This window comes from Heloderma suspectum, chromosome 1, assembly GCF_057233095.1.
Source record: "Heloderma suspectum isolate Gila_16-S chromosome 1, 16-S_ref, whole genome shotgun sequence".
In the NCBI taxonomy this organism is placed as follows: Eukaryota; Metazoa; Chordata; class Lepidosauria; order Squamata; family Helodermatidae; genus Heloderma; species Heloderma suspectum.
The window spans coordinates 124651243-124795421 of record NC_139458.1 but is presented as its reverse complement, the minus strand read 5'-3'; the positions used below and the strand labels follow the sequence as shown (position 1 = coordinate 124795421).

At 44.3% G+C, this 144179-nt stretch overlaps 2 protein-coding genes and 2 long non-coding RNA genes across 7 annotated transcripts in view; 3 read left to right on the top strand and 1 right to left on the bottom strand.

The window, feature by feature from the left end:
* The window catches only part of TNNT3 (troponin T3, fast skeletal type), a 25307-nt gene extending 16566 nt beyond the window's left edge, over window positions 1-8741 (top strand). Inside the window, exons 10-11 of the mRNA XM_084851069.1 lie at window positions 1011-1101; window positions 8352-8741. Of these exons, the coding sequence (XP_084707195.1) occupies window positions 1011-1101; window positions 8352-8426 (166 nt within the window). The 3' untranslated portion in view covers window positions 8427-8741. The remainder of the gene's footprint in view (window positions 1-1010; window positions 1102-8351) is intronic.
* Window positions 8742-15976: 7235 nt separating this feature from the next.
* MRPL23 (mitochondrial ribosomal protein L23) lies at window positions 15977-32091 on the top strand. 3 transcript variants are annotated; one of them, XM_084855987.1, is made up of 5 exons: window positions 15977-16034; window positions 17552-17674; window positions 21227-21309; window positions 23132-23205; window positions 31279-32091. In XM_084855987.1, exons 1-5 carry the CDS (start codon window positions 16018-16020, stop codon window positions 31441-31443), a joined length of 462 nt encoding a protein of 153 aa, XP_084712113.1. In that variant the 5' UTR covers window positions 15977-16017; the 3' UTR covers window positions 31444-32091. The 3 variants fall into 3 exon arrangements, with proteins under 3 accessions (XP_084712113.1, XP_084712118.1, XP_084712105.1); XM_084855992.1 differs by having other exon boundaries at window positions 15977-16049; XM_084855979.1 differs by lacking the exon at window positions 15977-16034 and having other exon boundaries at window positions 17422-17674.
* Window positions 32092-42805: 10714 nt separating this feature from the next.
* On the bottom strand, window positions 42806-123127 carry LOC146357807 (uncharacterized). Its single transcript, XR_014792052.1, has 3 exons — window positions 123070-123127; window positions 122780-122879; window positions 42806-44821 (listed from the first exon to the last, which is right to left on the bottom strand). It is a non-coding gene; the product is annotated as an uncharacterized LOC146357807 (long non-coding RNA).
* Window positions 44756-80322, top strand: LOC146357808 (uncharacterized). 2 transcript variants are annotated; one of them, XR_014792048.1, is made up of 4 exons: window positions 44756-45450; window positions 68752-69003; window positions 71040-71176; window positions 79194-80322. It is a non-coding gene; the product is annotated as an uncharacterized LOC146357808 (long non-coding RNA). The 2 variants fall into 2 exon arrangements; XR_014792050.1 differs by lacking the exon at window positions 79194-80322 and having other exon boundaries at window positions 71040-77530.
* Window positions 123128-144179: the final 21052 nt, after the last annotated feature.

The following is a 144179-nucleotide window of genomic DNA, read 5'->3' as shown; positions in this document are numbered from 1 at the left end:
GCTTAGTATTTAATTAATCACAGTGTCACCCATAGTTTCCCTCCTGACTTCCCCTCTCTAATTCAGCTGGGTTTGTTATGCGGGAAGCAAAATTCCTAAGAAATGTAAAGATAAAAAATTAACAGAGTGTAAAGAGCTGACAGACCATTCACAATACAACATTTGATTTCAGTGGAACTTATGTCTAAGCATAAGTGCTTAGAAGTGTAATATGAAGCTGTTTTTACAAGTGACAGTATGACCGAATATATTTTAATCTGTAATGAATCACCTGTTAATGCAGGATAGATCATGGGAGAGACCATTTTTAATCAAATAACAGAGTGGGTCACTTGTAACAGCAACCCAGAGTACGGGTTGAGTATGGGTTGCTATTGAAGTGTGCGTTGTCATTATGTGTGAACCTTGCACTATGGTTTACTATGAGTTGTTAACTATGAACAATCGAGGAAGAGAACCTCTGGTTTGTTGTTAGGTTGTGAACTCTAGATTGTTCATGGTTAACAACCTACGGTTAAACCACAGTGCTTAGTTTGCACATAACGACAACCCACACTTCAACAACAACCACACTCAAACCGTATTCTGGGTTGTCCTTTTGTGCACATATACTGGCTGAGGAATGCTGGGAATTGTAGGACTATTTCCCATCTAATCATGCATAGGATTGCTTCCTAAGGCTCTTAGTTTATATGAACTGCTGATTAACACAATCTGAAATGTATTTGTGTAGATGAGGCAGTCCTCTAGTGCATAAAACCTTTGTTTTATGGCAGCAGAGGGGAACATGCAGCCCTCCAATTGTTGTTAGATTGCAATTCCCATCAGCCCTATCCAGCATAGCCAATGGTGATGGAAGATGGGAGTTACAGTCCAACAACATCTTGAGGACCACGTTTCCCAACCCTGCTTTATGGTTACTAGTACTTTGAAGTCTACAGAAGATGTGATAAATGAAATTAAACGCCCTCCCCTTTCCCCCGTGTTTCTGCTTCTTCACAAATACGCAGGGAGAAAGCCAAGGAGATGTGGGATTGGTTATATCAGCTGGAAACGGAAAAATATGAATATTTAGAGAAGATCAAGAGACAAAAATATGATGTGAGTAGAAAAAGAAATCTTGTTGTGATACTGCTGATGCTCAAGTCCAAGTTATATGATCTTCCTGGGAGAGGAATGGCATGAGGACCATAAAACCTCATGCACCATCCTGAATACTTATCAACAGGATATACATGTTCACGCGGGACTGATAGCTTCTGAATTATCTACCCAGAGTGGGTTTTGACTTTCCAAAAAGGGAAGAGATTTCTTCATGATGTGCCTGGAGGGAGAGTATGAAAAGAGTTTTAGCCATATCATTGAATCTGCCTGTCTCTGTTGCCAAGTGCCTTCATGAATAAGATGCCTAATTTCATGGTTTTATTTTCCATCACAGCAACCAAGAGAGGGAACAGAAAAACCCTATATGCCCATTGCCACTGATCAGCCCTGGACTAAAATAACCAGGCGTCTAATGCTGAACCCTATTCTGATGTCACCTGCCTCTCTTACTCGTGTTCTGTTCTTACGTAGGCAGAGAAGCCAGCACAGTCACTTCTTTTGCTTTGCTGACCCTACGTGATATCTGCCATGATAGAAAGGGTATAGATGATCTCTTCATGCTGGGCAGGAGAAAAATACTCCAAATTTCTCTTCAAGCTGTGTGCAAGGTCCTTGCCCTCCTGGAAAATGATCAAAGAGCAGCCACTCTGTACATGTGTAAAGTCTAATGTGCTTAGACCAAAATACCATGCAGGCCAATCGCACATTATCAGGCCTATGCACATTTGACACTTCTTGTATAGGTGGCACACACTTCACACCCAATCCATGTAGTTGAGCTGAACCTGGAAGAAGAGGAGAGCTGGAAGCGGTGGTCGGGACAGATGTGCAAAATCTGCTCCGCCATTGCTCTACACTTTGAAGATCTAAGGGAATAGAGCATCCCTCTTAAAGTATTTGCCTGGTATTAGAATGTTAACGTAATCCTCTGAAATTTGGGACTGTTTATCTCTTTCTGACTACATATTTCAAACAACTGGATTTGTGAAATACCCCAAAGCCAATGTAACTATCTTGATCTCTCTTAGATTTTATCACTACGTTGCAGGGTGGAGGCACTGTCCAAGTTGTAAGTACTAAGAGTTCACGCAAATGACAAAAGCAGCAGAGGCTGTTTACATGCATGAGCCTCCTGCATGTCAAGAGTCCGGGTGCTTCAGGTTCACTCAGATGGACAGCAGGCTGGCACTCAGTTCCTGGCACGGAGAACAAGACAATTGAACTGTGGCTGTGTTGTGTTGTATTTTGCTCGCACCATTCATTCATTCATTCATTCATTCATAGCAGGCTGAAGCAGCTAAAAAGAGTATAGTATCAGTCATTGCAGAACAGCCTTCCCCAACCTGGTGCCCTCCAGATGTGTTAGACTACAACTCCCACCATCCACAACCATCCCGTCCACATCTGGAGGGCTCCCAGTTGGGGAAGACTTCTGCAGAATATACCTGCTGTGCTTCTAGACTTGATATATAAGCCTCCTGTAAGATAACTAGCTGATAGCAGCAAAACGGGGATGAGGAATGAAGGCAGCATTGGTAGAGAAGCGAATTCCTGAGTCTGGTCTACACTACCAGCTGTTATCTCAGGCACCTGCTTCGTAGAGTCAGTGCAGTGCCACAGAAACTAATTTCTTATGAGGGAAACAATCCCTTTCAATAAAATTATTTCTATAGGATCAAGGCTGCTTTTCAGATAATCCATGGATGTATTCCACATGTTTGAACACTGGAGCACTGACCAGAAGGCTCTATAGTTTTTCCACGGCATGGCCTTACAGAGAATCCAGAATAGTGACTGGGTGAGGAACCAGAAAGACAAGCTTAATGTAGGATGGCCATCTGCTTCCTACCTGGTTTGTCAGAGCTTCCCAGAGACATTTGCCTGGCTGCTGTTGGATGCAGAACGTTGGGCTAGATCAGGGGTGGGGAACCCGTGGCCCTCCAGATGTTGTGGGAATGCAACTCCCATTATCTCTGGCCATGGGCCGTGCTGCTTTGGACTGATGAGAATTGGAGTCCAACAACATCTGGAAGGCCACGGGTTCCCCACTCCTGGATCAGATGATGGACTTTGAGTTTAACCCAGGAAGGCTATTCTTACAGGGTTTTTTTTTAATGTTTGAGTTACAGACATAAAATGGAGAACTGATGTTGAATGGAAGTGAGCAAAGCAGCAGGGCAAAGTTCATCAAAAGGGCGGGGGGAGACAAAATGAGCAAACAAGTAAGGAATTAGTGGAAAGAAAGCACTGCTTTTTAGAGCAATGATAAGCCACATTGCTGTTCGGTGCTTGCCACTTTCTTGCCTATCTTTGCTGCCCAGGAGGGTGAGTGCCATGCCTGTTGTCTTCAACATACTGCAGGTTTAGCAGTGAAGGTAAGTCCCAAGCACCGAAGCGAGATGGATGAGCAAAGCCAATGGGTTCCTTAACAAATACCTGAATTCAGTTCCTTGAAGCAGATTTTAAATATCCACAAGTAAGTATATCAGGTGACTGAGCTCCCCTTTTTCATGTTGTGCCACGTTGCTTCCAATGTCAGAGTCTCTTGTTTCTGCTTGCCATGGAAGAAGGCTTGGCCCTGCAAATCTAAAATGGCAGAGAAGGCTAAAATGTGAACTCTTTTTGGTTTAAATACTGCGTATTTCAAAGTGCAAGAAACTATTGCTGGCCAATGATTTCTAGGACTTCACTTTTGCTCAGAAGAATATGAACATGGCTAATGGAGAATTTTAATTACAATGAATTTGGGCCTGTTAGGAAAAAGGTCTGTTTTTTCAACGTATGTCTTAGGGGGTTGCGACCATATGCCACATGGCAACCAGAGAAACTGGAGTAGTAGGGAAAGTACAGTAAGCAATGGCATAATTATGAAGTTATCATTTCTGCTGTTCTTCATTTCCATGAGCAGGAGATTCAGTTCTGACTTCTACCATGACCGAAAAGATAGCAGCCCTCTCATAAAAATTCAGAAAGCCACAGTGCTTACCAGCATCTGGGAGCTGGTTTGGAATTCTCAGCATACTTCTCTTTCTGTGGTTGATACTTTCTGCCATTAATATTTCCTTCCTTTACTCTCTGAGGACTCTTACTTTGGCTAGCTAAGTGGAACTAGCATAAAGAGGATCACCTGATTATCATAGGGAGTGCATCTCATCAGGACTCACAAGACCCAGATTCTTTATACATTTCTGTGGTAGCCCCTCATGTGTTACCACAGAAGTAGAAGAGCTACTCTTTGGTTTCTTCCCATGCTGTTGCACAGTGATGTTTGGAAGCTGGAACCACAAATGTAGAGCCAATCATATGCGTCCTTCCCACCCAGTCATTGCCCTCCCTCCCAGCTGGGTAACAATCAGATGAGAAGGATCCATGCAACTGGCTTTGCTCACGTGGTTCTGGTTTTTGATTGCTGCTATGGTCACATGAGAGAAACCCATGGGGAAGCAGTCAATGCGCTACTGCAGTAACATATGAAGAGGTCCTAAGTCTCAGTTATACATGTGGCTTCTTCAGTTATCACTGACAATTTCTGTGTTTTCATTTATCCATGGGAGACTGTCCATTGCCACTGTAGGCTTTTGGAAGCCTCTTCGTTCAGCAGTACCCAGCAATTCCAGTTTCTCTTTCAAAATGCAGCTCCCCCACCCCCACTTTTTGAAAATGCTCGCGTTCTGTGGAGTGGAGGCTGATGCTTCCAGTGTATCAAGTAACTCCCAGCAGCAGCCCTGGAGATAATTACTGCTGAGCAAACATCATTGGTTAACTTTTCAGCTTTGGAGTCTTTCTATTTTCAGTTCTTCATCAACAACATAGGTCAATCTCTGTCTTCCAAATCAATGTTTGCTAACTGGCTAGTAAATCTCCAGCAAAGATGACAGAAAAGAGAACAAGTGGACTATGAAGAAGTAGACAGCAGACATACATACATAGACAACTCATTTCTGGAACATTATCATAACTTCATTAAGGCTAATTTCAAATTACAATGTTTTCAAACTCTCATGACCTCTGGAGTTTTGGATTCCTATTTCTTGTTTCCTGGCCAGAATTTCACTATGCACATGTAGTATAAATGGCTTCCACAAAATGTACGCTTTAAGAAGGATAAAGTAGATTGTCTTCCTCAAGCTGGGGTCCCTCAGCCACGTATATCATGAAATCACCACCTTTTCTGGTAAGTTTACTGCCAGCTAGCAATGTCTTTGTCTCTCGGTTTTTCATCCAAAAAGGAAGACTTTGGGATCCCATCCCAGCTACACCAGATCTCCTGCCAGGTAAAAAAAACCTTCCCTCCACTACGGGAAGTTAGATCTCTTTAAAAAAAACCTAGTCATGTATGTTGTTTGCAGATCACCACCCTCAGGAACCGGATTGATCAGGCCCAGAAACAGTGAGTACCCAGCCTTTCCCAGCCCAAAGTCTGGAATATCCTCTCACGTGTTTGCAGCGGTCACTTCAGTCTTGTTGCCCTCGTTTTCTTCTTAGAAGGGGAAGAGGTGGAAAGGCAGAATGACAAATTCCACCCCACTCCCTTCCCTTCAGAAAATGTTGGTGAAACTGAAGTGTATCGATAACCACCATGCAAAAGAACCTGCTCCTCTTCTGACAATCTCAGCGAGGCTCAGCTGTGGATACAACTTATTTGCACCACTGTGTGTTTTTGAACACAAGAACTTCCTTTAAGGGAGGGGTCATGCCATGTCTGAGATTGTAAGGAATGGGATGTAATAACACTAATCGTGGCCACAGCCAGTGGGTTCTTTTCCACTGGTCATACAACCTCTTTATTTTCCTTCCCTGCCTCACCTCTATTTAATTCACATTCTTTCCTGCTTGATTTGCTCTATGTCTTCACGGTTGCATGTGTCCATTAAGAAACCTAACACATCAGAGATAAAGGCCAGTGGGAGGGGAGGCGGTAGTCCAATGGGAGGCCATTGTTGGGAGTAGGCAACTGTGGGAAGAATGGAAGTTGGGAGGAACTCTCAAATGTGGCTAGACTCTTATGTCCTTCATGCACAAGTTTCTATGGAGTCATGCAAAGACTGCAATCATAGTTATACCCAGAAAGGCAAGGGCAAGACATTGTCTCGTTTTCCCCTGCACTAGAACATTACAACACAGTATGATTAACCTGGCACAGTGTTTTTCAGCAATAGAAGTGCCATGTTCCAAGGAAGTAAAGGCATCTGCCACATGTAATTACTTGTAACTCACATAAATGCACTAACTTTCCTCACAGAGGAAAATAACCCAGAAGACACATCTAGCTGTGGGGAATGCATATCATTACAGGAGGGCTTTTTTTGTTTGCTTTAAATCAGTGCCAGCCATTCCAGACTTTAGAAAGTTTCCAGCATTTGTCCACTAGCCCCACTTTAAAGAGTTTTAAATATTGGTGCACTACCCCACGTTAATGATTCTCATGTGGCCCTTCTAACTAATAAAATAATATCAACCCCAGACAAGATAAGGAATATGACAGGACCATATGCAGTCCAAGTAGATCTGTGCTACTCGGTTTCTAAAGATAAAGGGACACTGAGGTTTGAGATTATTATTTAGGAAGGCATGGCATTTTGAAGTAAGAGGCAGCCCTTTATCATAAGAGAGACAATACTTTGTGAAAGGGGTATCTGACACCCCTGAAGCCAGTGCTAAGGGCTTTACACTATTTGAGTGTCATCAGGAACCAGTGATACTAAGGCCAGCACAACAGCACTGAGATGGGCCAGCACAACAGCGCAAACGCTCATTATAATCGTAAGCCATGTTTGTTTCATGGGCTGTATAGGCATACGTACAGCCCAAATGTATAGGATTGGGGTGACAGTAGTCTCTATTCTCTGAGGAAACATTTGGCTGCTGCAAGTGTCTCATGTCTAAGGTTGTTTTCGGAACAAAATTCTAGAATCTAAGTTAACTGACAGGTAAAGTATGCACTATTTGTGTGTATGTGTGTGTGTGTATGCATGCGTGGATGTCACTATGACAGATCCTCCCATACGGAAAGCTACTGCTGAACAAATCTACTGGTGTTGGAAACCATGTAAGCTTTAAAGACATTTCTTAGTATTTCTTAGTATCTTAGTATCTGAACACCTCTCCTGTTCCCTCGATAAGTCTGTACTGGAAGCTTCCTAGGAGAAGCATATATTCCAAGCCCCAACTCGCAACCCCCCTGGCTATTAGTCCAAGTTGGCTTGCTGGGCAACTTGTAGTACCATTCAGCGATAAATGGCATGCAATCAGTTGCATTGCAGGAAGAATCTGTTGCTGCCACAGTGCAGAAATTCTAACAATAGACTAACTTACTCACCTGGAACTCACCTGTGCACCTAGCTCATAGCAGGAAGGTAAGTGCCATGCATGTTTGGGGTGTTGTTTCAGTTGCATGCAAAATGAAGTGATGTGGAAATCATTGACCTATAGCTGAAGAACTCAAGGATGATATCCTTGTTCCCGTGGCCAGAGAAAAAGTAGAATGATTAGTCTCAGTAAAGTGTAACGGCTTTTGTGCAATTCTGAAGAATAATGCTTTGTGAACTATCATGGTTCATCAGATATGTAGTAAGCCTGATATATAAGTTAGATTGATCTCTGAACAGAGATCAGTCTAAATTTCTGCTATGGTTTAAGTCATGACTGGACAACTTCTGTATTTTGGGGGACCACTTATTTGCCACGCAGTTGTCCAGGAGGGTGGAAGTATATTTTGCTCCACAACACAACCCCCTCCTGTTTGATCAGGCTGTATAATGCAGTTGGCACAGTCTAGCCATAAGGGATTCACAATTCTGGTGTACATGTATTTAGGCATGGCCTGGGCATTGCATATAAAATTCAAATACAAAGGGAGGTGTAACATTAAGGTATGGGATCTTTCTTATTTCACACAAGTCTGAGTGAAACTGTGGGAGATTTTTTTTTTTTTTGCCATATGTTGACTATCACATGTTTGGTAGGGCCACTTGGCATGAGATAAATGCTTCAGGGGGCAGAGCTGACCCATGGACTAGCCACTCCCTGATTACGTGAAAACAGCACTGGCTGTGATAAATGATTTTAAAAACTGAAATTTGTTTTGTCCCCTCTAATGCTGACGCACTCAGTTGAAGGGGCACCCAATTAGCCTGTTCTAGTGACATGAGATGCTGAGCTTCTTACCAAAATGGCAAGGTCAAGAGTTAGAAAAGACATGGCTGGGGCAGGCACACTGACCTGTTTTTCTCCTCTCTGTATTACAGCAGCAAGAAGGCTGGAGCCAAGGGCAAAGTTGGAGGGCGCTGGAAGTAAACATCTGGAAGGTGCCTGCAGGCTGAATCATCAGCGGTGGCATGGCTAAACATTGCTGGCCTCCCCGACCCTCTTTAAACATGAATTTCGTTCCCTCGCCTGAGCAATACCATAGTTCCAACATCAGCCTGGATTGCCTACTGCTTATTTCAAGGGCTCCCCATCCTCCAGAACCACTGCCCTGGAATGGAGATGACTCCCTGCTGACACCTTTTACTACCTGCTGCGTGTGTCCTTTATTTTCCTAATTCCAGCCCTACGCTGCCCCATAGATTGCAGTGTACGAATCCTTTGGTTTTGTAAATAAAGTGTGACCGATAATATACTTCAGCCATACAGCGCATGACTGGCCATTCTTCTTTTTCTTCCATTATAATCTACTAAGAATGTATCTTTTACCAAGGACTTGGAGTTCACTGGCTCAGGCAGTAGGTAGTACTTCAGGCCTCCTGAAGCAAGTAAATGTGCGTCAATTTACACCCCACAAAGACTGTACACTGTTAAGATGTAACTTACACTCTGATCCTTTGCATATTTACATAGAAGTAAGCCCCACTGAGTTATGTGTCTGCTAAAGGTGCATAAATCACAGCTGTAAAGGCAAAAGCACACAATGGAAAATTTGGGGTCATAAGGAAAGATAATACCCATGGATCCCTAGGTCAAAACATCTTTGATCCTTCGCTATCCACCATGCCTACTTTTCTAAGGTCTCCATTGGTTTTGCCTTCTTGAGTCTCTAAAAGAAAGGAGGAGACACCTGCTAGCAATTGCAACTCATAAGAGCCCTGCTGGATCAGACCAAAGGCTTATCTAGCGTAGTATCCTCTTTCACACAGGGATCAACCAGATTCCTATGGGAAGCCCACAAGCAGGTCCCGAGAGCAACAGCATCCTCCTGCTGTTGTTCTCCAGAACAAAAGCATAGTGCATCTTATCATGGAAGCAGTGACCTGGTTTGCATGTAATGAGAAGCACCAGGGATGAATTTCCCCACGGGGCTTCTTGTGGTGGTGGTTGCCATTTTGAACAGTCAAGGCATGCCATAGCTTCTCATTATGTGCAATCTGGCAAGGGTGAGTTGTTGGGGTGGTTGACAAGCCAACCAGAACCCATGGGTTGTTTTAGGGTTGCAGTCAGAGAGCAACAGCATGTCATGATTCCCTTAGTCCCCACTTTACTTCAGTGCCCAAACATACACAGACGAGAGGCTTCAGTCTACAGCTTTTAATCCATTACTTCACAGGGTCATGCAGATGCAAATTCTCAGAGAAAGTCTCTGTCTACCAGGAATGCCTTCAGGGGGTCCAAATGGAATTTATGAGAGGGAGGCGGTCTCACTAGCCTAACTTAAGGGGGGGAGGTCCCTCTCTTCTCGTGAGGCCTCAAAGCACAGCTTCTCACGCATGGCCAATCAGGTAGACCGTCTAAGTTCCATCCCGGCCTTCTTTCTTTTTGCTGTGTGCCTGGCATCTGTTAGGTCCATCTCCTGTTTGCTGCCTCTCACAGGGGTGTGTGTGTGTGAGGAGGGACCCTCAAGCTCCGCCATCTGGACGTTTGCAACCTGAGAAGCAGACCTACTCATATCTGGACTAGCCTGGGAAAACACCTCCCCCATGTCTGATGGTTCTCCTTCAGAATCTGAACTGCTACCGTACTCACTGCGCTCAGAAACAACCCTGACACAGCAGGAGGGTGCTGTTGCCCTCGTGACCTGCTTGTGGGCTTTGAAGAGAGTTTCTGGGCTGTATCCAATACTTCCACTGTGCTTCCTCTATCTCTTTTGCACCCGCGGGACCCACTGCTAGCGCAACAGGCTAAAGCAATCCCAGAAATGAACAGAAATACTCATTTCCAGAACGGGACAGGTTAGAGGAGCTCCCTTCTGCAAGCTCTGCTGACCTGCCCCATTCTGGAAACAAGTGTTTAGTTCACTTCCGCTTGCTTCAGGAGCTACTAGCTTTCTGCTGTGCTAGTGATGGGTACACTAGCACATGGGCAGTGTGGGATACTGCCTTGTAACCACAATCCTCAGCCCAGCCGGGAACTCTTGATTGTGGAAGGCTGCTGATCACCAGGACAACTGTAATCATGTTCAGCTAAACACGGCTACAATCTCTCTTCAGACTTCACGGTTCAACAGGAGGTGGTCAGGAGGTGGACTGGTGTCCCCCCACCTCCATGCCCCTTCCATGCTTCATCTTTTGAATGCCTGAACAGGCCTCAGTCACATTTGACCAAGGTTAAGGGCTATATACTGTGTGTGTGTGTGTGTGTGTGTGTGTGTGCGTGTGCGCGCGCATGTCTGTCTTCTTTCATTCTGAGGGCCAAATTCAATTTTGGAGAAGCTCTCCGGACCCATTCCAGTGGGGTGTGGGACTGAAGTCAAAAGAGGGTGGGCAAAAGGAGTGGGGCCCAAAATACGAAAAATACCAGTATACATTAACTGCCAATAACTAAGCCTTAAGAGAAGCATTTCAACCTTTTAGAGTGAAAGAAACCCCACACAAAAGCCAGGACACCACCAAATAACGTGGTTACGGCAGAAGTGGTGGGGCCAAGGGAAGGGGGCACGGCCATCTGGGGAAATCTGGAGGATCAGATTCGGCATCTAGGAGGGTCAGATTTGGCCCCTGGGCCTGAAGTTCTCCACCCCTGCTATGCACAGTTACCTGGGAGTAAGCTATATTGGATTGGTTGCCAGCCCTCCCCCCAGATGTTTAAGACTACAACTTCCATCAGCCCCAGTCAGCATGGCCAGGGATGATAGGTGTGTAAAGGGGAAGGGTCACCGGCTTGTTTTCCACATTTAACCCAGCCTTGTCAGTTTATCTGGTCTGCTGAGGAAGGCAACTGTAAGAAAGTCCTGGGGTTTTAGGCAGGACAGGAGTCACATGGCTGAGTTCACTCATGAACAGCCACAGCTGCCAGCAAAGGCCAAAAGGACGGGAGGTGCCCAAGGCTATGTCCGGGGAGGATAACAAGGCCTTAACCCAGCAGCACGGGGCAGTGGTGAGGAGAGTGGAAGAAACTGAGTCAAGGGGTGGCCTGGACAGTCCACCTGGTGGACATAGCACCAGGTCCAGAGGTGTTTTAAAAAATCCGGTAGCAGGGGATGGAAAGGCCACTGCCTGAGAGAGATGGAGAAATTGTCTGACCTGAAAAGGCAGCTTCCTGTATTTCTTTTCGTTCCTATGGGGAAGAAACAAATTTCTGCACTTGAGGACAACGTGATGGAGGCAGAACCTGACCCCCCCGCTAGACACTGGAGTGGGCTGAAGGCCCAGTTAACATTGATTAAGGTATTGTGGGGAGACCAACCACTCCCACTACTGAAGGCAACTCCAGGGTTGTGGGAACATGGGGAAGATGTTTCTGAAACTTTCCACTCCAAACAAACACATTCCAATGGCCAAACCCAGGAACACACTGAAACAAAAGGCAGACAGTGGCCACTGAAATGCATAGCTTCCAACTGAATGGTCATTAGAATGCACGAAATTCAAAGTAATTTGTTGCTCACACAGTGGATTTAGGGACAGCCCACAAATGTCCAAACAAAAGGTACTGCCTGTCTCTTGGAGCCTGCATTCATTCATTCATTCATTCATTTATTGAGAGAGAGAGAGAGAGAGAGAGAGAATGAGAGAGAGAGAGACAAGCCTCTCTTGAAATGGTCCTAGGACTACATCGGTAAGGGTGGGATCCTGCACCCAGACTTTTAAGGGTCAGAATACCAAACATATTGTCAAATCTCTTTCGGAATGGCCCTTAGAATGCAATGGTATCGTCAGTGTTTATTTTATGTATAAACATAAAATAAACACACAACACTGACCATAACAAGGCATTGAGTTTTATTTATTTCATTTTATTTCTATACCACCCAATAGCTGAAGCTCTCTGGGTGGTTCACAAAAATTAAAACCAGAGAGTACAGCGTAAAACAATAGAAAATATGAAAAAAATATTAAAACCACAATATAACTACAACCAGAATAAAACCTAGCAGCAATGCAGAGATTTAAAATACAAATTTAAAACAGCAGAACTAAAAGATTAGGAAGTGAAGGGCGCAGTCCTATGGCAGCTAGTCAGTGGCTAGATGGCCATAGAATAGGTCGGTTCCCTGAGAACCAACCTCCACTGCCTCCCGCACTGCCTCGTAGGCAGTGCAGAATGGCCCCACACTCTGCCCTTGGAAAACGAGCGTGGAGAGGCGAAATCGGGGCATTCCTGGGGGTGGGCCACGGTGGGGAAGGCGGATGTACTGTTCTGATGCTTCCTATGCGTTGTCCAGCATCCGCCCCCCCCCCACTCCGACTTCCTGCAGCTAGACATCTGAAATTGGCTATCTAGCCACAAATGCGGAGAGGCGGAAGTACAGAGGTGACGATCCCCTCCACGCTTCTCCTGCCCTGCATTGGATAGGCAGTCACCTCCGAGTTTGGAGGCAACCACCTATCCTGCTAGGATTGTACCCTAAAATGCTGAAATACTGGGAGAATAAAAAGGTCTTCACCTGGCGCCAAAAGGTGTACAACGCAGATGCCAGGCGAACCTCTCTAGGGAGCTCATTCTTCAGCTGGAGTGCCACAGCAGAAAAGGCTCTCTTCCTGGTAGCCCCCTGGCCACTTCCTTTGGCAGGGGCTCCAATTTTGTTCCCCCTAAATTGCTGGAAAGCATAGCTGTTTGCTATGTCAGTTCATTGATTTTCCAACTGACAGCAGGAATGTATTGAGATGGGATGGATCCTGCTAAATTGCCTACAGGCTTAGCTTCCTAACCCTTGCCATATCAAGAAAATGAGCGTGCAAATGACCCATAGGATTTGCATTGAGATGGTTACTTGACTCTGTCTATGCATGTATGACACCGGGAGCACGCTCCACCCGCCCCCTGCCCCGGTGCGGTAGGCCAGTATCACTACTTTAAAATAAATCGGAAGCGGACAAAAATCAGAGACAGATGCATACCCCCTCTTCACTTTTCCTAGCTCTGTGGAACGGGCAGGGTTATGCCAGATGTCTACGCTGAGCCCTGTAGGGGGCGATAGCGCATCCTCTTATATCTCTGCCCTTAGAAAGAAGGATTTAGCTGGCAAGTCAGTAGAGACAGAAAAGTAGAAGAGTTACAAGCTTCCTCTACTTCCACGTTCCAGTTGAAAACTGCGGCATGAGAGCAGGAGAATACCTCCAATTTTCTATGGTGGCTTGTCCAGTTTCTTTGCCCCGCACCTTCATTTGGGAATGAGGAATGTTTTATTGAGAAAACATTGAAGCGATTATAGGGATGGGCAATTCTTCTTCATAGATTTATAAGTTAGACTCTTGTAGGCAATCCATCTTCAGAGTTCAGCCTTGGAGTGAGGGTGGGGAGGATGTCTCCTAGGGGCAGAAGTGGGAGCTGCTCATAGAGGATAATGGAGAAATCAGGATTTTAGGGTAGCTAAGACTGGGTAGCGGCATCCCTGCTGCTAGTTTGTGAACATTTAACACACAAGGAGGCTGCATGCAATTGAGCGCCGGCTTTGAGCTGCGAAGGTTCAGAGGGAGCAGTTGAACTGGCACGGACTTTCACTGATTTGGGGCTGGAAAGCCAAATTAGGGCTCCTTCACACACCGGGCTTTTATCCTGCGATTGAGATTGCTCCTTCACAGAAATTTGCAGGCTCTTTACGGAGATCTCTACACCTCAAGTTTGTTGCGCATTCATGGTTGCTCACTCACCGAATTGTGCGGGTCCATTACATGACGTTGTCGTTGCCCAGTCATTATTCCACTGTTTACTCCCACCTATCCCGTGTTTTCCTCAAATGGAAAAAAATGGGTTATTTTTCCAGATATGCACTAATGGAGCGCCATGTCCTCCCCGTGTATTTCTCCCCTAGCGTGAATGAGTGCCTGGGGGCGTGGTCATGATGTCGAAGGTGGTGATGAAGGTCTGATGGGTGTTCAGCCTTCCTGCTCCTGCACCATTTTGGTTCCTCGCCATTTTCAGCCTGCCTGTTCAAAGCGGAGTGGTGGAGTGGTGGGGCAGCGGCAGCAGAGTGGAGGAGCAGCAGAGGGGCTGAGCAGCAGGGCCTGGCCAAAAGCATGGAAGAGGGAGGCGGGGCCCGGGGAGATCGGTGGGGAGCTGTCCGAGTGTCAGTCCCCATCAGCCAGTAATGTGCAAGGGGAGGGAAAGGGGCAGGAACCCAGGAGCAAGCATCGCTGAACCTGGAGCGTGTGCGATGCCTCTTCACGAAAACATAACGCTATGGGAATGGCCATCTACAGAGAAGGAAGCGCGTGTAAAGGGAGTCAGTTGTGACCCTGCATTTAAAACGGAAGCAGAAAGCCCTGTTTAGGCCAGTGTGGAAATACCCTACATGATGCCATGACCCTCCTGCACTAAATGCCCTTTGTCCTGTTTTTAAAAACATAACAGATAATGAGCTATCAGTTGTGCTCTGCTTCAGTTTCCTCCATCAAAAGAGTTAAAGCGGCAAGAAGAGGCGGGAGATCAATGACAGATAATGGAAGACTCAGATATGGGGAGAAGGAGGGGGAAGGGGTGGGGGGAAAGGAAGCACGTGTGAAGGGAGTCAGTCGTGATCCTGTAGTTAGAACGGAAGCAGAAAACCCCGTTTCAAATGCAGGATTTTAGGCTGGTGTAGAGATGCCTTTGGGGCCGCGGTGGCTTAGTGGTTAAGACGCTGAACTGCAAACCGGAAGGTCGGTAGGTCAGCAGTTCGAGACCCGAGTGCCGCGTGGCGGAGTGAGCTCCCGTCTTCAGTCCCAGCTCCTGCCAACCTAACAGTTCGAAAGCAAGAAGTTGCAAGTAGATAAATAGGTACCGCCTCGGCGGGAAAGGTAACAGCGTTCCGTGCACCTCGGTGTTCAGTCATGCCGGCCACATGACCACGGAAGCGTCTTCGGACAGCGCTGGCTCTTCGGCTTAGAAGCGGGGATGAGCACCGCACCCTAGAGTCGGACACGACAGGTTGGGGACACCTTTACCTTTAGAGATGCCCTTAGCCTCGGCCCCATCTCTAACCCACAATATCAACAGTGGACTACACCGCAGGGCTGTCATAACCCACCCTCACCGTCTCGCTTAGGCACAGCACGCAGCTCCTGCAATATATAGGGAGGCCTTGGGATTGGCATTTTTAAATATTTGAAAACTCGGGGCAAATCTTAACCTTTTCCCCACGAAATAAGACCTGAGCTGGAACTCCTGTCGTTCCGGCGACCTTGCGCAGGACGCGGAGAAAGGGACGCGGGGTCACTCGCCCGATCCTAGCGACGCGGAAGTCCTGGATTTCCCCATCGTTTCCTACGGGCAGCTCTCACTCCTGCCCCAGGGGAGGGGAGGGGAGGGGAGGAGAGGGGGAGTAGGCCTCTGTGGCTGCAAGCCTGTGCGCACCTCCCTGGGGGCAAGCCCCATTACGCTCAGCGGGGCTGACTTCTGGGCAGACATGACTACGCTTGCACTCTACAGGAACCAGGAAGTGCTGCCTCCAGATACGCTATTGTGGCTCTACCGCGCCCCATCTCTACGCTCCTCTCCCGCAGCCGGACGTCCGCCCTTCCTTCCGGAGGCGGTGAGGACGTCGGCGGAGCGGTCGGAGTCATGGCTCGGCGAATCGTGTGAGTACCCGGGAGGTGAGGACGGAGCCCCTTCCTCCGCCTCTCCGCGCGCGCCGCGTAACTCAGCCCGCGAAGCTCGTCCACCCTCGCTTTTCACGGGCCCCGGCAGGCCGGCGAGGACTCGTGGCTGCCGTGGCGCGACGCGTAGGGCGCTCGACTCGCGACCGCAGGAGCGTGGCGGAGTCTCGAGTCCGGGTCCCGGCACACGCCCTCTGCCAGCGTCCTCGGCGGCCCGCTCCTTGTGTTGAGCTTCGTTCGTCGCTCGTTCAGCTCAGCGCACGCACGGCTTTAAAAACGCGGGCGCCAACCGGTGGGACGCCGCGGAAGCCGAAGAGTTCGTACACTGAGGGCGCAACCCCACAGGCATAGCAGAGACAGCCCCCGCGTCTGATTTTCTGGAGCCGTTATCCCAGAGGTTGTGGTGGCACAGCAAGCTTAGGGTTCTCATAAATGGTTTTTGCCACCTGTTTTCAAATGGATTGCAGAAAAGCGTGGAGAAAGAGCAAAATGCTTGTGACCCGTTTTGATTTTTTCGCGTTGAATAACTGAAAGACAAACAAGAGCCTTTGGGGTGTTTGAGGGGGAGGGTTATTGCTTCGTGGCTCCATCCATACAACAAGTTTTATTGTATGATGCTTTATGAGTTCTAAGAGGGACTAGCTATTAATGTTGCAAGATGGTCATCTTTAGCTTTGACTAAGTTCTTAGTTCCATGTAACAGAACAAAAGCAACACTGCAAAAACAACAGTCTTGTGGCACCTTAAAGCCCAACAGACTTACTATGTCATAAGCTTTTGTGAACTACAGCCCACTTCATCAGATGCATCAAATATTATTCTGAGTTACGTGGCGATAGTGGCGGGGTGGGGGAATTGTGAACGGTGAGGTCAGAAGGAAATGAAATGCAGAAAGTTGTCAGCAGTGAATTACAGTTTATCAGGAGGTTCAATTCTATCTCCTGGGGCTTGAATCAGCTACATTTTTTTTATTACATGACATGTGTTAATTGGCTTACCTAATGCCCAGCTGTTTGTGTTAGCAGCAGCAACTGTTTTGCAAATGGGCACCGTTAATAACGAGATTGCCACTCTCTGTAGCTTCTGCATTTCATTTTTCCTTGACCTCGCTGTTTATAACACCCCCCCTCCCATGTACATATACGTGCAAGTTAGGATGACACTTCGTGCATCTGATAATGTGGACTGTAGTCTGTTACAGCTTAGAATCCTAAACAAAAGCAAAGCTACCATGGTGAAGCCTTCCCTTCTCTTGTCCTTCTTGATTCCCCCTTCCCTCAACATGACTGCTTCCCCCGTTTATATGCACTTTCTGATAAAGTCCACTTCTCTACCTTACCGCTTTGCCTTATAAGCTTCTTCAGGGTGAAGAAGCTGCTTATTTTAAACAAGGTTGCAAGTTAGAATTTATGCTTTCTGTGTCCTGGTAATAAATGAGATTAAAATCGTTTTTACAAGATGTCCAGGTTCTTTCAGATTTTTTTTTCTTTTGCCTACAGTTATCCCCTGTACCAGTTAGGAAATCCTCAAATAAGGGTTTTTCGGACTGACTTCTTCTTGACAATGGTGAGGCCTGGTGTTCCACAGCCAGAAGACACTGTACAATTTCGCATTCCCATGGAGTAAGTACATACAGGGAAGAGAACATCTGCCTGTTGGGTTAAAACAAGCAGAAGGGCAAGAAAGTGTCTTGAACGTGAGCCCTCTTCAGGCATTCTAAATCAGTCACCACGAAGGGCAGATGGGGACATGCCTGCTGGCCTTGCCAGCTCCACCCCAACCTCCCTGTGTTGGTGGGAAAGGTCTGAAGAGGAACTGTAACCACTCTGCAGGATCAGGAGCCTTGAGCAATTCCGTGGAGGACTATAGCCATGTTCAGTGGGATATAGTTACAGTTCTTCAGACCTTCCCTGTCAGTGTGGGAAGGTTGGGGTTGGAGAGGCTGGGGCTGGTGTGCATATTCCTGCCTGCCCTCCATGGTTACAGATCTGAATGCCTAAAGAGGGGCTATTGTCTGCCTTTGCTGCAGATGCTTCCACAGCATCAAGGGACCTCCTGAGACCCCCTCCCCAGTCTCAGAGGAATGTCTCCTCTCCACCATCCCATGTAGTAAGTTGGGAACGTTATTCTCAAGCACTCAAATTTCTCTTAAACTCTGCAGATGATACCCCAGTATCAGGGAGAGATGTGAATTTCTCAAGGAAAACTTAGGGTCTTCTACTGGTGCAGTACATGTTAGAATGCTAGGATATTCTCTTTTTTTGGACAACAGATACTTTGCCTCACCTGTGATTTGTTTTTCTTCATTAATAAGTAAGGCACATAGCTAGTTCTAGCTATGAAACCAGGGATGTTAATCTGTGGCTCTCCAGATGTTGCTGGACACCAGCTCTCACCAGCCCCAGTCAGCATGGCCAATGGTCAGGAATGATGGGAGTTGTAGTACAGCAATATTTGGAAGGCCACTGGTTCCCCGCCCCTGCAGTAATCCATGTGGGTTTCACAAGGGGAGCATTGGCTAGTCATATCTCTCTTGGTGTGGCAAGGGATGGGTGGGAACTATGAAAAACTGAGCAAGGATTGGAAGCAGTCCCGATTCTTAAAGTTGTCCTAGGACTGCAGAGCTGAAGGGAAGCACACTCTAGCCTCAGTGGGAGGCTGCACCTGCCGGCAGTGGAGAACATCACTGCAAGGCAGGGAAGACCAGTTTGACCCCATCCATTAGTCACAGAAGGAGCAGTTGCAGGGAGCTTACGTCCCTCCTAGAAACAACATGTGGCTTCAACTGCTTGTTGGCTTGGGCCTGTGAAACTCTGCCCCCACCCACAATGGCCAGGCGAACAAGATGGATGTTATAAACTGAGTTGTATGAGTTTGTGGTTTGTGTGTGTCTGTGTATTATTATAATCGATTGTGAGCTTCCTTGATGATCCTTGATGATTATTTGATAGAAAGTTGAGCTGTAAATCTTCTAAATAAGTAGCATATGCTAGTGATGCATAATGAACGTTTATGTTGACTGTTGTAAGCTGCCTTGGAAGGATTTGTATCCTGGAAGGCAGGCTATAAATAATTGTAATAAATAAGATGTAAAGAACATCTCAGGAAGATATTGGCTTGGATTCTAGGGGTGGATGGGGGGAGAATGAGAGAACTTGGGTTTCAGTGCAGGTGTCTTGGCAGAAGTACGGTTCCATCGTTTCACTTACAGCTCTCTACATTGATGCCTTTCACCCACTGGAGAGCTTCACGAATTTCTGTTGGTTGTTAAAAAAATTCTGTTGGTTGTTAAAAAGTCTAGTTTTTAAGATTGTTTCCTACTGAACAACAGTGGGATTGTGTGCCATTGTTTTGAGTCTTACATTGGGATCCTAACTATGTTATCTTGGAAGCAAGCCACTGATTTGAATAGGGCTTACTTCAAAGTTAAGTGTGTTTGAGGACAACCTCAACAAATGGTGAACTAACAGGGTCATGAGATCTTGTTCCAGAGGTTACAAGTCTGTTGGAGTTCCAATAGCTACTGTCAATGAGGATAGTATGTTTAAAGTAATGTCCCTCAGTGCTAGATTAATCGGTGTGATTCCTTTGCCCATGACTGTTCTTAACATATGAGAATACATGTGGCTAAAGCTGGTGTTCTGAAGTCATGTTCTAGCAGATGTCCTAGGCTGACTGCAAGAAGTGCTGACCATTTCTGAATCATGTTATGATGAGAATGATTCCTCTAGGACTTGACTTGGTGGTGGGGGGGGGGGGGGTTGTGGTTGCTCCTGTTAATTTCTACCCCACCTGTCTGCAACAGTATTCAAGGTAGCATAAAATCATAAAGAGAAGTAAAACAATATCATAATGGCAAAGAAGCAAGACAAATACCAGATCTTTTAAACAAAGCATGTCCAAACAGATGGAAATGACAGGGATGGCAGTTAAATCCTGTTTTTTAAACAAGGTTCTAAATAGGACCGCTGAAGTACAGTGGTCTTCTCTTTCTGTGATGGGGCCAGGCTTACTACAATTGAAAAGGCCCTTTCATGGGTACATGTCCACCATACAGCTGATGGTGGAGGGACCTGATGGAAGGCCTCCAAATTAGAATGGAATCTTCTGGCAGGCAGGGTGGGGGAGGCAGTTCTTGAGATATCCTGGTCCCAGGCAGATTAGGGTGCTAAAAATCAAGCCAGCAGCCTGAACTGAGCCCAGAATCAATTGGTAGTCAGTGAAGTAGGTTTCAGGCATGGGCAACTTGTGGCCCTCCAGGTGTTTTGGCCTACACCTCCCAGCATCAGTCACCATTGGCTATGCTCGTTAGGGCTGACAGGAATTATAGGCCCAAACATCTGGAGGGCCACAAGTTGCCTGCCCTTTGGATAAAAGATTACTGTGATGTGCTCCGATTGAGCTGCTCCAGTCAGAACCCTGGCAGTGGCATTCTGAACCAATGGAAGCGTTTCAACTGTCTTATTTATTTATTTATTGCATTTATACCCCGCCTTTCTCCCTCTCGCAAGGAACTCAAGGCGGCTTACATTATCCTCCTCCTCACCGTTGTATCCTCACAACAACAACCCTGTGAGGTATCCTCACAACAACAACCCTGTGAGGCTGAGAGTCTGTGACGGGCCCAAAGTCACCCAGTGAGCTTCCATGGCCAAGTGGGGACTAGAACCCAGATCTCCCAGCTCCCAGTCCGTCACTCTCACCACTACACTACACTGGCTCTTCTAGGGCAGCCCAATGTAGAGTGCATTACAGTCATCCAGCCTGGAGGTAACGAACATGAATGACTGAGGCCAAGTCTGGTTTCTCCAGGAAAGGGCACGGTTGGCACATAAGGCAGATAAAAGGCACCCCAGGCTACCCCTGCCACCTGAGTATTTAGGAGCAGCAGGGCTGACCTCAAACTGCAAACCAATTGCTTCAGTAGAAGCGCCCCCCCCCCCCCCCCCAATCCAGAACAGGCTGAACAGTCTCATGGTACAACTGGTAATTGGTCTGCTTGTCTGGATTAAGTTTCAGTTTTGTATTAATAAAGCCAATTAATCTCATTTATAGTAATAAGACAATCCTAGCCTAAATAAAATACTATGCTTCTTTCAAAGACATGGTTATATATGAAATTAAGATGTTGGCAGTGTTTCTGTGTTTTAACTGCTTACTTGCATTTGGTGCAGGATGACAAAAGTGGAATTGAAGGATTACCTTGAAAGCATATACAATGTACCTGTGGCTGCTATAAGAACCAGGATACAACATGGTGAGTCTTAAGAGCATGTTTCAAATTCTGTTTTTCAACAAAACTATCGGGATATATTTTTCTCTCTCCTCAATCTCTAGTATTTGGAGAGCCACTAGCTTGCTATTGATTAGTAGGGCCCTATAAATAAGATAAACACAGAGATTATACTTATTTGTAAATTAACCAGTTCCTATGTGAATTGGGCTTTATTTTTATATCCCCATCTTCTCCATGGGAGGATCACATTTGGGATTACAATCTGACTATCATTGTTGATAGATCTCTAATCTCTAAAGTTTTCTAATAAATCAGCCATCCTTTGTGTGCATTGTAGTTGAATCTAAAGATATGAGGAAGGGGGCCTTGAACACACATGTCTTTAGATTATTTGGCAATGCTGGCTGGGGATGGCGAGAAGATGTCCAACATATCTGGAGAGCACCAGGCTAGGGAAGACCAGTCTTGAGTCTTTTTCCTCACTACAAGAATATTGGTGGCTATCTACAAGCCAGCAAAACATAGTAAGATTGGGTAAGAAAGCCAGTCTCCTGTAGCAGATGGGAAGCTTCAGGTTTCTAAGAGGGAGAAAAGTGAAGATATTCTTCTTTATTCCAAAGGAGGTAGGTAAGTAAAGGGGGGACGGGGCAGTTGTAAGGAAGGGAGGTTTGCTAAAGTATCCTTAGGCAAATGAATGGTAAATCTTTTACTAAACCTACTAAGCATGCAAAGTGCTTTATACTTTTTGAGCATAGTCCATTGGGAACATTTCCTGTGCAAATCCCATGGAGATGAAAGGGACTGGGGCTTTGGTGTAACTAGCATTACATTTCTTGGAGATGTGCAAGAGAAGTCACCCTTATTCATCTCCAGGGCAACTCCGCAAGGTCAGTTACTGCCAACAATAAGCTTGAGTTAGATTTCTCCTACTCTTCCTTGTTTTCTACCCACTTGTAAAATCTTGAGCCACCGCATACTGGTGTGCGTGTCCAGAGGCGGGCAGACAAAGATAGAAGGTCAAGGGCTGAGAAATTATAACCAAGAATGGGCAGGCTGGCACGATCAAACAAGCCACTGTGGCTTAAATAACCCATCATGGCTTGTTTAAATTGGTAGTGAGAACTGGGTGCCATTAGCCTAATTACCTGTCTGGGCACGGCTTGTCATGTCGTTCAAACTTGGGTGGCATGGCTTGTTTGAGGGAAAACAAACCTCAACTCAACAACAGGGCAGAGTTGCTTGTTTTGATCATGTGAACTGGGTCATTACATGGTGATTTAGCGCAGACTGTTCCAAATGTGTGTGTTTTCTGGAATTTTTAATTATTGTGAATACATACATTATTTTAAAAGAGAAATGGTGCTTCCTGCTTGTGCCCTGATGGTACTAAGGATGGCAGGTTAGGTTGGAGCACTTTAGCCTTAGTAATGTGACTGCTTCTCTGTGTTCAGTTAAAAGTTTCTCTTTTCCACCGTGGCATGATAATGCAGAAGTTTTAGATATACTGATTCCTTATGTAAAATTTTTTGCCTATATTGCTAGGACCTACAGTTGATGCAATGAAATACGAATTTGAATATGGGATGAGACAGCCTTGTGGGAAGTAAAGTTACATGATTAACACTACAGCCCTAAATACCTTTGCTGTGAAATAAGAGTCTACCCAGTCTGATGGAAGTAGCCATAGTGTCATTTCTAGGCACCATGCAAATACGTCTTCTGCGACTGAAAAAATGAACTCCCCAAAAGATCAAAACTGTCCCTAATTGAAAAACAGTTAATTAGGGAAGGGAGGAATTGTTAGCTCATGGGAAGTCAAGTCAAACCTTCATTTCCTTAACAGGTTCAGGCAAGCAGAGGGACCATAAGAACAGACGAATAAAGAAGCCAGATTACAAGGTTGCCTATGTACAGCTGGTGAGTAAATGTATCTGTTTGAAGCTGGGAAAAGAAGGGTATTGGACTAAGACGTTTATTTAACCAACTATCGCATGCTTCTTCTGAATTGTATGGATAAACAAGAATTTGTGTTTGTTCAAATTCTGCAAGGATGGAGCTCTTTTTCCAAAGGGCATCGAAAAGCATCTGGCTTGCCACTGTGGACTTGATAGGCATTTGGTCTGATCCAGTAAGGGTGCGTCCTAGGCTCTTAGAATTAGAAATTGCCGCTTGGGTTTATAGTAGCCATCTTGGTGTGAGTCATTGTGAAAGGTGTGAGACAATAAGAACTGCACATAGTTAAACTATGGAATTCACTTCCACAAGACATAGTGATGGCCACCAATTTGGATGGCTTTAAAAGGGGGTTAGACAGATTCTTGGAAGAGAAGGCTATCTATGGCTACTAGTCCTGATGGCCATACGCTACTTCCAGCATCAGAGGCAGTGTGCCTGTATACACCAGGTGCTGCGGAACATGGGTGGGAGGGTGTGCTTGCACTCATGTCCTGCTTGTAGGTTTCCGATGGGCAGCTGGTCAGCCACTGTGTGAACAGAATGCTGGACTAGAGGATCCTTGGTGTGATCCAGCAGGGCTCTTTTTATGTTCTTTACTGAATTATCAGTTACTGGGCACATAAATACTAAACATGGTCAGTTTTCTATATGTACACTGGCCAGTGTGTGGGAGAGATGCATCTTTCTGTTCTGTATTACCATACCAAAATAAAAGGGCCCGCTAGGATCACTCTGGGAAAAGCTTCATGGAGGGCCTGTACTATAAGGCTAAACTAGTTGCACTGCCCTGACTTACCCAGGAGATATCATGAGATTCTCTAATAAAGGATTTTCAGCTTCCCCACAAGTTTCCCAGAGTTTCTAGGGCAGCCCTTCTCCAACCTGGTGCCCTCCAGATCTGTTGGATTACAACTCCCATAATTCCCTATGGCTATGTTGGCTGGGAATTATGGGAGTTGTAGTCCAACACACCAGAGGGCACCAGGTTGTTCCAGTCGGAAGCTATGACACTGAAATGGTTACATTTGTCAAAGAATGTCTGCTCATTCTCCAACATCTAGGCCTAAAGATTCAATATCCTAATAAATATAATAATGCCATTTAGGCAAGTCTACAGAGTGTTTATTTTTGCACAGTGTAGTTTTTTGGTGGAATTTTGTAGGTTGCATATTTACATTTGATTTCCCCCCTTAAGAACTGAGAATTATTCATTTTTAATGCCTTTTTCTCAGAGGGGAGAGACTGGGTCAGGATATTACAGTCCTGAAGACTAGGAGGAGTTACTGAGAGACTGTTTAAAGTACCTTTCTCCCCAGGCAAATGTTTGGCCAATTGGGGTGGGGCATGCAAACGATTGGTGCAGTAGAGCCAATGGCAGCTGTTGTGCCAACAGAGGAGCAGGGGTTGGTACTGGCATGCGTACATCCATTGCTGTGTGCTGTTGTCTTTGCATTGCAGCTTGTAGGCTCAAAATGTTCATCCACTCTGCTAATGCTGAGTAGGGTTTGCTAGTTTCGCCATAGGGGGTTCCTGCTTTTTTGCAGTAGCTGACACACAAACCTTTGAATGGCAGAGCTCTAGAACGAAGTCATTTAATCCTGCTCGTAATATTTGCAGCTGTTCTCCATATCCCTTTTAATTTTTTCAGTATTCCTGGTGGTTAGCCAAAATGTATGGTTGCCCCTGACCCTCTCCCATCTTGGTGCCAAGGCTGGGTCTCATCTTTGATGGTCTTCATAGGTGTTCAGAAGTCTTGCCACTTTGGAGTACCTCTGAAGCTCTGTGTGCCTGCAAGGAAGAGCTCCCCCTTTATCCAGGCTTGGGAGAAAGGCAGGGACTCACGCCTGCAGTCCCACTGGGATTTAGAGGTGCTCTTGGATTGGTTGGCATACCTGCTTTTGAATTGCCATCATTTTTTTTATTTTTTTATTGCATTTATATCCCGCCTTTTTTCCTCTTGCAAGGAACCCAAGATGGCATACACAGTCCTCCTCCATTTATCCTCACAACAACAACCCTGTGAGGTAGGCTGGGCTGAGAGTCTGTGACTGGTCCAAAGTCACCCAGTGAGCTTCCATGGCCGAATGGGGACTAGAACCCGGATCTCCCGGCTCCCAGTCCAGCACTCTCACCACTGCACCACGCTGGCTCTCTCTCACCTTCCTCTTTGGTTCTGATTCACAGCAAAGTGCAAATCCTTCCAGCGTCCTGCTCCCTCTTTGCATCTTTTTGATTCCTAAAAATTCACCATTACAACTTAATGAGTTGCTGAAATGACTCTTATAGTGCAATCCTATGCCTGTCTACTCAGAAGTAGGCCCCATTGAGTTCAGTGGGACTTACTCCCAGGTGAGTGGGTGTAGGATTACAGCTGTACTTACTTTTTTTTGTAACTACTTGTAGTGAATATCTTAAAAGACTAATGGAACAGTTCTCATTCTGTCTTAGCTGGTTTGGCCTTATCTGCTTAATGATTCTTGGTTGACCTTGATCTTGTTCTAAAGAACAACTAATCTTTTGGTTGCTCCTGACGGGAAGTCTTTGAACAAATAACCACATTTTTTTTTTAAAGCTACTTCTGATGAACTTTCAATCAGTTGTTAATCCTGTCGGGTGCCCATGATGTTTTTCTAGCCGACTTGTGTGTTATCGAATATTACATAAAATTAGTATTACTCATGAATGATGTGGGAGGAAAACAGCATTGCTAGGACCTGTTTCATATGACTGGGGATACCATGCTTCTTTTAGAGCCAGTTAGTTGGAGGTGGTTATCCTAAATCAACAACCTCGCCTCGGCTTTCTTTGTATGGGGGAGTCAAGATGTTCTAGCATGACCCCTTGCCAGCTGCCTTGGTCTGCCGCATACCTACACTACCATGGGTTCATTTGCACAGAGAGGTAGTCCAGGGTGAAACAGACAAGGAAAGAGTCCTTGGTGCTTCAGAGGTTCTTTTCCTTGCTTTTTACCTTGCTTCAACCTTTGCTTCACCCTTTGATTGGTGTAAACAAATCCATGCCTCAGACAAGTTCCTGTTTGTTACAAGTTCCAGGCAATCCTGTAAGAAAGTCTTCTACTTTAGAAGGTTTTCATGTTGGCCTCTGTAAAGTGTCAGTAGGTGGCAGTATTATTCTTCCTTGCATTGCTTTCTTCACTAGCTGGCATTCTTCTGCATCTGAGAAATATTGTTTTGTCTTGATTGCAGCAGTTACGTTTCCCTACTCTGGAAGTCATCAGCTTCTGGTTTCCAGGCCAACTTATGCAATATAATATGCACACATTAATCATTGCATTCAAGTGTTGGAAGATGAAATGGCTGATGTGTTAGACATCAGCTAACCCATAGCTGTATGGGTGAGAACAGAGAATTGATGAATATGCACAAGGACCAGGTTGTCTTGAAGATTGAGGACTCATTCTCCTCCTAATTCTTGGGAAATTAGGGTGTTTTTTTTCCCCAGCACAGGTGGTATTTGTCTCCCATTGCAAATGACCTCAAATTAGTGCTTGTGGTCAATATCACCTTCTGTAGTTTCAGACTGTTCTTGATGTGCTTTCCCCCCTCCTCTTACGGAGAAAACATTTTGTAACCTTGATTATGGTACAGAACTACTGCTGTCTTTTTTAATGCTTCAAAAGCCAGAACCAGGTTATTTATCAATATGAAAACAGCTTCTGTGCCTTCAGAACCTCAGCTGCTCTCTGCCCCAGGTTTTTTCTCCTGTTCCTGGTGTTCAGCTCTAGAGGATCTTCGTGTGCATTTACCATTTGTGCTGATGCCAAGTCACTTGAGAGGGGCTGGGAGAGTATAATCTAGTGACTAGTGTAATCATCTGGTAGCTCTGAACTCTGTTGCCCTTAGGCAGCTCATTTAATCTTGGCACGTGTGTCATGTGGCTTCCAGGCCACATATGACATGGCAGCTGTGTTCCTGTTTTTGCAGCCTGCCTATTTTGTTGGAAATTGTTGTTGCTCAGCAAATTACTGTGCGGTCAACAATGTTCACATAATAGAAAGTTGGGCCCCCTTTCTTCTGATTCAGATCAGGTGACAGTCATCTATGCCTCTAGTGCCTTGAGGCTAGATTACTGTACAGTGCCATACCTGGGGCTGCCCTTGATGGCTGTATGGAAGCTTCAGCTGGTGTAGAACACAGTAGCCCATTTCCTGACATATATGAGAGCTTCGGCTATTGGGCGGTATAGAAATGAAATAAATAAAATAAATAAATATATGGCTGACAGCATTTCACCAGGCGAAATGACTTATTCACATCCTAAATGAGATCAGTAACAAAAGCTCATTGACATTATGAAGGGAAAGATTTTGTCCATGGATTCTCCCCACCCCCCTCAACAAAATGGTTGTGAATATGGCAGACATTCAGATTTGAATCGCAATGAGTAAAAAAGCCTTTGATACCTCAGTGGACAGGGTCTCTCTGAATGGATATTTTAGCCCCTTCTGTACAGTTATTCCTCTGGATATAGTTGAATTTACAAAATGGTCAAGCTACACTAGCTACCGAACATGCACAGTAACTATTTTTCATAAAGCTTTCAGCACTCCAGAACCCGACCAGTGCAAAATTACTGCCTGGTATTGTGGAGGATTTATAAGGCTTTCAGTTCTGAGAGTTCAATGTAATGTCTTGGCTGTTTCAAACCCTATCTGGCTGCCAGCCAAGATCAGCATTTCTCGGCAAAACAAGAGGTGGAAAGAGCCAACTTGTCTGCGTTGACTTTTATTTATTAAAAGGTTCCAGATATGGATTGACTTCTGCTCAATATTTGATTTTGACCAGCCTTGAAATGGGAACTGGGGAGCACTTTCATAGCTGGCTGAAAGAGTATTGTCTCGTTCCACTGTCGTGTCTGAGCATTCCTCCATGCCCTCTTTTTAAAAACAAACAAACGAAGAAAAAGAGGGTGGGAAAATGTGTCGCATTTCGTGGAAACGTTTGCTCAGAGTCATTTGCCTTTAGCCTCCGGTAACACAGTGACAAATGCTGAAAACGTAGAAGAAAAACTGCGAGGACTGGCACCTTGGCTCATCCTTAGAGGCCGCATCCTTGCCGTTTGAGGACAGAAGAGCTGTGTCTGCCATAGACAAGGCCTCCCAGTTCTCAGCTTGGCAGTAAACCCAGCCCCGGTATGTGTAGCAAGATCACTCAATGACGACGTTGTACATGCGAGTAGAAGAGGCAGATGGCAACCATGCAAACATTGCTTGATGACTTTCCAAGGCTGCCCTTGGTGTGTGTATGCTGGAGTTATTTTTGTTGTTTTAGTGATTTTTGTAAAGGTTTCTACCCTGCTTGATCCCTTAGAAGTAAGGTGGACAACAACCATTTTAAGATGAGGGGGGTGTGTGTTTATGTCATACAACCAAAATACCCCCAGCCATTAAAAAGCCAGTTTGGTTTTCCCTCAAAACAAAAACAAACAAGTGTTGCATTGCTTCTGGAAAATGCCCAGACTTGGATTTAAGTGGCCTCTGAGCAGGAGAGGGATCTAGAGATGTGGAACAGTTATCAAAATGCAATTTGGCCTTTCCTAATTGAAATATGAGAGGGGCATTGTCACAAAATTTTTACAGACCATGGTGATGACGTGCAGAGATGGAGATGGTCTCCTAGTTATGTAGGGGTCACACCTTCTAGGCCAGATGTGGACAACATGTAGCCTGTGCGCTGCATGCGGCCCCCATTGCACTGCCAAATTTGGTGGTGAAATGACAGGGTGTAAAATAGCACTCTGTAGCTATTACGGAGCACTCAGAGTGTCCAATTTACTGTCATATCAAGCTAGATTTGACCTTCAGCACTCCATACCCACTTTTTGATGTTTTTGCACAGCTGCCTGCGAACTAGACAGCACCCTGCGGAGTGTGGGTCATGGGGGGGGGTGAGGGGGCAAAAATGGCCCCTGGGGACCCCCCCTGGCAGTTGCCCATCTGTTCTAGGCCCTAGAATCAAGGACAAAACTAGAACTTTGAATGATTCACCAGTGTCGTTCATTGAGACTTTGTTCCCTTTAATCATAAAGAGTTGGAAGGGACCTTAAAGACCAACTAGTCCAAGCCTCTGCTGATGCAGGAAAACTGCTACCGTAGCATCCATATTGAATCACAGTGTTGGAATGGATTAGGATCATGAGCTCTCACATGGGCAGTAGGTTGAGAAGCAATAGGGTACTTGTTTCAAACACCCTATTTCAAACAAACTTGTTTCAAAAATAGTGGAAAGCTATAGCTGCACCTCTCTGTGAGCGTAGTTCATTTGCGCGTCAGCCCAAAGTAATTTCATGGGGTGCTGTTGTCAGCAAAAACCTGTTTAGCTTGCAAAGTAAATTCTGATTTGTAGAATGGCAGCAAAGACGCTCATGTTTTCTGAGTTTATACAGTGTTTCTTTCCAAGTTCTTAGGGGTGGGCTAGGGCTGTTAACGTATTTTGGAAAACAAGTTTCAAAATAGCCCCAGACATTATTTTTATAACACATCTTTCTATGCCATGTTATTGTCTGATCATTTTATTGTACTGAGTGCTCTACTTGAAGTGAATGGAAAGCTGATTTTAATGAGATTGTCAACACTGCATACAGTATGGAAAAATAAAGAGATAGTGTCAACGGAACAGAATGCCTTTCCTGAATAATAGGTTCCTGCTGTTAAATAAAAGCTAAAAGGTCAGCTGATGATTGTTTTCCAAATGGGAGACGTTGAGTCTGTGGCAATGGTCGATGTTGGCATTGACTCTTTTCATTATGGAGAATGATTGTTGTAAATTTTAATGCTGCATTCCAGGAATTACATGAATTTCACAAATCACTTTTTATTTCGTATCATTATACAGTTTTGCCTAGTATATCATTTTACTCAGTCTGTTGTGCAGTAGACCTTGAGGCACTGAATAGCCCTGGTCTGTGCTTTAATATTCTGTCTGTCTGTCTGAGCTATTGCTGGACTTAGAGATAGCAAGCACAGAGTTGAGGAAATCACTGAGGTGTGCTTTAATTCAGGGGTGGGCAGAAGGGAGGTCTCCCGATGTTCTGAACTTCAACTCCCAGCATTCCTGACGATTGACTGACCACTGGCTAGCAGGGGCTTCAGTAGTTGGTCCAAAACATCTGGAGATCTACTTTTCTGCCTACTCCTGCCTTCATTGGCCCATTTCAATGGTGGTGCTCCTCCCACTTTTTAATAATCTCTAAAAGGCGAAAAGTACGTCTTAAACTGCTGAAACTTGTATTTAAATGTGCACCTTTCTGATGCATTCCTTCCCCACCTCATCCTTCTTCTACATCCCAATGGATGTAGATGGATCTTATCTCTAAGCTAGGGCTGGAGAAAAGCATGAGCTGCATAATATTCCAAGGCCAGCAAAGACCACCTGATGGACCCATGCAGTCACATCATACCTGCTGCAGTTGAGAAATGTGGTTTTGCTATCTATCTATCTATCTATCTATCTATCTATCTATCTATCTATCTATTAGAATGGATCTTCTAGATAGTCAGGGCATCTTTTAATTTGACCAGGCTGACCTGTTGACTTGGAGACTCTTGCACCATATTTAATAAGTTACTCTGTTGCCTGCATGGACTTGTGTGTCATCGTTGAATCAGTGCTGGACGTTTGCCTGCCGTTTCTGTAATAAAGAACTTTGGGAGAGCCAGTGTCAGTCTGTGACTGGGGAGTCCTGGGTTCAGACCTCCACTTAGCCATTGAGTTCACTGGGTGATCTTGGGCCAGTCCTTCTCCACCAGCAGAGTGATTAGGACAGAATGGGCATCATTTAAAGTGTGTGTGTGTGCAAGCTGGGGTGTGGGGGCGGAAAGACCCTGAGCTCCTTCGAGGAAGGGTAGGATAAAAATGCATAGCACTTATTGAGCACCTAACTTTCTCTGAGTTCTGCTGAGTCTCTTGGAGGTTGGCTGTAGCATTCTGGACCAGCTGAAATTTCCCACAGCTGTCCAAAGAGTGTTGTAGCTACTACTGGAACGTAAGATTAAACAATTGTTTTCTGTCTTAGGCTGCAGGACAGACCTTTCAGTTTCCGGACTTGTTTCCAGAGGAAGAAAAAACCATTGAGCCTGGCTCTTTTGAAGACATCCAGAATAAATTTATGGAAGATGAGAGACAGAGGCAGAAAGATGACCCCAGGCAAGGAGGAGTTCCTAGCTGGTTTGGACTTTGATGGAATCAACCTGCTGTTGGTTTGGGTTGCTTTCAGGGACTTGAACCATTGCATCCAATATTGATGGTCATCTTGTAATGCCATTACATTGACAATGTTTTTAAAGCCCTTGCTGGTCCCCCTTTTGTCTAACAGAGGAGAAACAAATAGTATCTATACAAAGAAATCAGGAACAACCCTTTCCGTTTCTCCCAGAGCTGTTTTGTTCTGTGGAAGGAAATGCTCGCTGTGCTATCCATCCAGAAAGGTGCACCAGCCAGGCCACCAGTCTCTTTTCTTCTCCTCCTGCCCTAAATAGGTTATTTGAATGGCATTCACTGGAGCATAGAAAGTATGTATAAGAACTGAGAGAGCTAGCTATTGTTATGATGAGGGCCATATATGAAAGCTGGGATGATCTGGCTACTGCTGAATTGTTGGACAGGGTAAAGCTTTGGGCATCTTGTGCTGCTTTTGGGATGACACTCTTGGGGTGTGTGGAACTGAGGTCCTCTCTTTCCCCATTAATACGGCATTGTGGTATGTTTGGGTGTGTAAACTGTGCAAAATATGTCCTTGCAGCCTGAAGGGAGGACTCTGATCTTTCCAAACATGCATACACCAATTGAGCCTGGTCCAATAAAAGGCATCACCTTGTCCACTTCCTTACTTTTTTGTTCGTGTTTTCATCTGTAGACATTTTAGAGTGATGGACTGGGTGCCGGGAGAGCCGGGTTCTAGTCCCCATTTGGCCATGGAAGCTCACTGGGTGACTTTGGGCCAGTCATAGACTCTCAGCCCAACCTACCCCACAGGGTTGTTGTTGTGAGGATAAGACGGAGAGGAGGAGGATAATGTAAGCCGCCTTGGGTTCCTTGCAAGAGAAAAAAAAGGCGGGATATAAATGCAATAAATAAATAAATAAATCTGCCCAATAACCAGTGTTCTCTGGGCAGATTACAAACAATGAAAAGACTAAAATGCCATTTGTTGTTGTTGTTCAGTCGTGTCCGACTCTTCGTGACCCCATGGACCATAGCACGCCAGGCCTTCCTGTCCTGCGCTCTCTCCCGGAGCGTGCTCAAGTTCATATTCATTGCATCCGTGATGCTATCTAGCCATCTCATCCTCTGCCGTCCCCTTCTCCTTTTGCCTTCAGTCTTTCCCAGCATCAGGGTCTTTTCCAGGGAGTTTTCTCTTCGCATTAGGTGGCCAAAATATTGGAGCTTCAGCTTCATTATCTGTCCTTCCAATGAGCACTCAGGGTTGATTTCCTTTAGGATGGACTGATTTGACCTCCTTGCAGTCCAGGGGACTCGTAAGAGTCTTCTCCAGCACCACAGTTCGAAAGCATCAATTCTTCGGCGCTCAGCCTTCCTTATAGTCCAGCTCTCACAGCCATACATTACTACTGGGAAAACCATAGCTTTGATTAGACGGACCTTTGTCGGCAAGGTGATGTCTCTGCTTCTTACTATGCTGTCTAGGTTGGCCATAGCTTTCCTCCCCAGGAGCAAGCGTCTTTTAATTTCATGGCTACAGTCACCGTCTGCGGTGATCTTGGAGCCCAAGAAAGTAAAATCTGTCACTGCTTCCATTTCTTCCCCTTCTATATGCCAGGAAGTGATGGGGCCAGCTGCCATGATCTTAGTTTTTTTAATGTTGAGTTTCAAACCAGCTTTTGCACTCTCCTCTTTCACCCTCAACAAGAGGCTCTTGAGATCCTCTTCGCTTTCTGCCATTAGGGTGGTATCGTCTGCATATCGGAGGTTGTTGATAATTCTCCCAGCAATCTTAATTCCGACCTCTGATTCATCCAACCCGGCATTTCTCATGATGTACTCTGCATATAAGTTAAATAAGCAGGGTGACAATATGCAGCCTTGTCGTACTCCTTTCCCAATTTTGAACCAATCGGTTGTTCCATGTCTGGTTCTTACTGTTGCTTCTTGACCCTCGTACAGGTTTCTCAGGAGACAGGTAAGGTGGTCTGGTACTCCCATCACTTTAAGAATTTGCCACAGTTTGTTGTGATCCACACAATCAAAGGCTTTAGCGTAGTCAATGAAGCAGAAATAGACGTTTTTCTGGAATTCTCTTGCTTTCTCCATGATGCAGCGAATGTTGGCGATTTGATCTCTAGTTCCTCTGCCTCTTCTAAACCCAGCTTGTACTTCCGGTAGTTCTCGGTTCGCATACTGCTGAAGCCTAGCTTGTAGGATTTTGAGCATCACCTTGCTGGCATGTGAAATGAGCGCAATTGTGCGGTAGTTTGAACACTCTTTGGCGTTGCCCTTCTTTGGAATTGGAATGTAAACTGACCTTTTCCAGTCTTGTGGCCACTGTTGAGTGTTCCAGATTTGTTGACATATTGAATGCAGCACTTTAACAGCATCATCTTTTAGGATTTTAAATAGCTCGGCTGGAATACTGTCATCTCCGCTAGCTTTGTTGTTACTAATGCTTCCTAAGGCCCACTTGACTTCACTCTCGAGGATGTCCGGCTCAAGTTCAGTGACCGCACTATCATGGCTATCAGGGACATTCAGATCTTTCCTGTATAGTTCTTCTGTGTATTCTTGCCACCTCTTCTTAATCTCATCTGCTTCTGTTAGGTCCCTGCCTTCTTTGTCCTTTATCATGCCCGTCTTTGCACAAAACGTTCCCCTGAGATCTCCAATTTTCTTGAAGAGATCTCTAGTCTTTCCCATTCTGTTGTTTTCCTCCATTTCCTTGCATTGTTCATTTAAGAAGGCCTTCTTGTCTCTCCTTGCTATTCTCTGGAACTCTGCATTCAGTTGGGTATATCTTCCCCTTTCTCCCTTGCTTTTCGCTTCCCTTCTTTCGTGAGCTACTTGTAAAGCCTCCTCAGACAGCCACTTTGCTTTCTTGCATTTCTTTTTCTTGGGGATGGATTTCGTTGCTGCCTCCTGAACAGTGTTATGGACCTCCGTCCATAGTTCCTCAGGCACTCTGTCTACCAGGTCTCATCCCTGAAATCTATTCCTCACCTCCACTGTATATTCATCAGGGATATGATTTAGGTCATACCTGAACGGTTTAGTGGTTTTCCCGACGTTCTTCAATTTAAGACGAAATTTTGCAAGAAGCAGCTCATGATCTGAGCCACAGTCAGCTCCAGGTCTTGTTTTTACTGACTGTATGGAGCTTCTCCATCTTTGGCTGCAAAGGACATAATCAGTCTGATTTCGATATTGACCATCTGGTGATGTCCATGTGTAGAGTCGCCTCTTGTGCTGTTGGAGAAGAGTGTTTGCTATGATCAGCATGTTCTCTTGGCAAAACTCTATTAGCTTTTGTCCTGCTTCATTTTGTACACCAAGACCATGCCTACCTGTTATCCCGGTGATTTCTTGATTTCCTACTTTAGCATTCCAATCCCCTATGATGAAGAGGACATCTTTTTTTGGTGTTAGTTCTAGAAGGTGTTGTAGGTCTTCATAGAACCGATCAACCTCAGCTTCTTCGGCCTCAGTGGTTGGGGCATAGACTTGAATTACTGTGATGTTGAATGGTTTGCCTTGGATTCGTACTGAGATCATTCTATCATTTTTAAGATTGTACCCCAGTACTGCTTTTCCCACCCTTTTGTTGACTACGAGTGCTACTCCATTTCTTCTAAGGGATACTTGCCCACAATAGTAGATATGATGGTCACCTGAATTAAATTCGCCCATGCCTGTCCATTTTAGTTCGCTGATTCCCAAGATGTCGATGTTCAATCTTGCCATCTCATGTTTGACCACCTCCAGCTTACCTTGATTCATTGATCTGACATTCCAGGTTCCTAAACAATATTGTTCTTTACAGCATCGGATTTTCTTTTCACCACCAGACACATCCACAGCTGAGTGTCCTTTCGGCTTTGGCCCAGCCGCTTCACTCTTTCTGGCGCTACTTGGAAATACCCTCTGCTCTTCCCCAGTAGCATATTGGACACCTTCCGACCTGAGGGGCTCATCTTCCGGCGTCATCTCTTTTAGCCTTGTGATACGTTCCATGGGGTTTTCTTGGCAAGAATACTGGAGTGGGTTGCCATTTCCTTCTCCAGTGGACCACATTTTGTCAGAACTCTCTGCCATGACCTGTCCGTCTTGGGTGGCCCTGCACGGCATAGCTTATGGCTTCACTGAGTTACGCAAGCCCCTTCGCCACAACAAGGCAGCCATACAAACAGTTAAACATTTAAGATATGATACAAATCTTTAAAAGAATAAAATATAATATTACATAATATTATATATTATAAAATATATTATAAAATATAATATAATATTGAGAATTAATAATAATTCTCAAGTATTTGCGTAATGTTGCCCTCCTCCGTCCCCCAAGTAGTCAACTAGAGTAATGGAAGGAGGGGTTGCTTTTGGCCTTCATCCTTTCTAGAGACGACTTTAGCCTTTGTGAACGTTTAGGCCTGATTTCTGTCTTCCTCTTTTATGTTTTTCATGTCTTAGCTTTCAATCAAGGCAACACAACATAAGCAGCCCTCTGTGTGGAAGCTTAGCACTGTTGCTTCTTTGAGGAAATACTAGCTCAGATGTAATGGTCTGTGGTTGGATATCCCCAAGGCCTGTCCCGCTATTTAACCCGCCAGTGTGTGTTTCAATAAATATGCCCTTTTGCTCTCACTGGTTCTCTTTAATTTAGCAAAGCCTGCACCACTGTTTAGCATGCAACAAAACAAGGAAAAACGGGCAAACAAGGCAAACTTTACAGCATGGATATCTCCCTTGCTCAGCTCCAGAGCTGTGTTGTGCCCAGCCAAAGGATGGTGCCACATAGACTTGCCCAGGGCAGTGGGTCCAATCCCTATCTGACCATCAAGTCAACCTAATTGGGTATTATTCTCTGAAGAGGCAAGCACATGGTTTTGAACCCCAAGGCAAAGCACTTTTAATTGTAACACAATTAAGAGGTAGTGTAGAGCACATACTAGTACGGAACTATGGAAATTTGAGGGAGGGTTTTCTGTATCCAAGCACTGGAGTCATTCTCACTCTCGCCACCAGCGTTTAAATTATAGGATTAAATCATACATTCTCCCTCCAAAATGAGTATTTCCTCCCAAAATTATAAATGGAAGCAGTTTATCCATTCTCCTGTTTCACTTGCATTGGGTTTTTTTTTAAATTCAGCTTAGATATGAGAAAGGGATGTCCAACATCTGGTTCTTGCCTGGTTTAAATAGCTGCTAGTAGGGGCATGAGATCCACTGCATTTCTTCCTCAATCCCTTCTCTATATCAAAGCTTTCAGCAAGGAGAAAGTATGATTGCTCAGGGATCCAACTGTCCTAAGCTGCTCCTGGCCAAACTTAAGGGGAAGCAGCGATCAAAACAACTGTGTATTTTGGCTTCATTTTTGCATAAGGGGTGGGGCAGTCAGGAATGTGAGCCAAATCCGGCCCTGCCCCCTTTCCCCAACTGCCTCTTGCTTTGTGGTTCAAGGGCTTGTGTACAGTTTTTTCCCATTCTAAAAGGTTGAAATGCGTCCCCTCAGCTTTAAGCTAAAATATACAGGCATTTTTGGCCCCGCCCACCACTGGAATGCGAGAACTTCTCCGAAATGGAATTCAGCCCTTGGGCTGAAAGAGGTTTCCCACCCCTGCCATAAGGTGTACAGTGCAGGTCAGTTGATTACTACCTGCCCAAGAAAACCATAACACAAGAAGGAGTTCTTCAGATCTGAAGGTGGTGAAGGAGCTAGACTAACCTAGTGCCCTCCAGAGGTGTTGGATTGCAACTCCCATCATTCCCAGCCAGCATGGCAATGGCAGGAGCTGCAGTCCAACACATATGGAGATACCAGGTTGGGGAAGGTTGATGTAGAAGCTGGGCAAAGAGCAGACAAATCAGACCCCACCCAGTTTCCTCTGGCTATACTCATGGATTCCACACTGTGCAGCCTTGATGGCTGGACTGGGGGATTGTTTCGGCTGGGGGCTGAGCATGGGTTTTATAGAACTTGGTGCTAATTTGGCCTCTTGCATAATTCTTCTACAAATTTATGAAATAACACAATGTCAGGAATTGGTAAGTACCTGAACATGGCTTCCACTGTGTGTGTGTGTGTGTGTGTGTGTGTGTGCGCGCGCGCGCGCAAGCAGTTAATGATATATAAAAAGTCTGCAGCTAATTGCTCATTTCTGATCTGTCTGGATGGCCCAGTATAGGCGAGGGTGCCTCAATTCAGATTACAGTTCAGCATTAAATAACATCAAAAGGTGCATGTAGACAGCACAGCCCCAGTCCATTCCTTAGAGGAGTCTCTGAGCATGCAAATTGTGTAATGTCCTTTCTTGCTCTTCCTAGCCAGCAATGTATCAAAATCATCAAATAGTGAAGAACCATTTTAAATCCAAAGTGGATTATACTTCCTTTACCCTTGAAGATAATTTGGTGGGTGACCAGCTATTTCCTATTCTTTAAAGTAACTTCTATACAGGTCAAACCACTGTTAATTCCAGTACACAGAATTTTCAATATCTTGGCTACTGATCCCTAGAAATATCAATAAATATCACAAATCTCTATGATAAGCTAAATCTTATTTCATCTACTTACATGTAAAAAGGAAAACAGATACTGTGTTCCCTTTGTGGCACAGTAAACATGCCCCTGGCTTCAAAGGTCAGGACAGCACCACAAGCAATTTTTTTTTTAAAAAAATATACAATAGGAGACTTTTGTCTGTAGTATGCTAGAAATGTTGGGCATAATTTGCTGGGCTTTTGCCTACTCAAGCCTCCTTGAAATAAACTGGAACTGTGCAAGACATTGTGCAACTCCCATTCAATGCGCAAAACAGTAGCTTCCATCACATCTTGTATGTAGACCCAAACTGCAGTTTGGGTGTAGAGGAAGCAAGCAACAGAAGTACTAAAATTCCTTACCTGTAAGAGAGTAAGGGCTCATTCACACTCCTCCTTGCTTGATGACTAACATCAAGTCATGGCTCTCATATTCTTTATGTCCTTAACAACCAGAGAGACTTTTCTGTTTCCTCCCATCCGGAAATGGGAGAGATGTGTTTTTTCCCCTGAGGGAGTCGGTTGACATATTCAGCTGCCAGTCCGCAAGTCTGTGATGATCCAGCAACTTAAGTCCCTTTTCTGAGGCAAGACTAAAAGGCGTTTGTTATAGGAAAATAATAAGCTTCAGGTGGAGAGAGGGAGATTGTGGGGTGAGAGCCCAGTTCCAGCTCATGACTCTTGGGCTAAATCTGCATTAGTGCTTTTTATCAGTATTGAAGTGCACTGATAACAGTTGGGGCACGTTACACATTCTGTATACCGCTTTTCTAGCGTTATTTCCCACAGTTAATTCCGTATTACCCAAAACACTACGGCAGATGTCATTGTGTGCATTATGAGGTATAAATGCGCAAGAAGGATATAGTGTCACCATGATGGGATTGTATTGATATTACATGAGGTGTAGATCTGGCCATGGTCATCTGGATTGCCCATCCTAAAAATGGGATATAGCACTGGAAAAGTCCAACTGAAATGATCAAGAGACTGGAATATCTTCCTTACAAGGAAAGGCTACTGCAGCTCTCCCTCAACCTGGTGCCTTCCGGATGTGTTGGACTGCAACTTCCATAATTTCCAACCAGCAAACTGGCTGGGAATGATGGGAGTTGCAGTCCAACACATCGGGAGAGCACTGAGGCAAGGAAGGCTCGGCTATACATATAGCATTTGAAGCTTTTTAGTTTAGCAAAATGGTGGCTGTGCTGGGGGAAGATGGTGGAGGCATATGCAATTATGGATAACAGGGAGAGAGTCTTCCCTCCCTCCTAAAGGTCAGCCCATGAAATGGATCAGGAGTCGATTCAGTGCAGATAAAAGGGGCTACCATTTCACATTGTGAAAAATGTACTACATTAGAATTTGCTAGCACAAGACATAGTGACTTCCACTAGCTTAGGTGGCTTTTCACAAAAGGGGTTAGACAAATTTCACGGGAGGATAAGGTCTATCGACAGTTCTTCTGCATGGTAGCTAAATGGAACCTCCATGTCCAGAAGTGGCCTACCTTTGAATGTTGGTTTCTGGGGACCAACGATGGGGGAAGAGCTGCCACCGCTGCCTTCATGCCCTCCTTGTAGGCTTTCTGGAGCAACGTCCACCTGCCCCTGTTTTTGCTTTATCAAGAGGTAACTCAGTTCTTAGGGCGACTTCAGTTGAGTATATACAACCTGAAGTTGCCCTACTACTACTTGGGAAAGCTTTGGATCTTCCCCACTGACACCTTTTCTCTCCTCAACCCCCCTGCCCTTGGCCATGACAAACGTTTTTTATTCGAACTTGAAATCAGAACTCCTCATAAAATGTTTACAAGGAGACAGCTGTTCCCCTGGGAGGCACTCTAAATAGGATTTTACGCACACCCCTTCTGTTCATTAGCTGCCTTTAACCTTCCCCCCGCTCCAGTTTCCCCTTTTGACAGTCTGACATGTGGTTTGTTGCTTACAACTCTTAGGAGCTGCTTACCCCCTTAGTGTACAATAACCAAAACAAATATTGCCGAGTGCGTCATGATCTACTTAAGCTAGAAGGCTGATCCAAAACAGAGGGTGATCAGGGAAGATCTTGCCACACAGTAGTTAATGAGAAAAAGTACTGGATCCACCTACAGTGATTCTTTTAAAAATCAGCATATATGCTGGTTTTCCAAAAGGAGACAGTGTTGGATTTACAAGATGATGGGATGCGTCTGGTTTTGCAGAAGAGTTGGCATTCAGTGCTTTGTGTAGCACAGCCCTTTTATGGCTCCTGTTGTAATATTTAGGGCCACCTGTATGCTAGATGCTATACCTCCAGGATAAGCGAGTGCTTGCTTGAGGCTTTAAAGAGACTAAAGCATAAGGATACTAGCCCTGGTAGTTAAACATGGCACCTCTGCATTCAGAGGCAGTACAGCACTGATTGCCAGATACTAGGAATATACGAAGACAGGGGATGGCTACCTCTGAACTTCCCCAGGGCATCCACTTAGCCACTGTTGGAAACTGGACTTAGATCCAACAAGACAGTCTTTCTGTTCTGTATTAGATGGACAAAGCTTACAGTGATAGATGAGTGGGTGTAGGACAGCCTTCAACAACCTGGCACTCTCCAGATGTGTTGGCCTAGAACTTCCATCATCCCTGACTGGAAGGGTATTGTAGCGGTGCCAGGTTGGGGAAGGCTGATGTAAGACAACAAGAATTGATGTATAAGTAGTGAAAATTAAGTTATGGAGCACTTGGATAGCAATGGGAAGTTGAGTGAGGCTACGGTGGGTCAGAACAGCCAGGCTTTGCTCGAGGAGCAGGTATGGCAGAGAGACTGTTAAGGGAAGTGGGCTGGTGAATACAGAGTAGGTTGTTTGTTGCCATTCATCACCAGAAGCCACCCCAGCAGGCTATACTGAGAAGGTGAAGTGGGGCCATTCCACCAGCCCTGCTGAGAGACTGAATTTCCCCCCCTTCCCCCTCCATCCCTTTTTCCTTGTCTGTTGCATCTTTTCAGATTGTAAGCCTGTGGGCAGGGACTGTCTTGGTTTTACTGGTTATATGTAAGTTGCTCTGGGAGCCCTTTTGGCTGAGGAGTAGGATGAAAATAGTTTAAACAAACAATAAAGAACAATAGGACATAATTGTTAGTAGCAGGTACAGAAGGAGATCCTCTTTCTTAGATTCTCTCTCTACCCCCCCCCCCCACAACGTGTAAACCCCTTTTTCAGGGGCACCCTGCAGGGGGCATACCTGGTCTTTAATTGTGCCTTCTTTTGCTTCCCCTTCAGCGTATTTTTTAAAAAGAAGCAAAAACTTAGATAATTTAAAGCCAGCCATTGGACTTCAAAGTTGGCCTTCTGCCTCCTTGTCCGCTATAAAGTGGACCACGGAGAGCCAGGGCAATCTGCAGTGCCAGCTGGCCTTGGAGAAGGTGTCTGGCATTCTCCATTCCTGCCTGCCTCCGCAGTGGTCAACTCGTCTTGGGCACAGATCCCAGTGGCTCCTCACTTTGAAAAGCATACTGTGGAGTAGCCATGAATGAGCATCCTGTAGTCAGAGTGGTACAACAGAAATTTCGCATCAGGTACCAAATTCCATATATGCACAGCAGCATCTCATGCGGGTTTGGCCAAAGACATTTTGCTACCCGAGGCAAAGGACAAGATGGCTCCTCCTGCCCCATTGCCACAATGCCATGAACAGAAACTGCTCAGATGGGCAGTTGAGCCTTACTTCAAGACTGGCCACAGGAAAGCATCCCCCGCCACACCTGAAGGCAGCAGCTTGGGGGGTGCAGGACAGGCTGTCTGGCCTACAAAGAAAGAGGCCATGGCTCACATGCTTTCTCCGCAGAAGGTCCCAGGTTCAATCCCCGGTATCTTCAGGTAGGGCTGGAAAAAATCCTGCCGGGAACCCTGGATAGAGAGCCGCTGCCAGTCAGTGTCAACAGACCTGGGCCAGATAGACCACTGGTCTGACTCGGTTGAAGGCGCTTCCTGGGGTCCCATGTTCCGCAGCTCTGCCCTCTCCGGAGCAGCCACCAGCTGCCCTCTGGCTCACTCTTGAGAATTCTCTCACAGCGAGCTGGTGGGCAGGCAGCTGGGCACCCTCTCTTGCTTTCTGAAGAGCCGTGTTGGTCACACAAAAACAGCCGGCGCGGCTCTGCAGAGAGCTGGCCAGGCCCAAATGGCTAGCTCTGCTGGCTCCTTCTTCAAAGCCAGGCATTGTGGGAGGGGGTGTCCCCGGGGGACACCCATTCTTTACAGCTGATGTTGCCCATCAGAGAGCGGTGGCCGTGATTGGAGGGTAGGTGGGAGACACGCCACGCGGCAGTGTGTGTGTGTGAAAGTGAGATGTGGCGGGGCCGTGTGGGGATGTGTGGTGGGGGGAGACATGGCGTCTGTGGCTAAGGCGCATATGTGTTCTTCTGCCTCAGGCAGCAGGAGAGTTTGTGCCGCCCCTGCAAGGCATGTGCTGTCTGAGCTGGCTACCTCACTCTACCTATCTGTAGGGCCGGCCCTGAATGCAAGACCTGTCATAATGTACTGGGCAAGAATATGAACTGTGCACTGGAAAGTGCTTGGTTCAAATCTCGCATCTTCCACAAGCCCCCTAGGTGGCCTTACGCAAAGCCTCCTCCCTCAGTCACAGCCCCCACCTGCACCACAGCGAGAAGAACACTGCCCTACCGGATATGCTGTTGCACGGGTCGCTAAGGTGTAGTGCTGTGAACACTGAAGAGCGCTATATAAACAGGAAACGTTAAATACTATTATTGACTCAGTACACGCTTGGCCTTGTACCAGAACACAGAAACTCAAACTGGAAACAGAGAGAATCCACAGAAGCTTTTTAGAGAAATCCCGAGACACTCTCAGATGGACTTTCTGATTTATTGACTGGGCAACATAACTGGGTAAAACAGAATGGATAACAGAATAAAAAGCCCATTGGCTAGGAGTCCTAGCAATCAGATGCCGATATAACTAAATCTGAACCAAACCAAAGATTCCAGTTTCCCCCCTCTTCAGAGCCCCCTTTCCATAGGAATAGGATACACAGGCACAGTCAGGAGATATTCATCATTTTTATGAACTGGCTGTTGTTTGCTGACACTGGGCACTCCAAATACCTTACAAATCCCAGTGTCACTTTTTTTTTGCAGATTTAGAAAGCAAAATATAGAAAGCATTCCCCCTGAAGCATGGCAGGTTTGGGATTCAGTCCTGGATGTAACTGGCTCTCTAGCCCTTTGAGGGAACAAAAGGCTGTGGTACCTTATTGCTGCATAAGCTTTTGTGGGTAACAGCTTACTTGGCTGCAGGCAAACTTGGGGCGATTTAGCCTAGCTATTCTAACTACACACACACACACACACACACCCTTCATCTCCAGCCACCACTCCATTTACAGAAGGCAATAGCAGCCCTTTGTGGGGTGGGTGTGGGGCAAGAAGCAATTCGGCGGCTGGTTGGTATTTGGCCGCTTCTGGTGGCTCAGACCAGCAGCTGTGCCTATAAGGTCGGGTCCTGGATGCAGAAGTGGGTGCATGTCTCCAAGGAGCAAAATGATTATTTGACAGAAGTGCCTGGAATGAAGCAACTTCATTTCTGGAGTGACGCACAAAGCTGCTTCTCACATTTGGCACAGGCAGGGCTGCAGCTGCTGACCTTCCTGTCAAGTAGCGTAGCCCGCAGAATGGATCCTTTCCCCTTTGGCTCGACACAGATCCTCGATAGATAGGAAGAAAGTGAACCAGGGAGAACATGAAGGGATTTATGGTGTCTTGCTTCATCTACATGGGCTGGACGACGCTGTGTCTGCACATCTTCCAGTGGATTATTCAGTCGGCTGATGGTCGTTTTCATCAAGTAATCCTTGCATTAAGCTGATGTATGGCAGTGAGCTCCTTTGTATGGCACCTCGAGCATCAGAAGTCTGCCCATGGCCCTAAATCTAACTCATGGCTTTATTTGGAAAAAAGATAAAATTGCCACCATTTCCCGGAGACATGATCTCATGAGGCAGCCAAGTAAATGGGCCTGGAATTCTCTGCATTTGCATGCTGGGCTGGGCTTCCATTTCCACGTCTGCAGCAGGTACTTGTTACAACAACTTTCCAGTAGGACATCCAGATGTGGTTCATTCGTGGTAAGCCACACATGGCAGGTGGTTGAGCTGCCAGGTTCTTGGCCAGTTCTCGGTTTCTGAGCTCATTCTTTCCTCTCCATTCCCAATGGCTAGGATTTGGAGATTTTCTTCTCTTGATTGCAGCCATTTGTTCCACCTGATTCTTAAGAAAGCTAGCCATGGAAAGTCCTGGGGATCCATTTTTGGTGAGCCGCCTGGAGAGGGTTTTTTTGCACTGGCTATGTAAACACAGTTATTAAAAAAGGAAAGATGAAAGGCAGTATATCCAAAGCCAGTTCAGGTCTAATAATTTTCAGTAGTTTAGGGGCCGAACAATAGACTGCCCCACACTCCTACAGTGTTCAGCCTTGTTGATTTCTGTGAGGGCCTTGGAGAGGTGTGGCCAAGGAGGATTCGCCATAGTTATGGGTCTCATTTGTCCTCTCACAGTATCCTACCTTTCTCCAACCTCGTGCCTTCCAAATGTTTTGGACTTCAACTCCCATTAGCCAGCATGGCCAATAGTCAGGAATCTTGGGAATTGTTATCCAAAAAATCTGGAGGCCACCAGATCAGGGAAGGGTGCAGTATCCAAGGCAGATTCTACTGTGCTCAGGACTACAATTGTCCTACTGTTGCATTGATATGCACAGAAGAAAAAATATATTCTTTCCAAGAAATGTTTGCATCCCATGTGATGCATCTGGGAGAAGACAAGCCCAGAGGACAGAAGAGGTTTCCTGAGAAGACAAAGAAAGTTAGTGACAGAATTTGGATCTGAACTCTACTTTTAAAAAACAATTGTTTTATTGCAACTTTAATGTTTTGTAAGCTGCCCCAAGACCCTGTTGAAGGGTGGGATATCAGTCAAGTCAGCCAGGTCTTTTGACTCTCAGTTTGGTAGTGTAACCAAACTAAAAGATGTGGTAAAGTGACACATCAAGGCCACAAGTTCAGCACTTGAATCCCATTTATTTTTATGGAACTTCAGTGTGCCTAACTGTGCACTGCATTGTGGCCCACAAGTTTGTTGAAGAACAGAATCTAAAGCCAGCTTTAACAATATCTGCACCAGTTGACTTTATGCTTCTTTGTGTTGTAAAGCAGATGACATGACTAGGTAAACATCAGCCTGCCTACAATAATGTCCTTTTCCTTTCCTTTTATTTATTTTGTCCAGAACATCTAGGCCTGAGGAAGAATTCTGTGTGACTCAAAAAGCTTACAGTATTTTTTTAGACTGGGTAATTCAACTGCAAGAATTGCCCCTTTGAGGTCCTATCATTTCCCCATCATGCTCCACGTTTGGGCTACATCACATGCATGCATAGCACAAGAACCTCTTGGCGTGTCCTAACAGCTGCAGAAGGTTGGTAAGCATGGCGGGCAACTCTATAAACATCCTGTTTATCCCAGAGAAAGGAACAGTTCACTTGAAAGATTTTTCTTTTAAAACAAAGGTTTCTACTTGCAACACTCCCCCTTGTTCTAGATAACAAAAAGAAAAAAAAGCAGGGGGGGGATAAGTACTTCTGTTAGACACGTGGATTTCCACACTTTTCTTTGTTCATGTGGGAGCCCATCATGTGTGTGCATGATGCCAGGTGGTATGGGAGGGGTGTGGCACTGAAAGCATATTCAGGATGCCAGAATAAGAACAAACGAAAGAAAGAAAGAAAGAAAGAAAGAAAGAAAGAAAGAAAGAAAGAAAGAAAGAAAAGGGATTGAACCCCAGGCATAGTTCGTTTCACCACAAAAGAACACAGATTGTAAATGAGTTGGCAGAATTATTTTATTCTCTCTCCCCCCCTCCCCCATGCTCCACTTGTTTGCTGTCCATTTGTTGCGACTGGGGAAGTTGTTTACTTTGCTAGCAAGAAGGCCAGATGCAAGGGAAGCTGTTTTGCATGCAAAGTTTTTATGAAAGGGTTGGGGAAAGGAGGAGGGAACACTAGGAACATTCCAAGTCCTTTCTAACAGATTTTAAAGATCCTGAAGCCCGTTGTTTTGCTTGTTAAAAATACAGATCAGGACCTAGTTGTAACTTCTCATATTCCAGGCAAAACTCAACAAAACTGAAATGTTTTTCAGCACATTGCCTTGTGTTGAGCATATACAGTTTCCCTTTTTCTTGGTTGGTACATAGGACCAGAACATAATGGTGCTATGATATCTAGGCACATGCACCTTGATCCAGAGGGTACTCACGGTGCGTGTGCAGATGCTTTGCACATGGAGGTCCCCCATTCATTTGTGAACACAAAAAATGTGGATTGACAACATCCAGTAAAACAAATGGGGAAGATGTCCTTTGAAGGAAAACTGTGCCATTGATCAGGATGTCAATAAAATAGCAGTAAAAATAACCTAGGAGATTAATGTGAAGTACATAAGTAGTGTGTTTTTGAGATGGGGGAGAGAAAGGCAGTGTAGTGTGGCATTCATCCTAGAGCTGAAACTAATTTTCGCCCACAATTATCTTCCTTTTTTTTCCTCTGCAAATTCTGGTGGAGAATATTCTCCAAATACTAAGAATGTTCGGGTCATATTGGGCGTTCAGCATCACATTTGCCACCCAAAGATTTTGCAGTAGCAATCAAAGTTGAACAGTATCTGACAGCTGACATTCTGAAGCAGTCAGTATTTGACAGTGTCATTCTTTCGACAATATTGCAACTGATGCACAGTTGTATCCAGCATCTGCTGGTATGTAGCAGTCAGCTGATAACTGTTAACATCTAAGATGAAGCAGCATCTAGTATCCAACATACAGCCATCAACATTTTGACAAGATCAGCCAACAGCAGATATGCAGTATTAACTAACATTTGGCAGTATCTAAGACATAGTGGTAAATATGTGGCAATATCTGACAGGTGACATAAAGTAGATGTCAACATTTAACAGTATCTGACAACTGACTTGCAACAGAATTTAGCAAGCTTCATTCATCCATTTAGCAAATCAAAATGGGAAAATGTCAAATCCTGATGTCAAATCAGAATTCTGTCCAGACAGCTTTTGCTACTGGTGGTACAGAAATGTACTGAATGAATGAACAAATGAAATAGTGATTTCAGGAGTTGGATGTCAAAGTTCTGATGGCAAATTTTGACATCAAAATCCATGTTTTGTCTTTTGACAATGCTGCATCTTGAAAATTGTAACACTTCACTTCTCCTCTACTACTTTTTGCAAAAGATCCCAAATGTCAGTACATGACATCCATCACAGCTAAATATATATCAGTATCAGACAGGCTCAGAGGGTACCCTGCAGAGGGTTGATTGGGGGCCAAATTTGATTGGGTCAAGCACACTGTGGCTGCAACACTATATATCAGGAGTGCAGAACCTCAGGACCATGGGGGAATCTGGCCTGCGTGAGATCCCAATCCAGCCCTCTTGGGTTCACCAGACAGCCACACACCCTTCACTTGATTGCCAATTGTTTGGTAGGAACCTGGCTTTTGCAGCCCCTCCCCTCCCAGCCCCAATTCTAAAAGGTCGACATGCCTCTCCTAAGGCTTAGTTACTGTCAGTAAGAGCTTTAAGTTAAAATATGCTAGTATTTTGGCCCTGCCCCTTTTATCTTTGGCCCCACCCCATTTTGCCTTCAGCACTACCTACCACTGGAATGCCCCTCCCTCCAAGAGCTTCTCCAAAGTTGAATTTGGCCCACGGACTGAAAGAGTTTCAACATCCCTGCTATACACACTTACCTAGGAGTAAGTCCCATTGAACTCAGTGATGCTTACGTGTGTGTGTGTGTGTGTGTGTGTGTGTGTTGTGTATATGATTACAATGTAAGAGCTGCTCAGTTTAGGGTCTAAAGCAGGGGTAGGCAACCTGATGCCCTCTAGATCCTTTGGAATAGCATGGCCCATGGTCAGAGATTTTGAGAGTTGTAGTCCAAAACGTATGGAAGGCACTGGGTTGCCTATCCCTGGTCTAAAGTTAGTGGTGGCTGGTGCCCACTAAGGCTGGTGGGGTGGAGGTCAGAGCCATGAGAGGCGGAGCCAAGGGGGTCACGAGAAGTAGAACGGTCTTTTGAATCCCCAACCAGCCAGCAACCCATACACAGAAATGGGAAACTAAGGCCCATGAACTTTAAGATCGTGAGTGAGAAGCAGGTGATGGGGGATTCACACAGCCACACAAAAGGACTCCTTTGGACCCACATTCTCCTGTTCCAGCAACAACTGCTACTGTACAGAGAATCAAGTAACTTTAAGATCATGAGAGCAAAATAGGGAGGGGAATCCACACAAAATCATTCTGCTGCTAATGATGACATCCTCAGAGCTGCACAGAAAAGTAGTCTTTGGAACACAGCTGCAAGTTCTGAGAACATACAAAATCCATCCTTTTGCATGTTGTAACAACAACAGCAACAACAACAATAGTAATAATAATTCACACAAATGAACTCCTTTGGGCCTATTTTTGTTTGTTCTAGCAACAATTCACATTGCACACAGGAAAGGAACCTGAATCGAGTGACGCTAGGATCATGAGTTTACAGTGGGGGAGAGGAAAAGAATTGCAGCACAGACAAAAGCAATAATTTGCACCCACATTCTCCTAGTCCAGCAACAACTCCCATTGCAGAAAATCAAGTGACTTTAAGATCATGAGAGCAAAAGAATGGGTGGGAGTGGGGATCCACACATGCTGCTGATAAATAAGAATAATGAATAAATCAGACCAACATAGAAAAGCAGCCTTTGGAACAGCAAATTCTGAAAGCATCCCACTGATTTTAATGACCACTGTGCTGCATTACATTCCTAAGAACTGCATCAAACCTGGATTTGATGCATTTTCCAAAAGCTAAGAGCTGTTCCATGCGGCTCCATACCAGATAATTTCTAAGCTAAACACCACAGGCCATTTAAATAACCTTTAAATAAATGAGCAGAGTACATCATGAGAAACGCTGGGTTGGATGAATCACAGGTCGGAATTAAGATTGATGGGAGAATTATCAACAACCTCCGATATGCAGACGATACCACCCTAATGGCAGAAAGCGAAGAGGATCTAAAGCGCCTCTTGTTGAGGGTGAAAGAGGAGAGTGCAAAAGCTGGTTTGAAACTCAACATTAAAAAACCTCAGATCATGGCATCTGGCCCCATCACTTCCTGGCATATAGAAGGGGAAGAAATGGAAGCAGTGACAGATTTTACTTTCTTGGGCTCCAAGATCACCGCAGATGGTGACTAGCCATGAAATTAAAAGACGCTTGCTCCTTGGGAGGAAAGCTATGGCAAACCTAGACAGCATAGTAAGAAGCAGAGACATCACCTTGCCGACCAAGGTCCGTCTAATCAAAGCTATGGTTTTCCCAGTAGTAATGTATGGCTGTGAGAGCTGGACTATAAGGAAGGCTGAGCGCCGAAGAATTGATGCTTTCGAACTGTGGTGCTGGAGAAGACTCTTACACGTCCCCTGGACTGCAAGGAGGTCCAATCAGTCCATCCTAAAGGAAATCAACCCTGAGTGCTCATTGGAAGGACAGATCCTGAAGCTGAAGCTCCAATATTTTGGCCACCTAATGCGAAGAGAAAACTCTGGTAAAGACCCTGATGCTGGGAAAGACTGAAGGCAAAAGGAGAAGGGGATGGCAGAGGATGAGATGGCTAGATAGCATCACCGATGCAATGAATATGAATTTGAGCACACTCCGGGAGAGAGCGGAGGACAGGAAGGCCTGGCGTGCTATGGTCCATGGGGTCACGAAGAGTCGGACACGACTGAACGACTGAACAACAACAACAACAACAAATGAGCATACAGTCAGGGCCAGAAATATTGGAATAAGGATAACTGTTTTGGCAGTTGGCCTCTGTACACCACCACATTGAAGTTGAAAGGAAACACACCCAGATGGGAGCGAAGTCAGGACTTTCAGCTGTAATTCAAGGGGTTGGACAAAAGTGGGGCACAACCATTCAGGAAGGACAGCCAGTGGCATACACACACCCCCATCGTTGGGGGCTCATAAGTAATGGAACAAACCAACATCATCTCAAACTTAAGGATCGCCTTTAATACCTGGATGGAAATCCTTTGCAGTCAATGACTGCCTGAAGTCTGGAACCCATGGACATGACCCAATGCTGAGTTTCCTCCCTCCAGATGCTTTGCCAGGCCTTTACTGCAGCTGCCTTCAGCTGCTGCTTGTTTGTGGGTCTTTCTGCCTTCAGTCTTGTCTTCAGTAAGTGAAAAGCATGTTCCATTGGGGTGAGATCAGGTGACTGACTTGGCCATTGAAGAACATCCCACTTCTCTGCTGGAGAAACACTTGGGTAGCTTTTGCTGTATGTTTGGGGTCATTATCCATCTGCAATATGAAGTGGCGTCCTATCAGTTTGGCAGCACTCGGCTGAATCTGAGCAGAAGGTATAGCCCTAGACACTTCAGAATTCATCCTGCTGCTTTGATCAGTGATCAGGTCATCAATAAACACCAGTGACCCAGTTCCATTGGCAGCCATACATGCCCATGCCATAACACTGCCTCCACCATGTTTGACAGATGATGTAGTATGCTTTGGATCATGAGCTGTTCCTTTCCTTCTCCGTACTTTTCTCTTCCCATCATTCTGGTACAAGTTAATCTTGGTTTCATCAGTCCAAAGAATCTTATTCCAGAACTGGGCAGGCTTTTTTAGGTGTTTGCTGGCAAAGGCTAATCTGGCCTGTCTGTTCTTGAGCGTTACCAGTGGTTTGCATCTTGTTGTGAAGCCTCTGTATTTATATTCATAAAGCCGTCTTTTGACTGTAGATGTTGACAATGACATGCCTACCTCCTCAAGAGCGTTCTTGACCTGGCTAGATGTTGTGAGAGGGTTCCTCTTCACCATGAGCAGAATTCTGCGGTCATCCACTTTAGTTGTCTTCCGTGGTCTTCCAGGCCTTTTGCTGTTGCTGAGCTTGCCAGTTAATTCCTTCTTTTTCAGGATGTTCCAAACTGTTGTGTTGGCCACTCCCAATGTTTTTGCTATCTCTCTGATGGGTTTATTTTGTTTCCTCAGCCTAATGATGGCCTCCTTCACTCACATGGACACCTCTTGCAAATGTAACACTCATAACCACCCCCAGGCCTTTAATCTGCTTGATTTGTCATGGGGTACCCAGGAAATAGGCCACACCGGGCCATGCAGCTGCTTGTCAGCCATTCGTTCCATTATTTATGAGCCATTACCGATGGGTGTGTGTGTAGCCACTGGCTGTCCTTCCTGAATGGTTAGTGCCCCCCTTTTGTCAAACCCCTTGAATTACAGCTGAAAGTCCTGACTTCGCTCCCATCTGGGTGTGTTTCCTTTCAACTTCAACGTGGTGGTGTACAGAGGCCAACTGCCAAAACAGTTATCCTTATTCCAATATTTCTGGCCCTGACGGTAGGTTGCAAAGACAAAACAGAGCATTTAAACACATTTCGCATGCAATCCTATGGCCACCAGACAGCGGCTAGACAGCCATAGGATTGTTCAGTTTCTGTGAACTGACCTTGGAGCCTGCACTCCGAGGTCGATTCTCAGAAAACTGCCTCCCTGCCCCCTCGTTGGTGGCGCAGATTGTCCCCGGGCTCCGCACTTGGATGAGCAGTACGGAGCAGGGCAAAAGGGGGCGGGGAATGTGGAAATGCCAGTACGACGCTTCCGACGTGTCTTTTGGCCTCCCCCCTCCCTGCTCCGAAGTCCCACAGCTAGACAGCCATGAATGCAGCTGTGAATCTGTGAAATCGGCCATCCAGCTGTGAATGCAGGGCGGCCGGAGCGTGGAGAAGATCCCCTCCATGCTGCATGCACCCTGCCTTGGATAGGTGGTTGCCTCAGAGTTTGGAGGTGGCTGCCTATCCCAATAGGATCGCTCCCTCCGACAATAACAGGTGCACATGTACTGACTGCAAACTATGAGATATCTTTGGAAATTAATTTTAGTCTCAGACTAAATCAAAAGTGTGCCTAACTTGGACTGGCTCCATTTCTCTCTCTGACACACATACCACCAGTCAGGTTATTTCCAACCCCAACTTCGTGTATGTTTCTGATGGCATTTGTCATTGTAATCTTGAATACTCTGCAGATTCCTTTTTCATTTTTGGTCATCCTAAATTCTTCCTTGAACTTGCATTTTAATAAATACAAAAGGAAAGGGGGTGGGAAGGGAAGAGGAATAAGTACATTTGGGTACAATTCTTGCATAAAGAATTATGATCTGATCCTTCAACGGGTCTTTCAAACAACACCTTCCATTAATCTTTTTTTTTTTTTTGCACTAAATGCTGCCTATCGGCAAACTCCTATTCATCCCTCCTGTTCACCCCCCCCCAAGGCATTGACACACCGAAGGCATTCACTCTCGCACACAGACCCCAAGGCATTCTCTTTCTCACCCCCCGCAACACATTCACACACAGACACACAAAAACTCCAAGGCATAGGACCCCCGCCCCCCACAAGCATTCACAGACATATACTCACATATCCCAAGCTGAGCAGCCTTCTCTTGTCCCTTGGAGGCCCACACAATGGCTTCTTTCCCCCTCACCTCCCATCCACAGTGGGAAAGATGAGAGATGCCTCCGCTGTCAGCTAGCCCGTCCACAAGGTCTCTGATTGCCTGGCTTGGCTCAGCAAACTAGCCAATGAACCAACCAGCACATTCAGCTCTGTTGAGCCTGGGCAACTTCACATTGGCCAGAACAATGCCATCCTTTGCAAAACAAGGGGTCTACACTGATTGGTTGACCAGGCAAAGAGCCTGAGCTCAGAAACTTCTTTTTTTAAAAAAAATCCTGTCTGCGGGAGGGAGCGTGGCCTCCGGGAAACCTGCACATGCGCAACGAGCAAAATGAAGCTGCTGCCACCAGACGATGAGTTCCTTCCTGGCCACAGTGCAGCAGCTGGTGCAACTCCGGCAGCAGCAACCGCTGTGCCAGCGCACAAACAGGGTTTTAATTTATTTTTTACTAACATTTCATTTGGGGCTGGGGTGGCGGGGGCAGGGTGTCAAACACTCAGACCTCTCATTGGCACCAACATTGTCTAAAGTGATGACTTTTACTTTTGCACCAGTCCCAAACCAGGAGATTCAATGGTAGCAGCAGCACCTCAGCCTCCTATAGTAGAGGGTGGGCATAAAGTAAATTGGGACTTACTCATAGATCTTGGGGTTATTTAAGGCAGATCAGCAAAGATTTCTGACTCCCAACTTTTTTAAAAATGGCGACAACAAAATGATTCCCCTCTCCCAATTATACTGCTGGCATGAAAAAAATCTAGGGGAGAAAGTAAGCAGGGATGGATGTGTGTGTGGAAGAACTGTGAGCTCATAGGTATTCAAAACAAATTCCTGGCTCAGAATTCTTTTAATTTTCAGAGTATGTCTTGTACACTAGGCTCCATTTAGTGGATCTTAGGGTTCTAATAAAAACAAAGAAAGTATATCCCACAAGCCTGAAGTCTGCCCACCCAGTCTTATAGTAACCTAGCAATTTATTGTACATTACACTGAGAGTGATTAGCTACATACATAAATGTCTCCCTTGGATAGTTCATTAAGTAGGCATGGTTTTTACTTGTTAGTCCCTACACAGAGTGTTCCTTGGCCATGAATGATAGAGCTGGTAGGACCTGTGACTTTATTTTGGACCAGTGGTGAAGATACCACACGAAGTCCCCAACTCCCTCCAGATGCTTCTTGGCTGCCATGAGCAACCTGAGCTACAGGTTATCATTGCTTACGCTAATTAGTTAATAGTTATCATTGCTTACATTAATTAGTCCCAATTCTAGCAGAGGACAAGTACTCCCACATGCCTAGTCATTTATTTTCTATTTAGACATTTCCTTTGCTTTTTTTGGCTTACGAAGGGAAAATATGATGAATTCTTTGCTAAGAGCAGGCTCCAGGAACTCGGCAGTCAAACATGGTGGGTGTTATTTTGGAACACGTAGTGCTAGTGAATGTATCACTTGCCCCATGCCTTTCTCTTGTTACATCAAATATATTTCCCAAATATTATGTATCAAAAACTGCTCTCCCATTATGTTTGCACTCAAGAGATGTGGTGGTGATGATGAAGAAGTCTCAGTCAATGATTGCTTGTGCTGTCCTAATGCCAGAGAGGCAAGGAGGTTGAAGGGTCTTTCCCTGAGCTTGTCTGAATGACAAACCTTCTGCTAAACAGAGAAGGGCTGGTTGGCAGAAGGAACTACATAAGGAAGGAGAGAAGGAGCAAGGGCCCAGGAAAAGAAGAGGCAGAAGGTCAAGGGAAGTGGGGAAGCTATGAAAGGAGGATTGGAAGAGAGGGAGTGGTCCAGAGAATTAGGTGAAGAGAATAAGCCAGAGTGGAAGGAACATTGAGTGGAATCTGGGTATAATCAGCTGGTCTTTGGGTTCTGGACCTGTAAATAATCAGAATGGTTAGCTGATAATCACCCCCCCCCAAAAAAAGAGTTTATTAACATATAAAGGCCCAATATTACAGCAGCTGCAGTAATTACTTTTGACAGGACTGAGATTACCATTCACAGGGGCCAGGGTTGTCCTCCTTACTTTCCATTTTTTCTCTAGCTTCCTCTTACCAGTCAAGGAGCACCCTTTCAATTTTCATGTTTCCTATGCGTGTCTTCACCTGAATTCCTAATAGGATTTACTTGTTTAAGGGCACAATCCTATGGCTGCTAGTCAGCGGCTAGACAGCCATAGGATAGGTCAGTTCCCTGAGAACAGACCTCCACCCCCTCCCGCGCTGCCTTGGCCCCTTGTTTTGTGCTCATAAAAGCAGCGCAGAGCAGTGAAAATGGGGTGTTCCTGGGGGTGGGCCAGGGCGGGGAGGGTAGAAGTGCCTTTCCGATGCTTCCTATGCGTAGTCCGGTGTCGGCCCCCCCGCTCTGACTTCCTGTAACTAGACAGCTGAAATTGGCCATCTAGCCGCGAATGCAGGGCAGCTGAATGCGGGATCTTCTCCTCCACGCTGCTCCTGCCCTGCATTGGATAGGCAGTCACCTCTGAGTTTGGAGGCGGCCACCTATCTCGATAGGATTGCGCCCTAAGAGTAACTGATTCTGCTCAGGGCTCACTGTTAGCAGAAGTGGCCGAATGAAGCAGACTGAATCCAGAGAGTGAAGAGCTTGGCAAACTTTACTGGGTCATAAGCAGTCCCCTGACTAAGCAGCCAGAAGTATAAAACTGCTGAGCAAATCAGGCCAGGCTTCTAACAGAATGAAACCACTACTGCTATACGACATAGTGAACATGCTGGTCTTTTTATACACAAGAAACTCGGGCTAAAAAGAAACATTTGGCTCACCTGGCTGCTAGGCAATATCCTCCCATCCCCATTTCCATCTAAGTCTCTCTGAATCCAGAGCTGTTAATTCACTCTGCACCCTGTGTGACCTGTCACTGTATTGACAAACTGCTTAAAAACCCCAAGGAACAACAAACTCTTAGCTTGCACCTTCGTTTGGTGTGAGCCCCTAGCATAGGAACCTAGGAAGCTGCTTTAAACTGAGTCAGACCCTTGGTCCATCTAGCCCAGTATTGTCAACACTGACTGGCAGCGGCTCTCCGGGATTTCAGGCAGGAATTTACCAGCCCTACCTGACAAAGCTAAGCATTGGACTTGGGGCCTTCTGCAAAGCAGGTGCTCTATGATATTGAGCCACAGCATCATTAGTCTAACACTCACCACACATACACACATTTCTAGAGATGTGATGAGCTTCCCAGTCAGACCTAGAAAACAAAATTATTTCCCCCCAAACTCTAGAAAAACAGCTAAGTTTATTCCGAATCCAATTCCAGCCAAACCAAATCCTATTGCACCCTCAGTTATGTTGTTGGGCATGCAATGAGGTTTGATCTTTCCCCCAGTTTTCTGGTGAGCCTCGAAATTTCCTCCTTCTGGCTACTTGCCCACCTGTCACCCACCCACATACTTACCTATCTAGTTTACAGCTTGAGTGGTGGTGGGATGGAGGAAGGCTTCTCCTCACTCTTGTGCTAGGCACGCTATACTGGGAAAACTACATTTCCCACCATTCCTGGTGCCTGGCTCACAGCTGTAGCAGCATGGCAAGCAGCAGAAGTGGGAGAGACCTCCCTCCTACTGGCACTGGGGAAGGAAGGTAAGTGAGCAGATGGGAAGGAGGGTTTGATTTCTACTTTACCTTAGATTAAAATCCAAGCCAGAGAAGAACTTTTGGGGCTATAATGCTCACCTTGTATTTGAGGCAAACATTATGAACTGCTGAGATTTGTATTTTGGAGCCAGGAAATATGAATTCCAGCAATATTAGTGCATATTTCCTTGTGAAAGACTGGAGTGAGATTAGAGCATGCTTTTAGGCAGCTTTGTCAGCCTGTTGTGTGGCTAAAAACCAACCCGAACAATCTAAAAGTCTGAGACATTCTAGAACAAAGCTTTACATCCACTTCAGGAATAGGGATTTTTCCTAAATCTTATATTGCACTTCTAGTAGTATTATTTCATTAAACAGCTCACCATTGATTAGTGTTGTGATTATTTAGTCCTACATGAAGGAACAATATTCTAAAATCCTGTTTAAAGATTCCAATTTCCCTGGAAGAGCAAAATGCTCTCCCATTGGTTAAAGTGATTATGACATCAGCACTGGTCAAAGGATAGACTGAGCTTGCTAGTTTTGCACTGTTCATTAAAATGACTGAAAAAAGATTTGTAAAAGGAAATACAGGAATCTACAAATGGTAGATATCCTGAGTGATAGCATCTTTCTTGACAATGGCAATGACAATTACATAAAAGTGGAGCTGAGAGATGTGAAGGCTGAAAGCTTAGTATTAGGGCTGGTTTTATAAAATTCAAATTCACTCCCAAACTGCCCTCTTATATGGTCTGCCCATATAATTGAAATATAAGTTTTGTTTTATTTGTCTCCCCCTTTTTAAAAAGGAACAACTGCACAGAGAAAGGCAGGGGAGTAAACAGTCAATGCCCCCCCCCCTTTGTCTTTGATCTTGGAAATAACTGAGAAGGGCTTCTGTCAGAGACTGAGGCTGGTGAAATCTGCCCCCACCCATGGGAAGGAGAAATGTTTTGAAAATAAAGGGTAACCATTATACTTGAATGGTGTAACTCATGTGTCTGAGGTAGATTAGGGGCTTCTCTACACCAGGCTTTTATCCTGTGATCGAGATTGGTTACTCACAGAAGTTTGTGGATCCTTTACATTAGGGCTGTGCACCGCTTCAGCCCGAGGCCTGAACCCCGAGTCAAAGTGGGCCGGTTTGGGTCACTCTGAAGCCCCTCCAAGGCGAAGTGGAGGGGGCATGAAGCACCCCAGAGCGGGTCAGGGGCTCTCTGAAGCGCTGCCTCCTCCTCCGCAGTTATCGCAGCCACTGCTGTTGCCGCCAGGTCCTGAGGCCTGGACACCTACTGTCTCTTATTGCAAGGAGTCGCCATTTTAAAAATGGCAACTCCCTGCAATAAGAGTCAGCACACATCCAGGCCACAAGACATATTCAGACATATTATCACAGTAAATTTTAGTTTCCATCCTCACCAACCAGGGCTCAAAGAAAGATAGGCATTTGTCATGTCACAGCATCTGCTGCCTGTTTTGGGGGTCATGGCCAAATTGGAACAGTCAGCTTTGATTTCAGCAGTGTTTGAGCAGCTTTCAGAAAAAAACAAAACAAAAAATGGAAGAAAAAAGAGGGTGCAGACGAGAATACCCAATGAATTATAATTGATTTCTGGAGAGGAATGAACCATTTTTAATAGAAGAAGTCACTATTGCAAAAGGCTTCTCAAGAAGGAAAATTCAGCTTGCCAGAAGGGAAAGTGCTCCATGTTATTGGTATAGGGAGCAGCGAGTAGCAAGTTATTCTGCGGCAAGGGATATAACCACCCACCATCCATAGCTTGTTTTGAATATATGATGCAACAGGCAGGGACATGTTTGTGGACAGCATTGGCCCCACTATAGTAAACCGTAAGGAGCTCTTCTACAGAAATCCCAGAGGCCTTAACATTCTATGAAACACATGAGGAGCCCCCAAAATGGGCTTGAACACATAATGGTTTGGAAAGGTCTGTTTTGCATTTATTCTGAATTTTCTTCTCTTTCATTTCTCTTTTATCATTTCCCTCTTTTCTTTATTATTTTAATAGTGCTCTTCCTAGTCATAACAAGTGACCTTTCCCACATCTGGCTTTGATTGGTTCCATTCTGTGGATGCTACTTATGGCTGTGAAAGGGGGTGAGGAAGGGGGGAAGAGGGCAAAGACTTTTTCTTTGCTGTTGAGGCTGTTTTCACCAAAAGGGGAAAAGGAAGTGTTAGCTTGCCAGCTCACTTCATCGCAGCCTGTACTTTGCCTGAGTTGTATGTGAGAGTTTATTGATTTTGAAGCAGCCAACTGTGGCTCATGAGATAAATTCATTTCCGGCTATTGTCCTTGAAAGAGATCATTCAGCAGTGACCCTGTGACCCCACCCTCAGCCTTAGTTACTTAACAAGTTATTTTATTAGAAATTTAAATGTCGATAAAAGGCCTTTACTCAAAACTCTAGGTTGTACATACAAAATGCTCTCTCCGTACAGTGGCCTCTTTGCTACAGCCACATGAAGAAAGGTGGATGTTCCACCTTCTGTCTGAGTGTTTATGTATATGTGGGTGGAGAAACTGAGTGAACAGGGCCTAGATGTTATGAGGGCACTGAATGAGCAAATGTAAGAGTGGAGCACATAGCTTATGCCTTCTTTCACAGGGAAGGCCCAACACAGAGGAGCGTGGAGCAGCCAAAGCAGGGCATTCTGGGGGGGTGTTCCAGGGTCGGGAAGCAGAAATGCCAGTATAACACATCCTATGTGTCGTCCGGCAGCCTCCTCCCCCACTCCGCCTTTCCACGGCTAGACAGCTGAAATTGACTGTCTAGCTGCAAATGCAGGGCAGGAGACACGCGGAGGGGATGATCCCCTCCATGCTTCTTCTGCCCTGCATTGGATAGGTGATCACCTCCGAGTTTGGAGGCGGCCGCCTATCCCCATAGGATTGCGCCCTAAGCGGCTGGGTGGCATGGGGGAAAACGGTTTCACCCATTTGGCTTAGTTAAAGTTGGTACGCTGCCTACTCGAGACTGGTAGCAGCCAAATATTTTACTAAGGAGATTCACCATATTTGGCTGGATACAGACTTAATCATAGGCAGAGTAAACCCATCAAAATCAATGGGACTTAAGTTAATCATGACTAACTTAAGTCACACTGATTTCATTAAGTCTACTCTGCATATGACTAAGTTTGTATCCAATCCACTATACTTTCTGGTTATAACATGGGCATCAGCAGGAATTTTTCCAGAGGGGGGCACAATGATATGTGATTGTAATTTGCACACATAGCACTAATACACCCTTGTGCATTTTCATTGTGCATGTGCTTTGCTTGTTGTTCAGTCGTGTCCAACTCTTCGTGACCCCATGGACCATAGCACGCCAGGCCTTCCTGTCCTGCACTCTCTCCCGGAGCATGCTCAAGTTCATATTCATTGCAATGGTGATGCTATCTAGCCATCTCATCCTCTGCCGTCCCCTTCTCCTTTTGCCTTCAGTCTTTCCCAGCATCAGGGTCTTTTCCAGAGAGTTTTCTCTTCGCATTAGGTGGCCAAAATATTTGAGCTTCAGCTTCAGGATCTGTCCTTCCAATGAGCACTCAGGGTTGATTTCCTCTAGGATGGACTGATTGGACCTCCTTGCAGTCCAGGGGACTCGTAAGAATCTTCTCCAGCACCACAGTTCGAAAGCATCAATTCTTTGGCGCTCAGCCTTCCTTATAGTCCAGCTCTCACAGCCATACATTACTACTGGGAAAACCATAGCTTTGATTAGACGGACCTTTGTCGGCAAGGTGATGTCTCTGCTTCTTACTATGCTGTCTAGGTTTGCCATAGCTTTCCTCCCAAGGAGCAAGCGTCTTTTAATTTCATGGCTACAGTCACTGTCTGCGGTGATCTTGGAGCCCAAGAAAGTAAAATCTGTCACTGCTTCCATTTCTTCCCCTTCTATATGCCAGGAAGTGATAGGGCCAGATGCCATGATCTTAGTTTTTTTAATGTTGAATTTCAAACCAGCTTTTGCACTCTCCTCTTTCACCCTCAACAAGAGGCTCTTGAGATCCTCTTCGCTTTCTGCCATTAGGGTGGTATCGTATGCATGTCGGAGGTTGTTGATAATTCTCCCAGCAATCTTAATTCCGACCTCTGATTCATCCAACCCGGCATTTCTCATGATGTACTCTGCATATAAGTTAAATAAGCAGGGTGACAATATGCAGCCTTGTCGTACTCCTTTCCCAATTTTGAACCACTCGGTTGTTCCATGTCTGGTTCTTACTGTTGCTTCTTGACCCTCGTACAGGTTTCTCAGGAGAAAGGTAAGGTGGTCTGGTACTCCCATCGCTTTAAGAATTTGCCACAGTTTGTTGTGATCCACACAATCAAAGGCTTTAGCGTAGTCAATGAAGCAGAAATAGACGTTTTTCTGGAATTCTCTTGCTTTCTCCATGATGCAGCGAATGTTGGCGATTTGATCTCTAGTTCCTCTGCCTCTTCGAAACCCAGCTTGTACTTCCGGTAGTTCTTGGTTCACATGCTGCTGAAGCCTAGCTTGTAGGATTTTGAGCATCAATTTGCTGGCATGTGAAATGAGCGCAATTGTGCGGTAGTTTGAACACTCTTTGGCGTTGCCCTTCTTTGGAATTGGAATGTAAACTGACCTTTTCCAGTCTTTTGGCCACTGTTGAGTGTTCCAAATTTGCTGGCATATTGAATGCAGCACTTTAACAGCATCATCTTTTAGGATTTTAAATAGCTCAGCTGGAAGACTGTCATCTCCGCTAGCTTTGTTGTTACTAATGCTTCCTAAGGCCCATTTGACTTCACTCTCGAGGATGTCCGACTGAAGTTCAGTGACTGCACTATCATGGCTATCAGGGACATTAAGATCTTTCCTGTATAGTTCTTCTGTGTATTCTTTCCACCTCTTCTTAATCTCATCTGCATCTGTTAGGTCCCTGCCTTCTTTGTCCTTTATCATGCCCGTCTTTGCACAAAACGTTCCCTTGAGATCTCCAATTTTCTTGAAGAGATCTCTAGTCTTTCCCATTCTGTTGTTTTCCTCGATTTCTTTGCATTGTTCATTTAAGAAGGCCTTCTTGTCTCTCCTTGCGATTCTCTGGAAGTCTGCATTCAGTTGGATATATCTTCCCCTTTCTCCCTTGCTTTTTGCTTCACTTCTTTCCTCAGCTACTTGTAAAGCCTCCTCAGACAGCCACTTTGCTTTCTTGCATTTCTTTTTCTTTGGGATGGGTTTCGTTGCTGCCTCCTGAACAATGTTACGGACCTCCGTCCATAGTTCCTCAGGCACTCTGTCTATCAGGTCTAATCCCTTAAATCTATTCCTCACCTCCACTGTATATTCATAAGGGATATGATTTAGGTCATACCTGAATGGTTTAGTGGTTTTCCCTACGTTCTTCAATTTAAGCCGAAATTTTGCAACAAGAAGCTCATGATCTGAGCCACAGTCAGCTCCAGGTCTTGTTTTGACTGACTGTATAGAGCTTCTCCATCTTTGGCTGCAAAGGACATAATCAATCTGATTTCGATATTGACCATCTGGTGATGTCCATGTGTAGAGTTGCCTCTTGTGCTGTTGGAAAAGAGTGTTTGCTATGATCAGTGTGTTCTCTTGGCAAAACTCTATTAGCTTTTGTCCTGCTTCATTTTGTACACCAAGGCCATGCCTGCCTGTTATCCCAGTGATTTCTTGACTTCCTACTTTAGCATTCCAATCCCCTATGATGAAGAGGACATCTTTTTTTGGTGTTAGTTCTAGAAGGTGTTGTAGGTCTTCATAGAACCGATCAACCTCAGCTTCTTCGGCATCAGTGGTTGGGGCATAGACTTGTATTACTGTGATGTTGAATGGTTTGCCTTGGATTTGTACTGAGATCATTCTATCATTTTTAAGATTGTACCCCAGTACTGCTTTTCCCACCCTTTTGTTGACTATGAGTGCTACTCCATTTCTTCTAAGGGATTCTTGCCCCCAGTAGTAGATATGATGGTCACCTGAATTAAATTCGCCCATGCCTGTCCATTTTAGTTCACTGATTCCCAAGATGTCGATGTTCAATCTTGCCATCTCATGTTTGACCACCTCCAGCTTACCTTGATTCATTGATCTGACATTCCAGGTTCCTAAACAATATTGTTCTTTACAGCATCGGATTTTCTTTTCACCACCAGACACATCCACAGCTGAGTGTCCTTTCAGCTTTGGCCCAGCCGCTTCACTCTTTCTGGCGCTACTTGGAAATACCCTCTGCTCTTCCCCAGTAGTATATTAGACACCTTCCGACCTGAGGGGCTCATCTTCCGGTGTCATATCTTTTAGCCTTGTTATATGTTCCATGGGGTTTTCTTGGCAAGAATACTGGAGTGGGTTGCCATTTCCTTCTCCAGTGGTCCACATTTTGTAAGAACTCTCCACCATGACCTGTCCGTCTTGGGTGGCCCTGCACGGCATAGCTTATGGCTTCACTGAGTTACGCAAGCCCCTTCGCCACAACAAGGCAGTGATCCATGAAGGGGATGTGCTTTGCTACTTAGCATTATATTCCATGAAATTTAGAAGCCTACATACAGAGAGTACCAGAAACTCCTGGGAATTTGAGAGCACTAATGAAGAGTGTTATATTCAAGCTTCACAGAAGAAGCTTCATGAACTCTCAACAAAATGTTATTTGGAATGTGGGCTATATATAAATAACCCAAGAACAAGCTAAAAAAAGCAGATGTACAAACAGCAGTCTTAGGAATGTATTGGATATTTTCTAGCATCACCACTTTTATTATAACATTGACAACTTCAGGGGACATGACAGGAAAGGGGTCCCCATGTTCCAGAATGATTTCCTTCATCTCCCTTGTAAAAAGATTTACGTAGCAAAAGGCAGGGGACGCAAATGGCGTCCGCTACGCCGGATGCCATTTGCGTCTGAAAACCGGCCGCGGCCATAAGTCAGGCAGTGGCCGGCCACGGCCGGCAGCTCCGCAGACTCGCCACAGAGCAGAGCTGGCCAGGGAGGATTCCGGGGGGAGGGACGGATTGCCTCCCCGCCACCATGGACACCCCCCCTGGAACAAGGTAAGGGATTCGTACATCCCTATAAAACCACATTTTAAAAAATAAGACCTGAGTCAGATAATGAACTCCTGTCTTTGCTGCTATCTTCTGTTTTGAGGTAGACACCACACTACAGCCCAATCACAACTACACTAAAAGGCCAGAATTCTGAATTCTTTGGGGCAGCTGTCACTTCCAGCCATGGAAGAAAAAAAAGGGGGGGCCTTCAAATGAACCTGGAAGTTCCTTCAGCAGACAGAGGATTTGTCAGTCACTGCTATGGCTTTATACATTGGCTAAAAATACTGAAAGGTGGGAGCACGCTAGTTTCTTACAAAATGAATGGGCGGAATAGTGATTGCATATTTTGTCTCATATCTCAGCTTCTACAAAGGGTAGAGACTTGCTTTTTTTTTTTTTTTTTTAAAGAAAGTTGGGAAGGTGGAGATCATGGCTTATCTAGGAGTAACTGTCCCCTTGCCCCCCTCACGCCCCATGGATGCCCATGATGGCTTGTAAGATTATGAGAATAGAAGAAATTTAGAACCTAGATCTCAAGACTGCTACTCAACCTATAGTTATCTTCTATGTAGTCAATGCTGTGTACGTCTTACTGAAAAAGAAAGCAAAATTGTGTCCTGAGGTTTCTCAAATTTTGTGCCTAGAAAACCTGGGTTCTGCAACATGTGTAAATTATGCAAGATAAGTATATTTGCATATAATTGCTTCTTTTGCATAATTTAGCATATTTTCCTAGTCATGGGGCCCTAATGTAGGACCCTGAGGTCATGTCCCCCAGCCTATAGAAATCCTACTGAAATCTCATTTGTCTTCCAGAGATTTGTCTGTTTAATCATGATCAAGCCTGTGTGTATAGTCACATGGACTAGAAACATGACTTAAAAAAAAAAAAGGAAGCTGAGTTTCTCAGGATACTGAATTTTGTGCCCATTATAAGATTATTTGTTAAATATTTGTTGGAATTACAGTCCAGAGTCACTCCTGTATATAAGTTCTTGCTTTCCTCTGAAAAATTAAGGCCACAATCTTATACCCACTTACCTGGGAGTAAGCCCCATTGAATGTAATGGGATTTATTTCTGAGTAGACATGTATAGGATTCTACTGTTAACTAGATGCTTACTGTTGTAAGAGCTATCTAGAGGGAAGGCACAATACTGAACAAAGTCTTTTTTTAAAAACACACACACACATATATGTCAGTCAGCTTGTTTACAGGGATAAGACATATTAACTGCTTATAACATGTTTCTGTGCAATGAGGAACAAAAAATGAAAGCATAATTAAAGCAGGTCCCAAATCTCATTGTGTATCTTGGCTTGCAACTTATTGGACCTCTTCCCTTTCTGCCTTTCTTATTTCCCAGGCTGAACTAGGCCATCCAGGTCAGTCTTTCCCCATTATTCAAGGGTGATTATCTTTCTGAGAACAGTAAAACCCTTGCTACAAATACTGGGTTATAGTGGCTGTATTTTCAAGTGTTTAACATGGTTCTTGCATATGAAATAAGAGCTCCAACAATGTGGCAACCAGACAAAAAGAAACAGAGCTGCTGCTTGTAATGTTTCATTTTATGTAGTTTATGATTCACTTAGAGCATGCCCTGTCTCCCTTCATATGGGTAAGAACACAAGAACTATTTTGCTGGGTTAGGCCAAAGGTCCATCTAGTCCAGCATTCTGTTTGTAGCAGTGACCAACTCAGTATGAAGGTTAAGGCCTTCCCACTGTTGTTTACCTCCGTCTGTTCCTCAGAGGTACAGACACTACACAGAGATGGATCAGCATATGGACGAAGAGCCATTTACATGTTAGGTTAATCATGTTGGGCACCTAGTAGGTAGTTCCTTTTCAGTAGTTTCCTTGTGGCCACTGTTACTTAAATCAGCCCTCACATGGCATTCACATGAATGAAGGCTGACTGTGGTTGGCTTTTGATTGTGGTCAGTATTGACTGTGTGTGTGTATGTGTATACTGGGGGAGGTCTTTAGAATGAAGAACCCAATTTCCTTACTACTTGTGTTCGGAGTATAAATCTATTCTTCATGTTTGTTTGTGTGTCCAATTTAGTATTTATTTTGAGTAAGTATCATATCCTGGTTTGAAGGGAGCCCTTAAACTACAGTTCCTTCATTTGGATATAACAGTGTTATAGGAAACCAGGGGGTATCTACACAGGGCTTCTCCGCCCCCAAGTTAATTGTGTCAGATGATACACGTAGCTAATATATGGGGGCCAGTGTGGTATAGTGGCTAGAGTGTTAGACTGGGAGTCAGGAGATCCGGGTTCTAGTCCCCACTCGGCCATGGAAGCTCACTGGGTGACTTTGGGCCATTCACAGACTCTCAGCCCAACCCACCTCATAGGGTTGTTGTTGTGAGGATAAAATGGAGGAGGATTATGTACGCTGCGTTAGGTTCCTTAAGGAGGAAAAAAGGCAAGATATACATGTAATGAATGAATGAATGAATGAATGAATGATACAGTGTTTCTTCCCCTAAATCCATTTTTCCCCATACTCATTTTGTCATAGCTTGAGTGCAATTTGGCAGTCCATGTGACCTCAGATGGCTTCAGCGATGGCTGGTGGAAGCAGCGCCGATTGGTCGCTGGTGGGGAGAACAGAGGCTAAATGTCTACCCAAAAATAACTCATTGCCTTCACTTTGCCTACAGGAGCATAGGGGTCAGGAGAATTCCTTTGCCAGCCCTTTTTCTTAAAATTGCTCCGTTGTGAATGTGGGCTCAGTCGCTGCCTCTCCCTTTAAATAGTCATTGAGCTCCCAGCCTTGCCACTATGAAACACCGCTGTTGCAAACCTGGGCTTAATCGCTGCCTCTCCCTTTAAATATACATTCATTGAGCACTGGGTAATCATGCTTACTCAGAAGTAGGGATGAGTGAACTGAGCCTCCGAATTTACTGCTGCTGCTCTCAGTCAATCACTGCCAGGACCAGAGCAATGTCTGCTATTATTAGTAGTAGTATGAAGGATCTGGTGCTTTGTAAACATCTCTCTCTCCTTCTTTCTCCCTTCACTGTCCACGCTACCCTCAGACAGCCACCCACTTCTACAGGGGGAAAGAAGAGAATGGGAAACGCAAGAGCAGTCGTGGTCTGCTATTATTATTAGTAGTAGGTATGCTGCTGCTCCTCAGTCATTCACGGTATCGCTTTTCCGCAAGGGAGGAGGGGAGGTGGAGCACACCTACACTCAATGGCTGCCCATTCATTTCTGCTCATGGGACTCCACCCACCCTGAACTAATGCTGATTCAGTTCCCATTTGCCCCACAAAAGAGGAAGAATGCAGCGCTTTACTGGGTTGTGTACGCTGCAGATGGACTAATTTGTTTCTGTGAAAATGTGGATTTTGCCTAATTCACTTCAGAAAGGTGTTTCTGTTTAGATTGGCCCCAGTACACCTTTGACAGGTGTGACAGCAGAGGAGGGAAGAGGAGGGGTGACAAGGACATGGGTGTATTACATATACCTTGTCAAACATTTACCGGGAAAGATTGCACTTGCCTTCTAGCAGAATAGCCAGGGATTTTCAGCTGAGAAGTAAAATGTAATGGAACCAAATGGAAGCCATGACATTCATGGGATGTTAAATAAATAAAATGAGACAACAGAGCTTTCTTTTCTGTTTGTTTCATTTTATTCTGCATACTCCATTCATCAAGAACAGTTAACACACACAAATATTGTCTAGTAAATCTTTCTACATCTACTACTTAAATAATCCCCAAGAACATATATGTTTTTACTTCAACCTGAACTTTAACATTCCAGTATGACAGAAATGGATTCCATCTTTCAGTAAATCTATTATCTTTTTACCATATATGCCAAGGGTGCAGAACCTCAGGCACAGGGACCAAATCTGGCCCTCTGGGATTCTCCAGAAGGTCCCACCCCTTCTCCCTGACCACTGATCGTTTGGTGGTTTCCTGGCTTTTGTGCAGTTTTTACCCCATTCCAAAAGGTTGAAATGCTCCCAAACCTTAGTTACTGGCAGTGAGACCTTAAGCTATAATATGTTGGCATTTTTGGTGTTTTTTGCCCCACCCACCACCAAAATGCACCCCCTGGGAGCTTCTTTGAAATGGAAGTTGGGCCTTGGTCTGAAAGAGGTTCAACACACCTCAAACAGGCTATATCCCATATTCTGTTAATCCATTCTTCAACTGATGGAGGGTTAACATTCCAAATATACAGTCAGGGCCAGAAATATTGGAACAAAGATGACTGTTTTGGCAGTTGGCCTCTATACACCACCACACTGAAGTTGAAAGGAAACACACGCAGATGGGAGCAAAGTCAGGACTTTCAGCTGTAATTCAAGGGGTGTGACAAAAGTGGGGCACAACCATTCAGGAAGGACAGCCAGTGGCATACACACACACCCATCGTTGGTGGCTCATAAGTAATGGAACAAACCAACATCATCTCAAACTTAAGGATCGCCTTTAATACCTGGATGAAAATCCTTTGCAGTCAATGATGGCCTGAAGTCTGGAACCCATGGACATGACCAAATGCTGAGTTTCCTCCCTCCAGATGCTTTGCCAGGCCTTTACTGCAGCTGCCTTCAGCTGCTGCTTGTTTGTGGGTCTTTCTGCCTTCAGTCTTGTCTTCAGTAAGTGAAAAGCAAGCTCTATTGGGGTGAGATTAGGTGACTGACTTGGCCATTGAAGAACATCCCACTTCTCTGCTGGAGAAACGCTTGGGTAGCTTTTGCTGTATGTTTGGGGTCATTATCCATCTGCAATATGAAGCGGCATCCTATCAGTTTGGCAGCATTTGGCTGAAACTGAGCAGAAAGTATAGCCCTAGACACTTCAGAAATCATCCTGCTGCTTTGATCAGTGATCAGGTCATCAATAAACACCAGTGACCCGGTTCCATTGGCAGCCATGCATGCCCATGCCATAACACTGCCTCCACCATGTTTGACAGATGATGTAGTATGCTTTGGATCATGAGCTGTTCCTTTCCTTCTCCGTACTTTTCTCTTCCCATCATTCTGGTACAAGTTAATCTTGGTTTCATCAGTCCAAAGAATCTTATTCCAGAACTGGGCAGGCTTTTTTAGGTGTTTGCTGGCAAAGGCTAATCTGGCCTGTCTGTTCTTGAGCGTTACCAGTGGTTTGCATCTTGTTGTGAAGCCTCTGTATTTACATTCATGAAGCCGTCTCTTGACTGTAGGTGTTGACAGTGACATGCCTACCTCCTCAAGAGCATTCTTGACCTGGCTAGATGTTGTGAGAGGGTTCCTCTTCACCATGAGCAGAATTCTGCGGTCATCCACTTTAGTTGTCTTCCATGGTCTTCCAGGCCATTTACTGTTGCTGAGCTTGCCAGTTAATTCCTTCTTTTTCAGGATGTTCCAAACTGTTGTGTTGGCCACTCCCAATGTTTTTGCTATCTCTCTGATGGGTTTATTTTGTTTCCTCAGCCTAATGATGGCCTCCTTCACTCACATGGACACCTCTTTGGACCGCATGTTGGGGGTTCCAGTGAACAGCTACCAAATGCAAATGTAACACTCAGAACCACCCCCAGACCTTTAATCTGCTTGATTCGACATGGGGTACCCAGAAAACAGGCCACACCTGGCCATGCAGCTGCTTGTCAGCCATTCGTTCCATTACTTATGAGACACCAACGATGTGTGCGTGTGTATGCCACTGGCTGTCCTTCCTGAATGGTTAGTGCCCCACTTTTGTCACACCCCTTGAATTACAGCTGAAAGTCCTGACTTCGCTCCCATCTGGGTGTGTTTCCTTTCAACTTCAGTGTGGTGGTGTACAGAGGCCAACTGCCAAAACAGTTATCCTTGTTCCAATATTTCTGGCTCTGACTGTATGAGAAGGCTATACAGGCTGCTGTTAATAAACGAACAATTTGTTCAAGGTCTTCTCCATGGACTCTCACTTTAACATAGCAAAATAAAGCTATCAATTGATCTAGTGGGAAATCATGTTATATTGAATAAGGATACATTTTTCTTCTTGGTTGCTAGCCCCACCGGATCATTTTATTTTGTCCAGCAACCTTCTTCTCCTTTTGTGTGCCTCTTTGCTCTAGTTCTTTTTCCTTTTGCATCACCCACTCATGTGCGCACTTGATGTAATGAATATGGTATAGCTTCCTCCTACCCTTTTCACTGTGAATGTTGCAGGATTTTTTTTAAAATTTAAGCACTGGAGAAATGATCTTCAAATCCCAATTGAATGAAAAGCATGCCTTGATTTGTAGCTGTCATAAAATGTCAGGCATTGTAGCCAAACTATGTGGCAGAAAAGGTGAAAAACTAATATGTTTTTTCTTCTTCTAATGCACACACAGAGGATAGAGGTTAGCAACGATGTGAAAGCTCAGCCTGTGTTCTCCAGATATTTATCTTATTTTTATGTAGACAGTAGTCTCAAACAAGCAAGCAGGCTCTTCCTTATAGGATCATAGAATCATAGGGAATGATCACAGAATCATAGACTCATAGGGTTGGAAGGGGCCTGCAAGACCATCGAGTCCAACCCCCTTCTCAATGCAGGAAGCCTGATTCCTGCAGTCTCCCATCCAAGTACTAACCAGAGCTGATCCTGCTTAGCTTCCGAGATCAGATGAGATCAGGCACATCCAGCCCTGAATGTCTCCACTCCACTTGTTACTGACTTCTGGCCATATGTGGTGTAATGCTACCTGCAGTTGGTTAGGATAATTCCAAAATGCACTAATAATCAGGGCTGGTTTAGACGTTACTCACTCCTTCGATTGCTAACTCGCATGGCAAGGAGTAATGTTCAAGTGTCTCTTCTGCATGTGCTAGTCTAAACACATGGAATGTTTGCATACCAACTTAATATAGCCCTCAAGGCAGCTGACTCTGGCAGGTGAATACTAAACATACATAGAGCTCAGAAAAATGTCTTCCCAAATTCTCCACCTTATGTGCAAGCAGCAAAACTGGAGGTGCCTATTTTGCCAAATGTTCCCTGCAGAGTGGGGGAGAAATTCTCCAACAGTTTCTTGGGGAGAGTGTGTTGCCAATCAACAACTCATCTTTCTTTTTTTTTGCAGCTGTTGCAACTATGTTGGTAGCTTGGCTGCCATTTTGCAGCCTCCACAATGCCACGGACCTAGCCTGCTGCCAGGGCATGGGGGTGGGGGATGGGGCCTGCCATAAAAAAAAGGCAGAGAATATCCAGAGAATATTGTACAAACTGGCTCTTTTGTGGGGGAGGTATAAAGGAACATTCTCAGAAATCTTCTCGGAAAAATCTCTTCTGAGAAATTTCGATTTAGCTCTGATTTAGAATGGTGCATGCAGAGAGTTGGTTGCAACACATAGATTGCCCCCACATAGAGAAAGGCTTTTGAGCAGCCACCATAACAGTAGATTAACATTTAAACTAGTACGTGTAGGATTGTGCTTGGGACACTATTCATGGCTAGTGAACACACATTTTTTTAGCAACGCTCCCAGCTAAATCAACATGATTTGAAGGTTGAGTGGGTCAGTAGACAGAGATTACTGAATCAGGATATGAATCCCAGTCCATTCTCAGCTGGGTCTCTATTCTTTCTCTCTGTTTGTCTTTTGTCTGTCATATAGACATGAGTAAATAAAATAATTTGCAGGTTTGTTGAGGGTTATTTGAAGTAGTGATCATAAACTACTTTGCAAATGCTACTGAAAGAATTTGCAACAAAATGTATCAAAGCCATGTTTATGTTTGTCAGTTTTAGGACTTTCTAGGAAACACATGAAGGAGCACCTCTTGGAATCCTGGCTCACTTTACAATTTACAACACAAAATCCTATAGATGTCTACCCAGAAGCAAGTCCCATCGAGTTCAATGGATTACTCCTGCCCCAGGTAAGCATGTATAGGATTGCAACCTTATTTTTCAATTATGTTTTAGGTTTATATAGAACATATATTAACAATCCAATCTTTGAAGGTGTAACTGTCTGAGAGACAAAAAATACCATCACCTGTGATTAATCCAGTTATCACTCGATGCAAGGACCCTACTTTTTAAATTCTATCAAAGGAACATTTTCAGCAAGAAACAAGCGTGCTATTGCTGAGTGGTTGGCAAGATCCTGATGATGTAGGAAAATCAGCATGAAAAAGTGATAGTATCATCATATACATACAGCTGGGGTTCATCAGTTTTGTGGGCACCTGCTGGATGCTGCCTGTGACAGTCAAGACTCCTATCTGTGACATTTCATGAAATTTTAAAAACATTCAATTATTTTAAAATTAATTGCTTTAATGCATTTCTTAGCTGACTTTCCAGACTGCAGTCTTCCCCATGCGCCTTACATACCATTCAATATCCACATAACAAGTTCATAAAATCATAAATCCATTTTAAAGAAATTTAAGAATGAATGAGTGAAAACAAGCCAAATCCAAAACATTAATCACAAAAGCGGCATATATAATGCAAAGTGGTGTATGTATTAACACCCTTTCAGTTAAAATCCAAATAAAACAGATGGAGCTGCCATATATTGGAAGGGCATTCCATAGGGCAGAATTTAGAAGATCAGCATTCCCATCTAAAGGAGAGAGGGGAATAGCTATGCCTATACCTTGCAGCAGCCACATTGCTCCAGCTTCCTAGAAATCTGGCTGTATTCCTAGGATACCATATTTGGTTTTTTATAAAGCAGATGGGTTACTTACATCAGTGTTTGCTGTAGTATACATCTTATCTGTGAGGGAGAAATATGCATTCATAAACACTCAGGGTCATGGAATCTTATGCAAATATCCCCAGATTCTCTGGGTTGCCCTAAAGCAAGAGTGGGGAACCTTCAGCCTGTGGTCCAAATGCAGACTCCCCAGGCCACGCCATGTTCTGGGTTATTAATTTAATTTACTCTGTCCCCCAACTACAAAGGTGATGAAAGGAATCTTATACAAATTGGGCAAAGAGAATGCCTGGATTGGGGGGAGGGGGGATTTAGAGAGGTGAATAGGCTCCTTAGCTACATTCAAGTCTATGAGTCCAGGAACTGGGTAAGCGACCTGTCTTAGATGGGGTTGCACTCCCCCGAAAGAGCAGGTGTGTAGCTTGGGAGTTACTCCTAGATCCATCCCTGTTACTGGAGCCCCAGGTGGACTCCATGGCCTGGAGTACTTGGGGGTCAGCTTCGGCTGATCTGCCAGCTACGGCCTTTCCTGGACAGGGATACCCTAGCCACAGTATTACATGTGCTGGTAACTTCCCAATTAGACTACTGCAATGCTCTTTATGTGTGGCTGCCGTAGAAGATGACTCGGAAGTTGCAGCTAGTGCAAAATGCAGCAGCTAGACTGCTGACTGGAACATCTTATAAAAATCATATAACACCAGTTTTAAAGGGATTGCACTGGCTGCCAATACACTTCTGCTCAGAATTCAAGGTTTTGGTGATGAAATTTAAAGCTCTAAATGGCTTGAGACTTCGATATTTGAGGGAGCGCCTCTCCCTATATATGCCTGCCTGAGGACTAAGATCTGTTGGAGGGGCCCTCTTCTGCGTCCCACCAGCGTGAGACATACATTATGGTGGGACATGGGAGAGGGCCTTCTCTGCTGTGGCACCCTGGTTGTGGAATGCCCTCCCCTTGGAGGCCCAATTAGCACATACATTGTTCTCATTTCGGCACCTAGTAAAAACATGGCTTTTTACCAAAGCCTTTGAGGGCTAAATGCATTCCCTAAAGTAGCACACTGTTTTAACTGTTTTATTGTTTTAGACTTTAATTGGTATCAGCTTGTTTAATGGTTTAATATATCTTAGCTGTTTAAATTATTTATTGTTTTATAAATTGTTTTATAAAGGCAGGCTACAAATGTTTTAAATAAATAAATAAATAAATAAATATGTTTGGAATATTTTCTGTTCCCACTTCTTTAAATGTTTCAAAGGAATTAGACAGAAAGAATGTGACTTCAATTTAGGATGGACTGGACTGATATTCAACTGAGTACAACAGACATTTTTGTTCATGGATGTTAAAATTAAAAGATGGCAGGTCTAGAAAAGAGCAAGTGTGCTCGTCTATGGGTTTTGCATGCTCCTCTGAGAATGAACAGCAGGAGCAATTACTATTTGAATTTTCTGCCCCTGGCATCAAAACGTCTCAGTCTAGTCCTGGTAAGATTCATGCAAGATGAGACGTCAGATAAAGTTAATTGTGCATCCCTTCAGCTATTAGTTTAGCAGCCTAGTCCCAGATTTATGCAGAATTAGACACATAAGGCCACTCATATCAGTGGGCCTTGAGCCAGAGTAGACATGATGGGTGGCTGTTCTGTTTAAATGTGCCCTGCTCATGTAGAAGGAGAGGTCAGGGGGGGCCCTCTTTCTATGTCAGGCTTCTCCAACCTGGTCCCCTCCGGATGTTTTGGACTTCAACTTCCATCATCCCCAGGCAGCATGGCCAATAGTCAGGAATGCTGGGAGCTATAGTCTGAAACATCTGGAGAGCAACAGGTGGGGAAGGCTGTTCTATGTGACTGTGGCAGTTCGGTCATCAAGTCTGCGTTGTCTATTTTTGCACAGTTCTTAACTCTGCAGAAGATGGAGGATACTTGTGTTTTCTGGTAGGACTCTGCACACCTGAAGCAACTCTTAGACCTTATGTTCTCTCCTAGAAACTGAAGTAGTCCACAAAATACTTATTTATGATATCAAAAAACAGAGTCTTATTCTTTAAACCTTGAGTAGACCCAGCTTTAAACTCAAAGAAACTAAATGGAAAGAGTTTTATCCATGCGGCCTACAAACTGGCCAGATTTTGTAGGTGCCAGCCCCCTACCCTGCCTTTTAAGCTCCAGCACTGGAATTTCCCGTGGGAAAGGCTGGGTGGGTGGGAGTGTGTGGTGTTGGTCTCTGCTACTCAAAGGCACACAGGGTGCCTTCAGGCACAGGCATTGAACACACTCCCTTGCTTGCCTTTCCAGCTTGGGTTTTTGATGCTGTTGTCAGTATAGTCCCGTGTAACTAAGGCTCTTGGGGCACCTTTGTCACAAGCTGCCAAACAATCCCCAGCCTTCCTCCCATCTTTGGAGCTGGGGAGATGGCAGGGGCTGCTGTGCAATGACTCAGATGATCTTGCTCATCTCAACAACTTTAAAGCTGGGAAGAAGGCTGGCCGCTCAGCACATTTGACGGTGACTGTAGCCATGAAATTAAAAGACACTTGCTCCTTGGGAGGAAAGCTATGGCCAACCTAGACAGCATACTAAGAAGCAGAGACATCACCTTGCCAACAAAGGTCTGTATAATCAAAGCTATGGTTTTCCCAGTAGCAACGTATGGCTGTGAGAGCTGGACTATAAGGAAGGCTGAGCGCCGAAGAATTGATGCTTTCGAACTGTGGTGCTGGAGAAGACTCTTACACGTCCCCTGGACTGCAAGGAGGTCCAATCAGTCCATCCTAAAGGAAATGAACCCTGAGTGCTCATTGGAAGGACAGATACTGAAGCTCAAATATTTTGGCCACCTAATGCGAAGAGAAAACTCTCTGGAAAAGACCCTGATGCTGGAAAAGACTGAAGGCAAAAGGAGAAAGAGACGGCAGAGGATGAGATGGCTAGATAGTATCACCGATGCAATGAATATGAACTTGAGCACACTCTGGGAGAGAGCGGAGGACAGGAAGGCCTGGCGTGCTATGGTCCATGGGGTCACGAAGAGTCGGACACGACTTAACGACTGAACAACAACAAGTGCTACATTTGCTGTGACAAGCGTATATGCTGACACCTGCTATGGAGCAATAGAAAATATGTCTTGTGGTGTTAGGTTTGCAGGGAAAGCCAAACAGCCAGTGGCTGAGAGGGAAGGAGTATGGCAGAGGCATTACGATTCCCAGGGATGATGAGAAATGAGGGGAAAAGCAGGAACAGAAGTCAATATGGGGGATGAGTAGAGGTCAGGCAGAGATGTACTGGCTAGCGAAGAATTGCAGGCCTGCCACTCTTGTACACTTGGATCTCTTTACAAAGTTCTCCTAGTACAAAAGGAACTTAAAATGGAAGTACTTCGAGGACCCTTTATATTGCCACTGTGGGGCAAAAGAATTCTCCATGTAGAACAGAACATGTCATGTGAGTTAATTAATTCAATGTTTCTGACTTGGGTTAAACTGGCTATTGTCATGACAAATGTTCCTATTATTTCACTGTGTTCTCTTGGCTTTGCTTTCTCATACTCATTCTTAAATTATTTTTTAGTGTTTTTAGTAGTCATCTGGAGTAGAGTATTTTTTTTCTCTAAGAAAACAGTCTGCATCACAATATGCTTTCCTAGACAAACAGTCCCCTGCTCCAAACTAAAACATGACAAATAAAAATCCATTGAAGGAGAAAAAGCACACTTGGCTAGTCTCTGTTTAACATTATCTGATGTACAGTATTTGTTATCCTTAGATGGTCTGTTATTGTCCGTCCTTTCCAAAGCAATGTGCCAGCAACCATGTGTGTGCGATTTGCTTATGTTGCACATCAGTCTAGACACCCACAGGGAAGTCATCTAATGGATAGCACGTGCTGGGGTGTGTGTGTCATTTTTGAGGAGTCAGAAGCCATTGGCCTTGGCAAGATGCCAAATCCCACAACAACACAAGTGTCTATAGGGGGCTGTACATATTTTGCATATTTTGCAATGAGGATATCTTTCAGTATGGCACCAGTGCATCACAGTTCATTGGCTGGCAGATGGCTAGTGTTATCGAAGGCAGGGGTGTCTCAGGGTCCTTTTCTCCCAATCCTCACTGCCATAGGTGGGTACAACGAGACTCTGAATTTTACTGAATGGCTTCACCAAGGTGTAGCTGACAACTAAAATGTCTTCTGCTTTACGAAGGAAATATAGTATATAAATGTTTTCTTGATGCTTCCTAGTTACGTCACTACGCAGGCAATAAACACAAAAATTTCCACTATGGGTAATACAACAAAACAAACAGAATTATGTTTAGAGTCCTCTTAGCTGTTTACACTCCTGTCTCAAGTGTGTCTTCCTGCAAGTGGGCATATGCCAGACCTGGGGTGGAGGTGGAGGGCACCCACTGTGGCAACAACCCTGAAGGCCTTGACTCTTGGCCAGCTAGCAGGAAAACACCAACACAATGTTCCTTAATACCCAACAGGTTTCTGGTGCTGCTCCTTGCCTGCCACTGCCGGCTTTCTGTCCGTCTCATTGTTCTCCACCCCCTCCTGCTGGAGCAAGCCAGCTTGATATCATCTCTCCACAGAATCTTACCCTTTCCTCTGGTTTCTGCCTGAATTGCTGTCAGCCCTGCCATCTGTAATGGATGGCAACAGTGGCTCAGGCAGGTGCAACCCGACACCACTATCAGCCAGTGGAGGCTTCTTTGGAATTTCAAAGCAAGCACTCCTTTTTTATAGCTAGAGAGGGGAAGGGCAGGGGATGCTCAGTTGCAGCTAGCACTGGCAGGTACACTGACTTCCTTCACCCTCTCCAGACAAATGGCCATGCCAATTGTCTATTAGTGGATAGACTCACAGGCCCAATCCAGCAAGGATGACTGTGCGGGCAGCTCTGAGTAGTAGATGTGGAAGTTTTTACTCAGAGCAGTACCTTTTTGCGCATATGGATTGTATCTAGCATGGCGACCACTATAGATAGAAGTCTGCTTTTGCAGGTGACTCCCCTTGAATGAATTATGGCATGTGTGGTTTGGACGTTGATGGAGGCCTCTTATGGTTTTGAGAACTTTGCCCATCATGATTGTTGTCACCTTATTGTATCGTAATGTTATAACAGATTCCCAGTTTGTATACAAGGGCACAAATCTGAGAATCTCCCATTTAGATGTGGCTATGTATGTGGATGTGGATCCTGCATTATTAACAGTGCAGCCATGCACTATTACTACAACCAAGAGAGGAAAATCAAGATAACAGAGAGAGGACTTCATGCAATGGCTGAAGATGAGAAAAAGGGGTTCATCACACAGGGACAGAAATCCACATCAATACCAGGGATATCTCCATCCGGTTTCATCATGATATTAGATCGGGCTCCTTTACACAGTGGTTTCTATCTCATTATATTCTGTTCCTCACCTTTTCACCGAGTGGCTACTCCGTGAAAAAGTAGCCATTACACGCACGGGGGGCATAATGAAATTTCCTCCCTGGTTCCTGCCCCTTTCCCTCCCCTCGCATGTTATTGGTGGTTTGGTTGTGATTGACAGGCAATGCGGGTGGACCGCAACCTCCACTGAACTTCCCACCCCCACCCTTGCAGGCACTGGCTTCCTGGAGAACTGCTGGAATGTCGGCATGCCGGCCATTCTGTGTTGTGGAGTAAGCAGCCAAAATCAGGAGCAAAAGTCGGTGCATTGCAATTAGTCATTGCATGGCAGCAAGCTAGCAGGTCAGGGTATCAACTTGCCCACCACCTCAATGCCACTGCCATTGTCATCATGATCACCACCGCCACCCCGCAACAAACCAAAACAACTGCCCATAGTCGCACACACATGGTGGTTTCTTTGTGCTACAGGAGACATACATGGGGAGGCCATGGTGCTCCTGCTGCATGGGCTGAAAAAGTTCTGCATTTTTTCCATTTGGGGATAACACAGGATAGGCAGGGGGAAATGGTGGGAAAATCACTGGAGGATTACCATGTCATGTAATGGACCTGTGAGTGGCCAATCATGAATGTGCAATAAATTGCAGGTCTAGAGATGCCCAAAGAGTCTGTTATATAAACAAATACGAACAGTCAGGGAGCTGTTGGGAAAACTATATGGGGCATCTTATCTACAGAGGATGATGATATAATCATCCATTGATTATGCAGTGGATTGACAACACACCAGATCTCAGGGGCATTGGTATCAACTTCTGGCGTTTGAAATCATTAAGAAAATTGGTCAGCGTTCCATTTGGGAGAGCACCTCAACATGTATGTGCATGTGGTTGTTTGAATGGGATGCAGATATACGATTTTAGAATAAGACAGTTAGAATGAGCTTTTTCAGTTTCCTTGTGTGATGATATGTTTTCCAGCTGACCACAACACTGTGAAGATCATGAAAAGATCCAGTTTGATGTTTGCTAAAAACCTAGTGCCAGTCCTGGACTCACTCTGGGGACCAAAGCTCACAAAAATGTATTGTGGACATCTCTTGCCTGAGAGTCCTTTGGTGATAATTATGATGACAGCATCATCACCATCATGAATTTATTCATGTGGTTCAATTTATAGCACACCTCATCCTTAGAGCTTTGGGTGGGTTACCAAGCTTTTTGTGCACATATAAGAAAAATAATGCTCAGTGATAGTCCTAAGCCATGGAAGAGTCCTGACTGATTGTTTCTCTCTGTGCAGCTGCTTCGTATCTTCAGAAATAAATGCCTGGCTCTCCCCCATATCTCTTGTTCCTGTTCAGGGAGTACCGATGAGTTAATATTAGGAACTGGAACAGTTGGTAGCCTATGTTAACTAGGTGATGATGGAAGGCTGTTATCGTTCTGAAAGCCTCTAAGCTTCAATGAGAAAAAAATATATGAATGGTACATAATGGACTGCCGTCTTCCACATGAGCCTGTCTGGGTGCTAAGATCATCATCCCTTCTCTGACTCCCTCTGCCTTCAGAAGTTAAGCAGGTGGTGACTGGAGATAGGGCCTTCTCAATTGTGGCATCCCATATGTGGAATGTCCTCCCAAGGGAGATTAGCCTGGCACCGAATCTAAAGTCCTTTTGGCACGAGAGAAGACTTTTGTTTGCCCAGGCCTTCTAGCATGTGCTGACAAATTGTTAATTGACTCTGCTGGTTTCATTGCTGAACGTTTTACTGCTATTGCTATCTATAATAATAGAAGACAATGTGTGTCTCTCTGTCAGTGTCATAGGTCCAAGGCCATGGAACCTAGACACCTGAAATTCACCATGCATACCAAGGGGACCCAAGCCCCCAGTGGTGGCACCTCCATCCCCCAACTCCTACCAGAATGGCATCTGAGGAAACATTTTGCCCTGAGGGATAGGAGAAGAAACAGATTAAGCTTGAACTCAAAAGAACAACAAATGCAGAAGAGAAGAAAGAAAAGAGAAACAGGCCAGCAAAGAACATGCCAGCGCAGAAGGACAATAGATGCAGTACAAACCTGAATTCAATGGGTATATTCCCATCCTTCTGGGCAACTGAATTAAGCATCACTATCAGAATTTTTTTCCTCCTACCTCCCAATCCCTTTCCTTGTATCTCCTGGGGGTTTTTTTAGATTGTATGCCTGAGGGCAGGGACTGTGTAATTAAAATTAATTCTTGTAAGCTGCTGCTCTGGGAGCCTTTTCACGGAAGAGTGGGATAAAAATGCTTTGCATAAATAAATGCATCTGTTATCTTATTCTTTGGAAATCTACAGGGTGTTTCATCTGGCTCCTTCTGTCCACCGCATGTGTTACACACAAACATCTGGATATGTTTCTTCATCAGTTATGATTCTTTGCATATGGAAGTGACAACCTTACTGCAAAGACAGAAATTTAAGAAGCAACCTTCAGGTTGCCTCTAGGGCTAAAGTTCAGTTTCTACCTCTATTGTCTAAGCTCAGACAAATTCTAGAAGGATAGTTGGCCAATCTACATATCCACAAATATCTTAGGCATTCACCTGAATGTGTGAGGGCTTAAAGTGGGTACTGGGAGAACGAGTAGAACACTCAGCACGATCATGGACCTTGCACTGAGAGTTCTTCTCGCATTCAAACGAACTCAAATAGAACTCTCTTTCAGATCCTGCCGGTTCAACACAGTGAAGGGGTTGTGTGGCCAGCATGCCTGGAGATGTCAGGGGTGGAGCCAGCACACATGGCCCCACGTAGACACTTTAAGCCAGTGGTACAGAACTTCAGGCCCAGGGGCCAAATCCGGCCCTCCAGGGTTCCCTAGACAGCTACCCCTTTTCCTCTGCCCCCACACTCTTTCTCCAAGCCATGGATCGCTGGGTGGTTTCCTGGCTTTTGTTCAGTTTTTTCCCCATTCCAAGAGTTTGAAATGCTTCTAAGGCTTAGTTTCTGGTAGTAAGAGCTTTAAACTGCAATATGCTGGTAATTTTGGCCCAGCCCCTTTTTGCTTTGGCCCCATCTACCACTGGGATGCAGCCACAAGAGCTTCTCCAAAATGGAAATTTGGCCCTCAGACTGAAAGAGGTTCAATATTCTTGCTTTAAGCCTTCACATATTTAGGGGAATGCCTGAACAGGGCTCATGCAATACTACTCATCTAGGAATTAGTTTCTTAGACTGTAGATAGGATACTACATCTTTTAGTGCTCCCCTATGTAAAAAGAAAATTCCATATAGAGAGCTAGCAGATCAAGGGAAAGTGTAGGTTAAAATACCTTCCTTTGCCATGCTAACTTTCAACATGCAGGGAAATAACTTTTTATGCGGGAGAGCACTCAGATGTGATCTTCTACCAGCATCTTGAAGAGGTTTTAGTACTTGGTCCCAGAAAAAGTCAGCTACCCACTTTCTAAACACACATCTCCTGCATCATACGCTATCTTCTTTGCTGTGCCTCCATTATTTCAGCTTATCAAAGGCCTGGGAGTCTTGTTTTGTTTGTTGTTTTTAGTTTTGGGTTCCAAAACATATTAGAGGAAGATGTTGTAGTCTAGAATTTCTTCCAGTCAGTGGTTTGCCATGAAATACAACATCATTTCCTCCAAGTCAGTGGATCGTATTCCATTAATGTTTTTTTATTTATTTAAAAAGTTCTTGGCAGCCTTTCAGGGCAGAAGCCCTCCCAAGGCGGCGTACAACAATAAAACTCACATAATAAAAACCGCTACAATAATAAAGTAAAAGCAGCAACAGCAACAGACATCCTAAAAAAACAACACCAGGGGGCCATCTAAACGGAAACATTTTGTGAAACGATTTGGGCAAAATCCACATTTTCACAGATTCGAATTAGCTCTTTCCACGGTGCACACAGTGCTGTATACCTTTACTTCTGAAGTGTATATGGGAACTGAAACTGCATTAGTTGGGGTGGAGTCAGTGAGTCCCGCCACAAGTAGAAATGAACGTCAGCAATTGCGTAGATGTGGGGCAGTCAATGAGCGGAGGCTTGCTCCCCCTCCCTTGCATGATCAACGAAGTGCAATGGAGGACATGCTTACGAGTAGATGTTCATAACAAACCCCACATACCTCACATGCACACACGCATTTCTGAGGCGGGCAGGCAAGCAGGCAGCTGCTGCCTCCAGAGATTGAGCAGGCGCTGAGAGCAGAGAGCACAGAGCTGGGGATGAGGGAGAGTCCCAGGGCATAGTCTGAAGGCACATGAGGCAGCCACCTTGCTGAAGCTAAGCAGGTTTGGGTCTGGTCAGTGCTTGGAGGGGGGACCACCTGGGAACTACATGTAGCCACCATGAGTTCCACAATGGAAGAAAGGTGAGATATAAATGTAATAAATGAATTAAATACATAGTCTTTTATGTATATTAACTGCCCAGTCAACAGCCCCCCCCCCCAGCTTAATGTAGTGCTCCTGAGGATATGTTCATGAAAATCATCCACATTGGTATCCACCCTTTCTCAGCTGCGCAGCTTTGAATCAACAGGCTTTTCCGTTCCTCAGCTGTGCTCCTGCGTAGCTGCACAGCTTCAAAACAGCAGGGCTGGCTCCTGGCTCCACTCTTAAGCTCTACTACTTAAAGTGAGAGGCAGCAACGTGGAACTGAAGGCAATGAGTTACCTCCAGGTAGACAAGTTTACCTCTCTGCTCTCCCCCCGCCCCCACCCCAGGCTACTTTCCCTTTCACCAATCAGTGCCGCTTCCACCGGTCCACTTTTTCATGCCTCTGTAACTATGGAGCTGTGAAGGAGGAACGGGGAGGGGCAAGAAGGCATCACACAGTGATGCTATCACTAATGATGCTGCGATGTCAATCCAAGGAAAGGACAGACAGCCAACCCCCCATGGTGAACCCAAAGCAAGTGAAAAATTCGCAGTAAATGGACTGTGAGAAAATTAGGATTTCTCCATGAAAACCAGAATATGGCTGCAAAGCCGCAACTGCATCACCTGTTGCAAAGATCTCCCCTTCAAAGCAGCACCGGGGCAAATAGTTCATGTAGATGGGGCCCAGCATAAAAACAAACCCTACCACATACATCTGCAGCTACAACCCACTTCAGTAAAATCAAAGGAAGGCCAGAGTGAAGTAGTAGGAGTTCAGGGCCTTCCTAAAAGCCTGAAGTTATGGGGTGTAGCGGACCCTGATGGCAACTTATTCCAGAGGTGTGGGGCCACTGCAGAAAAGGCCCTCTCTCGTGTGGACACCCACCTAACTGCCCTCACAAGTCGGCAAATGAGGAGGGCCTGTCTTACTCGTCTTAAAGCGCAGGCAGGCTAATATGGGCGAAAGCAGTCCTTCCAGTAATTTGGTCCCAAACTGTTTAGAGCTTTAAAGCTCAAAACCAGCATTTTAATTGGGTCAGAAACACACCGGTAACTAGTGCAGCTGGTGGAGAATAGGCATTAGATGATTGGATCGTCTTGCCTTCACCAGCTCTCAGGTGGCTGCATTCTGCACCAGCTGAAGTTTCCAGACCGTCTTCAAAGGCAGCTCCATATACAGCACATTGTAGTAGTCCAGCCTGGACGTCACTAGCGGATGGATAACCGAGGTGAGATCTGTCCTCTCCTGATAGGACCGCAGCTGGTGTACCAGCCTAAGTTGATAAAACATACTCCTGGACACCCCAACCACCTGGGCTTCTCTAGTTAGCACAGTGTCCAGGAGGACTCCCAGACGATGCACTTGGTATTTTAGGGGGACTGCAACCCCACCTAAAACAGGTTGTAAACCTCCATCCAGAGTAGTTGATTTCCCAACCCACAGTATCTCTGTATTGTCTGAATTAAGTACCAGCTTGTTTACCCTCATCCACCCCAAAACCTCCTCCAGATATTGGTTCATGAGTTCAACAGCCTCTCTGGGATGTATAGATGGAAACCAGAGGTAGAGCTAAGTATTATCTGCATACTGATGACACTTCAGCCCAAATCTCCTGATGACTTCCCCCAGTGGTTTCATGTAGATGTTGAAAAGCCTGGGGGACAGGATGGAACCTTGCAGCACCCCACAGGCTAACAGCAGTACGGTGGAACAAAAGCCCCCCAGCACTACCTTCTGAGACCACTCCTCCAGGAAGGACCAGAACCACTTGAAAACTGTGCCTCCCAAGCCCAACCCAGATAAGTGATCCAGAAAGATACCATGGTCGATGGTATCAAAAACTGGTGAGAGGTCTAGAAGAACCAACAGGGTTGCACTCCCCCATCCATTCCCTGGCATAAGTAATCAACCAGGGCTGTTTTGGTCCCATAATCAGCATGACATGGCTCTAACTCTTGAAGTATTTTTTATTAGTTTAAAAAGAAATTCCCCTCAGGACATCTTTTACTCGACTAATTGTCAGTACTACTTGGTTAGGAGCTGAAGAAGTGTAGTGGAGCCTCTCTTCAGGTACACAAAAGAGTTAGTCACTCGAGGATATCTCAATTGTGTGAACATTTGCAGGCACACAAGAATCACAGAGAAGAAGCCTGTGTCCTTGTGACAGTAATTAAGATAGTAGAAGTCCCAGCCATCTGACCACTTCTTCTACAGTAATGCTACTTCCAAGGACTTCCAAAGGATTGTCCATTATTTCATCTTGCGTGGCAGATAGTTCAACACAATTCAGCCAAAGCATGAAAGTTCCATAATTCCATCTACCTTCCCTGATGACAGTGGAATTTTACATATGAACGCTTGCTCATTAGATTGCAGAGACATCCTATTTTGTTGCTTTTGCTTACTCTGCTCTATAAAACTGACCACAGTTCTCACTCCTCACAGGTTTTTTTTAGGTTGCATATTTAAAATCTACCCCCTGGCTTCATCTCAGGTTCAAAGGTTGGCTTCCTTCCTTCCATGGCCATCTTAGGTTGAATGGTAACCTAGGCAAAGAACATCTTTAGCACCTTCTCCATTTCTTCAAGTTTCAAAAGCCTTATTTTTTATTCTCCTCCAAGGCACACAAAAAGCAAAGGGTGGTCTGCTGGACCATAACAAACATTACGAGACCCATAATACAGACTACCTTTATTAGGACAAACCCAAATGCCTCAGACTGGTAAGCACATTTTTGAATTCTCCAGAACTCTTCATTAGGCTGAATGTTAAATAAAGCAGCAGGGGAAGAGGCAGAATGTTCTCTCTACCTAGAAAGAAACCTGTGGGCAGATTTTAAAAACACTGCATATTAATGTGGAAATGGGACAGAATAGACTTATGGGTCTATACATAGAAAAGTAACCATGGACCAAAAACAGACTAACGGCACAATCCTATGCACGTTTAGATGGACAAAAATACTACAACTCTCAGCTGGCTGGGGAATGCTGGGAGTTGTAGGACTTTTTGCTGTCTAAGCATGCACTGGATTGCATCCTAAATCATCCATCCCTACACATCCGTTTGTAATAGCTGAAGCATTGCTCTCACTGCATCACCACTTTGCATCAACAGATGTACCTGCAGGATGACTTGGCTACCGTTGAAGGTTTTAACTGTTGCCTGCTGCATAATGTCGCTACTTTTGAGAAGTGCTAGCATCTTCCATGATCCTCTCATCAAGTTTTGCTACTTTGAGAGGTCATTCACAGTTCTGTCTCTCTTCTAGGTTATGGATTGCATGGCTCATGGTAGCCTTCATCTATTTCTCAAGGTTCAAAATGTATATTTCGTATATACTATGAATACCCCTTGGAGTTTGAAGCAAAGTTTTTAAAAAATGAAAATATTTTTGTGGCCATTGGTATTTTCCAGGGGCATAATTGTGTGTCTGCAAAAGCGAGCCAAAATCTCTTGTCAGTAAAATGCTGGATTAAGAGCAGTACTGTAACTTCACTTACAAATTATATAAATGGTGTGACTCAGAGTCAAAGGAAGAAGTCTGTTCTACAGTATCGAGTGTAATATATAAATGGTACCATGGCATTCGGTTTGGAACTCTTATGTTATCATAAAAATGATCTCTGTAGAACAGTATGTAATATATAAACAGGGGAGCAACAGGCCTATTTTACAATCTGGAATGTAGAATGTAAACAGTGGAAACACAAATCCAGTGGAAAACCCCCTATTTAAAAGAAGCAATGCCTTTTACAAATGATGGAAACACTGGGTCAGTGTAAGGGCCCCCTTCCAATCAATAGCGCAATATATATGAATAACAGATTGTAAGCAGGGGTGCATTAAGCTCTTTTCATATGAGTACCCTTTGGAACTGTATTTCTGGATGTTGGGTAGCTGGAAAGTCACCTTATTACCTTTAGTAAATCAATATATTTCCCCAATAAGATTGCCAACTTTTGATTTTAAAAATGCTGGTCCCTTGGCAAAACCTGGAAGGGTACAGAGCAGCCAGGGTAGAAGCTGAAGGTTTAAAGGCAGAGGACAGTGAATTCTAGCTGGTCGTGGAGGTGGGGAATTAGCAAACAAACTCTGTCAGGTTAGTTCTGTTCACTGGCTTTTAAGACTCTGATATTGATTGTTTGCCAGAAAGCAATTCTACCGATTGGACTAATACAGCAATGTAGAGACTAGCCAGGTGTCCTCTTTTACAGAGGTCAGTCCTCTATTTGAAAGGCTCGCCAGTCCAATTCCAGTTTAAAGATAATGAACCATAAGAACTGTTGCCCATCAACATTCAGTACCTGAACAAGCAGGCAGATAGGTCAGCTGGTCACAATCTCCCACAATATGGGAGATGAACTGAGATGTACTGTATTTCTGTTCAAATTATAATAACGATTTCTAAATGTACAGCTATACATATAAATAAGCATATTCAAATGTTATACAAATCACTGCCCTCTTTTTTCGCCATTCATAAACTACCCTACTACCCTAACAGTTGACAATACTATTCCTAAGAGATTACTCCTGGAGGTAGAAATGCTTTTGTGCTGCATTGAGTTGGGAAATAACTGACATGGTTCAGAGGCTCAAGCTATGTCAGTTGTCTTCAGATCATAAATTTCAGGGGTGGGGTGTGGAGGCACGGGAGTACAACATAGACATAAAACTCAGACACTGATATTTGGCAACATTTTTCTATCCATAGTTTATAAAGATTTTGCATTACCTACAACTGTAATAAATACAAAAAATATAGCTATAATTAAGCATGAAAAACAGATATTTCATCCCTTTGGGTGGTAGAAAACTATTGGGAAGAAAAGAGATTGCTCACTATTATGCCCCTGTTCTTGCTCTCATGGGCCTTTGCAGAATCACTGGAAATCCATTCTTCTGTTCTCAGTCAGGTAAGAAGAAAGATAAGAACCAAGATAGAAGAAGATAAAGGGGAAATAAGAGGTGGGAAGGAGGGAATGGGGGTAAGGTTTTTTTGCGTGTTAATTGGGCAAGTAGGCAGACTACCAAGGTTATATCAATTGCTGTTTTGGGACAATAATGTTGTAATCAAATTATTGTAATCTAGTCTAATCGCATCAGACTGGATCTCAGCTAAACTGAGTGCAAGTTGCACAACAAGATATGCAAATCACTTCCAATGCAGCTTGATCGCCAACTCTGTCTTATGGGCATTTATGTTACTTTATAAAGAATATAATTCAAACAGAATTGAGGGAATCCTATTCATTTATTTACTTCATTTCTATGCTGCCCAATAGCTGAAGCTCTCTGGGTAGTTCACAAAATATAACAAAATCTAACATAAAAACCTACCACAGTATCCAGCACTGCCACCATGCTTATGCCATTGAAGTAGCACTTGCATAAGTGACTTCTAGTGCTAAGCCAATAGCATAAGCTGGCACAACACATTTCCCCAGAAACCCCACTGCACCAGCATACGTTATTGGCATAACACCAGATGTCACTTATGCTAGTGCTACATCAATGGCATAAGTGGAGTGGCAGTGTTGGATACTGCCCCTAAAAAAGAAGAAGTTAATACAACTACAGAACAAAACCTGGGGAGCTTTGGCTATTAGGTGGTACAGAAATGTAGTAAATAATAAAACCAAAGTAAAACCAAGAGCACTGCAAAGATCTAAATAACACACAGGGTTTTTGTTTTTTTTTTAATGAAAGACCTAAAAGAAGAAGAATAAAGAGGTCTTCATCTGGTACCCAAAGTCTTACAATGTAGGCACCAGGTGAACCTCCCTGGAGAGGACATTCCACAACCAGATCTGAGGTAAATAGGCTATAACAAACGTGTACATCAGAGTGCACAAAGTACTTTTAAAAATAATCCATCTATCTTCCAGTCAAGAGTCCCTTTGCTACTTTCCTTCCTTATTGTTGTCCATTTGTTTCAGGGCTCATGGACTATATTAGGCCAATACATTAATTGCCCACCAAACCAACATCTCTATTCCACCTTCCAACAGACATCTTCAATATAATGTGATGCAGTGACTTTCTTACAGGTCTTTCTTACAGGCAAACTGGTGCGCGTGCGTGCATGTATATGCGTGTGTGTGTGTGTGTGTGCACGCGCGTGTAATATATATATATATATATAAATTTCAAGGCTTTTCATTCACCATGCTCCCTCCATAAGCAGTTTGGCCTGTGATCGAAATCCAAAATCAATAGGAAGGCTCCAGATTCACAATCCACAGGTGTTTTCACTCTAAATGGTAGGTGATCAAACTCCTATGGGGAAAGGTGCCATTTTCCATGGAACTCATTTGGCAGGTAACCTGCTGGTGATGTCAAGAAAATTAATCATCTGAATATGTGGAGCCAAGTAAAACAGATAACCATTTAGGAAAGAAACTACCAAATAACTCAATTCACTGATTCACTTTGTTCTGGAAATCCCCAAGGTCTTAGGTTTCTAATCCTGGCCTTGTTTTGCACTTCTTTCCCACTCCTTTTTGAAGAGCCCCTTTGTCTTTAAGTGCAACTATAACTGAACTGTCATAGCCAGAGGAAGTATTTTTCAAACTCCACAGCTGTACCGTCCAAGCCCATTCCTGGAATTAACTTAATCTTACCCTGAAAAGGGGGCAAAGAGGTGAAAACTGGACTCATCTATTACTGACTGACTCCGGTCTCTCAGAAATCACCTCTCTTGAGCCTTCTAATCATGAATCTGGATGAATTCTGCTAGATGAAGTAGAGGCAGGCCTTTTGTTGCCCAAGTTTATTTGCTTGGATTTAAAAACATCAAACACAAATAGCATTTTATCTCAGAACAATGCATTACATTATCATTCTCTAAAACTTAGAAATTCTCCAAAAATATTCTTAATATGGAAGCAATAGAGCAAGAAGAAGTAGTTCTGTGACACTAAGCATCAGTGTAAGGACATTGTGGCAAAGACAAACTCATATATACAAATCACTTTACTATTAATGCATATGAGATAGGTTGTCCTGGAAATGGTCTGAATTTCATGTATGACTAATAAGGGTGCAATCCTATTGATTGCACCCTCAGTGATCAGAAACCCCCAATCCTGGAGGTGTCCGATCATCCAATGTAGGGGGGGGGAGCAGCGGAGTTGATCTTCACCTCCCCATCTTCCCATCCTGCCGATTTCACTACATGGGCTTTTTAACCCAAAAGTGATGGCGCTTCAGAGGGGGAGGGAAGGAGGCTGGAAGAGGCTCAGGATAAATTGTATCCTGGCCTCTCCCATCTCCTCCCCATTCCACCCACCTTTTCCTCCTTCTCTGAGGTTGCTTTCCCAACCTCGGAGGGCAGCTGGCACAGCTTTTTTTGCATCAGCTGCAAGTGGGCAGGGCAGGAGGGTGGGATCTCTGACTCCCCCTTCCAAGGTTGGAGTGCGGTCTCCAACCTCAGAAGGGAGATTCCAAACATTTCTATAGTCCCTGGGATGCTCACCCGGGAACCATAGGATTGCTCGCTAAGTGTGTCTGGTCCTCCTAAGCAGTGCCTAGATGAGAGACCACCAAATGTAAGCCACTTTGAGCCCCTTGGAAGAAGGGCAAAGTACACATATAACCAATATATTTTGCAGCAAGGACTTTACTGAGGGAGGGGCAGGAAGGAGTTGCCGTCCTCACCTCGCCAGGTTTTATGGGAAGAAATTGACTATTGTCAAAACTGTTCCCACTATGCCTCCTCTCATATGGGGCTCCTGGACAGATCTCGGAAGATCAGCCTTCCCACACCTGAGAGAGCTTCCTCGTTTTCTTTGCTTATCTGTGCATTCTGGTTTCAAATTACTGCTCTGTAATATATGGTTTTCTACTATGAAGCAGGGATGGATGAACAAATCCATTTTGGTTTCTCTCCATTTCTCATTTTTCTAGTCTTAAATTTTATTCATCTCAAACTTTGAGAACGTCTCCAATCTTAAGTTCAGTTTGAGAATTTTTTTTAAAAAAACTGTTCGCCTAAACATTCATAAGCACTTTTCTGCACATTTTTCCTAATACATGCATTTTTGACCAACATACACATTTTTGCAAGCCATGTTCCTAACACAACACATTTTTAAATGTTATTTTCCCTTATACACATTTTTGCATGTGAAAGGTGAGGGGGAAATGACCAGACAACACGAGTATTTGGTGTAAAATCTCAGGTCACATTTATTTGAGAATGGTACAATCTGCAAAGGAAAACAAAGATGGGCAGTTCTCTACACCAGACTAGTCTGGCCTTGTACCGGGAGAGACATTCGCTGCCTGGGGAGTGGCGTCATTGATCGCCACCCCACAGAACTGCCCAATTCTGGGACGGGAGGCCTTCTCCGGTCACCCTCCCTCGGGCCACGGAACTCAAGTGGGCAAGGAGAGTCAGCCTCAAAGGTAATCCATATCTCCCAACTTGGGCCGCATAACCCTGAGCTGGAAGCCTCTGGCCTTACCTGTCACCTGAAACAGTGCCTCCGAATGCTCACCAGCCCTATACCCCAGCAGAAGTGCCCACACAGAACCGCCACAGGAGGACGACAAGCCTCTGCTTAGTCATTCTCTCCCCACCCCCACGCTGGATTAGCTCCAAGATGCCCCTTCGCAGATTGGCCCAAAAGAAGCTGTTGCCCAGTCAGTTAGATGGACCCCATCTTGCCTATAATGCTTCCTCCGTGCATGAGAAATATCTGGGTGAACTATAGTCCCATTGCCCTGCCTGGCTAGAAAGGAAGGCAGAAGGGGCCGGTCAGCCTAACACAGCTGGTAAGCCCCGCCTCCGCCAGTGACACCACATCCGAATGCCCAATGGCATTCACCTCTGTTCCATCTCTCCCCCCACTGCAAAATCCCTCCCGCAGCCAGGCAAGCTGGCCGCAGTGGGCGGGTACCTGTATGCATTTTCTATTGGAGAATGACAACATTTGGACAAGTGCGAATTTTGAAGGATAAAAGTTTCAGTTTGCATGGCTTGAAAGTGTGAAATTAGGTAAATTTGCAATAAAAATGAACTGAAGGAATTTCTCCTCCATCCCTGCTGTGAAGCACTGAAGAATACATTTTCCCATTGAAATGAAATATGTGACAGGGCCAGGCAGAATACATGGTCTATGAGCAGGATCCAAAATATTGTCTTGCAGATCCATTAGAAGGCTATTTTAGGCTGGTTCTTGGTCACTCTATATAGCTCCATGCAGAATTCCTTCCTTTTCATAGGGGCTGTGGGATTAGGATATGTAGAACCAGTTTTCCTATAACAATTACGTATTTCAAGGAAGGTCATATATGAGTGCTGCATTTCTTGAGAAGGATCTCATGACATTCTGCAAGGGTTGAGCCAATGAAACTGTATAGTTGATGATGTGCTTCGGAACCAGAGGGGACAAATAAAAGGGTTTTTTCAAAATCCAGAGAACTAGGGAAGATAGATAGGCCAAAGTAGGATGGAACATCTCTCACTCTAGAAGTGAGGTAGGAGTAGCAGACCTCCTCCCTTAAAAAATGAGGACAGCTACATGTGATATGTCTGAAAGACAGATTTTCCTATTCTATGAGACACAATTAATGCTCTTAATACAGATTGGGAATGCTTTCAGATGAGACTTTTATCATGCTATTGCCCTCCCTGATTCACAAAAATTATGAGTGATCTAGATGTCATCATCTTCCCCTTGTAACCCTCCCATGCTTTCCTACCACTTCTTCAGTTTTTTTCTCTTACTGAAGAAAATCTGTTAGGGAGAAAAAGACAGGATAGCTGCACAATGCCTTCTAATCAGTAGCTCTAGGAGCCGTCCATGTGGAAGCACCCGAAATGGCCCACAGCACAGGCACAGATTGATTTAGGGATTGTCCATTTAAAGGACAATCATAATGCAATACAATGCAAACATAATGCATAGCTGCTGTTCAGGAACCTCTACTCCAGCTTTTTGTGTTGGCTTTGTTAAAATGTTCTTTTATTTAGCTTACATTTATTTAACATAAATGTTCAACCCTTTTTCTTTAAAGAACCATTCCTCTCATTCTTTTAATTGCCTTTAGATTTCCTGAGTGTAGCTTCCGCACCTCCCCACTGACTCTAAATAGCTGTGGGCAGAATATACACTATTCTGTGCTGTACATGTTGTCTGCAAGCTTGCTATTGATTCAGTGGCTTGCTGTGAATGACAGAGACATCCATGCTACAGAGCACACGGGTGTTAAGGATGGAGGAGGCAGTGGGGCATGAGCAAACACACATTGTTCTAGGCCACTGATGCTCATTCCCTCCATGGCAAGAAAGAAAACAAGAGAGGAATGAAAGTGGGAGAGAGAAGCAAAACAAACTGTCTTGCCAGAAAGGAGGTGAAATTGTGTCTCAAGAACTGTGGCTCTCAGAACATGGCCAGAAACACGGCATTGCACAGGCATGACTTCACTTGTTTCCATAAGAGTGCTTTCTCCCATTTCTTTTGTCTGTAACTGAGAAATACATGAGCTCATCTCCTTGTAGCAGGAAATGAGAAAAGTGATAAAGAAACTAATTTTTTTGGATACATTTTGATACCCCAACTATCTATAAAATTTACAAATGGCTAGAGATTTCCATGAGAGCAAGCTGATGAATCAGTTTTTAGGAAACAGCCAATGCATCTCAGACGACTGTTGTTTTATACCCATTCTCTCTTCAAACACACTCTACATTCTACTCACCTGATAAATGCCTTGTAAAGTGGTGATACTTAAGCAATGTCTCTGTCTTCCCAGATAAGTCATTTGTTACCTGTCCCAGGTACCTTTATTTAATAACACCTGAGAAAAGTCTCCTTCAAAGCTAACTTCTCTATTGGCCTTTTCCTAAATCTTGAAGTGATGCTAGGCCTGGCCTCTAAGTCCTGATTGGTCAAGAGGACTAAAGGCAATTTCCCCCCTCAAAAACATTTTTTTTTGACAGGGGGCGGGGGGAGAGAGACTTTTCCTATGGTGTGTGTTAAAAATGATCCACGTAAGGAAAATACTGTCTATTATGGCTCCTATTCAGTTGTGTGTATATGAATATTGATTCTTATTTCTTACCCTAATAACTTTCTAAAATTCTTTAAGGTCAGGTTAGCCAACTATCATCAATGCCATGTCAGAGTAAAGAACTTAGAATCCTATATTCCTCTTAATTGTCTTTGTTGATATTGCTGGCATTGAATTTTAGCATTTTATATTGTAAGCTGCCTTGGGAAGACTATGGTATTGAAAACTGCTAAGAAATATATTGAATTAAATAAATACATTTTCTTAAATTATCTGCATTTGCTAGTGCCTTTTTAATTCTGTGTTTTACTTGTTTATGCTTGTTTATTTTACTTGTAAAATACTTGTTTATTGATGTTAAAATCTCTAGTATACTAGTACAACTCTGCAAGTTCAAGTATAATCCCATGTGCCTAGATCAGGGTTGGACAACACACAGCCCTCTTTTTTCTTTCTTTTTTTCTCTCTTTCTCTCTCTCTTTATGTATGTATGTATTTGGCTTCAATAGATTGATAGTACGTCTTGCTATATTATATTATGCTGTGCTACAATACTTTTCACAAAGCTCTTGGCTTTCATTTCTGTAAATGGATGGAACTTCCTAATCCAGATGTCCTTCCCCACCTTTAAACACAACAAGAACATTAACTGGAAACTAATTCCACAGTGGATGCACTTTAAAAAATCTGTCTGCTTCTTTCTCTTTCTTAAGCCCAATTGCATTTTATGTGCCTGATACTCCCACAAGCCCTGATTCAATGCCAACAGCATGAAATCCTGTCCCCATGTAATGGATGGGAGGGGGGCTAGCCATGTTGCTTCCCTCATCTTTAAAAAATATGGACAGATGTGCACTGGAGGCTATAAAGTGTACAGCATTCAAATACTACTAATAATATAAACCTTTTAGACAATTACCCTAAAGACCATAAAAATGTTAGGACAGCCTTGCTCCATCCATGCAAGTTGAATAGTTGAAAGATGGCTTTGCAAACTGATGGGAATAAACAGCATCCAAAGAAATGTTATTAAGCATTAAGGAATATTTAAAAAGAAAAAAAAGATATTCACAAATCTGTCTGAAACGGAGTATGCTCCATCCAGGCTTGTGAGATCAGCGGACCAGCAGGGTAGATAATTTAAACCATGATTTAGATCAACAAGAAAAAGGTAGATTTAAATCACTGGTTTAAATCACGTTTCCCACTGAAACGTTTTCATATATTTCCTGAACAATGGTGCAAATCTGACTACTGAGGGCAAATCCTATCTGGATAGCTGCCAGCCTCCGAAATGGGAGGCTGCTGACTATCCTATGCAGGGATCCTCTCCTCTGTGCTCTGGCCAACCTGAATTTTGGCTAGATGGGTGATTGTGTCAGTCTGGCTGCAGCTTCAAGAGGGGGAGGGAAGGAGGCCGCGTGGTGCCTAGGAAGCTGTGTAAAGAGGCTTCCGCTATCTCCTCCCCTCCCTGCCCCCAGGACTGCCCCTTTTCCCCATCTCCACACTCCGTTTCCGAGCATAAAGACATAGCTACACGGAGAGAACTGCACCAGCTACGAGGGGGCAGGGGAGGAGACAGGGAGCACGGTTTCTGGGCTCCAGGGTCAGAGCCCTGGTTCCAACCTCGGATCCCAGAAACTGAGCAATCCTATGTTCTCCCAGACACTGTCTAGGGGCGACAGAATTATTCTCTAAGGCATGTTAACTTACAACTAAACAGAGTATTATTTACACTTTCATTCTTATTAGAAAGCAGTGCATCTCTTTGTCTCATTGTATATATTTTGTATGTTTTTCTTTTTATCTATAGAGGGAATGTCTTTAAAATATTTCCATATGTTATCTTTCATATGACTAGTACCCATGACAGTTTGAGATTAACAGCACAATCCTATGCATGTCTCCTCATAAATAAGTTCTTCTGAGTTCAATGGGGCTTACTTCCAGGTAAGTGGGTACAGGACTGTAGCCTTAGTATGAGAATACAGGAAGATGCACACTGGACAATTTTGTCTACTCTTTCTAGTGCTGCTCCTTTCTGCTTCACCCCCATGCGTCCTCACAAAAACAAAGCAGCAAACAAAAACCAAATGACCATGACTGATAGGTCAAAGAAAAGTCTGATAGTTACTGTGCTGAAAAAAATCAAATTTAAAATTTTCAAAATCCATTTTGGGGGATTTTTTAAGCATCATTTTTTATCCACCCTGCATTATTGTCTTTTTGTCTTAACTTCGCCGGCTTGCTTGGCCGAACTCCATCACCACATTAGCACAGAACAACAATCCTATCTAGCCTGTATCTTGCACATGTGACTTTAGAGAGAGAAATTGAAAGTCCAGAACTTTCAAGAAGCAAGAGCTGTTAGGCTGGACAGATCCATTTTAATGAGATGAAATATTGACATTAATGCCCATGTTTGAATTTTAGGTAGCTTAATTTTTATGACTTAGCAAAGGAGATCGTTACCTTGTCATGGTGCAGGAGCTTGAGCACCTCAGTGATGTCATGAGCTAAACTGTGAAGGGACACCCAAGACGGGAAGGTCATTGCTGAGAGGTCAGACTAAATACGATCCCTGGGGAAGGAAACGGCAACCCACCACAGTATTCTTGCCATGAAAACTAAATGGATCAGTACAACCAGAGATATGTCGGTATACCATCAGAAGATGGGATGCCCAGGTCAGAAGATGGTCAAAATGCTACTGGGGAGGAACAGAGGATAAGTTCAACTAGCCCCAGATGTGATGACGCAGCTAGCTCAAAGCCGAAAGGACGGCTAGCGGCCGATGGTGCTGGTGGTGAACGACAAATCCGATGTTCTAAAGATCAACACACAATAGGAACCTGGAATGTAAGATCTATGAGCCAGGGAAAATTGGATGTGGTTATTGGGGAGATGTCAAGATTAAATATAGACATTTTGGGTGTCAGTGAACTGAAATGGACTAGAATGGGCCACTTCACATCAAATGACCACCAGATCTACTACTGTGGACAAGAGGACCACAGAAGAAATGGAGTAGCCTTCATAATTAATAATAAAGTGGCTAAAGCACTGCTTAGATACAATCCAAAAAATGACAGAATGATCTCAATTCGAATTCAGGGTAAGCCATTTAACATCACAGTGATCCAAATATACGCCCCAACCACAGATGCTGAAGAAGCAGAAGTAGATCAGTTCTATGAGGATCTGCAGCACCTACTGGATAGTATGCCAAACAAAGATGTTATTTTCATTACAGGAGACTGGAATGCTAAGGTGGGTAGTCAAACGACACCTGGAATTACAGGCAAGCATGGTCTGGGAGAACAAAATGAAGCAGGACATAGGCTGATAGAATTTTGCCAAGACAACTCACTGTGCATAACAAACACTCTCTTCCAACAACCTAAGAGACGACTTTATACATGGACTTCACCAGATGGTTAACAGTGAAATCAGATTGACTTCATCCTTTGTAGCCAAAGGTGGCGGACATCTATGCAGTCAGTAAAAACAAGACCTGGAGCTGATTGTAGTTCAGATCACGAACTGCTTATTGCACAATTTAGAATCAGTCTAAAGAGAATAGGGAAGACCCACAGATCAGTTAGATATGAGCTCACGAATATTCCTAATGAATATGCAGTGGAGGTGAAGAATAGATTTAAGGGACTAGATTTAGTAGAGAGGGTCCCGGAAGAACTATGGACAGAAGTTCGCAAAATTGTTCAGGAGGCGGCAACAAAAAACGTCCCAAAGAAAAAGAAAACCAAGAAGGCAAGATGGCTGTCTGCTGAGACACTGGGAGCAGCCCAAGAAAGAAGGAAAGCAAAAGGCAACAGTGATAGGGGGAGATATGCCCAATTAAATGCAAAATTCCAGAGGTTAGCCAGAAGAGATAAGGAATTATTTTTAAACAAGCAATGCGCGGAAGCGGAAGAAGATAATAGAATAGGAAGGACAAGAGACCTCTTCCAGAAAATTAGAAACATCGGAGGTAAATTCCAGGCAAAAATGGGTATGATCAAAAACAAAGATGGCAAGGACCTAACAAAAGCAGAAGAGATCAAGAAAAGGTGGCAAGAATATACGGAAGATCTGTATAGGAAGGATAATAATATCGGGGATAGATTTGACGGTGTGGTCAGTGAGCTAGAGCCAGACATCCTGAAGAGTGAGGTTGAATGGGCCTTAAGAAGCATTGCTAATAACAAGGCAGCAGGAGATGACGGTATCCCAGCTGAACTGTTTAAAATCTTGCAAGATGATGCTGTCAAGGTGATGCATGCCATATGCCAGCAAATTTGGAAAACACAAGAATGGCCACCAGATTGGAAAAAATCAACTTATATCCCCATACCAAAAAGGGAAGCACCAAAGAATGTTCCAACTATCGAACAGTGGCACTTATTTCACATGCCAGTAAGGTAATGCTCAAGATCTTGCAAGGCAGACTCCAGCAATTCATGGAACGAGAATTGCCAGATGTACAAGCTGGGTTTAGAAAAGGCAGAGGAACTAGAGACCAAATTGCCAATATCCGCTGGATAATGGAGAAAGCCAGGGAGTTTCAGAAAAACATCTATTTCTGTTTTATTGACTATTCTAAAGCCTTTGACTGTGTGGATCATAACAAACTGTGGCAAGTTCTTGGTGGGATGGGGATACCAAGTCATCTTGTATGCCTCCTGTGGAATCTGTATAACGACCAAGTAGCAACGGTAAGAACAGACCACGGAACAACGGACTGGTTTAAGATTGGGAAAGGAGTATGGCAGGGTTGTATACTCTCACCCTACCTATTCAACCTGTATGCAGAACACATCATGAGACGTGCTGGGCTTGATGAAACCAAGGCTGGAGTTAAAATCGCTGGAAGAAACATTAACCATCTCCGATATGCAGGTGATACCACTTTGATGGCTGAAAGCGAGGAGGAGCTGAGGAACCTCATGACGAAGGTGAAAGAAGAAAATGCAAAAGCTGGGTTGCAGTTAAACCTAAAAAAAAACAAGATTATGGCAACCAGCTTGACTGATAACTGGGAAATAGAGGGAGAAAATGTGGAGGCAGTGACAGACTTTGTCTTTCTAGGCGCAAAGATTACTGCAGATGCTGACTGCAGCCAGGAAATCAGAAGATGTTTACTTCTTGGGAGGACAGCAATGACAAATCTTGATAAAATAGTGAAGAGCAGAGACATCACACTGACAACAAAGGTCCGCATAGTTAAAGCAATGGTATTTCCCGTAGTAACCTATGACTGCGAGAGCTGGACCATAAGGAAGGCTGAGCGAAGGAAGATAGATGCTTTTGAACTGTGGTGCTGGAGGAAAATTCTGAGAGCACCTTGCACTACAAGAAGATCAAACCAGTCCATACTCCAGGAAATAAAGCCAGACTGCCCACTTGAGGGAATGATATTAAAGGCAAAACTGAAGTACCTTGGCCACATACTGAGAAGACAGGATACCCTGGAGAAGATGCTGATGCTAGGGAAAGTGGAAGGCCAAAGGAAGAGGGGCCGACCAAGGGCAAGATGGATGGATGATATTCTGGAGGTGACGGACTCGACCTTGGGGGGGCTGGGGGTGGCAACGGCCAACAGGAAGCTCTGGCGTGGGCTGGTCCATGAAGTCACGAAGAGTTGGAAGCGACTGACCGAATAAACAACAACAACAATTTTTATGAGACTGTGAGGGGTCAGCATGTTTTCTGATGAGATTTCACTGTAACTATGTTATTTAAGTTAGACAGAAATTTAGTATTTTATTTATGATTTTTTTTCAAAAATAGAAAAAAATCATTTACATTTTAAAAATCCAGTTTAAATATATATATTTTTAATAACTGATTTTTTTATCCATCCTGCTGGACAGCCCCACCCTCTTGTGGATGGAGCTGGTAGCCTTTGGGTAACACTTGGGCAGATTGAAGGGTAATGGCTCTTGGAGTGAAGATGGATTTTCAGGCTTCTCCACACAGGCAGTTTTTATCCCACAATTTTACCGGGTATTCTGCTTCTGGATTCTTGGAGGGCTTAAGAACAGTCCTTTACATGTGCTTCCCCCCAACCCTTTATCTGCAAGTTCTATATGTTTCATTATACGGCCACTAGATGGCAGTGTTGTTATAGCACCACTTTCTCTTTACATAGAGAAATTCAAACCAATTCAAACTGCTTCTTTTTATTAGCTCATTATTTCCATTTCAAATTAAGCTGCGGAAATGTTTGGAAACCACAGGAGAGGCGCTGGAGGCTCACGACCTCATGTAAAGGACCTGAACATTTCCGTGAGTAACCAATGTCAATTGCAGGATAAACACCTCATTTGGAGAAGCCCTTCATATTCCCTATTTAAGTTGAACTCTCCTGTTTTAGAGAGCAGTCTGATGGGCTACAAGTTGAAAAGAGAGAGGCTTCCAAGATTGCTGTACTTGATCATCCTATGCCCTGCCGGACTGTTGGAATGCAGAGGGGTGTGTGTGTGTGTGTGTGTGTGTGTGTTTGGCCTCTCGGTCCTTCCTAAAAGCATTTTCCATTAAACCAGCCTCAGAGCCCGTCTAATTCTCTCTTTCTGCCGGGGGTGGAGATGAGGTCTAAGAGGCCAATGGATTGAGAAGATCCATGGCCTCTCCCCTCCCCAGCCACTGACACACATTTCCTCCCTTCCCAGTCAGAGTTCTGTTCTCAGAAGAGGGAGCCGCTGCAAAGCTTTCTGTGGTGGCTGGGAGGGGCTAGGGATCGCTAGGGATCAGCAGTTGGATCTCCTCCTGTGAGGTCAGAGCTCTGTCTCCAGCTTTGAAGGGGGAGATCTGCTGCATCCTATGGCCCATAAGATTGCTCTGTTGGTCTTGTTCCCCTGCATTTATATGGATTTGCATTTTACGCTTTGCATTTTTGTATTCAGAATATTTGTATTGTTATGCCACTTTTTTTCCCTTTTCTTTTTAGGTGTATTTAGTAAGACATGCTTATACTAAGAATTGAATTTGAGGTAAATTATTTTTGAATTACTGTATTTTTTGTACTCAACTGTACTTGAACTGTATGTAGAATTGCTTATTTTTTGCATTATTGATATTTTGGTTTGCATTTTATATTATATTGATATGATATACTGAGTGAAATATTTATATGTTTGATTCTTTGTTATTCTTATGAGCTGCTTTGAGCTCAACTTTCTTGTTGGAAATGCAGCATACAAGTATTAAATCTCATTGTAAAATCATGGTGTGACTATGGGAAGGGAGCTGTGTAGCTTGTTGAGAATATTGTCATGGACAATATTCAAAATCCCCAGCCAGGATCCAAAGCATTTTCCTCAACTCCCCTTCTGGCCACAGTAAAGCCCCTTTGGGGCCCGCACTCCATAAAGAATGAGGTGCAGCTATTGGAAGCCCCCATCCCCCTGCATGCATGCGAAGGATTTTGCATGTATGCACAAGCATCTCTGGATCCTGGCCCAGTGCATAACTACATTCCACATAGAAATCACAATGACAATTAGACATGGGTGAGCTCTTTGAAAGTACTCAAAATCTTCCAAAGTAAAACAAAACACTGGAATATCACTGCTAATTTTTCTGAGCCAATTCAAGAGTTTTGTAGCAGCCATCGAGAGAACTACATCGCCCACGGTTCCCCATGCTTTGATGTGCTGTTAAGTCAATGCATTGGGATGACAGGAAGAAAGGGAAGGAAGGAAAAATCCTCCCTTCCTCTCATTTCATCACTCACCTCTGCTGCTGCTCCCACTGCCAATTACAGATAAGGAACAGGAAGGGGAGAATGTGTTTGGGGAAGTGGAGGGCGGTGGGGAAGCTTTTGAGAATGGGGGCAAGTTGGGGAGAGAAGTGGGGTGGAGGAAGCTGTGAATTCTCCTCCAGCTTGGATTTTAAACCAAGCAGAAGAGTTTGGTGTTTGTAAAGCTTGCCTCTCATGAACCTTATGAGCCCCAGAATTCAAACTGAGCCTGAATTTCACTAGCATTCCTAGGAAAACTGGATGCAATCTTGAGAAAGGATCACATTTGGGCAGGTATGAATTATTGCAATGTGAGCGCTGGGAAAATGTAATATCCTTGAGCAAAAGCACAAGCACAAGAATGTTAATCTGGCACTGAAAGGGGCAAGTAATTTTTTAACTCAAGACTGAAGAGGCTGCTTCAAATGACAGATGGCTAATTTGCTCTGGAATGGTTGGATTGTCTGATTGAGGATTTGGGGGAGACCTATAAGAAGACCCCGGGGGTGTCTCCACCAGTGATTTACTCCGAGCCAGCTGTGTGTTTAGGTCGTTAGGGATACATGACGTCGTGGCCATCCAGCAGCCACGCTGGAGCTTCTCAGGGAAAACCCGGATTTCCTGAGACTGCCTAATCCGATTCTTTTCCTTAAGTTGGGTTCTCCGCAGCATAGCTGTTGTGTGCCCCAACCCCCACATTTACCTTGGGTATGCTAGGGGTGTGCCTTTCACCATGATCCCGGTCAAGGGGTGTTTCCTGTCCCCTATGTTTCCCAGCACAAACCAATTAGTGTCTGCTCAGAAGTAACTCCCATTGTGGTCAATGAGGCTTGCCCTCTGAATGCCCACATCAGTACTTACAGAGATCCCCCTCAATTGACATGGCACAGTTTAAAGCCCAATTCCCTAAGTGCAGTTAAGTGTGATCTCAAGGCTTTGACTCTCCACTGTTTGCTTTATTGCCTTAGGAAGTAATTAATTCACAACTTCGTTATAGAGATCCTGCACAGTATCGGTTTGGTTAGAAAGGGGACTGGTTTGCCATCCCTGTGTTCTCTCCCCCCCCCGCCGCCTTTTCCCAGCACAAGGATATGTGTGTCTACTCAGAAGTAACACTCATTGTGTTCAATGAGGCCTGAGGCTCATTGGGAGGCTTGTCTTACAAATGCGCACAAGGGGAACTACTCTGCACCTTCCTTACGAACCCTGGGAGGGGGGAGAGCCTCTCTTATTGGTTGAGCAGCCCCTGCCACTCAGATGATGTTCATGCCAATCCCCCCCACCAACCTGGAAGTAGGTTATGTGAAGCCACTTAGAATGGTGCAATGTACACCCTTGTGGGGCCCTGCCCGGACCAAAAGCGGCTCCTAGAAAAATGCAGGTGAGCCACTCCTCCCTTCTCCTTCCGTTGGCGTGGAAGCAGGGCCCCCATAAAAGATCCCAGACTCATATACCAGACCCCTGACCCATAGGCAAGAAGACCCTGGACTTGTGATTTTATGTTAATTAATATTATGGCATTATGATACTTTTATATCATGCCAACTGAAAGTTGCAGCTGTAAAATTACTGAAGTTACTGTGTGTGATCATGTTTTCGGGATTTCAGCCTATCAGAGACACCAGATGATCTATCATGCAGAGTTTCCAACATGGAGTATTGATATTGGACTGAACTGGGTAAGTTGGAGAATTTGATTAAAATAGGGCAAATGATTACTGATGCAATGAAAGAACTGGAATCCAGACATCAATCAGGGTGTATCAAGATCTGGCATAGCAATGGACAGTTGCAAACTTTAAGCGAACGGGGCAGTCACTTACAGTTCACCTCTGGTAGGATATTTTCATGGGTTATTCACCTAACCCACAACTTTCTTTCAGCTGATCCTCCATCTGATTGTGATTGTACTTCCCTTGCAAATCTTGTTCGTATGCATTGCCATAAATGTATTACACTGAGTTATCAAAGGAGTGAATCAACTTTCTCAGCATGCTACAGTAACAGAAAAAAATAAAAACTCCAAACCCAGAATTCTTGAAGCTATTCAGTTTCGAACAGAATTACACATAGGTAGACACCTCACTTCTGATTCGTGAATGGATGTCTCGCCACTCATTGAAGCCCCTATCACTGACCAGAACAAGGGTAGAAAAACCTCAGGTAGTGAGATCTCATCTTCACTATCCTCTCTCGCTTCTGCTTCTCTTCACCTTTGATCTTTGACAGACCATTGGACCCAAGAATGTGGGTAACTATGGACCACTTGAGCTCATAGGCTTTATATTTTATCGTTTAACTTTGAAATAATGCTAACCTTTTACTTCCGAAAGCCAGGTCTTAGAATATTTTTTGAACTTGAGACCTCATCTCATTTCTGGAGAAGGGACTAGCAATCATTGCCAAACTTGAAACTATCTTAGAAACAATCTTGGTTAACTCCTTTAATCCGCCATGTGGTTCCCAGTCATGTGACAGCCTGCACATTGTGGTTTCGCTAACCACCCTCCTCCCATGTGCGTGTGAGTAGGCCCATTCTGTAGAAAGGAGCAAAGTCACATCAAGTGGAATACTGGGGAGTTGTGGACAATGAAACAGGCTAGACGTTGGCTAGAGTACAAATGGTGCAAGATTAAAAGTGAAGATGGCCTGGCACATATTAGAACCCATAATTATGCCTACTGTGTGGCAAAGCAGGCTTTCTTGGCTGTCCCCATTGTGTCCTTGAGTAGCCATCCAGTGGAGCTCTTCTGGGTTGTTTAAGGGTTCTTAACATTCTAATGAATGGACTCCTGGTCCCCTTGAGGACCTGCTGTGACCTTTGTGCATCACCCTTTGAGGACAAAATCACTTGTCTCTGCAGCAAATTTGACACTGTTATTAGAGCAGTTCCAGTTGAGGTGTCTGACACCACCATCTCTGATTTTGTGGGCTAAAGCTCAGTTGTTGTGACCTGATGAGATGGACAAGGTGTTGGCAGCAATGTGACTGACTAAGTGCCCTCTTGATCCTTGTCCTTCTTGGCTAATAAAAACTAGGTCGGTGGGTGGGTGGGTGGAGTGTGTGATAAATGTATCTTTACATGAAGCAGTGGTGCCTACTGCCCTTAAGGAGGCAGTAATGTGACCACTCTGGGCCCAAGGGAATTTGGCAGCTACTGCCCAGTTATAAATATCCCTTTCTTGGGGGAGGCACTTGACAGAGTTGTGGCAGTACAATTGCAGGCACTCTTGGAAGATACTGATTATCTAGGCTCATTTAAATCTGGATTCTGGCCTGGTTATGGGACTATGGATGACCTTTATCAAGAGAAGGAGAGGGGGAATGTGGTCCAGTTAATTCTTTTTGATCTCTCATTGGCTTTCAATATTGGCCAAGGTATCCTCCTGGGCCAGCTCCATAGGTTGGGTGTTGGAGGCACTGTGTTACAGTGTATCTGATCCTACCTATGAAGTTGGTTTCAGAAAGTAATATTAAGTGACTATTCCTCGCCTCCTTAGCAACTGAGCTATGGGGTTCTGCAGGGTACCATCTTGTCCCCAATGTTGTTTAACATCAAATGAAGCCACTAGGAGTGGTCGTTGATGGCAAACTGATGGCAAACAGCTCTATCTCTCTGTGACATCTGAATCAGGTGAGACTGTGCAAGACTAGACTCAGAGGGGCTGCATGAGGGCTAATAAACTGAAGCTGAATCCTAGCAAGATGAAGACCCTGTGGGTGACTGGTTCCTGAGTCCCAAGTCCAGGATATAGGTTTATTGCCCATTCTGGATGAAGTTAGGGATGTATGAGAATTTCATTTTTGCTCACAAAATATGTGAGCCTGTCCTGTTCACAACCCTGAACGCAATCGAGAGCATGCATCTACCGAAAATGTTCGCAAAGTGCAGAACGTGCTCACACTCAGTTTGCACAATTTGCCCTGTTCAATTTCTACAAATTTCCCACTTTGTGCAAATTCCTCCACTTTAATCTATGGGGGAAATTTACACAAATTGGGAAATTTGTGCAAATTTGGGAAATTTGTGCAAATTTGGGGGGGTTGCACAACTTTCACATTTAATCACTGTTCGTTTTGTGCAATTTTCCCGTTCACATAAAACGAGCAGCAATCACAAATGGGAATGGGAATCGGGTGCAAGATGAGCAGTGAGCTGATGTTCAGAGAATCTTTGAGATCTCAAACATCGCTTGTTCACCCATCCCTAGATGAGGTTGCACTCCCTCTTTAAAAAAATCAGGTCTGTAGTTTGGTGGTACTCCTGGAGCCATCTCTGTTGCTATAGGCCCAAGTGTGGCTATGGAACTTCAGAGTGCATTCTTTCAGCTTTGACTGGCCTCTCCTGGATGGGGAGAGCATGGCAACAGCAGTACAGGCACTAGCAATCTCAAGACTGAATGACTGCAACATGGTCTATGTGAGGCAGCCTTTAGGGTTGGCCCAGAAGCTGCAATTAGTGCAGAATGCACTACCACGCTAGATAAAAGGTTTTGTTATTGGTGTGTAAAACACTAAGCAACTTGGGACCAGGATATTTGAGAGCATGCCATCTCTCTTATCAACCTGCCCGGTCACTGAAATAATCTGATGAGGTGCTCCTGGTAGTTCCACATGGGCCTAAGGTCTGTTCAGAGTCCACACGGTGTAGACCTTTTAATGTACTGCCTCCCTCTCTGTGGAATTCCCCTGCCAGTTGATGTCGGGCAGGTGCCAATGTTGCGCTGTTTTCAGTGTCTGCTAAACACATTTTTATTTAAATAAACCTTTCCTGGGTTTAAAGGACCAGCCACAGTTTTATTGGTATAATTTGACTTTAAATATTTTATTCTTTTGTATTTTGACTCCCCACCCCAACCCGTTGGTTTACCACTTGGGAATCTTTTAGACGTAAAGCAATTTATAAATGTTGTAAATAAATGAAATGAACAAATATAAGGGTCTGCCCTACAATTTTTAACATAGTAAATAATTATTTGATTGAGGGGGCTATTAAGATCATCATTTCAGATAAGGGATTTGGGTGTAGTTTTCAGAAACAGTGCAAAAGAGTACAAACTAGATGCAGCTAATTTGTACTGGAAGTCTTGATCTTAGAAGGCATTTGAGTATTATGAGAATTTACACACACAATAAATCATTTCAAAATAGGGATAAAATCTTAATTCACTATTATTACTAACCCAGGGTTTGTAGGACAATATTGCATTCAAAGCATTACAAATGATCCAGGTTGCCTTCTTTCTTAAGTCTTATCAAAATGCCCAAGGTTGCTCAATATCCCCCCTTTTAACTGTACCATTCATTCACCAAATCCATATGATATAAATAGTACAACTCTTGGTGGCTATTCTACAATTATGAGACTTGCTTCTCAAGGCAAGTTGCCAAATTCAGAACATGAGTTGCCAAATTCAGAACTTCTTTACAGAAGTTATCTTGGATTGTTTTCATTAGCAACCATTGAATTGGCATGATTTTTGCCTACAGTATTTTATATCTCTGTGTGTTTCTTTTTAGTATGGGACCATGTCTTATAGATTATTTGCATCTATAACCCAGCTCTCCATCCCCATACTCACCAGAATAACTAGTTAGGTCATGAGTAAAACACAGTGGTGACAAGAAGGAGCAGAAGCAGGGCATTACAGCAGTACAACAAATATCCCATTAGTTCAGTGGATATGATATGAAAATAGTGGGCTATAGTTCATAAAATAATGTTATGTTACAGTTTATCCTTGTTGGAATGGCAATAATAGAATAAAATCCAACCTCCATTTACCAAACTCTACATCAAACTTTTGGCTCAAACTCTGCAAAGTTATGAAGTCCACACCCTTTATTCCAATAACTGATGGAGATGTTGATTGGTGCAGCCCCCTATGGGGTCCTACTGAGTATCTCTTTTCAGCTGAATGATAATCCATTCTTTGTTACCTTTTGAAGGAAGTATTCCATCCATCTGCATATCAGTCATATATCAGTCATATATCTCCCAAATTAGTGTTTGTATCCATACTTTACAAAACTATTTTGAGCTTATAAATTCCCTCCTCTCCTACCTCCATGACTATATCAACATGGTACATTCTTGGAATTTAAATCCATGTTCCCCTACAACCTGACTTCCCCAAACTCTCAAGGGTCATTCAATTAAAATGGTGTTCTTTAGCCAAGGGGGAGCCTGTGCTTTGAATTAGATCAAGTAAACCACTCTTGCACAAGTAGGGGTCCCATATTCGCTATACTATATTTATTTTTCCATTAGATATTTTTCTATTCCCCCCTTTTTTCTCAATAGATTTTTCCTAAATGAAACAGTAACCCAGTAATATTAAAGTCCAGCTTTCAAACCCACAATGTTTGAGTAGCCCCTAAACTAGGCAAACATGTTTGCCCAGCCCTAAAACAAACTGGACTCATTTTCCAGCTCACACACCCTCCCTCACTCTGATCATTGGCATATTCTGTTTGCATGCCCTAATAAAATATACTTCTGTTCTAGGCTTGAACACCAGTTAATGTTAATAGTAGTAGGCTGAACATGATGAAACAGAGAGAAGATCGTTTAGAGAAATGCAAGTCAACATGTTACAAATCCTAGGATGCATTTCAATGAAAATAGCTGTTTCTGAGCATTTACTTTTCATTGTTAATTATAACAGGGGTCTCAGGTAAATCCTCAAAGTCTCAGACGTAGTTCGCACAAACAGGAGCTGAGCTGATAAGACTGTTCCTAGAAAGGATCACACCAAGAGGCGGGTGAGAAATTGCATGACTGAATCTGCCTCCATTGATTAACTCTCTATTTGTAGAAAATTAGGTGTCAGTGAAGAGTAGCTTAGCCTTCTCACTGATGCATTAGTTTTGTATGTGAAGACTTTTTCATGGGAAAGCATTCAACCATATGATCCCCCACTAGCAATCCACTAGGCACAGTAGAGGAATTTTACCACTTCATTTGCTGTGTCCATGAACTATTAGAGTGGATGGAGCAGATCTTATACTTAGGAATAACTGTGTGATTTAGGGCGGAAATATACATGTGATGGCACTTCCTAGGGTGGAAATATACATGTGATGGCACAGGGAGAAGTATGGAGCACTTGTGGCATGGTATTTTGTGGGGCCAAGATTGGGGGCGGGGGATAAGTAGAATGAAACCATAGTTCTGCTGAATTTTTTATGAACCTTGCCTGTGATGTCCAAATACAGAATAATCTATTGGACTGGCTACAGGGACAGCTATTCCTTTGCAATCTTATATTATAAGGGCTAAGCCTACTTACAGAGCCAAAGCTAGCGTAATGGCTACCACTGAGGGCACGATTTGTGTTGTTTCGCAGTTTCTCACATCTTTTGCATTAAAAATGTCCTGACTGTATGCCTCAGCTCTTCACTTCATAGAGAGACTTGCCATACCTCATGTGTATCACTCCTAATGGTGAACTCAGGTGGTGAGTGCTAACAGGACTGTAGTCCAAACAGGGCCACTGAGAAACAAGAAGAAAATATCAAAATGTATGGGGGAACCTTACGTTTTGCAGAAGTACACAACATATTTTAAAAACATAAAGGGGCAACTCCTCCAACAGCCCAATGAGGACTAAGCATGCTCAATATACTGCTGGAAAAGAAAAACAGAACTAGGAGAGAGGCAGACGGAATGGCTGGTTGTAACCCAGAACAGAAGCATTCCTCTTAGAGGAGGGATCCACTACAACCTGTTGTTGTACATCCCATTTGTTATAGTTCTATATACAACAGAGAAACAGTCTGAATATTTCCTGCTATGTGTTCATTTCCTAAGAAAAAAAAGTCATTTTACCTATGGCATCTCTGTGTTCAGGAAACAAATGTATTTGTCACTTCAGTTGATACAGGGAGAGGGCTGTGATGATAGGTTGAGATGATATTAGTGTTACTATAGTTTTACATAGAATGGAATCTTGGTAGTAATATTTTATAGGGATGCTTGAGAAATTTTGTCTTTGTTAATTTTGGTACAAACTGGCCTGATCTGCAACTCCTGGATTAATGTATGGATTGGAATGCAATTATCCTTCAGATTTCTCACTTCTCTTAATTTTGCCATGCAGTTCTCAGCTATTAGAACCTATCAAAACACATCTAAAATGTGTATTTTGAGAGAAAATAGGTTTAGAAAGACATATCTTGTGAGAAAATAAGTTCAAAAATACATAATTAAATATGTATTTAAATGTAACATTTGTGCAGATTTTAAGAAAAATTATTGCAGATTAATTCAGAAATGGGATGGAACTACTTTATGAATTAACACATGAGAAAATGGCACAGGCTGGAAATAAGACTGGCCCATCCATCCCTAAAGGTTTAGGGACTGTCCCTGGCCCCATCTATATGGCATTGCTTTGACCCCCCCCCCCAACACGTCGCAACTGTGCAGCAATGCCGCTTCGAATCAGCATGTCCTGCAATACACTTGTGATGTAATGCACCCTTCCCTTACAGACTCACCATGCCCTTTTTTTAAGCCATTGTACTGAAATGCACAGCTGTGCAGTCCCGTGAATGTGGGGATGCAACACTTCAGGGGCTGTTTTGTATTTGATAGGCTCTGCTGTATCTTTCCATCCCTTTTTAGGTAAAAAGTGGGTGTCTTGAGCTCCTTCATTTCCACACCATCAGTTTGTCAGTTCCCCAGCCTGAGACTTTTGCGATGGTTCACACTCACAAGCATGAGTGCTATGTGCCTAGCCATCGTTTAATTCCTTAAAACAATGGAGAATCTGTCACAGAGCATGACACCATTGGTGTATGCAATTGCCATGCTCTGTGCCCCTTGGAATTCTGAGTCTAAGGGTTTTTCTACACAAGGCTGTTAATCTGCTGCATCTAATTTCAGTTTCAGCACGGAACTGAGATTCAAGCACATGACGAGTGTTTCCTTTCCTGCTTTTCCACTACATAACCTCTAGGTAGCACTGTGGTATAGCAAAGTAAAACAAATACACAGGAGGAAATCACACTTTCTTTCACTTTCACAATTAAATGCTGCATTTTCCCTACTCTAAAAAAAATTGCGGAAAGTGCTGTTTACAAACAGAAGTGAAACTGGAGGGTCATGACATTGTCTAAAGAACCTGTCAACAACTGTGAGCAGGGAAAGATGAGCACAGAACAAATGCCTCATGTAGAAAAGCTCTAAGTAAAACAACAATACAACTGGGCTGGGCTTACTGGTGATAATAGAACAGAATCTAATAATATTTTTTTATCTACATAGTTAAAAAGTATATACATAAAAACAATAAGAATGAATACACTGTTACTGTGCTGGAAAGAAACATACATCAAACCAATAAGGTATAAACATTGTTTATATACAACAACATTGTATAAACAATACAATGTTGTTGTGTTATAAAGGTCTAACCACACCAAAAATAAGAAATACCATATCTTTACATTGGTAGAAGAGTAAAGAAACATCTTGCAGGGGCTAGGACAAAAACTGCTATCTTTGAGTACAGTTGACTGAGCCGGTTATGTTCTCATAGTTGCATTTAGGGACTTGTTCATACTAGCTGGTGGTTGAAGAAGTCACATAGAAACATGGTTTGTATAAAGAGATACCTCTACATGGGGGTGGTTATTTAGGTGGCTATTATTATTATTATTCCACTGTTCATGTGAAGGTGCAGTTCCACAACAATGTGTGAGCAATGCCCACCTGTGAGCCTGGCAGTTATCCTACATACTCCTGAGGTATTCAGATGAGTGCTACTATATAGTTTCAATCAACCCTTTGACTCAGTCTATGCTTTTAGCATTCCTTTTATAAAGCTACCTTGTTATTAATTTGATAACAAAGCTGCCATTCTTGAAACATAGCAATTCCTCGTCTTCCCCTCTAATAGTGAACTCAGATGTTTGAGTGCCTATCAGTTTAGAAGCAAAACAGAAGCTGCCCAAAAATTAGGTAATGACTTCTCGGTACTTCGGGGCTCTCAAGGCATGCAGAAGTATATACATTTCAAAATTAAGACATTTTTAACACACATACAGACACCCCGCCCCAAAGGCCTTGTGACCCTGCTTCCAAGATCTGTAGAATGCCAAGGGCATAGAGATTTTAAAAACACTAGAGCAACTCATCTAATTGTTTCAAGAGGGAACTTCCAGGTTCACACCGAACACCATTTTTTGTTCTCCCCCAGGACAGAAGTGGAAACTGTCCACTGAAAATAATGGAGAAATCCTGCATTTTAGTGTAGTCCACTTTTTTTTTTTTTTTTTACTGCAGGATACAAGTGGGACTACAAAAAGGGGTTTAAAGGAACCAGAGGTCAGGAAGATTGTGTAATTCTATGACCAAGGGCAGCGATGGAGGCTTAACAACCTAAAATATACTGCAGTGATATCTGAAAATAGGTTTGGAGGATGTGTGCCATGAAATTCGCAACCCCTGAACCCAATTTCTCAGTCCCTTAAACTATCCCATGCAGCATGGGGAGGGGGAGATAGGAATTCCCCTCCACACATTGTCCCACTCAAGCTTCCCGCTTGCCTAGCTCCAAACCTCAGCAGTCAGCGTGGTACAGCACCACAGTGCTAGACTAGTGGGTGTGCAAGAACCCTTCAACTTGCCCTAGAGTTATCCCTTCCCAGCCACACATTTGGCCACAGTGAGAATGGCTCTTACTGGGTGATCCATCCTTGTATTGGAGGAGCAGTATCCACATACATGTGAATGCATACATGGCCCATTCTCACTTTGGCTGGAGACATGGCTAGTGAGCACGTTGCTGTTGGGATGGGGTTTTCTGGCACAGCCCCACAACCCCCTTACACACTGAACGTATGAAAGGAATGGTATGTACCCATCTTGCAAATCCTGTTCATAAACATATGGTTCATCAGACAAACACTCATTCTGCACAGAAAGAGCAGGCTGTCCCTTCTTCAACACACCTGCATTTGTCTAGCTTCAGTTTTATTTAATTGGTGGATTGATTGCATGCCAGCAGGCCTGCTTTTCAAGGAATATCCCTTTCAAGCCTGCCCAGAGAGTTCCTCTCACATCTTCCATTTTAACTATTGAACCAGTTCATTTAGAAAGAGCTCAGCCACTTCTTAAAAATTGAACTGTTTGAAATAATATTCTTTTTTTCCAGGACAGGAAAAAGGAGGTTCATTTATGCCCTATCTTAAAATAATCCACAGAACTGGGTCTGTGTTTCCAGCATCTCCTCCTGCCCTAGAACAGTGGAGATTTCAGCCAGGAATGACACTGGAGTATACGCACATGGTGCCCATGGCAATTCTGATGCCAATTAAAACTTTAATATATATAGACAACCCTCTTGGATAATAATAATATACATGCTTAGTGGTTGTAATTTTACATTGGGAGAAGAGCAGAGAAACAACTTGCTGGGGAGAACTAGGAAGGAGAGAAGAACTGCTATTTCTAGATTATTATTGAGTACAATTGAGTTAGTGGCTTGTGCTCTCATGCTCTCTTCCTGTAAAACCAACTTTCCCAGCCAGCAAATAATGCTGGAAATGTGGTCATCAGTAGCATTACCAAGAATAACTGCCCTTTAGCACATGTGGTGTTGGAATTTAGGATTTGTTTGACATTTATAAGGCTTCTGTTACTTTCTCAGAGACCAAAAAGACAGTGAGGTATATTGGGTGAGGAGGGAAACTTCCCTGCATTGATCATGCACTGCTGCTTAAATGCAGTTGCTTGGATTTATTTTATTTATGTATATATCAGATGTGTAGGCTGCACTGTCCCAAAGGCTCAGGATGAGTAACAATATATTAAAAAATATGACGCCAACCTGTTATTCAAAATTGACAAAATATTATAAATACCAAATTTTACCCCTGAATTGCCTTATGAGTAGCTATGACAAGTCACGCAAAAATAGTCACATACGCAGAAAATGTTCAGATTCAGGCCTTGACAAGTTGCCAAAGGAGAGGGCTATAGAATACCTAAGGGGCATCTGCAACCCACCCACCTCTCTGCACATTCTTGAAGTCCTAACTTGGCATGTTGGTGGTAGATGTGAGAAGGCATTATAGTTGTGTATTGTGACAGAACATAGGGAGGGAGGCCACCTCTCAGATATGCTAGGCCTAAACCATTTACAGTGTAATCCTGTGCATATCTACTGAGATGTAAGTCCCACTGAGTTCAATGGGGCGTATTCCCATGTAAGCAGGTATTGGATTGCAGCCTTAAAGATGTATGAGTTATGTAACCAGCATCTGGAATAGAGTCCAGAAAGTTACTGAAACAGGGAGCCAATTTTGATACTGGAATAACTGTAATATGCTCTCAACAACCCACACCCATCAGAGAGCAATCTACAACCTGAAATCACAGGAGCAGGCCCATAAGTATCATAAGAAGCCTGGGTCCCCTACTCAACAGAGATCCCAGTTTGCACGAAAGCATGGGTGCTAAGCCAAGAAGGCTTTGAAGGGGGGGATCAGACCCTGCGGCCAGCTGATCATGGCCGCACCGCAAGCCCAATCAGAAGCACTGGCTGGGCTTGCAGGGGGCAGGACTGAAGAAGCAACCTGGAGGTTCGAGTTTTCCCTCCACTCTGCTCTCCAGCTAAGGCTGGGCCACGGGCCTCCTCCTCACTCTGCTCCTTCAGACTTGCCCAACCCACCCTGTCTAAGTAAGGTTGCTTATTGGTATGGGCTGCTGTCAGCCACTGGTTGACAGGGCTGGGAAGGAATTTTACCTGGGGACCAATTGGTTCATTTCACAGGGTTTTCGCCTTCCTCATAGAAAGGTAAGTTGGTTGAAAGGTTAATTATTAAGCATAATTGTCACAACTTTAGTGCGGATGGCACTGGGCTGGATCCAAGTCAAGGGGAAAGAGTACACACCCCACTCCCCAGTGGAAGGGGGGTCCCTGGGGGTGGACTCCAGCCCAGCTTGGTGGCTGGCATGCCGGTACCGCTCCCAGGGAAGCAGGGGGGAAACATGTGAATGGCCCACACCCTGGCATGGTAAACCCCATGGTCTGGTGGCCAAAATCTCCCCTTTAGGGCCCCTCAGCACTCGGGCTGGGATGTGAATCGGTAGGCAGGCGAGTTGGCAGATGATCGGAACCAGCCTCATACCACATCAAATTCTACACTGTAATCAATAACGTTGTGGCCATTTTATAACCCAACACTGCCTCTGTGTTGTAATTGGTAGACCTTTCTGGGGCGACCACCCAGTAAGCGCTCCAGTTGCAAGTGGCACTGACTTTGCACCCAAACTTACAGCACCAATACTAGATTGAATGTTAACGATTTAGGCCATAATCCAGCCTTCCCTATCCTGGTGCCCTCAAGATGTTTTTGCCTTTAACTTTCATCAGCCCCAACAATCATGGTCAATGGTCAGGGTTGATGGGAGTTGTAGGCCAACGCATCTGGAAGGCACCAGGATGGGGAAGGCTGTTGTAATCCTGTGCATACTTAACATGGAAGTGAGTCCCACGGAGCTCAATGGCACTTACCCCTGAGTAGACATGCATAGGGCTACACTATTAGTCTGCAAAGTAAGTTATAAAACCATAACTAATGACACAGCTTTCGGGTGGAGACAGTTGAGCTTACTATGCTCTTCACCTCCCAGAATAGAAATGCAAGATATGACTTTTCAGTCACAGCTGAGAATTTATTTATTTATTTCATTTCTATACTGCCCAATAGCCGAAGCTCTCCGGGAGGTTCACAAAAATTAAAACCAAACAACACACAATAAAACAATTTAAAATATATAGAACATTAAAACCACAATATAACAATACAACCACAATAAAACCTAGCAGCAGTACAGGAGTTTAAAATACAGATTTAAAACAGCAAAGATAAAAATTTAGAAAGCTAAAATGCTAAAATGCCTGAGAAAATAAAAAGGTCTTCACCTGGCGCCGAAAGGAGTACAATGTAGGCGCCAGGCGAACGTCACTAGGGAGCTCATTCCAGAGCCGGGGTGCCACAACAGAAAAAGCCCTCCTCCTAGTAGCCACCCGCCTCACTTCCTTTGGCAGGGGCTCACGGAGAAGGGCAGCTGAGGATGATCTTAAGGTCCGGGCAGGCACATATGGGAGGAGGCGATCCTTCAGGTAACCTGGCCCCAAGCCGTTAAGGGCTTTAAATGTTAACACCAGCACTTTGAATCGGGCCCGGAAATGGACTGGCAGCCAGTGCAGCTGGAAAAGTACTGGCGTAATATGAGCTCGCAGGCCAGTCCCTGTTAACAAACTTGCTGCCCTATTTTGGACCAGCTGAAGTTTCCGGACCATTTTCAAAGGCAGCCCCACATATAACGCATTGCAGTAATCCAGACGAGAAGTTATCAGAGCATGGATAACTGTAGCTAGGCTATCTCTGTCCAGATAAGGGCATAGTTGGTATATCAGCCTAAGCTTTTTGCACTTGGCATATATCATAGTCCCCTTCATGGATCACTGCCTTGTTGTGGCGAAGGGGCTTGCGTAACTCAGTGAAGCCATAAGCTATGCCGTGCAGGGCCACCAAAGGCGGACAGGCCGTGGCGGAGAGTTCTGACAAAATGTGGTCCACTGGAGAAGGAAATGGCAACCCACTCCAGTATTCTTGCCAAGAAAACCCCATGGAATGTATCACAAGGCTAAAAGATATGATGCTGGAAGATGAGCCCCTCAGGTCAGAAGGTGTCCAATATACTACTGGGGAAGAGCAGAGGGAATTTCCAAGTAGCACCAGAAAGAGTGAAGCGGCTGGGCCAAAGCTGAAAGGACACTCAGCTGTGGATGTGTCTGGTGGAGAAAACAAAGTCCAATGCTGTAAAGAACAATATTGTTTCGGAACCTGGAATGTAAGACCAATGAATCAAGGTAAGCTGGAGGTGGTCAAACATGAGATGGCAAGATTGAACATCGACATCTTGGGAATCAGTGAACTAAAATGGACAAGCATCGGCGAATTTAATTCAGGTGACCATCATATCTACTACTGGGGGCAAGAATCCCTTAGAAGAAATGGAGTAGCACTCATAGTCAACAAAAGGGTGGGAAAAGCAGTTCTGGGGTACAATCTCAAAAACGATAGAATGATCTCAGTACGAATCCAAGGCAAACCATTCAACATCACAGTAATTCAAGTCTATGCCCCAACCACTGAGGCCAAAGAAGCGGTTGATCGGTTCCATGAAGACCTACAACACCTTCTAGAACTAACACCAAAAAAAGATGCCCTCTTCATCACAGGGGATTGGAATGCTAAGTAGGAAGTCAAGAAATCACCGGGATAACAGACAAGCATGGCCTTGGTGTACAAAATGAAGCAGGACAAAAGCTAATAGAGTTTTGCCAAGAGAACACGCTGATCATAGCAAACACTCTTTTCCAACAGCACAAGGGGCAACTCTACACATGGACATCACCAGATGGTCAATATCAAATTCAGATTGATTATGTACTTTGCAGCCAAAGAGGGAGAAGCTTCATATAGTTAGTAAAAACAAGACCTGGAGCTCACTGTGGCTCAGATCATGAGCTGCTTCTTGCAAAATTTCGGCTTAAATTGAAGAATGTAGGGAAAACCACTAAACCATTCAGGTATGACCTGAATCATATCCCTGATGAATATACAGTGGAGGTGATGAATAGATTTCAGGGATCAGACCGGATAGACAGAGTGCCTGAAGAACTATGGACGGAGGTCCGTAACATTGTTCAGGAGGCAGCAACGAAATCCATCCCAAAGAAAAAGAAATGCAAGAAAACAAAGTGGCTGTCTGAGGAGGCTTTACAAGTAGCTGAGGAAAGAATGGAAGCGAAAAGCAAGGGAGAAAGGGGAAGATATATCCAACTGAATGCAGACTTCCAGAGAATAGCAAGGAAAGACAAGAAGGCCTTCTTAAATGAACAATGCAAAGAAATCGAGGAAAACAATAGAATGGGAAAGACTAGAGATCTCTTCAAGAAAATCGGAGATCTCAAGGGAACGTTTTGTGCAAAGACGGGCATGATAAAGGACAAAGAAGGCAGGGACCTCACAGAAGCAGATGAGATTAAGAAGAGGTGGAAAGAATACACAGAAGAACTATACAGGAAAGATCTGAATGTCCCTGATAGCCATGATAGTGCGGGCACTGAACTTGAGCCAGACATCCTAGACAGTGAAGTCAAGTGGGCCTTAGGAAGCATTACTAACAACAAAGCTAGCAGAGATGGCAGTATTCCAGCTGAGCTATTTCAAATCCTAAAAGATGATGCTGTTAACGTGCTGCACTCAATATGCCAACCAATTTGGAACACTCAACAGTGGCCACAACACTGGAAAAGGTCAGTTTACATTCCAATTCCAAAGAAGGGCAATGCCAAAGAGTGTTCAAACTACTGTACAATTACGCTCATTTCACATGCCACCAAGGTTACGCTCAAAATCCTACAAGCTAGGCTTCAGCAGCATGTGAACCGAGAACTACCAGAAGTACAAGCTGGGTTTCGAAGAGGCAGAGGAACTAGAGATCAAATCACCAACATTTGCTGGACCATGGAGAAAGCAAGAGAATTCCAGAAAAACGTCTATTTCTGCTTCATTGACTACGCTAAAGCCTTTGATTGTGTGGATCACAACAAACTGTGGCAAATTCTTAAAGAGATGGGAGTACCAGACCACCTTACCTGTCTCCTGAGAAACCTGTACGAGAGTCAAGAAGCAACAGTAAGAACCGGACATGGAACAACCGATTGGTTCAAAATTGGGAAAGGAGTACGACAAGGCTGTATATTGTCGCCCTGCTTATTTAATTTATATGCAGAGTACATCATGAGAAACGCCGGGTTGGATGAATCACAGGTCGGAATTAAGATTGCCGGGAGAATTATCAACAACAATTATACACAGACGATACCACCCCAATGGCAGAAAGCGAAGAGGATCTAAAGAGCCTGTTGTTGAGCGTGAAAGTGGAGAGTGCAAAAGCTGGTTTGAAACTCAACATTAAAAAAACTAAGATCATGGCATCTGGCCCCATCACTTCCTGGCATATAGAAGGGGAAGAAATGGAAGCAGTGACAGATTTTACTTTCTTGGGCTCCAAGATCACCGCAGACGGTGACTGTAGCCATGAAATTAAAAGACGCTTGCTCCTTGGGAGGAAAGCTATGGCCAACCTAGACAGCATAGTAAGAAGCAGAGACATCACCTTGCCGACAAAGATTCATCTAATCAAAGCTATGGTTTTCCCAGTAGAACGTATGGCTGTGAGAGCTGGACTATAAGGAAGGCTGAGGGCCGAAGAATTGATGCTTTCGAACTGTGGTGCTGGAGAAGACTCTCACGAGTCCCTGGACTGCAAGGAGGTCCAATCAGTCCATCCTAAAGGAAATCAACCCTGACTGCTCATTGGAAGGACAGATACTGAAGCTGAAGCTCCAATATTTTGGCCACCTAATGCGAAGAGAAAACTCCCTGGAAAAGACCCTGATGCTGGGAAAGATTGAAGGCAAAAGGAGAAGGGGACGGCAGAGGATGAGATGGCTAGATAGCATCACCGATGCAATGAATATGAACTCCGGGAGAGAGCGGAGGACAGGAAGGCCTGGCGTGCTATGGTCCATGGGGTCACGAAGAGTCGGACACGGCTTAACAACTGAACAACAATAACAAATATATCATGGTATAGTCCAGGGGTGTTGAACATCAGGCTCATGGGCCAAATCCAGCCTACCTGGGGTCCCAATCTGGCCCTCTATATATGGTCGTGGCCCCTTCCCCTGGCCCACCCTCCACCACTGATAGTTTAGTGGTTTCCTGTCTTTTGCAGTTTTTCTCATTCCAGAAGGTTGACTTGCCTCTCCTAATGCTTAGTTACTAGCAGTAAGAGCTTTAATCTAAAATATGCTGGTATTTCAGCTATTTTTGATATTTTGGCTCTATCCCTTTTGCCTTCAGCCCTGCCCTCTCCCATGAGCTTCTCTGAAATTGAATTTGGCCCTTGGGATAAAAAGAGGATCAACATTCCTGATACAAAAAAATCACCTATGTCATAATTAACATATATGTGCACACTCATGCAGGAGGTATGCCTACATGTCCAACCCTTTACTATAATAGCCCTAGATACATCTTTGTAAACTGCCCAGAGAGCTTTGGCTATTGAGCAGGATAGAAATGTAATAAAATAAAAATATAAATAAATTTAGCAAGCCAGAAATATTCTCATTTTGAGTTATAAGTCCATTTACTGAAGGAGAGGAAAATTCACTTAGCTACATATTTAACAAGATGCACAAACATAGCATTGTATAGATATTCATGCACTTGTGTATTCCCTTTGGATGGCATTTTGAATTCTGACTTGTAACTATGGGCTATTGCTTAGTCACTGCAGACAATAGGAACACTGTTCTAAAAATGGCATCTTCAGGCTCTAAAACTAGTATGTAAAATTTGGCCCATGGAAATGGAAGTCAAAGTTCACAACTTCATCATCTAGCTTTTGTGGGACATTACATTTATGATACGATACCGAAACTTTGCTGAAGCTAAGTAGGTCTGGATCTAATCAGTGCCTGGCTGAGATCAATTGGGACCCACATATACACTATCTTATCTACTGCTGTATATGACAAATGGCTTCAAGTATTGGCCTAATATAAGCAGCTGTCCATACATGGGATAAAAAAATACATTTGTGTACAGATACCATTAGAACTATGCAGTTGACACCATTCTCTTTAAAACATTTCAGTACCTACAGCTTTATCAAGATTTTTGGCAAACTATATTGGACTGTGTTGCAATGGAACTTCTCTGAATACCACAGCACTGCAGAGGGCTAGATGTTAACCACTCTCATGAGTATAATGAGATCAGACAGGCCAGGAACCAAACCATATGGAAAGATTGTGAAAGTGCTTCAGTTATATATGAGTCACATGCCACTGGTAATCACTAGGAAGTACTATTTCACAATAAACATCAAGAACAATAGGAAATATAATCGACAATATGTTAAAACGCTAAAGGAGCAATCCTATGGCCTCTAGATGGAGTCTGAGGGGCCATAGGATAGTTCAGACTCATGATCCAAGGTCGGAGTCAGTGCTCTGACCTTAGAGCCAGGAATCCAAGCTCCATGCCCCTCCTCCTTGAAGCTGGCACGGACAGAACCATGCCAGCAACCTTGGAGAAGAGAGAAAGGGGGCGTGCCAGTGGGCGGGGAGGCTGGCTTACACCATATGCCCAGGCCTCCCCAGCCTCCTTCCCTCCCATTCCACAGAGCCCCAGCTACATGAGCAAAAATGCCCACCTAGCTAAAATGCAGGAGCGGCCTCTGCCTCTCCTTCTGCTCTGCATTGGATGGTCGTAAGCCTCTGGGTTCAGAGGCTTATGGCCATGCCATAGGAATGTGCCCTAACCTTTTTAGGTAATACCTTGCTGGATCAAATACAAAAGGCAAGGAACAGTAGATCTAGTATGGTATAGTAGATATAAAGTAGTTCAGGAGTATGCAACATCCGCCACCCCCACCCCCCTGAAATTCAATGGCAGAGTGATGGTCAGTGAGGAATAGTAGCCTCCTTTTCAAGGCTAAAATCATCGGTTGGCCACCAAAATTTGGTGAGACAGCCGTGATGGCAAACTGCAAATTATGGCTTTGAAAAGGTTCCTTTTCCACATTGCTGCCACTGCACTACCAAATTTTGGCAGTATGGCAGTGGGGGCAATATAGCCCCCCAACCCCTGGAAGCTGCCCACCTCTGAAGCAGATGCACATTTCACTCTCTGGAAACCTATACCACTGGCATCACTACTATGGCACTACTACCACAGTGACACTGCTACTACATCTATTACTGTTACTGCTACTGATACTACCACCACTGCTACAATGGGCAGTTTGATCTATAGCAAGGGTGGGCAATACACCTTCTGCCACCCCTGCTGCTCCAAAACTGATTTAAAACATGTTTTGAAGGAACAAAGCCATCCGTAGCAGTTACGAAGCACCAGAAGGGTAAAACTTAGATTGCAAACAAGCTAATTTTGATCCTTTTGGTGCTCTGTAGCTGCTACAGATGCCATTCCCGCCCCCCCCCCTGCCCCCCAGCAACCACGGGGTCTGTGAGTGCAACTTGTTGTGCGTGTGTGTGGGGGGGGGGGCAGGGTGTCTAGTGGTGAAAATGGCCCCCAGACCTCCCACAGTTGCCCATCTCTGATTTCTCAGTACACTGGGCTGCTGATATGCTAGGCAAATGAATATCCAATTGTGTATGTTGAATGACTCCTCTGGAAGGGGAAACACTGGGATGTGGAAGGATGAACAATGGCTAGCAGTTGCAACACATGTCTGTTGACTAGGTGTTCTTTAGATTGAGTGAATGAGAAGGGGTACTATCATCTACTTGCTCTTCTTAAGTCTAGTTCCTCGCTCTTTCATTGGTAGTCCCCCTGTTGTCCATTTTTACAGCTTCACCTGTAAGGGGAGACGATGAAGTCATTGCAACAATTGAGCTGTGTCAACTAGTAGGGTGGTGGAACACAAGCAGTCACAGACAAGGTATGGAGTTCTGCATGTTTGGGGAACTCCTCAAGCATGAAGACAAACATTACTTTGTAAAAACAATAACAAAGGAGAGCCTACCCCACAAAACCACCCCTGAGGAGGGCAATGCATGCACAAAGCCCTTCTATGGGAACAAACCAGTTAAGAGCCCTGACAATGACAAAGGCACTGTTTAACAAAGTCAGTAAGGAAATAGTTTTCTCTACCACACTCCCCATCTTAACAAGGTAAAAAAAGGTAATCCCTCCTCCCTGCTATACTGCTCAGGTTGGGGTCTGGCTATCCATCTCATCCCCAGTCTACAGTAGAATAGTTAACCTATCTCTCTGACCTGTCTCTTTCAGATATGGGGGTTGGGTGAACAGCATGCTGTGCACTGCAGTTAGTACCCAAAGCTCCCCCACTTCATAGCATTAAAGCACTAGTGCAGCTTTCTCCAAACTAGCACCCTTCAAATGTATTGAACTACAACTCCCAGCATCCCCAGTCAGCCATAGGCTGGCAACTTTCAGGGCTGGTGTCAGGAGTCAGCATGGTTAAACACCTGCCAAGTGCCTACATCTCAACAGGGGCCCACTGACAAAAGCCCCCTGCACCTGCTCCTCCTCTCACCATTGCAACATGCTCTAGGTCAGAAGCAGTGAGGAAACAGTGATGGTGAGAAGGATTGTAGTAGGTCCCATGATCCGCTTCCTCACTGCCACTGTGCTTGACAAGCAAGCAGGTGGTGGAAATGATGAGGAAGAGGTGCAGCAACAGCTGGTGACAATGGTGCTGAGGGAGTAGGCTCACTGAGCATGGAGGACCCACTGAGGGTATCTTGCCCAAGGCCCTCACAAAACCTGGAGCCAGCACCGCTCTCTGTGAAATATTGCATAGTTTGGTTCCCCTCCCCTAGCATCCTCCCTGCCAACACTTCCTTCCCCCCATGAAACAATTCAGGACAGAATGGACTGAGCCCAACCCCCAGTCCCAGCCCCCATGAGTTCTCATGGGCTTTCAACTTGTTATTCTACTAAAAGCTAAATATTACTGTGTTTCATAGAAACACAGCTGAGGTAATTGATACACCTGACAAAGAGGGCTTTGGCCCATGAAATTTGATATCCACAATTTCTTTGTTAGTCTTTAAGATGCCACAAGGCCCCTTGGTACCATACAAGAAGTTATTTAAATAAAAAATCTGTGTGAACCCAGGCAATACCTTTTGCAAGTCTTCAAGAAGAGCAACAACTAAACATTCTTACTTAACTGAACCCTAGCTTCATGTAAGACTGAAAGACAATGCCATGTCCTGAAAATTTTCCATGTTTGTATTTATGCAAGAATGAACATTTGCTATATAAGAATGTGCTAACATGTAGTTGGAAAGGGGCACACAGAACTTTGGGTGATTAATTCTTGAAATACTGAAATATATAATAACTAATATTATCCTAAGAATAAAGTATGGCTCAGAGTCCCAGAGTGTTGTGTTTGGGAATAGGGTGAAGTAACCAGTGGTCCCTTAATTAAGCCTTCCCACTCTTGCAGCTTTTGCCTTGCCTCTCTGCCTCCCTTTTCCTGGACTGATAGGAGGGCATGAGTACACTTATCTAAGGAGAGGCCTTGACTTCTATATAGGTCCGATAATATGTTTCGCTTTGCCAATGTGTTCCAGGGATGGATTACTTACTCAGGCTTCCTTGCCCTCATAGGTTCTGATCTTGGGTCAGCACTCAGCAGAGACACATAGATGAACAGAGCAGTGTATACAGTCTGACACTCCCTCCAACCTGCACACATAAAGATGGAACCATTGAGAGCCACACTCAGTAGAACTAAACCACAACAGGCAAGTAACCTAGTGGAAACTGTGCTATTCCATTACATCAGGGGTCACAAGCCACATGTGACTCTCAGAAGTTTCCCCCTGCAACTTGCAAGTGCCCTGACTGCTCCCTCCCCATCCTTTCCCTGCCACACCTGTTTTTCTTTGGAGGCCTTCAAATGAACTTTCTGCTACTCTAGCCTGCAAAACTCTATGGTTTCTCTGCAGACTAACCCTATTGAGGGAAACCACAGAGTACTCTAGAGTATCTTTTGCCACTCTAGCCAGCTGTATTCTATGGTTTCTATCAAGGAGAGGAATGGAGGCTGCTCTAGCCCACCAAACTCTGTGGTTTTCCTCTCAGTGTTATTCTTCAGAGAGAAATCACAGAGTTTGATGGGCTAGAGCAGCCACCTCTCCTCTCCTAACAGGGAGAAGAGGTTTAAGCTCGTGATTTCCCCCTGCGGACAGGAGGTAGGGGAGGAGTGTGAACATGTGTCCGTGTGTGTGAGGGAGGCAAAGGGCAGAGATGCATGTGTATGTGTAGGGGGGCGGCGGGGGGCTTTCACCTCACCCCCATCCCAGTGGTGTGTGTGTTTGCAGCCCCTGGCTGCTCACCCAACACCTCATAAACCTCCTAGGGCCATATGGGTTGCCCACCCCTTAGAGGTACTTTTAATATGCCACAGGTACATCAATAGTTAATTTAAAAAGCCAATGTTGTGTAGTGACGATATGGTTGGACTTAGCAAGGTTGAACTGGGTTCAAATCTCTTCGTAACCATAGTGTCCTTGGGCAAGCCACTATCTCTCAGGCTAACAGACTCTCCCTCACAAAACTGGTGTGAGTATAAAATGGAGGAGTTGTCATGTACAGTTTGAGCTTCTTTGAGAAGGGTGGAGTAAAAATGTGCGAAATTAAAGAATAAGCTGTCCACTCAGATATGTGCATTTTAAAGCATTCACCCTACTACTCAAGCACACATTACCTAATTATCTGGGCCTATTTTGCCAATATACAGGCCCAAAAGTTGACCCTGTAGTTTTAAAAGAAACATTGTCAACTCAGGAGCGTCCCAGTCTAGTGCCCAATTTAGGGAGACACATGACTTAGATGGTCAGCTATGTGACAAGTTACCACAGCTTGTTTGAAGGGCCTGTCTGGCTTTTGAAACAGTTTTTGGAATGTGCTTCTACACATGTTAAGATGACTAATCACACATCTTCATTGAAACCATTTTTTGAATGTTTTGCATCATGTTGTGAGCTAAGATCTCAGTCAGTACACATTTGCAAGAAGTCGACTCATGGCTTCACTATGTAACCACCACATCATCCCAGCCGCCCCCGAAAAAGTGTGAATGGTCCCTTCTGTCAGATAACTTGGTAATGGTCAAAACTGGTCTACATGCAGATTTCCACAGGTTCCTTGTTACATATGGATCCACATGCAGGATACCATCCATAGGCAATGTACTCATTCAAACTGATAAAGAGCCAAAATGAACTGGAAAAATTCAGAAAGTGACAATAACCATCTTAATACACGTTCCATTTAATTGATAACCATGTAAAAGCCTTTATGAGATATATGTGTGTGGATATATTGATCTGATATTCACCCAAGACTTGGGTCCACATTGACAAGCTCTGAATAGGCCCATTTGTGCGTGCCTATTCATACAGTTACCTTCATGCACACATATAAAATAGACCCTGTTCAGGAACAAGTTCTTACAAAATCTGTTGTAAGAGCTTCCTAGCCAAAGCATTCAGTAGGGTGTTTAGCTCCCTTCCCCCGCTGCTCATTCTTCTGTCCACAGCGGACTACTTAAAATTAATGAACGCCAGATGTGAGTGTGTGATCACTATGCTTTGCAGTAGGATTTGGCATGCTGCCCCTTGTCTTCTGTATCCTCAGCACAACTAATAACAACCAGAGCCTGCCTCCTTGAGCTGGGGTGAACCCTTTTCAGCCACAACGTCTCTGCAGTGCAAAAGAATTTCTGCTCCTCCTGTTTTGAAAACTAGAAAATGCCCATTTTACAACTATAGACATCTTAGAAATCTCTGGAAACCACATCCAAGAGAAAGGCAGATGGGCTTGGCATGACTGAGAGTGGCTCAAGACCATGACAGACATGGCTCCATAAACGCCCAGGAGGCCTGATTGGGCTGTGGCTCCCCAGTGAATATACACAGGTATTTAAAGATACACATCAGTATGAAGGAAACACCAGTGCAGCATCGGTGTTTCCGATCACCACATGATTGCCATATTTTAATTTAAATTTGTAAAGTGTTGTGATGTTCTTTATTGCCAGTGGTACATAAATATTTTTAAATGATAAAAAATAAAGTATCTCAGAGTTGCCCAGCAGCAAACCTGAATCACTGGCCTTAGAGAGCCAGCATTTGATTTATGAACCACAGGGATGGAACTGAGCTTATTTCATTGCTTTGATTGTGTGGATCACAACAAACTGTGGCAAATTCTGAAAGTGATGGGAGTACCAGACCACCTTACCTGTCTCCTGAGAAACCTGTACGAGGGTCAAGAAGCAACAGTAAGAACCAGAGATGGAACAACCGATTGGTTCCAAATTGGGAAAGGAGTACGACAAGGCTGCATATTGTCACCCTGCTTATTTAACTTATATGCAGAGTACATCATGAGAAATGCCGGGTTGGATGAATCAGAGGTCGGAATTAAGATTGCTGGGAGAATTATCAACAACCTCCGATATGCAGACGATACCACCCTAATGGCAGAAAGCGAAGAGGATCTCAAGAGCCTCTTGCTGAGGGTGAAAGAGGAGAGTGCAAAAGCTGGTTTGAAACTCAACATTAAAAAAACGAAGATCATGGCATCTGGCCCCATCACTTCCTGGCATATAGAAGGGGAAGAAATGGAAGCAGTGACAGATTTTACTTTCTTGGGCTCCAAGATCACCGCAGACGGTGACTGTAGCCATGAAATTAAAAGACGCTTGCTCCTTGGGAGGAAAGCTATGGCAAACCTAGACAGCATAGTAAGAAGCAGAGACATCACCTTGCCGACAAAGGTCCGTCTAATCAAAGCTATGGTTTTCCCAGTAGTAATGTATGGCTGTGAGAGCTGGACTATAAGGAAGGCTGAGCGCCGAAGAATTGATGCTTTCGAACTGTGGTGCTGGAGAAGACTCTTACGAGTCCCCTGGACTGCAAGGAGGTCAAATCAGTCCATCCTAAAGGAAATCAACCCTGAGTGCTCATTGGAAGGACAGATACTGAAGCTGAAGCTCCAATATTTTGGCCACCTAATGCGAAGAGAAAACTCCCTGGAAAAGACCCTGATGCTGGGAAAGACTGAAGGCCAAAGGAGAAGGGGACGGCAGAGGATGAGATGGCTAGATAGCATCACGGATGCAATGAATATGAACTTGAGCACGCTCCGGGAGAGAGCGGAGGACAGGAAGGCCTGGCGTGCTATGGTCCATGGGGTCACGAAGAGTCGGACACGACTGAACAACAACAACAACAAAGAACTGTTTGACTGCTCTAACTGTAGCCATCCATGCACATCATGGATTTATAGAATTATAATGCCTTCTATAAGGTAGGACACATTGTAATGAATATAACCAATCCACCTTATTCTGTTGTGGGGATGGTGGTGAAAGAAATTTTACTTTTCTACCACCATTGTGTCTGCTCCAACAGTATTGCGTAGTCCAGCAATGCTATTTTGGATGGAGAATGGCCTTTTTGGTGTAAGCTCTGGAGTGCAATGGTTTGTTTGTGTCTCCCCCCATGCAGGACTAATATCACATATAGGGAAACATTAAGTTGAAAATTATAGACCAATCAAACCATTACCCCAGTGGCTGCTCAGATTAATTTATGTTGGATTAAGGCTCCATGAGGGATAGATGAATCTGTCTGTTTCTGTCCATGTCACTTTTTATCCATCATTCCGTTCTGTTACACTTCTGCATTAATCTGCAATTTTAAAAAATCCTCTCAAAATATCTATTTGTGTATTTTTATCTTAAAATACAGAATAAAATGTGTATTTCTCTCAAACTACATATCTAAAGGTGTATTAAAATGCATAGTTTGATATATCCAAACTGCTGAGAATTGCATTGCAAGACTCAGAGAAGTTGTATGCCCTGGCCGTAGGCTAAGGTTTGGAGGTGCCGCGGAAGTGATAAACCAGATCCAGGTTTGCTTACAAGGAGACTTTATTGAGTACTTACAGCACACAGGTGTACCCAATGGTTGGATCAGACAGCTTCTCTGAACACACAGCCAAGGGGTACAATAGGTCTTATACTATACATATTAGCAGTGAGGCAGCATGACAGCAGCAAGCGTTAATTAGCATTCATCTGCAACTTTCCTGGCATAGACTAACAGTGCTTGTTCAGAAGGAAAACAATCAGAACTTTCCCAGCACAGACACCTGTAGCTTAGCATAAACAGAGCCTTGCTTCTCAGGCCATCCTAGGCCCTGATAAGATAAATGGTATCTTGTTAGCATGGAATGTGCTGAGGCGGGGATATCGACCTTTGACTCATCTCACAAGCTCAGATGCCCACTAGCAAGGAAATTGCACTTAATAATGAACCAAAGCAAAGCATTATGGATCTCTAGGCCCCTCTAAAACTACAGGTGATTTGGTTACAGGCCTGGGGCCATTACAGAAGTGCATTGAGTGGACAGCTAAGTTTTGATCAGCACATTATCCAGAGAGGTATGGATCAGGTCATTTTGCATTGGGATGGACAAATCAGTCTTGGTTTTCTTATTTTTCCAATCTTAAATTTAGCTCATACCACACACTTAATGTTTTTAAAAGTTCACATGAAAATTCATATACATTTTTGAGTATGTTTCTCTGAATACTTACATTCTTGTACACAACTTCTCCTAATATACATATTTTTTGCAAGCAGTTTTCCTAATATAATGCATTTTAATGTCATTTTCACTAATACACATATTTTTGTGTGCAGTTCCCCCAAAAGATACATTCTGCACATGTCTTGATTGAAGAACTGCATTTGCACATTTTGAGAAGTGCAAATTTCAAAGGATAACTTTCAGTTTATGTCTTGGTCTGAAAATGTGAAATTAGGTAAGTTTACATTAAGATACAAACTGAACAAATTTCTCCCTCATCCCTAATTTTGCATAGGAATTCACAGAGATCAAATTTTTCAAGCATCCCTAGACTCCAAGTGGTTGTGGTAGCTGTCATGGAGATTTTTGCAACAAGAAGGTAGAATATAAACATCTGAAACAAACATCTGAATCAGCTTCCCTTGTGGGTCAGTGGTTCACACAGTAAGTACCTCTGCCCTCTATGGTGGTTCAGTATTGATGTGTGATCTATCTGGTCCATAGTAGAAACTGTTCCAGGTGTCACCACAGCTGTAAGGAGCGCAGACCATGCGGAACTGGTTTCTAATGTCAACCACACTGCTACGGTAATGTTTGAATCCGCCCTGTGTCTTTGATTGAAAGGTATCCCATAAGCATGTGATGGTAGCTGGGAAAATGACCTCACAACACATAGACATCACTGTTCCTTTGCTGCTTACAGATTCTGTCCAAACCCTTTGCTTTCCTTGGAAACTCACTAGGAATATTTAATGAGCCATTTTACCCAACTCCTTCATCTACGTCTTTCTTGAGCCACAGGCACTCCCTGTATGAGGGACATGTATGTCTGTGTTTGTCTGTAGGTATGGGGAGTGGGGAGTAACACTTAAATACTGAGCTCTCTCTCTCTCTTTTACACACTCTCACTTTCTTTCTTTCACCCTCATTAGAAATACCTGTGGGTAGAAAGAGCATTATTGGAACAACCACTTTGACTACTGTAACATTTTCCACTCATATCCCTGACTTTTTATTTCATGTTTTCCTTGGACTGGCATACATGTAATGGCTGAAGAATATTTTCAACCAATGTGTATCTCCAACAATTGGCCTTCCCTGATTTTGTCTGTAGAGGGCAGCCTGTAGATATAATGCATCTATTAATCATGTGTCCAATGTGAACACTGTACTTCTATGGCAGGAAGGCTTGACTGTTCATCAAGAACACATTCACTAAGAGCTGATTCACACAATTATTATTTTTTTCTCTATAAGCAAGTGAAGCTCCTGAATTTCCTTGGAATGTGTCTGTACTAGGGGACTGTGCTATGATATTGCTGTAGGAATTCCCAGAATAGCACTGCTGCTATTAGATCTGCACTGTTAGATGACAGTGGGAATTGCTGCTGCCTATACTTAGATATGGCATGGTGCATAGGCTACATGTGTAGCCATAGACAGGCTGCAGTTGCTCATGTGTACAGAAAAAGAACCCCTAAGTTTAAGGACAAGGAATATTGTAATGTTAGATGAAGTCCAAGAGCCCTCCCCCCAATGTAGTTTCTGTCAGGCTTCAGCATTAATTTCATATGACATCTTTCTTGTTATTAACAGTGGTGTAGTCATCTGGACCCCGACCCCACCCCCACCCCCACCCCCAGGCTTCCCTGTTAAGGTGGCCACTTATGAATCACCAAAAAAGAAGAACTGCATCACCAAAAAAGAGGACAAAAGAGGATACCAACTTGCATATGCTAATTTATATGTTTAGATACCAATTTAGAAATAATAATTTAAATAGAAAGACAGCACATCTCACCATAGTGTGGAAGACTGACCAGGTGTCCTTTGTGCCTGCCTGTGCAGCCTGCTGTCCAGATGCTAACAGTTAATGGGCAACAGTCCTTATGGTTCTTTATCTTTAAATTGGAATTGGACTGGACAGCCCTTTAAATAGAGGGCACTTTGAAACAGAGGACTATCCTCTGTAAAATAGGGCATAGGGCCATTCTATATCCCTGTTCTGTCTGAGTATAGCTGCAATCCTCACACTAGTTGGGGTGTAGGTGGGGAAAATGGATTTTGAAATTGTTGTGAGCTATCCCTCTTGTATTGTGAAGTATTTGGAGAGTGTCTTGGTCTTGAATGGGCAATTAAGACCCATTAGCTTTAGAAAAGACCTGCCCCTGGTGGAGATGAAAACAATTAGAACTGATTTGTTGATATGGCAAAAGGCTGGATGCACTCATCTCTTCTGATCTCGGAAGCTAAGCAGGATCAGCCCTGGTTAGTACTTGGATGGGAGACCACCTGGGAATCAGGCTTCCTGCACTGAGCAGCGGGTTCGAATCGATGGTCTTATAGGCCCCTTCCAATGTTATGATTCTATGATCAGCAAAGCTTCCTGCATTTTTCGACTGTTCTCTGGGGCGTGGTTATGGAGATTGTCATATTGAGCGCCTGCCCTTCAAAATGTACCACTGTGCTACTGCTGCCAGGGCAACATGCAATCCTCAGACCAGCCTTCCCCAGCCTGGTGCCCCCCAGATGCATTGGCCATACAACTCCCAGAATTCTACACCTCCAGCACATCTGGAGGGCAAGAGACTGGGGGAGACTTCCTCAGACCCTGACGGTTTGTGGGAGGAACCTGCTGGTTCTTATGGGGCAGTGGAGGATTATTCCAGTCTCCCTTCTCCCCACACACTAAGCTTTTCAGCAAGTGTGCTTCATTCTGGGGTCTCTACCTTGCGTACAGATCTTCAGCAGCCATGCAGTGCACTGCCCCAAGTCATCACCATCTCTATATCCACACATGGGATATGTAAGGAGGGGGAGTCTGTATGTTGCATGTGGGGTACAACAAACAATATGTTGTCTGTGCATGCACCGAAAGGATCCCTGCAATGGACAGTCCCTCTGGTCTCCACCCACCCAGAGAGGGTGACCCGAAATGCAGTGCTTTACTTTTCTGTTTTGGACTGAGTAGCAGTAGATCATTGACGGGAGAAAGTGAGTGAGTGCCATGTGCTAAACCTGCCCATGGTGACCCACCCAACCCAGTCTCTGGGGGAATGCTGAGTTTTGACCTTTCTCAAATATGTCCCAAATCGCAGCACTCTTACCGTGTACTATACAAGTCAAGGGGGAAAGAACTAATCCTTTGAAAAATAATTCAGGCCTTCTTTTCATAGCCTTGCCCTTTAGTCTGCATGGTCTAATACTGGATTCTTTTTCTTACAGTGTGATGGCATACTGGGGAATTGACTTACACACACACACACACACACACACACACACACACACACAATCCATAAATGTTTAGCAATGGGTTGATGGTGAATTGTGGTGAAGAGCTAGTTGCAGTCTTCCAGACCACTTCTCCTCACTACATATCCCAACTCCCTAACCGCACCCTCCAAAGTGTCTCCTTCTCCCCCACCGCCCTAAGCAAACTCCTGCCCTGATGTCAGGTGTGGGGGGGAGTTATACACAACCCTTTCCAAGCACTGAATGACTGTATGGAGGGGCCATGAGCCTGCATAGGCTAGCCCTGCGCACTGCCATTGCTGTGCACTATCAACACCCCTCCCCCAAATGTTTGTTGGAAGGAGTTCTTTGCATGGAGAGTTCCTACACAAAAGGAGGGACCCTGATGTACAGAAGCATGTGCAAAAAACTCTTCCCAATGAATGTCAAATAGACGTTCATTGAGGGAGCATGGCAGATGGGTGGGGTTAGTTCATACAAACCCCTGTGCATGTTCCTTCAACATATGGAGGGGGTTGTGTGCACACCCACCAGGAGAGTATGGAAAATGCACACATGTTTTAACAGATGTAATACGTTGAACAGATGCAACAGTAATGAAAAAGTAAGATCACTGCCATAGAGTAAGAACAAAGATAAATTCTTAACTCTGTTCAGTTGTATTTGCTACAAGTCCTCCATCATTTACAGTCTAATTGTCAACTCTGTCACTTCATCACCCTCAGCAACTCAGAATACCAGGGAGCTGACATGGCTCTACAACTGGGTCAAGGATGTTTATTGTATTGACAGCCCAGGCCATCCCCTCATTCCAAGCAGGACTGCTGGTTAAACCTGCAGGAAAATCCCCCAAAGACCCATCAGCTTACTGGGACGGAACATCAAACTTGGTCCGCAAGCCCTGCAGAGGTTACAGGTATCCTGAAGGTCAAAATTGATCTGTCTATGCCAACAGAATCTTCCCTGGCTGTCCCTATTTGAGGTGGGGAGTGAGAAAGAGCCTCCCCAACCAATCAGTTCTCAACTGTTTCTCGGCCATTCTTTTGGGTGTCAGAAATAGTTGGGAAGTCACTTATCTCTATGTGTAGGCATAAAATACTCACTGCCCTGATTCACAAAATTAAAACCCTGATTCCACTCAGCCAAGTTCCAGCTTACCCTGGCTTCTGAAAGCCAAGAACCCTCCCTTAACCTGCCTTCCCTTCACAAAAGGCCCTAACTGTACCCCACCCACACACACATACACCATAGGACTTTGCATCTCTCCTGCTCCTCCCACTTCTACGCCATACCAGAGTTTGAAGATGAAGATTTTAGTCTGGGTTTGGGAAACGTGTGGCAGGAGGAATATTTGCCCTCCTGGGTGCTGGATGCAGCCTGTCTCCCCAGTGCTTCTGTAGTACAAAAGAAGACTGAGGGCTCCTTCACACCAGGCTTTTATGCTGTGATTGAGATTGCCCCTTCACGGAAGTTTGTGGGCTCTTTACAGGATGCAGTGACCCTGCCATGACCCTCCTACACTAAATGCCCTTTGTTCCATTTTTAAATAGATCGCAGATAATGAGCTATCAAATCACCCCATTGTGTTTCGCTTGAGTTCCCTCAGTGAAAAGAAGAAAAGTGGCAAGAAAAGGAGCAAGATCAATGAAAGATAATTGAAGACTCAGATATGGGGAGAAGGAGGGGGGGGAAGGAGCATGTGTAAAGGGAGTCAGTTGTGATCCTGCATTTAAAACGGAAGCAGAAAGCCCCATTTTAAATGCAGGATTTTAGGCTGGTGTAGAAATACCCTAAAGCAGGGGTAGGAGAGAGGTGGTCCTCCAGATGTTGTTGGACTGCAACTCCCATCAGCTCTCACCATTGGTTATGCTAGATAGGGCTGATGGGAGTCCAACAACACCTGGAGGACCACCCCTGCTTTAGTAGCAATGGGAAGGAATGCTGCATCCAGCACCCAGGAGGAAAAGTATGGTCCTCCTGCACTGTGTGCACAATACTGAAAAAAGAAAAGGAAAGACTGGTGCTGTCAATCTTGACCGTGGTGATTGTGTGTGTGTGTGTGTGTGAGAGAGAGGGAGGGGAAGGGAGAAAACTAGAGACGGAAAGAGAGCAGAGAGAATATCTGGGCATCCTTTCTCCCATTAGGTGATCAGAGTTTTCAAAACTAATAGCGCCAAATGCCAAACAGCTTGTCAATCAGAAATTCGATGAGAAGACTCTCATGCACAGCAACTGGGGTTGTCAGTTTTAGGGGTGGCCTCTGGCTGTTCCTTAAAAAGCAGTTTGATTGGCAGCAATTAGCAGGTGATAGTGTTTAGCTCCATGTCATGAAAAGATTCACCTCTGGATTTCTGCATTCTGTAGCCTTCCCCTATCTGGTGCCCTCCAGATGCTTTGGATTTCAACACCCATCAGCCCCAGCCAGCGTAGCAAATGGTCAGAAACGTTGGGAGTTGTAGCCCAAAAATCTGGAGGACACCAGATTAGTGAAAGCTGTGTTAAAGACACAAGAGCAGGCCAGACTGCTACTGCTGCTTCTTGCCTGTTGGCAGCCCAAGCAGCCAAACTACTGCATGAAAGCATCTCTAGATTGTGGTCAGTATGTCTAATGCTGCAGAGCTAGAGGCCCAGGTAGGTTGTTTACCTTCTTTCATTCTCGCATTGTCCTGGACATATGTTTAAATGGACTTGAACTGGCCTAAGCTCAAAGGTAATTTAATGCTAATGGAATGAAGGCTGCAAGCCCATGCAGGCATATTTGGGGGAAATGGGGGTTGCTTTTGAGTAGGCATGCATAAAGCTGGGCAGTAAGAGCTAAATAGTCAAGGCCCTTCACTCACCACCAAAATATGTTCACAGTTGGGAGACCTGGGTGATGTTGAAATGCCTGAGTGTGCCACACATTAGGAGAAGGACAAGAACTAACGAAACCCTACTGCGTGCAGCAGAAAGGGATGACGAAAACAAGACCATGCAAAGCAGTCAGTGCAAACCCCAAAGCTGTGTATTTTGTCTGTTTGGTTACTCGTGGAACAATTTGGCAACAGCCATCCAATATCCTAGGATTTTTGTTTATCTGGGGTTTTTTTTTGTAAATGAAAAAAGACTAAAAATTGAGAGAAAAACAATTGTTGCTTCCAAATGGAGAGTCATGTGTTTTGATTCAATCTAATTATACAAAATGATATTTTTATAACCCCTGAAGTTGCCCTGCTTCTTTGTGTCCTTCTTCATTTGTTTACATTTAGCGCAGTCAAGTATCCAAGTCCTAGTGACTTTTGAGGGAAGAAAGAAAAAAACACTGGCCTTTGGTATTTGCTACTCTCCATTTCTTCTGGCCTTGTAAACAAACCTTGTGTTTTCCTCACTTCATGGCCCTCCTTCCTACAAGTTCTACGCTAGTTGTTGTTGCCTCTATTTTCTTCTGTCTAAAGAGTGCTTTTTCTGTTTTCTAGAGCCCTTACGTGTTTACCAGTTGTGTCAGCCCCCAACTAACTGACATGTAAATTGAGCAGCAGCTCCAATGAGGTACTGACCCCTTGATGTCTACATGGAACTGGGCTCCAAGACTATGCACATTAGGAATCAGCAGCTAGGTACCAAATATGCTTCCATAAGATTCACCAGCTGGCCTTTCAGCTGGCAATCCAGAGGCAAGAGAGGTCTGTGGATGGGATTGTGTTTCTGGCAATGTAAGTTGCTGGCAGTCCATTTGGAAGAAGGGGGGGATTTGGCCCACCCCTCTCTCTCTCCTACCCTTTTTTAAAGGGCTCTCCTGTAAAACTAGTTGCTGAGCAGGGACAGTGATTGATGTACTAAACTTCTTCCTTTCTGACTTTTTTTCTGCAAGGCTTCTATTTTCCCTGTTTGAGATGGATTAGTCTGGTTTCTGCCTATCCTATTAGAAGTCTATTCATCAGACACAGTGTGTTTCACTGCAGCAAGGGAATTCTAAAGGCAATGAAGACCACTGTGGTGGCTTGTCATGTTTTAAAACTGGGCTATCCTTCATTTTTACTTGTAGTTCTACCTAAGGTGCACTCTTTCACCTGCATGCTTCAAAACTGGGTAAGAATTTGTTAGAAGAAAGGATGTATACTTTCTGGCTCTAGGATTTTTGTGAATGTATATGCCTAAATATCATACAGCACCTCCGTGTTCACTGTGCAATCCTATGCATGTCAATTTAGAAGTAAGTCCCACTGAGATGAATGGGACTTATTCCAAGGTAAACATGTATAAGATTGCAGCCTTAGTAAAAATCAGGGGTGCACAATACATGGCCCATGGGTGACAGGTAGCCTCCCAAGGTCTTAATTGTGGCCCCCTGTCTCCCCAACTAATTTCCCCCAATCATACAGGTCACTCTTTTCCCGATGCTGCTGGCAGTGAGGAAAGAGAGATCTGTAGGATCCCTGGGAGAGGTGATCTGGGTGATGGAGGTAGAGAGACGGTCTGTTCCTCTGTTGCCCAGATCATGCTCCCATCTCGGGGTGCGGGGGGGAGAAAAGGGCAGCCCCTCTTCTCCATGCACTGAGTGGTGATTTAGATGACAGATAAAGAGCTGGTCTCTTCTTGTGCTACCCAGATCTCACTGCCTCTGTGATATTAGTTGGGAGGAAATTTGTGTGTGCGAGTGTGTCTATTTGTATGTGTGTGTGCCTGTGTGCATGCACGTGTGTGTGTGTGTGTGTGTGTGTACACGCGCACGCACATGTGTAGCCCCAGCCACATCACATCCAACCGTTGTGGCCGAAAAAGTTGTCCACCCCTGGTATAAATAATTACAACACAATGGAAGTGTAAATAGACATATAATACTGAGGGCCAAATGAGATGTGCCATTTGTCACATAGTGTATTTCTACACCAGCCTAAAATCCTGCATTTAAAACAAGGCTTTCTGCTTCCATTTTAAATGCAGGATCACAGCAACTCCCTTTACATGCACTTCCTCCCCCCCCCCCCCGCTTCTCCCCATATCTGAGTCATCCATTATCTTTCATTGATCTCGCTCCTCTTCTTGCCGCTTTAACTCTTTTGATGGAGGAAACTGAAGCGGAATACAAGGGGGGGGTAATTTGATAGCTCATTATCTGCGATCTATTTAGAAACGGAACAAAGGGCATTTAGTGCAGGAGGGTCACGGCAGGATCACTGTATCATGTAAAGAGCCCTCAAACTTCCCTGAAGGAGCAATCTCAATCGCAGGATAAAAGCCCGGTGTGAAGGAGCCCATAGTTTGGTGTTACACAGCTGAATTTTGTTCAACAAGTAGCCAGTGTTTGCACGTGTGTGTGTGTGTGTGTGTGAGAGAGAGAGAGAGAGAGAGAGAGCGCGAGCGAGCGAGAGCGCGAGACAGCAAGAGCAAGAGAGCTGAATCAGGACTGTGGTATGGAAGGAGGGGGGCTTTAATCCTTTGTTCCCACTGCAATCCCAAGCTGCAATGGGAACACTTCCCATTGGTGCACTTCCAAGTTTCCTCCCATTGTGAATAGCAGACACCAAAGTGGAGCTGGATTCTGATAAGGGTTAACCCCCCCCCCCCCAATGCCAGGGTCCTGATCTGGCTTACCTGCACTGGCCATTTATTTAACCAAAGCCAGGTATGCAACGTCAAAATATGGCACAAACGTCCTGTCTAGTTTGGTCACTCTGGTTAAAGCAGCCCTTAGGACAGCACTATCTGAATGAAACCCTGGGCTTCTAAGCCAAGTACATTCATGAACATGATGTTCCTCGGAGTAAATACTAGCGATGAGCTGTCAAATATCCTAAACAGGAAGCAATTTTAAAATAATCTCTACTTGCCAGTTACTAGTTTTCTCATTACCACTATGCCTTTGAGTTTTTTTGTTTTTGTTTGGTGAGGCATGCTTGCAAACCAATTGACCTCACTTCACCTCTGAAGAGGGGAGGGAGACTTTGAGCTTGTCACCAGGGGCTGGCTATTTCCACCTGCCTTGCCTCCACCCTCCAGCACTAGGAACTTTCCTGAGGGAGCTGCCCCCAGTAGGAGCCATGAGGGGACTTTCTGGCCTTTTGGGTCCACTTATAAAATCTTCTCGGAGGTCACTGAGGACTCATGCCTTGGGGCTACATTTTGGGTGCGAAGACTGTTGTGTTCCCTTTAGCACTGTGTCCTTCAGTGAGGACAGCAGCGGGCATGAGGACACCTGCCCAGGAAGAAGCTTCCCCCACCCACCCCTTCTTGCCTCTCCTGGTGCTTTGCTGCCTGGAGACAGCCAGGAGGGGAATTGCCATGGGGATGAGGGTGCCCCTTCTTGGCTCAGGACATGGGACTTGGTAAGAGGAGAATAATTTTCTATCAGTGGAGGGTGGGCTCGTGGAAGTGCCTTGTGCTGCTTTTGCCTATCCTTTTGGGGAAACAGTTAGGATCCTAGTGTGGGGGGGTCTCTCCTTTGAGAGAAATGTGGGGCTTCTAGCTAGTTATTTTGCCTGTGCTTGTGTACAGGGATAGCGCATGCGTAGCTGGTTTGGTTGCGGGCTGCTGCTAAAGACAGTTCAGTTTTGATAGTTCTATCTTTTGCTCTTTTGTTGTTAAGTTTGATTTGAGCTAGGTATTATATTGTCAGGCCTCTTAATGTGAACTGCCTGATGTTGATGTTATTGGTGTTAGAGATGCTGTCAACTGACGTATTGGTATGTTTTATGCTGGATTAAATACATAAATGGACTAAATAAATAATGCTTATTTAAAGGTTTAATATTGCTTTAAATAAATGGCTCACTGCTGAATTGTAAAGGTTATATCGTATTATTATTATTATTATTATTGCATTTATATCCCGCCTTTTTTCCTCTTGCAAGGAACCCAAGGCGGCTTATATTATTCTCCTCCTCTCCATTTTATCCTCACAACAACAACCCTGTGAGGTAGGTTGGGCTGAGAGTGTGTGACTGGCCCAAAGTCACCCAGTGAGCTTCCATGGCCGAGTGGGGACTAGAACCCGGATCTCCCAGCTCCCAGTCCACTACACCACACTGGCTCTCGTAGTGTATTCTGATCTTTAGTATGGCTATTGTGCTGTTCTAATATTTAAATAGTCACTTTATTTTCTGTGAGCCGCTTTGAGCACTCAGTATTCCTGGAGAAATAAACTGGCTCTGACTATGCAGGAACTGTGGATGTCTGTTGGGGTCCTTGGCAGGCATCAGCTCCATTTGACCATAGGAGGGCAGTAGTGCTCTACATGGGGATGCCATGGGGGTGGAGGGGATGGGCAGGGGTAGCACATCCAGTTGCTTGTGTAGATCTAATAAATGACATTGAGGGGTTTGAAAGGTAGGTGGTCTAGTTGGCTGCTGGCTTAGCATTTCATTTGTCCCCAGTTCAGCTTATAGCATTGAGGCATATATAGTTCCTGGAGAGGTCAGGTAGAGAAGGCTTCCTGAGTCTTAATGTAGCTGCCTTCTAAGAGAGATGGTCTGTGGGTCCTCTGAAGCTGCTTTTGATTTCAAGCTAAGATGAATGCAATTTATGATCTCAATGATCTGAATAATAATAGAACAAAGCTATTTTATCAAGGAGATCAACAGTCTACTAAGGGTGAAATCCTATATATGTTTAGACAAAAAAAGTCCCACAACTCCCAGCATTTCCCAGCCAGCCCATGGCTGGCTGAGGTATGCTTGGAGTTGTAGGACTTTTTTCTGTCTAAACATGCATAGGATTGCACTCCAATTTGAATGTTGCCATCAGTAACCACAGCACTTTATAGAGCCACTGTGACATATGACTCTTAGAGCATTTCTACATGAGGATTTTATTGCACAGTCATGATTGGCCACTCACGGAAGTTTGTGAGTCCTTTACACGACATCATTAACCTCCAGGACCTCTCCCGTGATTTCCCCCCTTTATCCCGCATTCAAAAAGTTCAGAGATAAGCTGTAATAAACCTTAATGGCACCATATCAGTAGTGTGAAATGCTGCTGTTGTGCTACAATTCAGCCACTAGATGATGCTGTTTCATTGAACATATAAAGCATTGCTAAGAAGTGAAGTTTTCAGTTCCAAATCGCGTGTTGTTGTTGTTCAGTCGTTAAGTCATGTCCTACTCTTCGTGACCTCATGGACCATAGCACACCAGACCTTCCTGTCCTGTTCCCTGTCTAAAGGAGCCCATTGTAAACCCGGAAAGACTCCGGAAGAAGAAAGCCCCATTTTTGATTAATGTAGAGAAACCCTTAGAAGCAGGCATTCCAAAATACAGAAGAATGAGGTTGCAATTGGGAGATCCCCCCCCCTCCTCCCGAAGAACTCTAGTTAGTTCCACTAATCTGGAACTGGACAACTGAATTCTGGAGTGTTTAGATTTGCATCAGAATGTGGCAGATTCCTTCATGCACATGAACATTTGTTGCATAGTTTGTGTATCAGAGTTGCACAGAATTTGTAGTACTTCTGAATGCCAAGTATTATTATTCATGTATATTTTATTTATTTATTAATTAAAATACTTATAGGCTGTCTTTAAGTGTAAAAACCCTCTCAAGGTGGTTTCCAAAGTAAAACACAATACCACAACATACCTCAAATAAGTGATAAAACCAGTTATAATAATAAAACAAATCCAACCCCGCAAACACTAAAACCTAATACAAAATAATAAGTCAAAACCATAGGCAGTCCAATAAAACACAAATCAAGAAAAAAACAGGAAGTCCAGAAAAAGAAGAAAAATGGGTCTGTAGGGCTGTAAAGGAATGTACTGACGGAGCCTGATGGACCCCAGCTCATTATATGTTCAAAAGGCATAGTGCCACTGCAAAAAAGGCTGTTGTGCCTGCCAACCTAACTGCTCTCAAAGGCAGGCAAGTGAGAAGGATTGCTCTTAAAACCAGCGCTATAAATTAGGTGCTGAAACACACTGGCAACCAGTGCAACTGGCACACTATGTCACATGAATTGACTGTCTAGCCCCCACCACTACTTGGGTATCCATATTCTGCATTAGCTGAAGTTTCCAAACTGTCTTTAAAGACAGCCCTACATAGAGCACAGTACAGTAGCTTGGATGTCACTAGTGCATGGATAACTGAGACGTCAGACCTCTCCAGATAGGGCCACAACGGATGTACCTTTCCACCTTTCTGGTGGAAAGCACTCCTGGCCACTGCCACCACCTGAGGTTCCCCAGTTAGCACCAAGTCCAGAATTTCCAAACTGCACACTTGGTCCCTCAGGAGGAGTGCAACCCAATCTAAGAGCAGTTGTAAACCTCCATCCAGACAAATCTATTTCCTTACTCCCAGTGCCTCAAACTTGTCTGGATTAAGTCTCAGCTTGTTTATCCTCATCTACCCCAAACCATCTCCAGACACTAGTTCAAGAGTTCTACAGCCTTCCTAGGATTAGTCAATGGAAACAAGAGGTAGAGATGACTATCATCTGCATACTTATGACACTTCAGCCCAAACCTCGGGATGACTTCCCAGATTCCCCTAGTAGTTTCCTGTAGATGTTTAAAAGCATGGGAGACAAGATGGAGCCCTTCCACACAAGATGGAGCCCTTCCATGCCCCCCAGACATTTTGGACCAACTCCCATCAGTCCCAGCCAGCATGGACAATGGTAAGGAATTCTGGAAATTATAGTCCCAAACATCTGGATGGCATCAGATTGGTGAAAGCTGCCATAGGCCAATGGCTATGGGGTGGAACAAAAGTCCTCCAGCACTGAGACTACTCCACCAGAAAGGACCAGAAGAAAGGACCAGAACATCATGTCTCCCAAGCCCTACTCAGATAAATGATACAGAAGGATATCATGGTTGATGGTATCAAAAGCCACTGAGAAGTTCAGGAGAACCAATAGGATCATAGTACCTCATCCATTGCTCATTATAAGGGATCCACCACGATGACCAAGTATGTTACCATCCTAATATCAGGACTGGAACCAGATTGGAGTGAATAGAACTAATCACCATTACTTAACACTGCCTGGAGTTGAGAGGCCACCACATGCTTCAACACCTTGCCCAAGAATGGCAAATTTGACACTGGATTGTAATGATCAGAAACGACTGGGTCTAAACTAGGTTTCTTCAACAGTGGCCTCATCAATGCTTCCTTCAACTAGCGGGGACCATGCTATTCCTAAAAGTGCACTAACCACCTCCAAGGTCCAAATATCTAGTCAAGTCCTGATTGATTTCAGAAGCCAGGATGGGCATGGGTCCAGAGAACAAGGGGTGGACCACAGTCCTATAAGCAGTTTGTCCACATCTCAGATTTCACAAGCTGAAAGGTATCCATAATATCATGCATAGATGGTGCCCTAGTCCTGTCAATCTCTGACACTGTCAAAACAATGGCATCCAAGTTGGCATGGATATGAGTGACTTGATCTGGACATTTTCTAGCAAACTGGTCACAGTGGGCTTTTGAGGGTTCAAACTCTTGCATTCTAGAGCCTGCACTAAGGAGGCCCTTAACGATCCAGAAACCCTCTGCTGGATGACATTGAACAGATGCAATGGTAATGGCCACATTAAAGTAAGATCTCTTCACTGCCAAAGAGTAAGAACAAAGATAAATTCTTAACTCTGTTGTATTTACTACAAATTCTCCATCACAGTCTAATCGTCAACCCTGTCACTTCACCACCCTCAGCTCCTCAGAATACCAGGGAGCTGACATGGCTCTACAACTGGGTCAAGGATGTTTATTGTATTGACTGCCTAGGCCATCCCCTCATTCCAAGTAGAGACCAGGGCCTGAGCAGGACTGCTGGTTAAACCTGCAGGAAAATCCCCCAAAGACCCATCAGCTTCCTGGGGCGGAACATCGAATTTGGTCCGCAACCCCTGTAGAGGCTACAGGTGTCCTGAAGGTCAAAACTGATCTGTCTTTGTCAACAGTCTTTCCAGGCTCTTCCACCCAAAGATCATTATCTCCTAATGCTGTACAGAAAACCAGATCCTAAGTATATCTTGCCAGATATACTGTTATCAATATCCTGTTGGGCCAGATATGAACCAAGACAGGCCCATGGCTGACATGGCAGCCATGAAATCCAAGTTGTTCCTGGCTTCAGAGTGAATGTTAAACTTCTCCAAGACCAGCAGCCTTGGTGCCTATGTATTTCTCATGCCTACGTATTTTACCAAGTTTGTGTGAATTCAGTGCAGGAAGAGAGTGCATCATGTTCAAGTATGTAAAGCACGAAACATGAAAATGTCTACGTGGATTCATTAAACTATGATATATACTTCCTAAAGCTGCCATGCATACAGACAATACTCTTTATTCAAGATGATTTGTTCTGGATCAACAATGACCCTTTTTCATATTACTAATGCTAACACAAACTAGAAACACAACTTCCACTCCTAAGCATGAACTGAAAAATCTATTGTTTTGTGACTCTGTAAGTATACACAGCTTTAAAAGAGTTTACAAGAATGTTTCCTATATGTTTCTGCAATGCAACAGACTTGCTGTGGTCCAGCAGGGAAGGGGAGAGAGGCATCTTCATACTCCCCCTTGATCACTGCAGTTGTGAATTTCTTTGCTGTCACTATCACCATAGTATTTGAATGTGGGTTGCCATGTAACTGGGTCTGTATGTGCCTAAGGGCTTTCCTACACAAGGCATTTATCATGGGCTCATCATTCCCAACTCACAGTTGTTTATGGGGTCTTTCGATGATGTCGTGACCCTCCAGTTTTGCTTCTATGTCTAACCAGCACTTTCAGTGATTTTTAAAGAGCGTTTTAGCATTTAAACCAGCATTTAATTGTGAAAGCGAAAGAAAGTGCTATTTCCACTTGTGTATTTGTTATTCTGCTATACCACAGTGCCACTTAGAGGTTATGTAGGGGAAATGCAGGAAAGGAAACGCTCCTCGTGCAGAGCTGAGATCTCAATTCTGTGATGAAACCAAAAGTAGATCCAGCAGATTAACAGCCGACTAACAGCCTTGTGTAAAAAAGCTCTAAATCTATTCACTACACAAGCCAATTGCGTGAGTCAGTTCCTTCTTGAGACAGGTGGAAAAGCAATTCTAGCTATATCAACAGTACAATGTCCTTTGGATCAAATCATCTTGTGATTAAGTTAATATATAGGTCTATACCATTTTCCATTCCCTGGACCTAGGCAGGCTTTCCCTCCTTCATTCTGGGGAATAAGGGGAATAGAGGGGCCAGGAGAAGGTTTTCCTGGTAACCTCCCCAGCACAAACATACATATCCAAAACCCTTATGCCACCACTCATCCTGCTTCATCTTTCCAGGATTTCTGAGAGGAAGGTACTGACTGATTCCATCTGGCAGCTTGATTATGCTTCAAAGGCTACAAATCCTGAGGACTTTTAAACTTACAAACATAAATATGCATTAGAAAAAGACTGAAAGAAAACACAGCTTCCCCCTAGACAGGCTAGCTCAAGCCACAGTACAACCCAAAACAGGGCCCCCAATATGCAGCTTTTGTTTTCTAAACAGAAACCTAAATATAGACAGCACTGCTTGACACATCCAGTTTATGCTGTTTTCCTTACTCCCTAGGTTCTCTGTGAATAGGATTTGGAGGAAGCAAAGGAAGGAATAAAGAAAAACAATTATCTCTGGTATTATCAAATGACCTTCCATAAACAGTATTTAAAAATTATGCATAAAACCTGAGATGACTAGAAAAAGAGGGTCAGGCTTGGAACATCACTGCTGAAATAATTCGATTTTCATCCTTTATTCCCAAATCATTTGGACCATGGAGATTAAACAGTCAAAATCTATGGAATGATTGATTTCCTGGAAGGGAGCCTTATTTTCTTGCTTCATATGCTAACATTTGGAAGAAAATCAACCCCACGTGCTGCCATTTTACTAGTACCTCCAGCTCCGTCACTACTTATCTCCAAGATTACATATTACAGCAACATGTACATAACTTATCGTGATTTGAAGCTTTGGTAGATTTCTCCCAGTTGGCCTTAAAATGTGAATTGTCCAGGACCTACCAAACATGCTTTCCCTGAAAGCAAAAATGGATCCCAGTTTGATGAAAGAATTATGGGATCCACATAGACTTAAATGGAAAGATCAAATGGGAGGGAACATACGGAAGATGAACTCAGATTTCCCATTCTGTCC

Excerpts from the sequence above, each read along its gene's own strand:
- MRPL23 (XM_084855979.1), top strand. The coding sequence starts at position 17,511 with ATGTCCAGGTTCTTTCAGATTTTTTTTTCTTTTGCCTACAGTTATCCC. Across the intron at positions 17,675-21,226 it reads CAATTTCGCATTCCCATGGA|GATGACAAAAGTGGAATTGA; the intron begins GTAAGTACATAC and ends CATTTGGTGCAG. Across the intron at positions 23,206-31,278 it reads AGGTTGCCTATGTACAGCTG|GCTGCAGGACAGACCTTTCA; the intron begins GTGAGTAAATGT and ends TTTCTGTCTTAG.